The sequence below is a fragment of the Oryctolagus cuniculus genome, chromosome 12 (assembly GCF_051225735.1).
Source record: "Oryctolagus cuniculus isolate XC-2025 breed Fujian yellow rabbit chromosome 12, ASM5122573v1, whole genome shotgun sequence".
NCBI lineage: Eukaryota > Metazoa > Chordata > Mammalia > Lagomorpha > Leporidae > Oryctolagus > Oryctolagus cuniculus.
The window spans coordinates 40,679,908-40,801,803 of NC_142878.1; the positions used below are offsets into that span (position 1 = coordinate 40,679,908).

The 121,896-nt window shown below is 41.6% G+C and overlaps 1 protein-coding gene and 1 pseudogene across 8 annotated transcripts; one reads left to right on the top strand and one right to left on the bottom strand.

Moving 5' to 3' along the window:
- Window positions 1–15,854: 15,854 nt before the first annotated feature.
- BAZ1A (bromodomain adjacent to zinc finger domain 1A) lies at window positions 15,855–120,166 on the top strand. Of its 8 annotated transcripts, none has more exons than XR_011380762.2 (27): window positions 15,855–17,191; window positions 17,675–17,846; window positions 29,628–29,906; window positions 55,873–56,016; window positions 64,851–64,952; window positions 68,242–68,329; window positions 69,580–69,714; window positions 74,310–74,409; window positions 74,903–75,069; window positions 81,156–81,251; window positions 82,300–82,438; window positions 84,849–84,995; window positions 88,925–89,020; window positions 89,139–89,363; window positions 89,889–90,054; window positions 90,292–90,405; window positions 92,580–92,704; window positions 95,641–96,243; window positions 98,097–98,260; window positions 99,647–99,801; window positions 100,855–101,003; window positions 112,065–112,312; window positions 112,410–112,530; window positions 114,010–114,479; window positions 116,115–116,257; window positions 118,691–118,778; window positions 119,191–120,166. XR_011380762.2 is itself a non-coding variant. In XM_051822162.3 (27 exons), exons 1-27 carry the CDS (start codon window positions 16,540–16,542, stop codon window positions 119,385–119,387), a joined length of 5,391 nt encoding a protein of 1,796 aa, XP_051678122.3. In that variant the 5' UTR covers window positions 15,855–16,539; the 3' UTR covers window positions 119,388–120,166. The 8 variants fall into 8 exon arrangements, 7 of the variants coding, with proteins under 7 accessions (XP_051678122.3, XP_069909857.2, XP_089165906.1 ...); XM_051822162.3 differs by having other exon boundaries at window positions 112,410–112,636; XM_089309781.1 differs by lacking the exon at window positions 15,855–17,191 and adding an exon at window positions 17,320–17,341 and having other exon boundaries at window positions 112,410–112,636.
- Window positions 104,765–105,223, bottom strand: LOC100355395 (non-histone chromosomal protein HMG-14 pseudogene; annotated as a pseudogene).
- Window positions 120,167–121,896: the final 1,730 nt, after the last annotated feature.

Genomic DNA, 121,896 nt, shown 5'->3' on the forward strand with positions numbered 1-121,896 from the left:
AGGCAGAGAAAGAGAGAGGTCTTTCATCTGCTGATTCTTTCCCAGATGGCTGCAGCAGCAGGAGCCAGGCCAATCCAAAGCCAGGAGCTTCCTCCAGGTCTTCCCACACAGGTGCAGGGGCCCAAGGACTTGGGTCATCTTTCACTGCTTTCCCAGGCCATGGCAGAGAGCTGGATCAGAAGTGGAGCAGCTGGGACTCAAACCAGTGCCCACATGGGATTCCAGCACTGCAGGCAGTGGTTTTACCAGCTATGCCACAGCACCGGCCCAGGACTTTTCTTTAACAGCTGTTCTTCATCTTCTTACCACCTAACAAAATTTATTTTGTTTATTTCAACCATTTAATATCAGTATCTTTAACAATGTAAAGTGGAAGTCATCAAAGAAAAGGCTAAATGGCTAGTAAATATATAAAGCGATATTGAGGACATGTGTTTGTCCTAGTGGCTAGGACACAGATATCAGAGAGCCTCAGGTCAATGCCTCCCTCTACTTCTGGTTCCAGCTTCCTACTAATGTACACCCTGGGAGGCAGCCATGATGACTCAGTAATCGGATTCCTGCCACCTACATGGAAGACACGGGTTGTGTTCCCAGATCCCAGTTTCAGCTTCCAGTCCCGGGGTTATTTCAGGCATTTGGGGATAGGCCAGCTGATAGGGGATCTCTTTATATCTTTTTCTGTCATTCTCTGTCTAATCTGCTCCTCTCTCTCTTGGTCTCTCAGATAATTTTTAAAGAGAAATCTATATAAAGAAAAGATAATTGAACATCACTGGCAATCAGGAAAACATAAACTACCATAGGATATCGCCATATGCTCACTAAAATGACTAGGATATACAGTTACTGGAACTTATTCGAGGATACTTCAAAAAATTCATGCATGAGGCCAATATTCTAGTGTAGTGGGTAAAGCTGCCACCTAAAATGCCTATATGAACACTGTTTCAAGTCCTGGCCACTCCAATTCCAATCCAGTTCCCTGCTAATGGCCTGGGAAAAGCAGGAGAAGATGGCCAAAGTATTTGGGGCCCTGTACCCACGTGAGAGACCAAAATGAAGTTCTTGGTTCCTGGCTTCAGCATGGCCCAGGCCTGGCCATTACAGCCATTTGGGGAGTGAAACTGCAGATGGTTAGATCTCTCTCTCTCTGTCTCTCTCTCCCTTTCCCCCTTTCCCCCTCTAACTCTGACTTTCAAATAAATAAATAAATCTTTTAAAATTTCATGGAAAATAGAGTGAAAAATGTTTATTTTTGGTACAAAAAATTTTTGAAATTCATGCATACAAAGGGTCTTCAAAAATTTATAGGAAATGCTTGTTATGAAAGGATTGTGCATGAACTTGAAAATTTTTCCATGAAAATACACTTACCTTTTAATTTAATTTTCTACAACCACTGGTTCATTCCCCAGATACTCACAAGAGCTGAGGCTGGACTAAGCCAAAGCCAGGAGCCAGGAACTTAATCTGGATCTCCCATGTGGGCAACAAGAGACTCAAGTACTTGAACTATCACCTTCTGTCTCCCAGGATACACCTTAGCAGGAATTTGGAATCAGAAATGGAAGCAGGACTAGAACCAAGGCACTCTGACCTGGGAAGTAGGTGTCCTAAGTCACAGGTTAACCACTAGGCCAAATCCTTGCATCCTTAAATTTAATGCTTACACTTAAACATCTGTAAGGAGTAAATTTGCTTAACTCTGAGTCTCAATATTTTAAATATTGTCCAACATTCTTTCTAGTTGTGGGGACTTGTACTGTGCTGTGCTAATAAAATAAATTCTTTGGTTTTGTGAAAGTGTAGCAACTTTTTCTAAAACTTGGTTATAAAAAATAGATTTTACATATGCTATTCTTTTTTTTAAGCTTTATTTGTTTATTTGAAAGTCAGAGTTACACAGGGAGAGGAGAAGGAGAAAGAGAGAGAGGTCTTCCATCCACGGGTTCACTCCCCAGTTGGCTGCAATGGCCAGAGCTGTGCCGATCCAAAGCCAGGAACAGGAGCTTCTTCCAGGTCTCCCACACAGGTGCAGAAGCCCAAGGACTTGGACCATCTTCTACTGCTTTCCCAGGCCATAGCAGAGAGCTAGATAGGAAGTGGAGCAGCCGGGACTCGCACCAGCGCCCATTTGGGATGCCGGCATTGCAGGTGGCGGTTTTACCTGTTATGCCACAGCATGGGCCCCCAAATATTTCATATATACAGATTTAGGAACATAGTGGGATTTCTCCTCCCCCAACCCTCTCTTCCCTCCTCCCCCTCCCTCTCAGATTCCCACTCTTAACCTTTACCATGATCTGTTTTCAGTATACTTATGATCATATAGTAAACCCTACTTTAAGTAATGGAGCTCAACAAATAGTATGAAGAAAAAGAAAATACAACAGAACAAAACTAAACAAAACAAAACACTGTTCCTCTATGGAACAGATAAGGGCTATAAACAATCATCGAATCTCAAGATGTGTGTTTCAGACCAATACATTACATTTCAGGTATTCGATTAGTTTCATTTTTTTTAACAGCTGAATAGTACTCCATAGTGTATATATACCATATTTTATTTCTTTTTTAAAAAAAGATTTATTTTATTTATTCGAAAGGCTGAGTTACAGAGAGGCAGAAGCAGAGAGAGAGAGAGAGAGAGAGATCTTCTATCTGCTGGTTCACTCCCCAGATGGCTGCAATGGCTGGAGCTGTGCCAATCCAAAGCCAGGAGCTAGGACCTTCCTCCAGGTCACCCATGTGGGTGCAGGGGCCAAGCACCAAGAGTTGGATCAGAAGTGGAGTAGCCAGGACTTGAACCGGCGCCCATATGGGATGCCAGCACTACAGGCAGTGACTTTACCCACTACACCACAGTGCCAGCCCCATCATAATTTCTTTATCCAGTCAGGCACTACCTATTTTCCTCATAGAAAGTTCTAAAATGTAAAGTAAATATATTTTATAAAGTAAGACTGATTGAATTTAAATTGATAATGGAAAAATGGTATCTTTATGATAGCTTTTAAGTTTAAAGCTTGACTACCCACTTTTCATGCTAACGCCTGTGTTTGTTGCCATAGGGATTGCCCAAGGCTCCAGGTTACAGTATAATTGCTATTGTTATAGACATAAGAAAGATCCTGACTAATGACTAAGAGATACCCATCACATGACAACTCTAAACACATTTCCAATTTTAACTCCTTGGAAACACATAATGCAAAGTAATATTTATGACTATTTGTCGTTTCACAGTAGTCAACATCCAAATCCCTGCTAGTTCTCAAGTAGTCACAGCTAAAAACATTTTATGATTAAATTATAAAGTGAGTTCTGCCCTAGAAAGGCCTATGTTTTGGAGACTGATACAAATGTACAGGACATCCTAACACCAAGAATCCAAAGCACTGTCAAGAATAAATCTAGCTTAAAGTTTATGTTACTTTATAACAAAAAAAAAAAAAGAAAAAAAAAAGGAGAGTGATAAGATTGTGCCAATGAGTGATCAACATGAAGTTAAGTGATTTTTGTAGGGGTAAAGAAGGCTTCAATATGTTAGCAGCTCAAAGAACAGCTGAAAGGGAGAGAGATGAGAGAAGGAAGTCACGGAGTCAGGTTCTAGAGGTGGAAAGAAACATGATTGGAGGCACAGATATAGTCTTGGAAGAAAGAAAGCAATGGGGAAAGAAAAAGAAATGCAGTGAAAAGATTTGAGTGGAGAACAGAAGCCCTACTGAATGGCCTAGGTTTTGTAAATAAACTAGGAGGTAAGGAGATGGCTGAGAGCTAAGGAAAGACTAAGAACCGAGGAAGGACAGATCAGAGGCTTGGGAAAAAAAAAAAAAAACAGGAAGTTTAAGAAACCTGTTGTAGTGTGTTCAGTAAGGTGTCAACACAGCATGATTTACAAGAAGTTCAGAAGAAAAGACTCCTCCAAGGTTTGCATATTGCTCAGCTTTTCAGTAGCACAACTAAGTAGTAACTGAGAGAAGTTACTGATGAAGGCAGAAGGTTTATCTTAGCTCTTGGTTCTGGAGGTTCAGAGTTCCAGGACAGGCAGCCCCATCAGGCTGGTGTGAGATGAGGTGGAGGCTGACAATGGCAGAGCATGTGTGGAGGTACGCTCCACGTGGCAGGCCAGGAAGCAGAGAAGCGCAGGCAGGGAGAACACTCTCAGTATAAAGCCAGTGCCCTCAATCACAGCCGCTTCCCCCAGCAACCCAATCCAATCCACTCACTCCCCGAAAGTCCCACCTCCAGAAACCATAATTAGATCAAGCCTCTACCCTGGAAGTACCATTAATTCATGAGTTTGGGAACAGAAACCCATGGTGGGAGAGAGTTGGAGTTTGGTGACTGTCTTGAGTGTCCTGACACTTGGGCTAGGTACTTAAAGGAGTGTAAACAACTTATTCAGCAAATATTAATTACTTACTGTATATATACATCTATCAATCTTAATAGATTTTATCACCACATTTCTGGACACAATTTCCCCATCTGTAACCTCAAACTTGGTTTCCTTTTTGATTTCAAAGCCCAGTCCATCCAGGGCATCTCTGCTTTGATGCTCCATATCTAATTTTAATTTTTAATTTTTTTATTTGATAAATGTGAATTTACAAAGTGCAACTTTTGTATTGTTGTGGCTTCCCCCCCCCAACCTCCCTCCCTCCCCAGCCCTCTCCCACTCCCTCTCCCATCCCGCCCTTCATCGAGTTTCATTTTCAATTACCTTCATATACAGAAGATCAACTTAGTATATACTAAGCAAGGATTTCAACAGGCTGCCCTCACACAATCGCTCAAGGTATAGGGTATTGTTTGACTAGTAGTGTTGTCTTTAAGTTTCAGAGTAAAACACATTAAGGACAGAGATCCTACGTGAGGAGCATGTACCCAGTGACTCCCGTTGTTGATTTAACAATTGGCACTCATATATGACGTCAGCAATCACCCGAGGCCCTTGCCATGAGCTGTCTAGGCTATGGAAGCCCCTTGAGTTCACCAACTCTGAACTTGTTAGGTCAAGTCCATATCACAGTGGAGGTTCCTTCCTCCTTTCGGAGAAAGGTGCCTCCCTCCTTGATAGCCTGTTCCTTCTGCTGGGGTCTTGTTCACCAGGATCTTTCATTTAGGTTGTTTTTGCCATCGTGTCATGGCTTTCCATGCCTGTGAGACTCTCATGGGCCTTTTAGCCAGATCCGAACGCCCCAAGGGTTGATTCTGAGGCCGAAGTGCTGTTTGGGGCGTTTGCCATTCTATGAGTCTGCTGTGTGTCCTGCTTCCCTCGCAGGATCATTCTCTCTCTTAATTCTATCCTTCATTATTTGCTTACACTGGTCTTATTTGTGAAATCTCTTCAACACTTACCCTATCTTTTTGATCGGTTATGTACTTATCACTTTACCAAGTGTGCTGGCATTGGTACCTGCCTCCTTGATAAGACTGAGTTGAAATCCCCTGGCACATTTCTAGCTCCACCATTGGAGGTAAGTCTGAGTGAGCATGTGCCGACCTATATATCTCCTCCCTCTCTTATTCCCACTCCTATGTTTCACAGAGATCACTTTTCTGTTAATTTTAAACACCTAAGCATGATTGTGTATTGATTACAGAGTTCAACCAGTGGTATTAAGTAGAACGAACAGGATGCTCCATACCTCAACCAGAATGCTTCATCGCCCTCCCAAACCTGTCTGGATACCTACTGGCCCCATTTCTGTTATTGAGATTATTAACTTTTTAGTCTTCCAGGCCTGAGCCCTTTGAGTCAGCTCTGACTTTTCCTCTTTTTTCCTTAATGTGTCTTCAAATGCTGACACTAAATCCTTCCTCTGAAGTATTTCTCCCGGCTTTTCTTCCTTTGCATTGCCAGGGCAATAATCCAGGCTACTGTAGCCTCCCCCCACTCACCTTTATCTGTGGAGGGTACATTCCAAGACCACCAGGGCCTGCCTGAAACCCCAGAGAAGAGTGAGCCCTACATACAGTATGTTTTTTCCTATACATACACACCTGTGTTAGTTTAATTTATATATTAGACAACGCAACTAATAAATAGAACAATTATAACAACATATGGTAATAAAGATTATGCAAATATAGTCTTCTTGAAAGAGTCAAGATGAATGTTAGTGTTTTCAGGCCAGTTGAAACCTTGCAGCGCAAAACCTCAGCTAGAGGGCAGCTGTGGATTGTCCTTTCCTGCTTGTACTTCTGTTCCTTCTCACTAGATTCCTTGCCACCCGCTCTACCCAGTCCAGTCCTATACACCACTCCCAGATAAATCATAATGAAATGTCAGTTTGATGAGTCACTCATCATCTCAGAGATCTTCAAGGAGCTGTGTAGAGTCCCCAAGGAAACACGAGACCGCAGAGGAGCGCATATTCCAGTGAGAACGCGGGCAGCTAACGCAGGGAAGAGGTGCTGGTCTAGGGAGAGTCAAGAGCAGAAATTTCATGGTGGGAAGCTGGGAAATGCCAGAATTTAGGGAACAGGTGGAGGGAGAAGTGATTCAGAGGGGCTAGGCAGAGAGCCACGGAAAGTGTATCACAGAGGGCAGAGTAGGACGGGATGCCAAGAAGAAGCTCCTGGCTCCTGGCTTCAGATGGGCTGAGCTCTGGCCATTGTGGCCATTTAGGGAGTGAACCAGCAGATGGAAGACCTTTCTCTCTTTTTCTCCCTCCCTCTGTCTGTAACTCTACCTCTCAAATAAATAAATAAATCTTTAAAAACAAAAAAGAAGATAGGCTACAAATGGCTCAGAAATAAAGAATTAGAAACAAAGAACATACATCTGCTTTTCTTTAAAAAGAGAGATTTTATTCACTTGAAAGGCAGAGTTACAAAGAAACAGATATCTTCCATCTACTGGTTCCCTCCTCAAATGGCCGCAACGGCCAGGGCTGGGCAAGGCCAAAGCCTGGGAGCCAGGAGCTTCTTCCAGCTCTCCCACACAGTTGCAGGGGCCCAAGCACTTGGGGCATCTTTCACTGCTTTCCCAGGTTCATTAGCAGGGAGCTAGATCAGAAGTGGAGCAGCAGGGTCTCGAACCAGTGCCATATGGGATTCCAGCTTCAAAGGCAGATACTTAACCTACTATGCCACAATGCTGGCCTTCAGAGAGTTGCTTTTTAAATGTGGATTAAGAAGAGAAGAGAGGGGTGTGCATTGTGGTACAGCAGGTTAAGCTTCTGCTTGGGATATCTGCATCCCATATCAAAGTGGCTGGGATGGGGGTCTTGCTGTGCTTCCCAAACAGCTTCCTGCTAATGCATACTCTGAGAGGCAGTAGATGACGGCTCAAGTACTTGGATCCCGCCTGGGAGATCTGCATGGAGTTCCTGGCTCCTGCTTTTAGTGCAGCCCAGCCCCTGCTCATTCATTCTCTTGCTCTCGTTCTCGCTCTCTCATTCTCGCTCTCACTCCCACTCTTGCTCTCACTCTCTGTCACTCTGCCTTTCAAATATATAAAAATAAATAAACCTTAAAAATTAAAAAAGAAGAGATGCGGTATAGTGCTGAGGGTAATTCCATACTTACCTCTTTCAATTTTACTCCCAAAGAGGGGTATGTTAAATTTCTTCCCCACAGTGAAATAGACCTTCACCAGTTTATAGCCTAAGGCTGAAGGAGAGGTTGATATTAGAGGAAGATGATTGACAGAGGACGATCTCCAAGGTCTGCAGAGATAGAATCTAATCAAGAAAAAATATTTTGTTCATTTATAATCATCCCCTTACTACGAACATGCCTATGTTATGGTTGTATGTGGTTGAGGTAATGGCGTATTATGAAATGAACAGATGAAATTTTGCAACTTGAAGGGGAAGTAACTGGATGAATCATTTCACAAAACTCTAGAACTAGTTTTCTGTACCCCTCCACTTGAAAATGGTAGATCATCTGTTAAATTTCAAAGGTATTATTCACTGTTGTAATGAAAATCAGCTGAGGATCAAAAATGCTTTCAGATGGGAACGCTGTGTATTAGTTTTCTGTGACACTGTAACCAATTCTCACAAAGTTTGTGTAGGTCAGGAGTCCAACACAGCCCTTATCAGGAGGAAATACAGCTGTAGCAGGGCCGTGCTCGCTGTGAAGGCCTCTGCCGGAGAATTCGTCTCCTGGCCCCTTCCAGCTCTGAGACACCGCCTCATTGCTTGACTTGGGGCCTCCTTTTCTCCACTCAAAGCCAGCAATGTCCCCTCTTTCTGACTTTGTGTCAGCCATGCCCTCCATCTCTGAGCGTAGTCAGGGAACGTTCTCTACTCTTCATGCCCCGGGTGATTAGATTGGGCCCACCTGGATAATTCACTCTTCTCCCTGTCTCAAGGTCCTTAACTTCAATCACTTCTACGAGTTCCTTTTGATAGCACAGGTTCTGGGGATTAGGTATAGCCATTCTGGGGGTGGGCTAGGATTTTGCCTACCACACTGGAACTGAGTGTGAGGTCCTTATTTTAAGAGAAAAGCTTGAAATGGGGAAAAAAAGGTGTTTAGTATTTGGAAATTTGGATTTTTACTTGAGTCAAGCAAAACTCTCATTCTGGTAGGTTAAACCGACTCCTAGGGATGAGGTATGTGATGTCTAGATGCTAAAAAGTTGTTGAGAAACAGTTTACTGATAGCTTAAAGTGAAATGTATCTTTTCAGCTGAGAAAGAAATTTCAGTTGTGCTTTATATAGAAATTAGATTTTCTTTTCACCCAAACATTTGGACTAGAGGAAATAGAGTGATAGCATGACTCCTGGATCCCAGATATGACAATGGCAACAGAAATAAGCAGGAAAAAAGCATAAATGTGTGTATTTTACAGGAGCCTGTGAGCATTGGCCCATTGGTCACCAGGAACTCTTTATCAAAAATAACATTTAGCACTTAGGTTCTGAATGTTATTTTAGTAATTCATTTAGTTTCATTTTATTTGGAAGGCAGACAGACAGAAACAGAGTGATCTTCCATTCACTGGTTTAGTTATCAAACGCCTGCAACAACAGAGCCTGAGCCAGGCAAAAAATGTGAACCAGGAACTTAATACCGGTCTCCCTTGTAGGTGGCAGGAACCCAGTTATTTGAGCCACCACCCGCTGCCTCCCATTGTCTGCCTGAGTGGGAAGCTGGAGTCAGGCACAGGAGTCAGACATGGAACTAGGCACTGCTATATGGAATGCAGGCATCTAACTGGGATTTAAACCACTTGGCCAAACACGTGCTCTGGTTTGAATTTTAACGGTCTTAATTCTATCTCTCCTTCATAATTGCCAGGTAGTCTTTGGATATATGTATTTCCATATAGGGATTCTCCTTTGTAATGGTAAGTTACTGATATCAAAACTGTGGCTACATTGGTAGCACTATGCTTCAATCTGGTTATATATATATATGTGTATATATATATATATATGCCCTACTTTAAAAAAAGATTAATTTATTTGTTTGAAAGGCAGAGTTAGAGGCAGAGGTAGAGAGAGAGGGGGATCTTCCATCTGTTGGTTCACTCTCCAGATGGTCTCAGAGCTGGGCCAATCAAGCTGCTGGTTCACTCCCCAAATGGCCACAACAGCTGGAGCTGGGCTAATCCGAAGCCAGGAACCAAGAGCTTCTTCTGGGTCTCCAACGTGTGTGCAGGGGCCCAAGGACTTGGGCCATCCTCTGCTGCTTTCCCAGGCACATTATCAGGGAGCTGGATAGTAAGTGGAACAGCCAGGACTTGAATCGGTGTCCATATGGGATGCCAGCACTGCAGGCGGTGGCTTTACCTGCTATGCCACAGCGCCAGTCCCACCCTGCTTCTAAATATTGTAAGTAAAATGATCAAACATGCTACTCTTTTGTAATAGATTTAAAGTAGCTACTGTGTTTCAGGTACCATGGTAAATATTTGTTAACATATTTTGAAAATTATATAGTAATACTTTATATTATATAAGAGAGTAGTTACAGCCTGAACACAAAAGGGAAACTAAAACAGGAACAAAATACGTTCCGTATTTTGTACTGCACTATTAACAAGATATTAGCCAGTAAATTAGATGGAAAATACTAGTGTAGTTTTTACCTGATAGCTATTTTACTACAGATCAAACTTAAAAAAATATGTTTTTCAGTTAATAAAAATGGGAAAAAGGGGCTGGCATTGTGGTGCAGCAGGTTAAACCACCTCCTGTGACCCAGGAATCCCATAGAAGCGCAGGTTTGAATCCCTGTCTCTTCCTACCTCTGCCTTTCACATAAATAAACAAATCTTTAAAAAGAAATAATAAGTGAATTATGTAATTCACATGTTAAAATGGTCTGTTTGTTCCTTTTATGTCTTATTTTCAAAAACAATTATAAAGCTATTTGAGAATAATTTGAGTTCTATAAATTGGTGTAACTGTGTGACTATTAATGTAGGTACTTAAGACAGAGTGTTTCAGAAATGTGTAATACAATTTCTATTTTCAGGTTAAGATGAAAGCAGCTATTCATCTATTTGCTTCTCTATAATCAAATTAGGCTTGTATTTTATGCATTCATCTAACCATTCATCCATCTAGCAAATACATATTTAATTCCTATTATGGGAAAGACTTTGTTAGACCCTGTAAAATATTTGACACAGACATTTTTAGTTTTAATTTACAGTTCTAAACTTTCTATTTCCAAGTGTGAAGTGAAACTTTTGCTTCAGCAGCTCTCTGTGCTGGCCGGCCTCTTTTCCTTCTACTCTCCCTATCTGTAACATTTTTATTCATCCTCCCTCCGTCAGAAGACTCCCTGTCATCCCTGCCCCCAACCACCCTTTGCCCAGGGGTGACTAGTGTGTTGTATTCTTCTGTATTCTTTCAGATGTATTTTACATATGAGGAAATATGCATATATGTTAACCCCCCACATATACTTTTCTGAACCTTGCTTTTTTTTTTTTTTCACTTCCTCATTCTTTCCTGAGGCTACATACTATTTCATTGTATGGATATAGCATAATTTATATAATTATAGACATTTCCATTGTTTTTAATATTGTTATTCTTAACAAAACCAAAATACTCTTTTTAAAAAAAATGAATGCTAAGATACTATTTATCTTCTGGATGTTCTGTGTTTCTGATAGTTTTTCTTTTTTTATAATATGCATTTCCTATGACTTTTTTTTAAATATTTATTTATTTGAAAGGCAGAGTTACAGAAGCAGAGGCAGAGAGAGAGAGGGGTCTTCCATCCACTGGTTCACTCTCCAGATGGTCTCAGAGCTGGGCCAATCAAGCTGGGAGCCAGGAGCTTCTTCCAGGTTTCCTAGCCAGGTGCAGGGGCCTGAGGACTTGGGCCATCTGCTGCTTTTCCAAGCCAAAGCAGAGAGCTGGATTGGAAGTGGAGCAGCCAAGACTTAAACCAGCACCCATATGGGATGCTAGCACGGCAGACGGCGGCTTTACCCGTTAGGCCAAAGCGCCGGCCCTGATAGTTTTCATATGGCATATTTCACTGTGCTCTTTTTTTTTTCTTTTTTGAATATTTTTACTTATTTACTTGAAAGAAATACAAAGTGGGTGAGAGAGGAAAGAGAGAGAGACAGAAAGAGACACAGAGACATCTTCCATCTGCTGGGTTTTTTCCCCAAATGGCTGCAACGGCCATAGCTGGGCTGATTCAAAGCCAGGAACCAGGAGCTTCTTCTGAGTCTCCTACATAGGTACAGGGGCCCAAGGCTTTGGGGTGTCTTCTACAGCTTTCCCAGGCCATAGCCTGGAGCTGGATCGAAGTGGAGCATCTGGGACGAAAACTGGCACCCATATGGGATGTCCATATGGCACTGCGGGAGGAGGCTTAGCCTACCGCACCTGGGTCTTGACCCCAGTATTTCCTTTTTTAAAAAAGTCAGTATTTTCTGTTTCTCTCGGTTAGTTGTGATTTATTATTACTTTTGGGAATTCTTTATATATTAATAAGGGGTATTAGCCTTTGTCAATGAGTTACAAATATTTTTTCACATTTTTAATATTTGTCTTTCAACTTTGTGGTGACTTGTCAAGTTTTATCAGATGCTGAAAAATTTTAATTTTGTAGAATTGTCTTTTGCAGATTTGGGGCCCTGTGTTATATTTAGACTTCCTCATCCTCAGATAGTTTTTAAAAATTCTTCCACAGTTTCCTCTGGTACTTTTATAATTAAACAATATTCTTAATTATTCCAAGTTCTAAATTGTTTATTGCATAGGATCAAGTTCCTTGTTTCAATTTACATCTGATCTAGATTAGCAGATCAGTCCTGTGGAAACGCAAAATGACAGTAACAAGGTTGGATTCTGGAGATAATGAGTAGAATTAGGGTTTTTCTGTTTCTGGACTGTGTGACCTTACACGAGCTACTTAATTAAACTCTCTGAGCCTCTGTGACTTCATCTGTAAAATGGAAGTAGTACTTAGTTTGAGGTGAAAATTGCATGAGATGATTCATTTAAAGCCCTTACCATGGTGTTAGACAAGTCAGAAGTACTCATTAAATGCTCTTGCTGTGATAATGATGATGACCATGAACTATTCTTTCAACACCATAACCATCACATAATTCATGACACAAATCAGAATGAGTTGAATACAAAGATATATTCCAAAGTTACCAACATTATCACTTCAGCTTCAACAATCCAACCATCTCTGAGGCCAATACTTCTCAACCTGGGCAAGTACATTAGAATCACCTGAGTAGATTTTTAACCTCCTACTGCCTGGATATGGCCCCGGCGTCAGTATTTTTCAAAAACCTCTGATCATTCCAATGGGCAGCAAAGGTCTAGAACCATTATTCCAACCCTAGGCCAACAGTTTCAGGCATGGAGGGAAACGTACTCATCGCTTCTAAATACAATGCACAGAAACATTTCATTGGTAAAATGTCAGGAATTTGTTGGAAAGATATTGAGAAGAGAACCTAGAGGAGTTGAGACATGTCAGAGATGTGAAGAAAGGGCTTGCAAAGTTAAGATGCTCTTTGTATATATTTATAAGGCATCTCTCTCAGAAAAGCCCAGAGCAGCTGTACTCTACATATTTTTATAACATTGCTAAGTAAGGGACATGGAGTGCTTCCATTTGTTACATGTGTTAATGGCACTGTTCAATTAGACAAATTTAATATTCTTATTACCCTATTGCTTTCCTGGATAATTCTTGAGGATGTTGTTCTGACCATCAGTAAAAATATATATTTTTTTTTTTTTTTGACAGGCAGAGTGGACAGTGAGAGAGAGACAGAGAGAGAAAGGTCTTCCTTTTTGCCGCTGGTTCACCCTCCAATGGCCGCCGCTGCAGCCGGCGCACCGCGCTGATCCTGGCAGGAGCCAGGAGCCAGGTGCTTTTCCTGGTCTCCCATGGGGTGCAGGGCCCAAGCACCTGGGCCATCCTCCACTGCACTCCCTGGCCATAGCAGAGAGCTGGCCTGGAAGAGGGGCAACCGGGACTAGAACCCGGTGTGCCGGCGCCGCAAGGTGGAGGATTAGCCTATTGAGCCACGGCGCCGGCTCAGTAAAAATATTTTTTTAAATTTATTTGAAAGAGTTACAGAGCGAGTTAGAGACAGAGTAGGGGGAGTGGGTCTTCCATCAGCTGTTTCACTCCCCAAATGGCCTCAATGGTCAAGGCAGGGCCAGGCCAAAGCCAGGAGCCAGGGGCCTGGAGCCTCTTCCAGATCTCCCATGTGGGTGCAGAGGCCCAAGGACTTGGGCCATCCTCCACTGCTTTTGCAGGCGCATCATCAGGGAGCTGGATTGGAAGTATAGCAGCAGGAACTTGAACCAGTGCCCATATGGGATTCCAGTGCTGCAGGCTGGTGCTGTAACCCTCTGTGCCACAGCACCAGCCCCTCATCAGTAAAATTTTATCCCACTCTGCATTTTAGCAGTTTAGGAAGAACTTGCAACGGTATTTTAGTTCATTTATAGCATGTGAGTAGGGTACACCAGAAAATTAGGTATTATCAAATCTAAGGAAAGCACTACGGAGTAAAGGAGTCAGGAGGCCTGTGTTCCAGTTCCTGAGCTTCAACTTCCTTGGGTCTAAACTGAGCCAGATTCATATCCGTCCTGCCTGACTAGCATATTTACACTTGACAGTGGGCTCTGTACCTGGAAGGTGACTGCCGGGATGAGGCCTTGCATCTGGAGGCTATGGGAGCTTGCTGGAGCTGTGGCTTTCTGCTGCCCTTTTATGGCGCCTGTGGATTACTTCACTAGGCACCCATCCTGGGTCCTCTTTCAGCATTTTTTCTTCATCTTTTCTCCTTCTCTTTATGCATTATATTACCCATGCTCATTAGCACTCACACGATCCTTGTACTGGTGTGTTTATATCATCTCTTCCCTAAAACATTGCCTTTTTTGAGGCCACGGGGCATGTACGTTATGTCTTTTTTTTTAGAGTGAAAAAAATTTTTTTTGACAGGCAGAGTTAGACAGTGAGAGAGACAGAGACAGAAAGAAAGGTCTTCCTTTTTCTGTTGGTTCACCTCCCAAATGGCCGCTATGGCCAGTGCGCTGCGCAGATCCGAAGCCAGGAGCCAGGTGCTTCCTCCTGGTCTCCCATGTGGGTGCAGGGCCCAAGCACTTGGGCCATCCTCCATTGCCTTTCCGGGCCACAGCGGAGAGCTGGACTGGAAGAGGAACAACCAGGACAGAATCCGGCGCCCCAACCGGGACTAGAACCCCCGGGTGCTGGCGCCGCAGGCGGAGGAGTAGCCTAGTGAGCTGCGGTGCCAGCCTGTTATGTCTTACATGAGCAAGTACATTGCTGACATACATAAAAAGAAGCTTGATAAATATTTAATTGAATTAGACAGTTAAAAAGTTAAATGATTTTAATTTCATTGCATTTTCTACTTCTTTTTTGTGTTACTTTATCTTTCATAGCTGCTTTTATAATGCTTCTATTTGTTTTTATATGAAGTCTCACTTCATGACAGAATCCTTTAAATGCCTTCTGAATCTAGTAATGAGTGTTTCAGTCTCAAAAGCTAAGTAATTAATAAATAACTATGATACCAAGATACAGAAATAATAATACATTAGGTAAGCTTCTAGTAGCAAATGTGTAGAGTGCCTTTAAATGTTATTTGATTAGGCAGTATAGGTATGCTATCAATTTATTATGAACACACTAAAACTAAACTTTTGAATATATTATAATTTTCTAAAGTTATTTTGAAGTAATGAACTATGTGTAATATTTATTAAATATTAAAAATTAAACCCTAGGAATGTAAGTCAGAGAACTAGGTTATAATTGAATTGACATTTGAGTAAGATAGAGGGAAAATTGGGTTTGACAGTATTTTGATGAGATTGCATGAAGTTTCAATGTTGATTAGTATAAGAAAAAAATCTAGCTGTTTGAAATTTTGTTAATAGTAAATATTACTGCTTTTAATCATGATTTTAACCAAATCACTTTAACCCACCAAATAGTGAGATCTGAAATATAAATATGGAAACATTCAGAGAGAATTTCATGTTTTTGCTTAACAGGTTGGAATTCTGAGTTGTGAGAGTTTCCATACGGGTTGAAGTCTAGTTACAGGTTTGAGTCTACCTTCCTGGGCTCTAAATTTTTCACCTGCTAAACTGGTAATTTGCACCTAGTAAATTAATACTTTCTAGGTAGAGAGTTCTAACTTATCACTCAATATACTATTTGAAAACCAGTTTAAAGCATCAAATCCTTAACTGCCCAGTTTTTTGAAGAGTGTATTCAGACTAAGGTGTATGCTTATTAGTGAGAGCATTTTCAAGGTTCTGTGACTTTTGTGTTCTATACAGGATGAATATGTGGTGTAATACCATTAATGATTTTTAAAACACCCAGAGTATTTTTCCTTTCACAATGTTTATTTTGCTAGATATATAAACAGCTAAAAGAAGCCTGAAATTAAAAAATGTTAACTGTTGATTTAAATAGATTTCTTACACCTTCTGCTCCCAAGTACAATTGTACTGTTTGAAGACATAAAGTTGATCCCGCGTCGTTTCTGTAATTATTATCATTCCACAGAACTGATAATTAGAAGAAATGATGAACGAAGCTTACTTTTAGACTTACTCTTTCTTGTTAGTTTGCAAATAAGCAGGTATAAAAACCAGCAGCAGCAAACACACACACACACACACACACACACACACACACAAAACCGGTGAACATTGAGTTACTTATAGTTTCGAAAATTCTTTGGAATTCAAAAGTCACATGTATTATGAACATTTAAGCTGGTTTCATACATGAAAATTACTGACACGGGAAAGTTGGTTTACAGAAAATATCACCAATAAATCTATACTCTTTTAAAAATCCTAATTGAATTAAACATAGATCCTTGGCAAAATAAATACAGTGGCATAAATACGACTTTTTAAAGGTGCGTTAATTGTGGGTAAGTGGGAGTCCCATAGGCGTGATAACATTTTAAACACACTTTTTTGATTTTTCTCCTCTGCTGCCCAGATCTTTGAATTGTCCCAAGTATTAAAAAGAAAGGCTGTCAGGATAGGTGTAGCCCGTTCAAGATGGATGTTTACGCATGCAAACGCTTTTCAGAGACATGGATTCTAATTTTGAAGAACAAAACTATTCCCCCCAAAATTATTTCTTCCTCTTCATTTCACTCCCCACCTTTAAACTGCAAGTTAAATCGTAACTGGAGTCCGCTTCCCATCGTGCAGCCAAGCGCTGGTGCCAGGCTTGCGGGTGAGGGCTCCACTTTGTTAGCCGGGTGTTTACGAAACCCCAGCGGCTCGATCTTTTGGCTGATAATCTCAAACATGGAGGATGCTTCTGATCCTTCACGAGGGGTTGCTCCATTAATTAATAATGTAGCTCTCCCAGGCTCTCCGCCGTCTCTTCCTGTATCAGTGACAGGCTGTAAAAGTCATCGAGTAGCCAATAAAAAGGTAGCAGCGAGCAGCGAAAAGCTCCTCCCAGCCGCTCTTCCTCCTTCGCAGCCGAAAGTAGATCAGAAACTTCCCAGGAGCTCCGAGAGGCGGGGAAGCGGCGGTGGGACGCGATCTCCCCGCGCGGAGACGGGCAGTGGCAGCGGGAGAGGCGGCAGCCGCGGGCGCGGCGGGGCAGGCGAGAAGGGAACCCCTGGGGGGACGGAGCCGCCCCTCGCCGCTCTTGTAGCTGAGAGGGGAAGCGAAGCGGCCGTCGGCGTGCTCGCAGGTGAGGGACTCCGCGCGGCGGCTCGGGAGCCGGCCGGCGCCGCCAGGGAAGTGTGGCGAGAACCGGGGAACAAAGCGGAGCGGCGCCGGGGTCCGCCCGCGGCGAGCGCCCTCGCGGCGTGGGGCCGGCCGGCTGCGCGCCGAGCACGTTGTGAGCCCGGCGGCGGGCGGGCGGGCGGGGAGCCGGGGCTGGGGGAGGGGGCCGCCGCTCCCGCACCGCCCGCCCGCGGCAGGGCGTGCGGCCCCATTGTGAGCCGGCTGCCGGGCGAGCGGCGGCGGGGCGCGCTAGGAGGGCCGAGGCGGCGGCTCTGCTCGTCTAAGACTCCCGCCGGGGCAGGATTGAGAACTCAGCTCCGGTAGCAGTCGGGGCGCGTCAGTCACACAAAAGGCAGCCGAGCTCGCCCCCGGCGCGCGGACCGGCCCACGCCGCCGCCGCCGAGCGCTCCCCACCTTACCGGCTTTCCTTTCCCTCCAATTTTGATAGGGAAGCCGGGCCGACGCGGGCGGCCGAGGGTCGGGGCGAGCCCGCGGGGCGGACAGGAGATGCCGCTGCTACACCGAAAGCCGTTTGTGAGACAGAAGCCGCCCGCGGACCTGCGGCCCGACGAGGAAGTTTTCTACTGTAAAGTCACCAACGAGATCTTCCGCCACTACGAGTAAGGGCCGGGCAGGGCACAGGGGACGCGGCGGGGTGTGGGGACTCCCTCTCCAGCGCCCTTTTGTCTCTCTCCTTTTCCTCGCCCGGGGTTTCTGTCGGGGCGACTTGAAAGTGACGGGTGGCCCTGGGCCCCGCGGTTTTCTGCCTCTGGCGACCGCACGCGGCCAGCGGCTGCGGCGCGCTGGGGGGTAAAACGGGCTGGGGCGGAGGCGGCTGGGGTCCCCCGCCGGCCGCGAGGACCGCTCCTGGCCGCGGCTGTCTCCGGGCTGCGGGGCGGCGGAAACTCCCCGCCTCGCCCCTCCCCGCCGCGGCCACACGCGCACTCCGGGGCCAGTTCCGGGATCCCCGCCCGGGACCGAGGGGATCCCCGCTCGGGTCAGCGTCGCGGGGCCGCAGTCCCCCCCAGCCCCCGGGAGGGAATCCCTAACCCCGAGAGCAGGAAACCGCTGGGCAGGGCTGCGTTTCCTCGGTCGGGAGTGGGGTCTGACGTTGGAGCCGCCGGGGCTAGGGGTGGGAGGGACCGGAGTTGAGACTCCCTCTGGAAGGGAAGGAGGGGGCTTCCCAACCGGCCGCGGGTGGCGGGACCCGGACGCCGGAGACCCGTGCCGGCGGCTTTCCAAGCCCGCGCGGCTAGGCCTCGGAGTGCGCGACGCGAGCCGTGCGCCCTGTCACCGCCTCTTCTTGGTGACTAACTCCGGTCCCCGGGGAACTCAGCGTCTCCGCCCCCGGGAGACCGGTGAGGAAGCAGTCGGGGCCGGGCGGGGGAGGAGGGGGAGTGGAAGGGGGAAGCGAGCAGGGCCCTGGGCGCCCCCTCGTTTTCACTTTCGCGTAGCCCGGAGCGCGGCGGTGGGACTTGGGGGAGGGGTTGAGACAAGTTCAACTCCAGCCCGAGCCGGGCTCGCCCCTCTATCCCCCTGCGCCTGTGGGCCGCCTGACATGTGCCACTCGCTATTGTTTTGATAAGAACCCCGAGCTGCTTCTGGTGTGGTTTCAACCCCCGGATTTTCAGCCCGGCGCCTGAGAGCCCCTCGTCCTCCAACACGTAGTGTGAGGGTATGTGCTAGCGGTCTTGGCTCAAACAGGGTCTCCTGTGTGGGAACTTGAATTGATCAATCACTGGAGCTGCCCGATTCTCCTTTATTTTCCTTAATGTTTTATCCTCCCCACTCGGAAGGAATCCCTTTGTGGCTTAGAAGCCAAGTGTTGTTGCCACCAAATCCATTGCATGGAGGAGGCTTTTTTTTTCTGAGTGGGTGCTTCACGGAGGGCGGGCTTTAGGCAAGCTTCTGCACCTGTCTGAGAAGTTAGGTCCAACAGGTCGGTTCCCTTGAGCGTTTATTTTAAATAAGCCTGCTTTTTCTTCAGCTCCCCAGAAAGGGTTACACCATAGACATGTTATATCTGGAGTAGTAGATAGCACGTCTCAGCAGACAGTACTCTTGTAGGAGGGCTCATCTCACCGTGTTCCTGTACAGACTTGTTTTGCTACTCGGAGTTCACACTTGTAACTGCTTAAATGAGGTTGGATTAGGTAACTGGACAAGGATGATATCTTTTTTTTTTTTTTTAAGTTTAAACTGAAATCTTTGGAGACAATTCTAGTTTCTTTAAAAAAAAATGTATTTAGAAGTGTGAAGAAAGTAGGAAACGGGCTTAAATTTCCAAGTTTCTCCTTTAATGTAAGCAGTCTTATCTTTTTCAGAGGCTCACCTCACTTTAGCTGGTAGGGTGAATATGGCTATTATCCTTATAAATTAAACACAATGTACTTTGGCTCTTGAGATGAATTTACTCTTAACCGTGGAGAAACCTGAAATAAATAAAAGTTTGACATTCTAAATCTAAATCTATCTATCTTTCATAATATTAAGGAGCTGTGTCCTTTGTAATCGTATGACATTTAAACATTTTTAAATAACTAGGTTTTGAAATTTTGGCTTTTTTCTCTGTGCTGAAGTATTTAGGTTTTTGGAAATTACAACCAGTTGAAGAGAACTGGTTGGTGTGGGAGCTAAGATTTGATTGCTTACCCTGAATAAAGCAGTACAGTTGGTGTTCTTGGGTATTAACCTTGATGACTTTTAACTGGCAAAATTGAAGAAGCTTGCTGTTTGATCATGTTAACTATTGAATTACTTTTCTCTTACATGAGTATAAGGAAAGCTTTTTAAAACTGTTTATGATGGGTGGTATATGGTGGTCTGCCCTATTATGGTAATCTCACTCTTGTCACAAGGCAGGAGAAACTAAGGAAACTAGTTCTCACTCCATTCATTCATTCCCTGATTGGTTTACATGATTTTGCTTGAAGATTATCCTTTGAGTGCATTATTTTGAGTATTTTGTGGTACCACTGTGCTCATCTGTTTGCAGTATTTGCTCCCTTTCCTTTCTCTAGCTTAGGGTCTCCTGTTATTGCTGTTATGCAGCATATTTGTTGCCTCACATTTTTTTCTTCCCCAAGACCCTGAATCCTATGATACAGAGACTACGACCAGGGTGGATTCTCAGTCATTATACAGTACATACTCTTTAATTTTGTTTGTTTAAACTATGTGCTTCTAACTAATTGCTGACTCTTGTTTGACCTGCTTTCATTCGTAAAACTTAATAGAAATAGCATATTATAGACATGTATAGACGGAAATACTTAATTTTGTTTCTTAAATTAGGTAAAGATTCATTCTGTCATTTTGGATAGCTGACAATGTTAGTTTTTAATTTATCTTTGGCTTTGGTTTATTAAAAAATTGAGCAGTTGGGTTTGAATACCAGAAATTCTAGATCTGTGAGGTAGGAAATAATTTGTTCTATTAACCAATGACTTAATCTCCTAAATAAAAACGATTTTTTAATCCATTTAGATATTTGGAATGGAAATACGCTTCACGACTTTGAGTCTAACTTTCATACAAAATATAGAAATCTCTTCCACACATAGCTAATGGGCAGTGTAGCTTGTCTTTCAGCCTGGCTTTCCGGCAACAAAGGTTGAGCTACTGTCTGGCATCCTGATTTTGTTCCTCACTAGCTCTCAAGTTAATGCAGTCCTTTCGCAGATGAGGGAACTGAGGATTGGAGTAAGTCCAAGACATGGTGTGCAGAATCATTTGTCTAGCAGGTGATGACCTAGAATTCCAGCTCACATCTCAAAGACTCTAGAGTTTATTATCTTTATAATAAACAGTAAATGATTATTAATAGGGAATTTCTGATATCTGAAATTTTCAGAATTATGCATCAAGAAAACAGGGATATTGCCTGGAATTCAAGCTGGCTGCCCTGGTCTTTGTGTAGGTCCCACTTGACCATCTGCTCAGACATTGACCTTACTACATCCCAGCATGATTAAAATCTAGTTATTAAATTGACAGACCAGAATGATGTCAATTTTTAGTGGGGAAAATGCCTTCGCACCAATGAATTCTGATACTGATCATCAGTTATGTATAAAATCTAGTTATAATCAAAGGCTATTCAATAAGTATGGGGTTTTTAAGAGAAGCTGGATAATCTTCATTGCTAGTTTCTTCAAATTAGGTATTTAGCTTTTCTTTTGGAATATGTCTGCCACATTGACCCAATACTCGGGTCTATAAGTTCTCTCCTTTTTTTTTTTTTTTTTCTCATGGTGTAGCAGGGGTCCCTAAATGCTTTGCTTTTGGGGGTGTTTATTTTTTAATCCATTTATCAAGCTACCATATGGTATACTAACGTATCCTTTCTTCAGACAGATAGTATATATATTAGTTACTATAGTGTAAAATGCTGCTCCAAAAGTTAGTGGCCCAAAGTAACAACCAGTGTGTCTGCTCACTATTGTGTGGATTCTGTTTGATTTCCACTGGTCCCTATTTATTCACCCAGCTGCCCTCAGCTGGAGGCTAGGCTCAGGCTGGATGGAGCAAAAGATGGCCTCAGTCAAGGAATGTGACCTTGGCTACAAGAGTTCTCTCTATGTGGTCTTTCATCCTCAGGAGGCTAGCCTGTGCTGCTTTGTGGGCAAAAGTTCTCAGTGTTGTTTCTGTATCACATGGGTTAACACAAATCATAAGGCCAGCCCAGGTTCAAGGGATGGTGAAATAGACTATACCTCTTGGCAAGAAGAGCATCAGTGCCATATTTCAGAGGAACCTGCACACCCTTAGCCCTGTTTGGGAGTAGTCTACCACAAGTAGTTGATAAAAGATATTATCCTTACTGAATTTGGGGTGTTCACAGATAAACTAATTGATGCTATCTGTCAGAATACAATGAAAACCATCCTAACAACTTGTGAACATACCTTGTTGCTTGCCCCTGTGCTATTTAATTTCTGTTGCTCCTTTGTTTGCTCTCAGGAGTTGCCAAGAAGTATTTTCAGATATTTAAGATACTTAATTCTGGCTGGCGCCGTGGCTCACTAGGCTAATCCTCCGCCTGTGGCGCCAGCACACCGGGTTCTAGTCCCGGTCAGGGCGCCAGATTCTGTCCCGGTTGCCCCTCTTCCAGGCCAGCTCTCTGCTGTGGCCCGGGAGTGCAGTGGAGGATGGCCCAAGTGCTTGGGCCCTGTACCCCATGGGAGACCAGGATAAGTACCTGGCTCCTGCCTTCAGATCAGCGCAGTGCGCCGGCCCCAGCGCGCCAGTCACGGCGGCCATTGGAGGGTGAACCAACGGCAAAAGAAGATTTTTCTCTCTGTCTCTCTCACTGTCCACTCTGCCTGTCAAAAAAAAAAAAAAGAAAAAAATACTTAATTCTGCTTCTTCCTACCCCATATCTGATGCCAAAATTTCTTTTTGACCATTCTCAGTCTTTAAGTGTTCCTCTGACATTCTCTGTCATATTTGTTATTCTCTTAAGAACTCTTCTGCCAGTGTGGTGCCTGGACAAATTAGAATTGGTAATATTCATTGAGTACATCTGTACTATGGGAGCATTATGCTAGATTATTTGATTTTCACATCAGTGTTCATGGAAGGCATTACCCTCATTTTATAGAGGGGGAACTTATCCAATATTATCTTCTAAAAGCAGTACATCTGGGATTCAGACTGTTCTTCTCCTTCCTGTTCTTTCTTTTCTTTTTAAAGATGTATTTATTTGAAGTCAGAGTTACAGAGAGGGAGAGAGAGAGAGAGATCAACACTCTGCTGGTTCATTTCTCAGATAGCTGCAGTGGCCAGGGCTGGGCCAGCCGAAGCCAGAGGCCAGGAGCTTGATCTCAGTTTTCCACATGGGTGGTAGAGGCCCAGGCACTTGGGCCATCCTCCGCTTTTCTCAGGCTCATTAGCAGGGAGCTGGATTGGGAGTGGAGCATCCTGTACTCAAACTGGTGCACATATATGGGATGCCAGCAAGCAGGCCGTGGCTTTACCAGCTACACCACAACCCCAACATCTCCCCTTCCTATTCCTATGTGCACTTGGGTTGGATACACATAGAAATCAAAGTGGACTGCCTAGTGAGAGTGCATTTGTTTGTTCTTGACATTTTAGAGAATCGTTGGAGATAATCTTTGGAGATAATTAGTCTCTAGTGAGAAATGAGTGTCTACAGCACAGTGACCTGAGTCACATGTATGTGTTTTTTTTTTTTTTTTAACAAGCAAAATTATATATAAAGGCATAGAGGTGAGTGACTTAGTGGTTAAGACACTTCTTGGGACACCTCCACCCCATGTCAGAGTGCCAGGGTTGGAGTCCCAGCTCCACTCTCCATTCTAGCTGCCTACTGATGCTTACCCTGGGAGGCCACGGAAGATAGCTTAAATAATTGGGTTCCTGCCAACCATGTGGGAGATCCAGATTAAGTTCCTAGTTCCCGGCCTTGCTCTGGCCCAGCCCTCACTGTCTTGGCCATTTGGGGAGTGAACTAGTAAATGGAAGATAAATGTCTTCTGCTTCTGCCTTTCAAATATTAATAAATAAATAAACATTTACTAATCAAAACTTTCCTATGAATACATATAAAAATGTAATTTTTGTCTAGCTGTTAATTTACCTGCATAGGATATGAACATCTTCTTGTGTATAATTTCCTAATCTACATTTGTAACCCTGTTAGTGAAGAAAATTGTTAGAACTGCTCATGCTGTTTTTAGCAATAATTTTTTTTAACTTTCTAATATGTATTTCCCTACTCTTGCAAATTACTTGCTGTTTAAATTGGGTATTAGTCTATGGTTGGTCTTCTCAGCAGTTTTATGGGCAGGGGCATCTGTAATGTTCCTTAGATCTTTTCTGCCCTCCATTGGTTTAGGTGGCTTTATTGGAACACACACACACACACACACACACAGAGGGGGAGAGAGAGAGATATCTTTCATCTTCTGATTCACTCCCCAAATGGCCACAATGGCTGGAGCTGGGCTGGACTTGAACCAGGAGCCAGGAGCCTCAAGCCTCTTCAGGCTCTCCCACTTGCATGCAGCGGCCCAAGCACTTGGGCCATCCTCTGCTGCCTTGCCAGGTACTGGATGTGGGATACCGGCATTGCAGGTGATGGCTTAACCCACTATGCCACAATGCCAGCCCCTGATTTCTGATTTTTATGTCACTGAATTCTGCTAGGTTTTTAGTTGTCTCAGTAGCCAACAAATCAACAGTGTGTTGGCCTTTGTTGACTAGAGTTGGTTGACTATTTTACAGGTGTGTTCTTAGAAAAGTTCTCTGCCATGTAAGTTGAAAGTTTTTCCTTATGAAATTGTGATAAATAAGAGGGATCATCAAATTTGTGCTGTTAAATGCCAGATAATCAGTATTTTAGACTTTGTTGATAGCTTTGGGGTTGCTTCTTCTCCCACAACAAATGTCATGAGAAAGAAGTAAGGTGTAATACCTAGAAGTATGTATGAATGTGGCTGTGTTCCAATAAAGCCAGCTAAACCGATGTAGGGCAAGATTCAATCTCTGGGCAAGTGTTATGCCCAACTCTGATAAAGAGGATTATTGAAGGAATATAGTCATAAATCATTATACCTATATTAGCCTAGCTTTATCTCTATTTAAAATAGTACTTTGTATTTTACATATATATTTTATTTATTTACTTTTGCTGACAGTAGTAAATTGTGCTTATCCTAATGTAGAAATTGAAGAGGTATGGTAACCTAGCTCCTTTAGTTCAGTGTTATTAGTAGCAAACTTTACACATTTGAATGTGTATGATGAAGGGGTGATGTATGAGCAAAATTACAGAAGTAGAAGGCAGGGAACACATGTAATGTGAGATTGTGCTGGGCTCTTAGGGAGTGATGAGTAGGGAGAGAAATGGCCCTTGAACTTTTTCCTTTTGCATTAAAATGGGTATAATGGTAGAATGTGCCCTACCTCCCACCTTATAGCATAGATCTTTGTGTACAGTGAGGCTATAATGTAGCAATAACTTTGGGGAGCAGAGCGATACAAAGGAAACAAACAACATAAACATTTTGCAGGAGATGGTTGTAACCTTAAGGGAGTAGGAGGCAGCTGTACAGCACAGGTTACTATCCTATTGTTCTGCCTGGTAACACTTTGTAAATGGAGGTTTGTGCTGTTGGTCTCTCGTATTTCTAAACAGTTTGAAATCTAAAGTGTTTATTGTAATGCTCTATACCCGTAGCTTCCTCCATGCCATGACTTCAAAAATCCGTGGCCTACTAAATACCTCAAGTCCATAGCTGCTGTGGCTATACTGTACTGTCTAATATAGAAGCCATTACTTGCTCACATGGGTTATTAAACAATTGAAATGTGACTAGTCTGAACTAAGATGTACACATAAAACATACATAGCGTTCTGAAGACAATCCAAAAAAAGTAAAATATCCCAATTATTATGTTGACTACATATTATAATGAAATTATTTTGTGATATATTGAGCTAAAATATATATAAGATGAATTTCAGTAGTTTTTTAAAAATTTTTAAATGTGACACTTTAAATTTTATATATCTGGAATTCTGTTTCTGATATAAACTAATATATAAAATATCTAGATTTGAAGTACAATTTTCTTAAACATTAGTAAGTATAGTCTATGACTTTTTTTAAGATTTATTTTATTAATTTGAAAGATAGGATTACAGAGAGATGTAGAGACATAGAGAGGTCTTCCATCCGCTGGTTCACTCCCCACCCAGCCACAATGGCCAGAGCTGAGCTGCTGCAAAGCCAGGAGCTTCTTAAAACAGATCTCCCACGTGGGTGGAGGGGCCCAAGGGCTTGGGCCATCCTCTGCTGCTTTCCAAGGCACTGTAGCAGGGAGCTGGATCAGAGGTGCAGCAGCCAGGACATGAACTGGCGCCTATATGGCATGCCAGTGCTGCAGGCTGGGATTTTAACCTTATATGCTAACCACATATTGGCTTGCAAAGCTAAATCTTACTGATAATGTTTGTTTCTGTAGGGAAATTTTAGAACTTTTATAAGATCTAAGTAGGACTATATTCTTTGGCATTAAGAACTAAGACTTTGAGACAGGAATTTGGCCTAGTGGTTAAGATCCCTATTGAAGTGCCCACATCTGACATTGAAATATTTGGATTCAATGCCTGGCTCTGGCTCCTGACTTCAGCTTCCTGATGATGCAGACCCTGAGAGGCAGCAGTGATGGCTCAAGTATTTGGGTACCCGCCACCCGCCACTCATGTTGGAGACTTGGTTGTGTTCCCAGCTTTGGCTTCAGCCAATCCAGGTATTTAGGGAGTAAGCCAGTGTTTGGGAACTGTTTCTCAAATAAACTAAAACTTTAAAAAAATTAAATTCTTTCAAGATACTTTTTTTTTTTTTTTTTTTAACAGGCAGAGTGGACAGTGAGAGAGACAGAGAGAAAGGTCTTCCTTTTCCCGTTGGTTCACCCTCCAATGGCCACCGTGGCTGTCGCGCTGCGGCCGGCGCACCGTGCTGATCCGATGGCAGGAGCCAGGTGCTTCCTCTTGGTCTCCCATGCGGGTGCAGGGCCCAAGCACCTGGGCCATCCTCCACTGCACTCCCTGGCCACAGCAGAGAGCTGGCCTGGAAGAGGGGCAACCGGGACAAAATCTGGCGCCCCGACCGGGACTAGAACCCGGTGTGCCGGCGCCGCTAGGTGGAGGATTAGCCTATTGAGCCGCGGCACCAGCTTCAAGATACATTTATTCATTCATTCTGCACCATTGATAACCACCTATAGGTTATTGTTGCCCCTCTCTCAGCTAATAAATTATTCTGCAGATTTTGTTGCTTATAAAGCCAGATGATATTTGTCTTTATCTTTCTGGCATTCCTTTCTTCAACTATACTTTTCCTTTAAGACCTAACTCTTTTAATACCACTTCCTCAAAAACAGTGATTTTTTAAAAAAAGATTTATTTATTTGAAGGCAAAGTGAGAGAGAGAGAGAGAGAGAGAGAGATATCTTTCATCTGCTGGTTCACTCCCTAGATGGCCACAGCAGTCAGGCCGGGCCAGGCCAGAGCCAGGAGCTTCTTCGGGTCTCCCACGTGGGTGGCAGGGACCCAAACACTTGGGCCATCTTCCACTGCTTTCCCAGGCCATTAGCAGAGAGCTGGATCAGAAGTGGAGCAGCTGGGACTCGAACTGACGCCTACATGGGATGCCAGCACTGCAGGAGGCAGCCTTACTGTGCACAACACTGGCCCTTCTGGATCTTTTTTGCTCTCCTTCCCTTCCTCTGAATTCTCTTAGGATATCTGCCTCTGTCATATAAAGATAGCCACTTTTTACTTTGGGTATTTTTTTAGATTTCATTTATTTTTCATTTTATTTGAAAGGCAGAGTGACACAGAGCGATCTTGCAACTGCTAGTTCACTTTTCAAATGCCCACAACAGCTGGGACTGGAGCAGACCAAAGCCAGGAGCCAAGAACTCCTACTAGATCTCCCACAGGGCTGGCAGGAACTCAAACATTGGGCTGTCATCCATTGCCTCCCAGGCACAGAAGCAGGAAGCTGGATCAGAAGCAGAGTAGCCAGGAGTTGAACTAGGCACACTGATAAAGGATGCAGGTGTCTCAAGTGGTGGCTTAATCCACTGTACCACAAGTGGTACTTTGAATTTTGAATAACATGTAATGCATCATTATTTTTTGTACTAGAGCATACTTCAGAAGAATATCCTTTATAATGAATTAGAGTCTTGAACTTGGCACATGCATGAATACATCTTTAGATGTCATTTGTATTAAGGTCTTACTGGTTTTCATTTCTATAAATTTCATATTTTGCGTTCTGTAGAAATATACAAATGAAACAATCTTAATGGAATCACCATTGAAGTAGTTTTGGAATTGCTGTGAGAAGGACAGTGGAGATATCAGGGAGGAGAAGAAAACCCAGAAAACGGGGCTAGTTATGTTGATTATTAAAAATAAACCCAGAAAATCTTTTTCTTCCTGTCCCAGCCCCTTCCTTTCTCCATAGGGAACATCTGTTTGTAATATGTGTATATAAGTACATTATGCATTTTTCAATGATTATAATTAATGTACAAGGGAGTGTATATTCAGTGATTTGAGTTTTTACTGCTGATTGTGCCTTAGAAATTCTCCTATATTATGGATCATTCTTGCATTCTAAAAGAGATGATGTAGAATTTTGGAAAATAAGTGCTCATGTTGAGAAACTCCAGTTATACAGTAGAACACTGAGTTGAATGGTGCCCCAGTTTTATCCCTATTCTCTAGCTGTTCCCTTGATTTTTTTTTTTTTTTTTTTTTTTTAAAGATTTAAAAGGCAGCCGGCACCACGGCTCACTAGGCTAATCCTCCGCCTTGTGACACCGGCACACTGGGTTCTAGTCCCGGTCGGGGCACCGGATTGTGTCCCGGTTGCCCCTCTTCCAGGCCAGCTCTCTGCTGTGGCCAGAGAGTGCAGTGGAGGATGGCCCAAGTACTTGGGCCCTGCACCCCATGGGAGACCAGGATAAGTACCTGGCTCCTGCCATCGGATCAGCGCGGTGCGCGGCAGCCATTGGAGGGTGAACCAACGGGAAAAGGAAGACCTTTCTCTCTGTCTCTCTCACTGTCCACTCTGCCTGTAAAAAAAAAAAAAAAAAAAAAAAAAGGAGAGGCACAAAGATCTTCCATCTGATGGTTTACTCCCCAAATGGTTGTAACAGCTGGGACTGGGCCAGGCCAGAGCCAGGAGCTTCTTTTAGAGCTTCTCCCCCATGGGTACAGGGGCCCAAGGACTATGGGCCGTCTTCCACTGCTTTCCCAAAAGCATTAGCAGGAAACTGGATCAAGAGTAGAGCAGCCAGAACTCTTAACTGGCACCCAGGTGGGATGCAGGCACTGCAGGCAGGGTCTTCACCTGCTACACCACAGTGCTGGCCCCTGAAATAAAATTTTAAAAATTAAAGTTTTTTTGTTGTATGAAGAATTATAATTTACTTAACCTTTCTCTTGTTATTTGCTTAAGTTTCTCAGTTTTTCACTATTATATTAAAACTTTTTAAAAATTCATAGTTAAATGCTAGGATTATCTGTAGTGTTTTGACTATTTTGGGATAAGAAGTTTAAGAATTAAAAGGAAAATTGAGCTTATATCAATTTGGCTATTACTTTTAAAACTGTTAGAAAATAAATTTTTGCTACTGTGCCTTTAAATTGCAAAATATAAATGCCTAATTTAAATACACTTATTTCTAGGTTTCTTTTAATGTAGAGGTGATCAGTTACTAATTCCCTTGTTTGAATTCTATGTAAAATTTTTGCTTTAAAGGCACAAAAATGTGCTGATAAAGGTATCAGCTTTTAAGGTAAAATTTGTGAAATGATAGGTAATGGGTTTTTGTTTCTGTTTCTTAATCAGTGACTTTTTTGAACGAACCATTCTGTGCAACAGCCTTGTGTGGAGTTGTGCTGTGACGGGTAGACCTGGACTGACATACCAGGAAGCACTTGAGTCAGAAAAAAGAGCAAGACAGAATCTTCAGAGTTTTCCAGAGCCACTAATTATTCCAGTTTTATACTTGACGAACCTTACCCATCGTTCGCGCTTACATGAAATTTGTGATGATATTTTTGCATATATCAAGGATCGATATTTTGTTGAAGAAACTGTTGAAGTCATTAGGAACAATGGTGCAAGGTAAAGTACTTTTAATTTTTCCTCTTAATAAGTATATATTCACATTGCTCAAAATTTGCAGTACACAAATGGTGACTTGAAGAAATCTTCCCTTTAACTGTCCTCCAGCTGTGCTGTTAACTACAGCTCTGTTGTTAGCTGTTTTTTGTATATTTTTCTAAACATTTTTATGTATGCCACCAAAAACATATATATGCTGTATCTGTATGTTTGTATACAAAGGCACGCATTCCCCCCCTCCCCCTTTTTGATTTTCAGATTTATTTATTTTGAAAGTCAGTTACAGAGAGAGAAGAGACAGAGAATTTGCATCCACTGGTTTACTCCCCAGATGACCCCAACCCGCAGTGCTAGCCAAAGCCAGGAGCTAGGAGCTTCATCTGGGTCTCCTACATGGGTGGCAGGGGTGCAAACACTTAGGCCATCTTCTGCTTGTCCCAGGGCATTAGCAGGGAGCTGGATAGGAAGTACCGCAGCCCACAGCGCTGCTCACCCTTCCCTTTTTAATGCAACAGAAACATACTATATATCCTTTTTCACTTTAAATACCTTGGAGGTTAGTTTATTGCTGTACAAACCACCTTCTTTCTCTTTAATTTATTTTCCAATAGGTCCCATTATATTGTATCTTCATCTATATGAGAAAAAAAAAAAAAAAAAAAAAAAACCTTAGATGGTAATTTCTACTTGTTTCCTTACTGTATTACCTAATAGATGGGTTTTAGAATTTCATTTAACAAAATTCAGGACTGAGTTTTTAATTTTTTTTAAAGATTTATTTATTTGAAAGTTACAGAGCGAGGTAGAACCAGAGAGAGAGAGAGAGAGAGAGAGAGTGAGTCAGAGTCTTCCATCTGTTGGTTGACTCCCCAAATGGCCACAACTGCCAGAGCTAGGCCGATCTGGAACCAGAAGCCAGGAGCTTCTTCTGGGTCTCCTGCACAGGTGCAGGGGCCCAAAGACTTGGGCCATTCTGAACTTCTTTCCCAGGCCATCGCAGAGAGCTGGATCTGAAGTGGAGCAGCCAGGACCTGAACCATCGCCCATATGGGATGCTGGTGTTGCAGTCTGCAGCTTTAACCTGCTGCGCCACAGCGCCGGCCCCCACAACTGGGTTTTATACTCCAGTATCTTCACTTCACTTCTCTCTCTTCTTTTGCTTTTTCTTACATAGCTTTATCAAGATAAAATTCACATACTATGCAGTTCTCCCGAATAAAAGACACAATTCAGTGTTTTATTTTGCCCAAGACTTAAGGAGTAGAGTGTATTTTTCTATGTATGTAAAAATGACATATGTTATGGTACTAAATTAGACAATATCAGTGCTTTCCTAAACTCTTAAGAATTTTTGATTAGCTTGTCACTGGCATTCATCATTATAAGCTTTATTTATATTAACACTTTTATAGCCTCTTGACTTTGGGAAGAGTAACTGGTTTTTGCTTGCTTCTGCCCTCTCTCCATTTACCTGAATGCAGAATTTTTTCTTCTTTTAAACTTCAGCATTTAAAAGTTACTAATGTTCTTTATTGTTCAATTTTAGATAATCATTACAAGTTTTTATGTAACTTTAGAGTAATGTCTTAAAACTAATACTATTTATTTTGTTAGGTGCTACTATATATCAACCTTTAAAAAAAGTTATGTTTATATTAAGAACTAAACTTGTTTGAATGTAATTTAGACAAATAATTGAGTTAAGTTCTTTTCAAAAAAGTAAAAGCAATAAATAATCAAAATGTGATTTTTTTTGTATGTCTAAAGACTTGGAAAATGGTATCTTTACAGTTCTAGTGTGTTACCAGTAATCCACCTAGAAACCAGTTTTTTTTTTTTTTTTTTTAAGGATAGTATTAAACATACTGTTAGTCTGTTGAATGTCTTATACTTTGGTGGTACATTTAGAAAATAAACTTTTGTGTTTTGATCTACATCTCCAAAGAGAATAATACGGGCATCTTTGGGAACAATGATAAATTTCTTTTCATTATAACCATTGCTTTTATTTGGCTTATGCTAAAAATGTTTTCTAATTCACAAATCATTGTGATACATGCTAAACTCCTAATGTTAAGATTTATGTATCTAAAAATGTTGTGTCTTAAAAATGGGCTTTAAGTAGTTGTAGATGTCAGTAACAGTAATAAACTGGTACTTTGTAGAAAGGGGATTCTGGGAATCACAATTTCACTGAAATTCATTAGAAAAATAACTCTTGTTTGAGAAATTTTTAAGTGATAAAGTATAAGAAATTGGTGTTGTTCTAAACCTCAGGTTTGATTTCTTAATACTTGTTGGCCTTTTTGTTTGTTTGTTTGAATGGGGAGAGAGAGCTCTTCCATCTGCTGGTTCCTTCCCCAGATGGCCACAACAGCCAGGGCTGGGCCAGGCTGAAGCCAGTAACTTCTTCTGGTTCTCTCACATGTGTGGCAGGGGCCCAAACACTTGCACTGTCCTCCACTGCTTTCCCAGGTGAATTAGCAGGTGCTGGAATGGAAGTGGAGCAGCCAGGACTTGAACCGGCACCCATATGGAATGCTGGTGCTGTGAGTGGTGGCTTTTACCCACTACACCACAAAGCCAGCCCCAAAGGTTTCTTTATACCTGTTCTTTTTTTTTTTTTTTTTAAGATTCATTTTATTTATCAGAGAGGCAAAAGCAGAGATAGAGAGGTCTTCCATCTGCTGGTTCACCCCCTAGATGGCTGCAATGGCCAGAGCTGTGCCGATCTAAAGCCAAGAGCCAGGAGCTTCTTCTGGGTCTCCCATGCAGGTACAGGGACCCAAGGACTTGGGCCATCTTCTGCTGCTTTCCCAGGCTATAGTAGAGGGCCGGATCAGAAGTGGAGCAGCGGGGACTCGAACTGGCACCGATATGGAATGCCAGCACTGCATGTGGCGGCTTTATCTGCTACGCCATAGTGCCGGCCCCTATATTGTTCTAACACATCCTTAAGCTTGACATCTGTCACAAAGCTGTGTTTTTTTGCCCTCTCTGTAATGTCCCACGAACACTATTGAAAAAGGAATGATAAGGCAAATAAATAAAAATAAAAAACAAAGTATTAAGAAGTAGCATATGGGGCTGGCATTGCAGTATAATGGGTAGAGCCACATCTGTGATGCCAGCATCCCATATGGGTGCTGGTTCTAGTCCTGGCTGCTCTGCTTCGCATCCAACTCCCTGCTAATGCACCCAGGGAAGCAGTGAAAGCTAGCATAAGTGCTTGGACCCCTGCACCCACGTGGGACACCTGGAAGAAACTCCTGGCCCAATCCTGGCCATTACGGCCATTTGAAGAGTAAGCCAGCAGATGGGAGATCTCTCTTCTCTGTCTCTCTGTTTCTGTTTCTCTGCCTTTCAAATAAATAAAATCTTTGTTTTTTTAAGATTTTATTTATTTTATTTGAGAGTTAGTTACAGACAGTGAGAGGGAGAGACAGAGATAAAGGTCTTCCTTCCATTGGTTCACTCCCCAAATGGCCACTATGGCCGGAGCTGCACCAGTCCAAAGCCAGGAGCCAGGTGCTTCCTCCTGGTCTCCCATGCAGGTGCAGGGGCCCAAGCACCTGGGCCATCCTCCACTGCCCTCCTGGGCCACAGCAGAAAGCTGGACTGGAAGAGGAGCAACCGGGACTAGAACCAGGCACCCATATGGGATGCCATTGCTGCAGGTGGAGGATTAACCAAGTGAGCCATGGCGCCGGCCCCCACATTTGCTCTTAATTTCAGGCTTGGTTATTTACTTTCTTTTCTTTTTAAAGATTGATTGATTGATTTGAAAGGCAGAGATACAGAGAAGTAGAGACAGAAAGAGAGGTCTTCCATCTGCTGGTTCACTCCCCAGATGGTTGTAATGGCCAGAGTTGGACCAGTCTGAAGCCAGGAGCCAGAAGCTTCTTTTAGGTCTCCCACATGGGTGCAGGGGCCCAAGGAGTTAGGCCATCTTCCGCTGCTTTCCCAGGCCATAGCAGAGAGCTGGACTGGAAGTGGAGCAGCCGGGAACTGAACTGGCACCCATATGGGATGGCAGCACTATAGGCGGTGGCTTTACCCCCTATACCACAGTGCTGGCCCCCCTCATTATTTACTTTTGTTTTTAAAAGTTGTGCTGTTGTTTGAGAATCAGAGAGCAAGCTCCTGTCTACTGCTTCATTCCCCAAATGCCCACAAAGGCAAGGTCTGGGCAAGGGCTGAAGCCAGGAACACAGTTACTTAAGCCATCACCACTATCCCCCAGGGTCTACATTAGCAGGAAGCTGGAGTCAGAAGATGAAAGTGAGAATCTATCCCAAGCACTCCAGTATGGGGTATGGGCATTCTGGCTGGTGTCTTATCAGGACTGGCTATTTTCTGATTGCTCTGATTTTGCCTTTCATAGATGTATTGCTTATGTTACTCATTCTTGCCTGTTTCAGGCTGGTTACTGGGCTGCGTATTAGAGTATGAAAAGGATTAAGATGCTCTTAAGGCATTCAGTTAAGGGAGAGACAAACATGTAGACCTCCCAAAAATAAACTTGAGAATGAAGTAATTCAGGAGCATCCCTGTTCAGTATGGTTTTGAGGCTAGGCCTGGATTCCTCACATTCATACTAACACTGAATATTTTAGTCTAAACTTTTGCTAGATCTGATGATATCTCAGTGTTTAACATGCTTATACCAATCTTTGACTCATTTTTACTTTTTTTTAGTTTCAAATATATTTATTTTCATCGTCTTTAAAAGGCAGAGACAAGGGCCGGCGCCGCGGCTCACTAGGCTAATCCTCCGCCTAGCGGCGCCGGCACACCGGGTTCTAGTCCCGGTCGGGGCTCCGGATTCTGTCCCGGTTGCCCCTCTTCCAGGCCAGCCCTCTGCTGTGGCCAGGGAGTGCAGTGGAGGATGGCCCAGGTGCTTGGGCCCTGCACCCCATGGGAGACCAGGAAAAGCACCTGGCTCCTGGCTCCTGCCATCGGATCAGCGCGGTGCGCCGGCCGCAGCGCGCTGGCCGCGGCGGCCATTGGAGGGTGAACCAACGGCAAAAAGGAAGACCTTTCTCTCTGTCTCTCTCTCTCTCACTGTCCACTCTGCCTGTCAAAAAAAAAATAAAAAAAAAAAAAAAGGCAGAGACAAATTTCCCACCTGCTTGTTTACTCTCCAAATGCCCCCCACAGCCAGGGCTAGGCCAGACTGAAGCCAGTTGCCTAAAAATCAATCCCTGTCTCCCACATGGGTGTCACCCAGATATTTGAGCTGTCACTGTTGTTCCCCTGGATGCGCATTAACAGGAGCTGAAATCAGGATTGGAGCCAAGGACCTGAGCCCAGGATGCAGGTGTCCCAAGCCGTATCTTTACTACTACACCAAACCCCAACTCGTCTTTTTTTCGGCTTATCATCAATATGTTTGTAAGAGATATGAATTAAATACTAGACATATTAAGCTTTTATTATCCTGTTGCAAATATCTGTTTCTGTTTTTTTTTTTTTTTAAGATTTATTTATTTTTTTGAAAGGGAGAATTAGATGGAGAGAGAGACAGACAGAGATATTCCATCTGCTGGTTCACTCCCCAAATAGCTGTAACAGCCGGGGCTGGGCCAGGCCGAAAGCAGAAATCTAGAACTCCATCAGAGGCCCAAGTACTTGACCCATTTTCCACTGCTTTCACAGGTGCAGTTGCAGGGAGCTGAACTGAAAGTGGAGCAGCCAAAACTAACTGGTGATCATATGGGATGCTGATGCCACAGGCAGAGGCTTAACCTGTTATACCACAGGGCCAGCTCCTATAGGCATCTCTATAAGCATCTCAATATAAGAATTGGCACGTTTATCTATCTATCTATCTGTTTGTTTATATAAACATTATATATATATATATATAAAGAGTTGGCAGAGAAAGAGGTCTTCCATCCCCTGGTTGATTCTACAGGTAGCTGCAATGGCCAAGACTGGGCCAGGCCAAAGTCACAAGTCAGGAACTTTATCCAGGTCTCCCATGTCCAAGCACTTGGGCCATCTTCCACTAATTTCCCAGGAGCATTAGCAGGGAGTTGGATCAGAAGTGCAGCATCTGGTACCCATCCTAACAGCCATATAGGATGTTGGCTTTGCAGGCAGTGACTTTACCCACTATGCCACAACACTGGCCCCCTTGATGTATTCTTTGAAGTAGATTTTTCAAAGCACAACTAATTGTGGATGGGCAGTTGCTTTTCTGCTCAATGTCTACCTCTAACTTCATCTGTGTCATCAATTCTACATTCTTTGTATCAAGAAGAAATTCTAAAATGCCTGTTGAGATGTAGATATTATCAGAGTCTGTGAAAAATCTACATTTTAGAACCACAAGAATGTCAGTGAGATACCTATTGATTCCATTTGGGGGAAAGCTGAGTGTGTATAAAAATAAAAAAGATCTTGCTATAAAGAGGTGGGAGAACTTCTAAAATTTTGCCTTAAGGGACCTCTATAATACTATAGTACATAATCTCCTGTGTCGCTAGTGTACAGACTACTTAATAGTTACAGTTCTTTTGAAATATAACTTTGGACATAAAACTGAAACCCAAGAGTATTTATAAAAGTACCCATTGCAACTCCCATTCATGTACTTCTGGTTAGAATGTAAAAACTACTACATTGAAATTAAAACATTAGTGTGATAACTGTCCCATTATTTAGAATTCTTTTTGAACTTTTTTTTTTTGTAAGTCTTAGGGATGTCTTTTGTCAATTTATACATACAGATATTTGAGTGACTACCACAGTAAGGCTATGGGGATAGAAAAATTAATAAAAGTCTTTTCCTGTATAGAAATTCACAGTGTAAAGGAGCTTAGAAAAGACTTATGAATAAGAGCCAGCATTGTGGCACAACAGATTAGGCTACCACTTGGGACTCCAGCGTCCCATGTTAGAGTGCTAGTCGAAGTCCTGGCTGCTCTGCTTCTAATTCAGCTCCTTGCTAATGTGCCTGGGAAAGCAGCTGAAGGTGGTCCAACCACGTGGGTCTCTACCACCCTTTTGGGAGACCAGTATGGAATGTCTGGCTCGTGGCTTCAACCTAACTCAGACCTTGATGTTGTGGCCATTTGGAGAGTGCGTCAGCGGATAGAAGATCTCTCTTCACTGTTACTCTTCCTTTCAAGTAAATAAATATTTTTTAAAAAAGAAAGATTTATGGGGCTGGCGCTGCGGCGTAGTGGGTAAAGCCACCACCTGCAGTGCCGGCATCCCATATAGGCGCTGGTTCAAGACCTGGCTGCTGCACTTCTGATCCAGCTCTCTGGTATGGCCTGGGAAGGCAGTAGAAGATGAACCGAGTCCTTGGGTCCCTGAACCCACGCGGGAGACCCGGAGGAGGCTCCTGGCTCCTGACTTCGGATTGGCACAGCTCTGGCTTTGTGGCCAATTGGAAAGTGAACCAACCTATGGAAGACCTCTCTCTCTCTCTCTCTCTCTCTCTCTCTCTCTGCCTCTCCTCTCTCTCTCTGTAACTCTGACTTTCAAATAAATAAATAAATCTTTTTAAAAATGATTTATGAATTTTAAAAAATACAGTATTATAAAAGAGGTATAGTTATGTTCTGGGAGATGATAGCACATTTGAAGCAACAGGTGGCAGAAAGTACTTCTAAAATAAAGTATAATTATAGCAGCAAGCAATAGCACTTGGTGCAAAAAGTGAATATCAAGAATCCATTGTGGCCGGCGCCGCGGCTCACTAGGCTAATCCTCCGCCTAGCGGCACCGGCACACCGGGTTCTAGTCCCGGTTGCCCCTCTTCCAGGCCAGCTCTCTGCTGTGGCCAGGGAGTGCAGTGGAGGATGGCCCAGGTGCTTGGGCCCTGCACCCCATGGGAGACCAGGAAAAGCACCTGGCTCCTGGCTCCTGCCATCGGATCAGCGTGGTGCGCCGGCCGCAGCTTGCCGGCCGCGGCAGCCATTGGAGGGTGAACCAACGGCAAAGGAAGACCTTTCTCTCTGTCTCTCTCTCTCTCTCACTGTCCACTCTGCCTGTTAAAAAAAAAAAAAAAAAGAATCCATTGTCTTTAAAGATTTTCCCTTTAGAGATAATGCCTATAAAAAATTTAGTTGTCTAGTGGTCCTTTTCTTTTTTTAAGGTTTGTTTATTTATTTATTTGAAAGAGTTACACAAAGAGAGAAGGAGAGGCAGAAAGAGAGAAGTGTCCTATCCACTAGTTCACTTCCCAAATGACCACAACAGCTGAAGTTGAGCCAATCTGAAGCCAGGAGCTTCTTCTGGGTCTCCCATGCGGGTGCAGGGGCTCAAGGACTTGGGCCAATTTCTGTTGTTTTCCCAGGCCATAACAGAGAACTGGATCAGAAGTGGAGCAGCTGGGGCTTGAACCGGTGCCCATATGGGATGCCGGCACCGCAGGCAGCAGCTCTACCCACTAACTACTCCACGGTGATAGCCCCTGTATAGTGGTCTTTTCTATATAACACTAACTTTGAAAAGCAGATGGGCAAGCAATTAAACTAGTGGTTATAACTCCTGGTTAGGATGCCCTTGTCCCATATCAAGTGCCCGGGTTCAATACGTGCCTCTAGCTCCTGATTCCAGCTTCCTGCTAATGCCGATCTTGGGAGGCAGCAGTGATGACTCAAGTGGCTGCATCCCTGCCACCCTCATGGTTCTCTGTCCCAGCTTCCCTCTTCCTCAGCCTCGTGGCCACTGTAGGCATTTTGGAAGTGGACCAGTAGATGGGGGAGCTCATCTCTCCTCTCTTCCTCTCCTCTCCTCACTTTCCTCCTTTCTCTACCTCCCTCTCTCTCTCTAACAAATAATTTTTCTTAAAAATAGCAGTCATAATTTTTACTTAGTAATGATTTGAATGTCTTTATATATCAGAACATACAAATGTGTACCATTTCTAGGTGGTTTTTCATGAAGTGGATAAACTACTGTTTCCTTAAAAGCTTACTTGGAATATTATCTTTCACTGTAAAGTGATAGTTACTGCTTTTGCTAGCCTGATATAAATTCTTCCTCTGAAAATAATTGTATTTTCTTAGTGCCTGTCTTTGACTGACAGACCCTTTCCTTGATGTAGGTTAAAATCAGTAAAATAGCAGAATTCAGTTTCCACCAATTTTATATATAGCTAGGTTTTCCCAAATATTATCTTCATACTACTTGGATTTAAAGTACAAAATGTTTTCTAGTCAAGAAGCAGTAGAGACTACAGTTTGATACTGTTTTTAGAACTGTATTATGAGGGCTGGTGCTGTGGTATAGCTGGTAAAACCGCTGCCTGAGGCGTGGGCATCCCATATGGGTGCTGGTTTGAGTCCCAACTGCTTCACTTCCTTTTTTTTTTTTTTTTCCACTTTTTTTTAGAAAACTTTTATTTAATAAATATAAATTTTGAAAGTACAACTTTTGGATTAGAGTGGTTTTCCCCCCATAGCCACCTTCCCACCCACATCCCATTCCTAAAATTCATTTTTAATTACCTTTATATACAGAAGATCAACTTAGTATATACTAAGTAAAGATTTCAATAGATTGCACACACACAGAAACACAAAGTATAAAGTACCGTTTGAATACTAGTTTTACTGTATTAAGGACACAGATCTTACATGGGGAGTAAGTGCACAGTAACTCCCGTTGTTGATTTAACAATTGGCACTCTTATTTATGACGTCGGTAATCACCCGAGGCTCTTGTCATGAGCTGCCAAGGCTATGGAAACCTCTTGAGTTCACAAGCTCCAACTTTATTTAGACAAGGCCATGGTCAAAGTAGAAGTTCTCTCCTCCCTTCAGAGAAAGGTACCTCCTTCTTTGATGGCCCGTTCTTTCCACTGGGGTCTCACTCACAGAGATCTTTCATTTAGGTCATTTTTTGCCACAGTGTCTTGGCTTTCCATACTGCTTCACTTCCAATATAGCTCCCTGCTAATAGTCTGGAAAAGCAGCAGAGGATGGCCCAAATACTTGTTCCCTGCACCCATGTCAGAGACCCGGAAGAAGCTTCTGGATCCTGACTTCAGACAGGCCCAACACTGGCTATTGGAGACATTCAGGGAGTGAACCAGTGGATGGAAGATCTCTGTGTCTCTCCTTCTCTCTCACTCTCTCTAACTCTGACTTTCAAATAAATAAATCTTTAAAAAAATTTCTTCAAAACAAACTGCCTTATGTAATAAAGCTTACAGACTTATTTGACATCAAATAGTGATGAACCAACTAAAGCTCTTAACTATTCAGCTTTTAAAGTATATTCTTGGGGCCAGTGCTGTGGCATAGCAGGTAAAGCAACCACCTGTAGCGCCAGCATCCCATACGGGTGCCAATTCGAGACCTGGCTGCTCCACTTCTGATCCCGCTCCCTGCTGTGGCCTGGGAAAACAGTGGAAGATGGCTCAAGTCCTTGGAACCCTGCACCCACATAGGAGACCTGGAAGAAGCTCCTGGCTCCTGGCTTCGGATTAGCCTACCTCTGTTGCAGCCATCTGGGGAGTGAAGCTGGGGATGGAAGATCTCTCTCTCTCTCTCTCTCTGCCTCTGCCTCTCTGTAACCCTGCCTTTCAAATAAATAAATCTTTTTTAAAAAATAAGTAAAGTATATTTCCTGTGGGCTTTTTGGTTACATTGATGAAATACATTATACAGTATAGACTAATGAGGAGCAGGTGTTGTGGTGCAGTGGGTTAAGCCATTGCTTGGGACACCCATATCCCTTATCAAGAGTGCCTGCCTCTGCTTCCATCCAGCTTTCTGCTAATGTGCTCCCTGGGAGGCAGTAAGCAATGGCTGGAGTACTTGGGTCCCTGCCTCCCTGTGTGAAAGACCCAAATGGAGTTTCAGGCTTCTGGCTTCAGCCCAGCCCAATCTTGGCTGTTACCAGCATTTGGGGAGATATGAATCAGTAAGTGGGAGAGATGTCTGTCTGTCTGTCTATCTTTGCCTTTCAAATATTTTAAAAGTCAGACCATTGTATTAGAAAATTAGCTTTAAAAATCTATAATAATAGATAATCAGCATATAATTGAATTAGAAATGAGATAATTGGGCCAGTGTTGTGGTGGAGCAGGTAAAGCTGCCACCTGTGAGGATGCCAGTTCATATCCCAGCTGCTCCACTTCCAATCCAAATCCCTGCTAATGGCCTGGGAAAAGTAGTGGAAGATGGCCCAAGTGTTTGAGCCCCTGCCTCCATGGGGGAGACCTGGATGAAGCTCCTGGCTTCCATCTGATCCAGCTCTAGCCATTATGGCCACCTGTGGAATGAACCAGGAGGATGGAAGGTCTCTCTCTCTCTCTCTCTCTCTCTCTCTAACTTTGACTTTGAAAAAAAAATAGATCTTTAAAAGAAAAATGAGAAAATCGATTTTTTTTTGTTTTGGAGCTCTTTATTTTTTAAAGATTTATTTACTTGAAAGGAAGACTAACAGACAGAAGACAAAGAGAAATCTTCATCTGCTGGTTCACTTCCCAAATGACTGCAGCAGCTGGGACTAGGTCAAGACAAAGCTGGAAGCCTGGAAGTTCCTTCTGGATCTCCCACATGGGTGACAGGGGCCCAGATATTTGGGCCATCATCCTCTGCCTTCCCAGGAGCATTAGTAAGAAGCTAAATTGGAAACAGAACAACTGGGATTCAAACTGGTACTGCAGTATGGAATACTGGCATCACAAGTGGTGGCTTAACTTGCTGTGCCGCATTTGCCTGGGTTCTTTTTATATTGCTGCCTTAAATTCTATTATTGAATCATACTTAAAATGCATTGCTATTGAGGTCCAAAGGAAAATACTAAGTGTTTTTTTATATAAGATTTATTTATTTGAAAATCAGAGTTACACAGAGAAGGAGAGGCAGAGAGAGAGAGAGAGAGGTCTTCCATCTGCTGGTTCACTCCACAGTTGGCCACAACAGCCAGAGCTGTGCCTGTCAGGAGCCAGGAGCTTATTCCGGGTCTCCCATGTGGGTACAGGTGCTCAAGGACTTGGGCCATCTTCTACTGCTTTCCCAGGCCATAGCAGAGAGCTGGATCGGAAGTGGAGCAGCCGGTACTCAAACTGGCACCCATATGGGATGCCGGCACTACAGGTGGCGGCTTTACCTGCTACACCACAGCGCTAACCCCATACTAAGTGTTTTGAGAACATAAGTGATTATTTTATTTGAATATGTACATAGTTGGTTACCAGTGACAGTCCAAGTGGAAATAATGGTAGATGTTTTTTGGAAGAGGTTGACTAGAAATTTGAAGAAGAGAACAGATGTAGATTAGCAAAAAGGATTTCAGGAAGGAAGCACCCTCTTTAGGCTCTAAAGTGGTATATATAATTTTTAGCAAAGCATATCAAATTTATTCCTTTCTAGTAAAAGGACTTTTATTTGGCTAGCTTGCATTACTAACCTTTTTAAGGTCAAAATTCCTGGTTGGAAACCAAGAGATGTCCTAAACAACATCTAATTGTTTTGTCTTTAGGACTTGATGATTCTAATAGTGAGGCTATAAATTTAATTTTTTTAAAGGAGGCTATTTGGAATAAGTGTTCTTTCTTTAGAATTCTAAGTCAGAGTGTAGTAATCATCTTTAGGTATAGATTGTTGGGGTTTGCTGTATATACCAGAGACTGGGATTTATAATTTAATTTGCTCCTGGATTGTTATTGCAAATTGAAGAGTTCAAATTTAGAACCTATATTGCTTGCATAATAATTAGTTAAATTAGTTGGATTTGGCCCATGGTATGTTAAGTCCTGGTACAGAGGAAAGGGTTACATGAGGTTTATAGAACAAAACCACCAGAGTGATTACTTCTTTTACCTAGAACCTTAGAATGGGGTATGCAAAAGTGCTACGGTGGAAAGAACTGTGAAGCTAAGCTGACTTGCCAGTCTGAGGAATTTTCTTTCATACTCTCCAAAACTGGTAGTTGTACTGGTTAGCTTTTGCCACCTAACCACCCCAAGAGTTTGTAGTCTAAGTAAGTAAATATTACTTTCACAACTCTGTAGTTGGCTAGGATGTTCTTTTCTTATGGTCTAGGCTGACGTGGCTGGAACTAGTTTGTTTAGGTCCTAGAGTCTAGGATGGCCTTACTCACATGTCTGGGGGTCTCAGACCCGGGTGGCTAGCGGCTACTCCATGTGACCTCTTACTCTTCAGGAGGCTAGCCCAAGCTTACTCCCAGTGTGATAAAAAGGCTCCCAGGGCCAGCGTTGTGGCATAGCAGGTAAAGCCAATGCCTGCACTGTCGGCATCCCTATGGGTGTTGGTTCAAGTCCCGGCTGCTCCACTTCCAGTCCAGCTCTCTGCTATGGCCTAGGAAAACAGTTGAAGATGGCCTAAATCCTTGGGCCCCTGCACCCACGAGGGGGACCTAGAAGAAGCTTCTGGCTCCTGGCTTCGAATCAGCCCAGCTCCGGCCGTTATGGCCATCTGGGGAGTGAACCAGCGCATGGAAGACACTCTCTTTCTCTCTCTCTTTTTCTCTCTCTTTCTCTTTCTGTCTCTCTGCCTGTCCTTCTCTCTCTGAGTAACTCTGACTTTCAAATAAATAAATAAGAAAAGTCTCCCAGTGTGTAAGCACAGTAGAAGCCTCATCATGCTGCCTGTTTGCTGGTGCTCATTTGCAGAAGCAAGTCGCACAAGTAAATTCAGAGGTAATATGGGAAGAGATCAGTGAGGTATGATTTAGTTCAGTAATTGCAACGATCTGCCTCTGTGATTAATATTTGTTAGCATAATGCTTGGCATGTAGAATACTCTGTAAATGTTGGATTGTTCCTATACTAGTCAGAAACAAGTCAAGAGTTGGCCAGCTCTGATGACTCATCTTTCTTTCTAGCCAGTCCCTACTTTTTTAAATCATAGTCTCTCTTTGAGAGTTTGCTATTTCATTTTAAGGAAATGATGACAATACCAGTAAACTTTTGAGAATTAACTATGTGCGGGCATAGTCCTAAGCTTTTTATATGAGCTTTTTTTTTTTTTTTTTTTTTAGATTTATTTTACTTATTTGAAAGAGTTACAGAGAGAGGTAGAGACAAAGAGAGAGGTCTACCATCTGCTGGTTCACTCCCCAGATGGCCACAGCAGCCAGAGCTGCGCCAACCCAGAGCCATAACCAGGAGCTTCTTCTGGGTCTCCCATGTGGGTGCAGGTGCCCAAGGACTTGGACCATCTTCTGCTTTCCCAGGCCATAGCAGAGAGCTGGATCGGAAGTGGAGCAGCCGGGACTGGAACTGGCGCCCATATGGGATGCCAACACTTAAGGCCAGGGCTTTACCCACTGCGCCACAGTGCCGGTCCCTATGTGTACTTTTAAAATTTAATTCCTGTATCATAATATCCATATGTCATAGGTTCTCATTTTACAGTTGAGGAACCCATACAAAGAGGTTAATTAAAATTTGCCAAAGAGAAAGTTTCAGGCAGTGTCAAAATCATTGTGCTTCTGTTGGGGAGGAATAAATGACCATGCAAATAATACTGAAAGATAGCTGTCCATCAGTATTGACATAAGAATTGACACATTTATTAAGCCATTTTATTTTTCACTTTACTTGAGAATTTTATAACTTTTAAATGTGGTCAGTTCAAGCATTTGATTGTTCACTCCAGTGATGATCCAAGTCATATTGCTTAGTGTTTGAAAATTGACGTCTTCTGATTATTGATCAGAAGGGGGAAATATGCAATAAGCAGGTTACCCTGCTATTTAAATTTTTTTATTTTTATTTTATTTTTCAAATATTTATTATTTTAGAGGTAGAGTTACAAACTGAGAGAAAGGTCTTCCACCCAGTGGTTCACTCCCCAAATGTCTGCAACAGCCAGAGTTGGGCTGATCCAAAGCCAGGAGCCAGGAGCTTCTTCTGGGCCTCTCACGTGGGTGCAGGGACCAAAGCACTTGGACCATCTTCCAGACACCAACCTGCACTCTTATGGGATGCCAGAGCCGCAGGTATAGGCTTAGCTTACTACGCAACAGGGTTGGCTCTTATTTAAATTCTTTCTTTTTTTTTTTTTTTTTTTTTTTTTTTTTGACAGGCAGAGTTATACAGTGAGAGAGAGACAGAAAGGTCTTCCTTCCATTGGTTCACCTCCAAATGGCCGCCATAGCTAGTGCTGCATCGATCCAAAGCCAGGAGCCAGGTGCTTCTTCCTGGTCTCCCACGTGGGTGCAGGGCTGAAACACTTGGGCCATCTTCTACTGCCCTCCCGTGCCACAGCAGAGAGCTGGACTGGAAGAGGAGCAACCGGGACTAGAACCCAGAGTGCCAGCGCCGCAGGCGGAGGGTTAGCCTAGTAAGCTGCGGCGCCAGCCAGCTCCTATTTAAATTCTCAACTAGCATGATTGTCACAGTTTTAGTTATTTCCCTTGTGTACTCTGACATGTGTAAGCTTTATTCTTTTTTTTTTTTTTTTAATTTATCTACTTGAAAGTCAGAATTACAGAGAGGGAGAGGCAGAGAGAGAGGTCTTCCATCTGTTGGTTCACTCCCCAAATGGCCACAACGGCCAGAGCTATTCCGATCCGAAGCCTAAGAGCCACTAGTTTCTTCCTGGTCGCCCACACTGGTGCAGGGGCCAAGGATTTGGGCCATAGCAGAGAGCTGGATCCAAAGTGGAGCAGTGGGAACTCTAACTAGTGCCCATATGGGGTGCTGGCACTGCAGACGGTGGCTTTACCTGCTATGCCACAGCGCCAGCCCCAAGCTTTATTCTTTTCAGATGTTTTGATAGCATGTGAAAGAATGCTATCTAGTGGCAAGAAAAGGTGACTGCAAGCCTAGAGAAAACCAGGATTTATGTTGATTTTTCTCTTGATTCAGTTTCCAGAGATGAAAAATGTTGTGGCTTTTGGCTCTTTTTTTTACTTTGAGAGGAATATTCTGACTTAGTACTTCGGAGTAGACATAAAGACACATTTTATGTAGTTGACTGAGTAAATGTTGTGAGCTCAATACTGTTGTAGGCATGGGAAGAGGGTAATGAATATAACATACTTGGGACTTGCATCCTAGTGTTTCAGAGCTAAACACAAATCAAAGGATAATTCTGTGTATATATCAGTACTGTGAAGAAATGACACTTGATGCAATAGAATCTTGAATCAAGATAGCAGTTAACTATCTTTTCTTTTTTTTTTTTCTTTTTTTTAATTTTTTTTTTTGTTTAGTTAACTATCTTTTCTAAAAACCATTGTGCTGGATGCAACAGGATAATTATGCGTAAGCAACATACTTACTAGTTTGCAAGCATTTTCTATGGGAATACTGCATAGAGTACACAGAGCAATGGAATTAAAAGACAATGTACATTTTCCATGAACCTTTTGAAGACAATGGTATTTGTGGAGAGTTTTAAGAACAAGGATAAGTGAAGTACATATGAACATCTGGTAACAGGACTGAATACAGTAAATGCATTAAGAGGATATAGATAAGTCTAATTTGGCAAATAATGGTATCACTAACATTCAAATAATTTGAATAAAGAATATTGAAATGCCAGATAATTTAGTCCTGCATTCATAATCTGCTGTGATTTACCATTAGAATGGATAGATGTTTATATTTTAGTTTCTTCAAAGGTATGCTTCTATCTTTCTTCATCTCCTTCCCATTAGTGAGTCAGCATGGTGGTTTTGTTTTTCTCAAAAAGTTGTTTATTGGCTCTAATAATAATGATAATAGGCACCTTGGTATAGTAGGTTAATCCTCTGCCTGCAGCACCTGCATCCCTTATGGGCTCCGGTTCTAGTCCTGGCTGCTCCTCTTCCAACCCAGCTCTCTGCTGTGGCCTTTTAAATCAGTAGAAGATAGCCCCAAGTCCTGGGCCTCTGCACCCACATGGGAGACTGGGGAGAAGCACCTGGCTCCTGGCTTTGGATCGGCGTAGCTCCAGCCGTTGCGGCCATTTGGGGAGTAATCCAACAGACGAAAAATCTTTCTGTCTCTCCTTCTCCTTTTCTGTAACTCTACCTCTCAAATAAATAAATCTTTTTTAAAAATAATGATAATAAAATTTTTAGTTTGTTTGAGCCACGCAAAAGGTGTCTCCAAATAGGTTTTCCAGCTAGAAAGTTTCAAATAGAATAATTTGAGAGAAGTAATAATTGTAACTTTTGTTATCTTTGTTGTGTATGTAATAATTTCTTTGTAAATTCTTTCATCTGTTTTTATGTTATTACCCTGATGAAATCATCTAACTTTATCTGACTTACCTAAAAAGAAGAGAACACCAGTATTCTGAGCTTCTTCCTGTGAAAATGGAGATTTAAAAAAAAATTTTTTTTTTTTTTGACAGGCAGAGTGGATAGTGAGAGAGAGAGACAGAAAGGTCTTCCTTTGCCGTTGGTTCACCCTCCAATGGCCGCTGCGGCCGGCACACCGCGCTGATCCAATGGCAGGAGCCAGGTGCTTTTCCTGGTCTCCCATGGGGTGCAGGGCCCAAGCACTTGGACCATCCTCCACTGCACTCCCTGGCCACAGCAGAGAGCTGGCCTGGAAGAGGGGCAACCGGGACAGAATCTGGCGCCCCGACCGGGACTAGAACCCGGTGTGCCGGTGCCGCAAGGCGGAGGATTAGCCCAGTGAGCCGCGGCACTGGCCTAAAAATATGTACTTAAAAGCAGAGCTACGCAAGTGGGATAAGAGGAATCTTCCATCTGCTGATTCAGTTCCCAAATACCCACAACAACAGGGGTTGGGCCAGGCTGAAGTCAAGAGCCTGCTATCTCCCATATGTATGGCAGGGACCTAAGTACTTGGGCAATCATCTGCTGCCTCCCAGGGAAAAAAAGTAGGGATTTTAAGATAGATTTTTATGTACTTACAGTTGAGATGAAAACAAACTGTAGAATACGATTCTATATTGCATATTTTTGGCATTATATGTAATTCTTGGGCTTTTCTTTTGATAAGTATAGCAGGACTGCTCTATACTTAAATGAAACCTAAGGAGTAGACCTAATTCTGTTAGCCATTCTCATGAATTTTCATGTTTCTAGAAAATGAAATAACTTTTTAAAAGATTTATTTATTTATTTGAAAATCAGAGTTTCAGAGAATGAGGGAGAGACTGAGTAAGTAAGAGAGGGATAGAACTGCCATCCATTGGATCACTCCCCAGATGGTTGCAACTTCCAGGGCTGAGCCAGGCCAAAGCTATAACCAAGAACTTCACTGGGTCTCCCATGTGGGTGGCAGGAACCCAAACATCTGGACCATCTTCCACTGCTTTTCTCTGGCCATTAAGTTACATTACTTTAACTCCTTCAAAAAGATTTATAGAATTTACATAAAATAAAATTCACCTCTTTGGTACATAGTTTTAACTTCTTAAAAATTATTTTTAAAAAACATTTAGTTATTTTAAAGGTAGACTAATAGGGAGGGAAGGAAGGAGAGACCTTAAATCTTCTGATTTACTCCCCAAATGGCCACAATGGCCAGTACTGGTCCAGGACGAAGCCAGGAGCCCAGCACTCCATCTAGGTCTCCCACATGGGTAGTAGGGGCCCAAGTATTTGGGTCATCCTCTGCTGCCTTTCTGGGCACAATAGAAGAGAGCTGGATCGGAAGTGGAACAGTTGGGACTAGAACCGGTGCTCCAGTATGGGATGCTGCATTGCAGGTGGCATCATAGTTAACTGCACCATAACTCGCACCCCATCTTAAAAATTTTTATTGGTTGGTTTATTCGAAAAGCCATGAGAGAGAGAGTAAGAGAGAGAAAGAAAGAAAGAAAGAAAGAGAGAGAGAGAGAGAAAATGAATGAATCTTCTAACTTCTGGTTCACTTTCAAATGCCTGCAATGGCCAGGGCTAGGCCAGGCTGAAGACAGGAGCCAGGAACTCCATCTGGGTCTCCCAGGTGGGTGGCAGTAACCCAAGAACTTGGATCTCATCTTCTCCCTCATAGTCTTGTTAGCAGGAATCTGGATCAGAAGCAGGATTGTAGCCAAGACCTAACTGAGGCGCTCTGATACCAGATGTGAGTGTCCCAAGTGGCTGAACCTGCTGTGCCGCAACACGTGCCCCAGAAAACCTTTAATGGCATAAACAAAATTTAAAAAATTCTCTCTTGTGTAAAACAAATCCCAGAAATATGTTGTGTAGGGCTGCTTTGACAGGTCCAGGAAGTTGTCAGGAATTCAGATTTCTTGTTTTCTGCTCCATCATCACAACAATGCTGTGACCATTGTTTTTATTTTTCAGAATGGCACAAGATAAAGGAAAGGCAAGAAGCCTCTTCCTATCCATCCTTACACTGAGGCCAGTTTAATTGTTTGGAAATACTGAGCTTGTATTGAAACAAAATGCAGTCCAGGTCTCCCACATGTGGTAGGAACCCATTTGCTTATAACATCATTGCTGCCTTCTGGGGTGTACACTGGCAGGAAGCTGGAGCTGGGAATTGAACCCAGGCACTCTGATGGGACATACAGGTGTTTTAACTGCTAGACTAGAGGCGTGCCCCAAACTCCTTAATTTTTTTTTTAAATTCTGAACCTCAGATTAATAAGAATCTTTTTCTACCTTTAATGTTGAAGTAATATACATGTATAACTTTTTTTATGAGTGTTCTTGTACCTGAATTATAAGAAAAGAAAAGGTTCATGAGGCAGGTAGTACAGGGGGGTGCAGCTCTGAACTATGCAAGAAATTTAGCATATTGCAGTTTTAGAGTCCAAATGGGAGGAGTACAGTCCCCATCTCAAGGTTTCCTCAGGCCTACCAGAAAGTTTTTCCTTTCGCTATTGACTTCGCTTTTGACCGAAGATGGCTTGTAAAGATTCTGTATGTATATTCATTCTAGAATTTTTTTTTTAAGATTTGAGAGGTACAGTTATAGACAGAAGGAGAGAGAGAGAGTTCTTCTATCTGCTGATTCACTCCCTAGATGGCAGCAACAGCTGGAGCTGGGCTGATCTGAAGCCAGGAGCCAGGAGATTCCTCCAGGTCTCTCACGTGGGTGCAGGGGCCCAAGCACCTGGGCCATCCTCCACTGCTTTCCCAAGCCCTAGCAGGGAGCTGGATAGGAAGTGGAGCAGCTGGGGCTGAAACCAGCGCCCATATGAGATGCCAGCACTGCAGGCGGCAGCTTAACCCGCTCCACCACAGTGCCGGCCCCAGAATGTTTTTATTTTGAGACATTATGACTTTAAAACACTGTTTTGTGAAAGGAGGTATATACCAATCCAGAATATTCTCATGAAAACCTGTTTCCATGTCCTGTTTGTCACTTTTACAGATTTACAGCCAACTAATCCTATACCCTCACCATTCTGCAGTCTGGCTTTCACTCTGAAATATGTTTATGCTTTTAGCACTCTGAGGAACCTCTCAGTACCTAGGCTTAAGTTCTGAAATGTCTTTGGGTCAGTATAAAGCTTCTGTTGCTGAACCTCACCTCTAGTAATAGAGAATTAAAACATACATGGATTTTAGAGTCAGACATTTAATCTTTTAGCTGTTCCATTTTTGGTTGTGTGATCAACAGCAAGTGCTTTAAATCTGACTCTATGGGAGAATGTGTAACTTTTGCAGAGCCTATTGATATGAGGAAAGAAATATAAATGTGTACTTATCTGGTAACACCTGAGCTCTGATAATAAAGTCCATCTTTTCACTGTCAGCCTTTTCCCCTTTTTTTTGGAAAGGAAATATATCTTCAAGTAGTGGAGCATACAGGTTGTTTCTGTACTCTCCAAGATCCTTGAACTGAGTTCTTATTCGTGGTTCTGTAACCCTTTTTTATACCCCAGTAATCTTTGTATTCCCTAGAGTGAAGAAATGCTAGCAAATGGATTGGAAAGATATAGACTAAGTTGCCTTTGGAAATCTATTAGAAGATGTTGTCTTGATATCTTAAGCAGCTAAAGTTTACTTAAATACCAGTGAGAGGCTTAACCTTGATTAGATTGGCAGGGAATGTCACCTGTGGTTTGGGTGTGATACAAAGTTAATAGTAGCATTGATAATTACTACTGTAGTTTATATAATAAATATTTACTACATTCTAGGCAATGTCTCTCTGTTGTATTAGTTTCCTTCTCCCTAATTCCTCTGTCAGGGAATCAAATTTCTTTGTATTAGTTATGCTAAATTAGTCCTTAAATTACTATAGCTCTGTGGACATTGTTATGTAGATTGTTCCCTCTGATGAACTGTCGGACCACTTTAGGCCCTGCACCAACTGTACCTGAGCCAGATTGGACTCATTTGCATTATGACCACAACTGTCACCACTTAAGACAACTCACCGGGACTCCGCCATTAAAGACCTCAGTAATCATAGTTTTCTAACTTGAATAACCTTGTCATGGGTTCCCTGAAAAGCTTGGTTTGTCACCTCCTGAAAGCCTAGGTAATATTATGATCCCTGGACGTGATATCTAGGCGTTTTTTTTTTTAAGATTTATTTTTTATTTATTTGAAAGCCAGGGTGAGAGAGAAAGAGAGAGAATCTTTTCATCCACTGGGTGACTCCCCAAATGGCTGCAGTGGCCAGGGCTGGGCCAGGCTGGAGCCAGGAGCTTCTTCTGGGTCTCCCACATGGGTGTGGGGGCCCAGTACTTTGACCATCTTCTGCTGCTTTCCTAGGCACATTAACAGGGAGCTGGATTACAAGTGGAGCAGCCAGGACTCAAACTGGCATCCATATGAGATGCTGGTGTTGTAGGCAGCAGCTTAACCTGCTGTACCACAAGCACTAGGTTTTTGGGCCAGCGCTGAGGCTCACTTTAATCCTCCGCTTGCGGCGCCGGCACCCCGGGTTCTAGTCCTAGTTGGGGTGCCGGTTCTGTCGCAGTTGCTCCTCTTCCGGTCCAGCTCTCTGCTGTGGCCTGAGAGGGCAGTGGAGGATGGCCCAAGTGCTTGGGTCCCTGCACCCACATGAGAGACCAGGAGGAAGCACCTGGCCCCTGGCTTCAGATCTGCATAGTGTGCCGGCTGTAATGAGCCAGCCATAGCGGCCACTTGGGGGGTGAACCAACGGAAAAGGAAGACCTTTCTCTCTCTCTCTCTCTCTCTCACTCTCTCACTCTCTCACTCTCTCACTCTCTAACTCTACCTGTCAAAAAAAAAAAAAAAAAACTAAGTTTTTCAAAATTGGGTCCAGTTGATTCCTTTCTTATTTTTTGTACAGTTCATGTCATTAAATTATAGAGCCCTTTTATCAAGAGACTAAATAGTTACTTAATAGATTTTGATGTAACTTCCTCTGGTTGTTCCCGTTTAGAAATGCTGGTTTATTTTTACCTGTTAGTGGTGAAAGTCAACCTGAAGTTTTTTAGACTTTTTTTTTCCACTACCAATGGAAGATTGGTAATTGAGCCTCTTGTCAACTTTACAGAAACAGAAAGCAAACTTTTTCTCATTGTGGTTGAAATAAACAAAAATATTACTGTTGTATTCATCTTAAGTGTATGATTCAGTGGCACTAAGTGGTTTTAGTATTGTGTAACCATTACCACTATTTCCAAAACTTTTTCATCATCCCAACAGAAACTTTGTACCCATTTAGCAACAACTTCCAATTCTACCTTTCCCCCACCCCTGGTAACCTCTATCCTACTTTGTATATTCCTGAATTTGCCTCTTCTAGCTACTTCAAATAGTGGACTAATATTTATCTTTTTGTGACTTATTTCAGTGAACATAGTTTTCAAACTTTATCTATATTGTACCATACAAAGAGTTTTCAAAAATATGGAGCATGAAAAAATTTCAAAATATTTTTTGTACCAAAATAAACATTTTTTTTAATTCCACAAACTTTTTGAAGTACCCTTGGGTATATCAGAATTCATTTATTTTATGTCTGAATATTTCCTTATATATTTACCACATTTTGTTAATCCATTCATCTGTGGATGAACACTTTGGTTGATTGCACTTTTTGGCTGTTGTGAATAATGCCACTGTGGCCATTGTTGTACAAGAATCTGTTTGAGCTCCTGTCCTCATTTCTTCTGGATGTATACCTATAAGTGGAATTGCTGGGTGATATGATAATTCTGTTACATCTTAGGAAAGGAAAACTGAAGGCCCACAGCCGGAAAAACATGATGAGACAGGGTGAGCAGAGAACATAGGGGATGAAAGAGAATCATCCTGACATAGAAATATGAATGGTAATGAAAAATATGCATATTTCACATTGAGCAGGAGGAAGGCAAAATCCTCAATCAAAATTTCTTCTCATTTTCTAGTACTAAAGATCTGGGGTTGGAACTTGAGGAAGGAGGAAAAAGTTTTGGAAATCTGTTTTGAGAAGCAACAAAGGTTATCTAAACTGTAACAGTAATATCCTAATCTTGAATTTACAATAGACTCATGGTTTCAAGGCAAGAAGTTAAGAAATTGGAACAAGAGGGTATGTGGAGAAAGCAGGTGACATTTTTTCCTAGCATTGAAAAATGACACAGTAGGAATAGAATAAAGGAATATTTTAGTTGTAGTAAAGGAAGCCTAAATCACAGCCTGTAAAGTCTACAAACATGGGGCTGGTGCAGTGGAGCACTGGTTAAACCACCACCTGCAGCACCCACATCCCATTTGGTACCATTTCGAGTGCTGGCTGCTCCACTTCCAGTCCCACTCCCTGCTAATGCTCCTGGGAAATGCAAGTCCTTAGGGCTCTGTACCCAAATGGGAGACCTGGGTGAAGCTCCTGGCTTCATCCTGGCCCTTGAGGCCATTTGGGAAGTGAACCAGCAGATGGAAGATATCTCTCTCTCCCTCTCTCTCTGTTTAAGATTTATGTATTTATTTGAAAGAAAGAGAGGAGAGATCTTCCATCTGCTGGTTCACTCCTCAGATGTTTGCAACTGCCAAAGCTGGGCCAGGCTGAAGCCAGGAGCCATGAGCTTCTTCCTGGTCTCCCACATGGATGTATGGGCCCAAACACCTGGACCATCATCCACTGCTTTTTCCAGGCCATTTACAGGGAGTTGGATCAGATGTGGAGCAGCCAGGACATGAACTAGTGCTGATGTGGGATGCTGGCATCATAGGCAGTGGGTTTACCCACTACACCATGACACCTGCCCCCAAATAAATAAATAAATAAATTTAAATTGAGGAACAGTATATGGAGTAAAGTAAAAGAATCCAGAACAGGGATTATAGAGGTGGTGAATAGGAAATTCTTAAGAGATTTCAGAAATCACAACATAAAGTAGAGGAAGAATTTAAAAAGTTTGATCCAAAAATCAGGAGGAAAAATTAGTGTTTTCACCACAAAGAAATGTTCCTTGAGATAGATATGTTTACCCTGATTGGACATATTTGGAAACATCACATACATATGCACAATTTTTTGTGGAAAAAATAAAAATTATTTTAAAAACTAAAAGGTTATTATCAGGAGAATGTTAGAATTTACAGTATCGTGTACTTTGGAAACTGTAAGACCTAATCTATATAATGAAAAATGCCAATATTGGTTTTCTACACAGTTAACTTTAGGTAAGAATATATGGGACTGACCTTGTGGCATAGCAGGTAAAGCTACTGCCTGAGATGCTGGCATCTCAATTGGGTGCCAGTTTGAGTCCCAGCTGCTCCACTTCCAATCCAGCTCCCTGCTAATGGGCCTGAGAAGGCAGTAGAAGATGGCCCAACTCCTTGGGCCCTTGTGCCCTCGTTGGAGATCTAGGAGAAGCTCTTAGCTCCTGGCTTGTGACTGGCCCAGTTGTGGCCATTTCACCCATTTGACCAGTGAACCAGTGATTGGAAGATTCTCTATCTCTGCCTCTCTCCCTGTAAACTCTGTCTTTTAAATAAATAACAAATCTTAAATATATATATATATATATATATATATATATATATATATATAAAAAATTGTTGGGCAAGAGGAAGCTGGAGAATAAGTACAAGGGCAGAAGCAAGGTGTCCCAACTCCAGGAGAGAGAGAAAATTTACCTTTTTTCTGCCTTTTTTGTTCTATTTGGGTCTCCAACTGATTGGATGGCACCTACCCACATTGAGGGTGAACCACCCCCATTCAATCCACTGACTCATACAGTCTCTTTCAAAAACCCAAAAATAATGCTTTGTCATGGGAGAGAGGGAGGAAGGGAGGGTGGTTGGGAGAGATCTTCCACCTGCTGGGTCACTCCTCAAAGAGCCCCAACAGACAGAACTGGGCCAGGCCAGCAGAGGCTTAACCTGCTATACTACAACACTGACTCTCCATCTGAGTATCTCTTAATCCAGTCAAGTTGACACCTAAAATTAACCATTACAGAATCACACAAAATGACTACAAAATGAAGTTAAAAATCAGTAACAGAAGGAAAACTAGATGATGCCCAACTTTGTGGAAATTTAACAACAATTAATTGATTTAAATTCAACAGCAGAACAACAATTTAAATTCAACAACATAACTCCTAAACATCCAATATATGAAAGAAGAAATCATAAGGGAAACTAGAGAATAAATTGATAAATTGATTTTTAAAATAGTTTTGCTTTAAATTCTGTCTAATCTTTGCTCAACTTGGATGTTAACAGGTTTTCTTTTTGATTACTAAATTGTCTATTGTCTTTACAAAGCAAATTTAATTGTTCAAAGAATTAGATTTTTCTGAAGTGGTTGTAATATCAAAATTTTTTTTAAGATTTTATTTCTTTATTTGAGAGGTAGAGCTACAGACACAGAGAGGGAGAAACAGAGAAAGGTATTCCATCCGCTGGTTCACTCCCCAAATGGCTGCAATGGCCGGAGCTGAGCTGATCCAAAGCCAGGAACCAGGAACTTCAAGGTCTCCCACTCGGGCGCAGGAGCCCAAGTACTTGGGCCACCTTCTACTGCTTTCCCAAGCCATTAGCAGAGAGCTGGATTGGAAGAGGAGCAGTGGGATAAGAACCAGTACCCGTATGGGAATGCTGGCACCGTAGACGGAAACTTAGCCTACTGTGCCACAGCACCAGCCCCAATTTTTGTTTTTTTAACTATATAATTTTATTGCAGGTTACAGTGTAGAATTGTGGAAGTACTCCCTCCATCACATCAGAATGGTTTTGCTAATGGACATGTGAGCAGTGTAGATGGAGAAACTATTATCATCAGTGATAGTGATGATTCAGAAACACAAAACTGTGCTTTTCAAAATGGGTAAGTGATTTTGTATTCATGTTTAAGTTATTAGTGTTTAAGATTGACTAATGATACTCTGTTGAAATGATGTTTTCCTTCATCCTTCCCTCCTTTCTTTTCTTTCTAATCATACTCTAGTATACTACCCATCTAAACAATCTGGCTCAACGACAGACATTAGAATTTCAGAATTGAAACTTAACCATAATCAGCTGCTTAAGAGCAATTTCATTTAAGCCTCGTACAGTTTTACGTTCCAGTTTTGCTTACCAGGGAAAATTCATCCTTTACTTTTAACATGTTAATACTTATTGTTTTATAGTATACATGGTTAAGAAACTCCAAACACTAAAATTGGCTCATTGAGGGACCTTTGTCTGCTGAGTGCTGTTTGAGAAAAATCACACAGTACATAGGTATCTTGCACTCTCATCTGATACAGCAATCATCCCTGTTCTTAAGAGTTTTCTTAATCTCTACATCTCCATTCACTCCCCTTTAGGCATCTCAAACTTTAAAATGCATTCTCTGGCTTGTCTTGTGCCTTTCTTGTTACCCTATTTTTAGTGAACAGTATCATTAGTTTCAAATAAGAAATCTGAGACCACTCTTAACTATTTCTCTTAGTTTCTTTGCTCTTGAAAAATCGTCTGACCAAGTTCTGTTTCAAAGAATCTATAGCTCAAGTTTTCATTATGTGTGATGTAAGTTGTTCTAGGTAGCAATAACTAGCATTTGGGAGTTGATTATGACCAGGCAGTAGGCCAAGTGCTATTTATATGAAGAATGCTATTATGCTTGTTTAACATGAAAGAACCTAACATTTAGGAAGGTTAATTGGCTTTGCACAAGATCATCAAACTAGCACATTGCCTGACAGAATAAATGACTTTTATTAACTTAGGTGAGTGAGTAAAGCATGACATGGTCCTATATAATGTCTTTTGGTAATCTCATTTTTTTGAGTTGCTACTAATAAGCAAGAAAACAAGCTACTATCTAATGTGTTCTGTCTCAATAAATACAGGATTTGGGATGCAGAGTCTGGTATTACAGTTGTAAGTAAATAACCTTAGCATCTCTGACAGTAGTCCATGTTGGGCCACGATAAAGATAGTAACCCTTAAACTGAGTTAATCTAAAATCAAATGAGTGTATACATATGTACAGATAGAAGTATAGATTATAGTAATAAACAGAGTGTTATTCTCATTAACTTATGAAAGTGCCTTTTGAAAATTTTAATCTGAGATACAAAACTAAACCTGGTCTTAAAGGATTAGGCATAGATTTTTGTATATAAAAGATATTTTTCAAAAGTGATATTTAAATATGATAAGCATATATCTGCAATTTTTTTCATTTAAAAATGGTTTATTTGGGGCAGACATTGAGATGCCTACGTCCCATATCAGATCGCCTAATTCAAGTACTGACTAGTCTGTCTTTCTGATCCAGCTTCCATTCTTGTGCACTTCAGAGGCAGCAGATGATGGCCAAAGTACTTGGGTCCCTGCTACCCAAGTGGGAAACCTGGATGGAGTTCCTGGCTTCTGGCTTCAGCCTGGTCTAGCCCTGGCTGTTGTGGGCATGTGGGGAGTGAACCAGCAGGTGGTTGTGCTTGTATTTATCTGTCTGTTTCTCTCTCTCTCTTCTCTCTTCTCTCTCTCTCTCTCTCTCTCTCTCTCTCTGACTCTGTTTTTCAAATAAGTGAAGCTTTTTAAACAGGTTTATTGCTGGGTGTTCAGTGCAGCTGTTAAGATACAGCTTGGGGGGCCGGCACCATGGCTCACTTGGTTAATCCTCCGCCTGCGGCGCCGGCATCCCATATGAGTGCTGGGTTCTAGTCCCAGTTGCTCCTCTTCCAGTCCAGCTCTCTGCTGTGGCACGGGAGGGCAGTGGAAGATGGCCCAAGTGCTTGGGCTCCTGCACCGCATGGGAGACCAGAAAGAAGCACCTGGCTCCTGGCTTCAGATTGCGTAGCACCAGCCATAGCAGCCATTTGGGGGGTGAATCAACAGAAGGAAGACCTTTCTCTCTCTCTCTCTCTCTCACTGTCTATAACTCTACCTGTCAAATAAAAAAATAAATAAATAAAAATAAAAAATATACTGTTTGGGACACCTGCATCCCATATTAGGGAGCCCGGGTTCAAGTCCAGCTCTGTTTCCAATCTAGCTTCCTGCTAAAGTGCACCCTGGGTGGCAGCTGCTGATGACTCAAGTATTTACACCTCTGCTGCCTTATGTGGGAGACCAAGATTGAGTTCTCAATGCCTGGTTTTAGCCTGGCCTGGCCCTGGCTATTGCAGACATTTGTGGATGAACCAGTACATGAAATCTCTCTCTGGCTATGTGCCTTTCAAATAAATTAAAAAAAAAAAAAAAAGTATAGCTTTATTCTGGGAAGTTTTTAGCCTAGTAGGTAAAACACCCACATTGGGGTATCTGAGTTGATTCTTAGCTCCAGCCCCAGCTCCAGCTCCAGGGGACCAAGCACTTGGCCATTTTCTGCTGTTTTCACAGGTAATTAGCAGGAAGCTATATTGGAAGTGGAGTGGTTGTCACACAAACCAGCACCCATAAAGGGATGCTGGCATTATAGGTGGCAGCTTAACCCACTATGCCACACCACTGGCCCCCATATGTCTGCTTTCGATGATCTTTTCTTTTCTCTTAATGTGTGCTCTTCAAGAATTAATTCACTAATGTTATTTCTATAGCCGTCATTGTTCCTTTTCCCCAAAAGTTACTGACTCATTATAATTTGGCTGTCAGTAAGATGAATGGGGTCTGAAAATTATTTTTATATTTATTTATTCATTTGAGAGAGAGAGAGTGCTGTTGTCAACTGGTTACTCCCCAAATGCATGCAGTGGTCTGGGCTGGCTCCAGCCAAAGCTGGAAACCAGGAACTCAATCCAGGTCTCCCACATATGTGGCAGGTACTCAATACCTGATCCATTACTGTTTCCTCCTAGGGTCTGCATTAGCAGAAGCTAAAATCAGCAGCACTCTGATATGGCATCTTAACTGCTGGACTAAACACCTGTCATTTTTAAAGGAGTCAGCTGAATTGATTTGATATTTGTAGTCCCATGTGTGAAAATTTATTGTGTGGAGCTGGCGCTGTTACATAGTGGGTTACAGCCCCAACCTACAGTGCTGGCATCCACATGGGTGCCACTTTGAGTCCCAGCTGCTCCACTTCCAATCCAGCTCCCTACTAATGTGCCTGGGAAAATAGTGGAGGATGGCCTGAGTCCTTGGGCCCCTGAACCCACGGAGCGGGTTGTGGGGGGAGGGGGTAGAGCCAGAAGGATCTCCTAGCTCCTGGCTTCTGATTGGCTCAGCTCCGGCCATTGCTTTTTACCTCTTTCTCTTTACCTCTCTTTCTCTTTACCTCTTTCTGTAACTCCGTCTTTCAAATAAATAAAATAATTTTTTAAAAAAGAAAATTTAGTGTTTAAGAAAAATAAAGTTAGCATTTTAAATAAATCTTTAAAAATTACCATGAATAAGCCGGCGCCGCGGCTCAATAGGCTAATCCTCCACCTAGCGGCGCCGGCACACCGGGTTCTAGTCCCGGTCAGGGCACCAGATTCTGTCCCGGTTGCCCCTCTTCCAGGCCAGCTCTCTGCTATGGCCTGGGAGTGCAGTGGAGGATGGCCCAAGTGCTTGGGCCCTGCACCCCATGGGAGACCAGGAGAAGTACCTGGCTCCTGCCATTGGATCAGCGCAGTGCACCGGCTGCAGCGTGCCGGCTATGGCGGCCATTGGAGGGTGAACCAATGGCAAAGGAAGACCTTTCTTTCTGTCTCTGTCTCTCACTGTCCACTCTGCCTGTCAAAAAAAAAAAAAAAATTACCATGAATAACCATCTGTGCTAGAAAGCCTAATCCTTCAGTGGATTGTCATTGCAGAATTGTTGTAGTGAACATATCTTTATAATTTCCCCTAAAACAAACCTTTGTTGAAAATATAGGGATTTTTTTTGTGTTGGTGTTTTCTCATTTCTGCTAAGATAATACTTACATAGAAAAATGTTTAGTTTTTACTTCTTTATACTACAACACTTCACAAATATCCTCATATAACTAGACATGTTGAAACATACATTTTTAAAATTAAAGATAATTTTGTTACAAATAGATACAGTGGTCCCTCATTATCTATGGGTATTTGGTTCTAGGAACCCCTACCCTACCTCATCCCCCAGATGCAGATGCTCAGGCTCCTTATATAAAATGATATGGTAGTTTCACATAACCTGGTATATGTTAAACCATCTGTGATTACTTGTAACACCTAATACCAGGAAATAGGTCATATACTGTATTGTTTACCGAATACAAGGAAAAAAAGTATAGATGTTCAGCACACATTTTCTTTCCCAAATATTTTTGTTACACTGTTGGATCTGATTCCATGGATGCAGAATCTACCAGTACAAAGGGCCAACTGTAACTGGAAAAGTGATCTTGTTTTCTTGGTGTAATATATGGTGTTAGCTTGTTATTGTAGAAATAAAATCAGGTCATCAGCTGTTGGCAATAAAATGATGAGTCACAGTCAAGATTGAGATTAGTAGATTCAACTTAATGCCTAACTGTTTAAACCTAGACTTTGGGTAGCAAGGGAGGAAAATGATTAAAATAAAGTCTTTTTTAATATTGCATTGTAGTTCTATCTTTTTGATGAATCCATATTTGTGAGAAATATTTTCTAAGAGCTAATGTTGTAGCACAATGGGTTAAGCTACCGCTTGTGATGCCATGGGATACCAGTTCGAGTGCTAGGGGCCCTGCCATTCATGTAGGAGACCAGTATGGCTCCTGGCTTCTGCCTTCCCAAACCTAGTTATTGTAGAGAGACAGAGAGAAAGGTCTTCCTTCTGTTGGTTCACTCCCCAAATGGCCACTACAGCCAGAGCTACGCCAATCCGAAGCCAGGAGCCAGGTGCTTAATCCCAGTCTCCCTAGGGGGTGCAGGGGCCCAAGCACTTGGGCCATCCTCCATTGCCTTCCCAGGCCACAGCAGAGAGCTGGACTGGGAGAGGAGCAACCAGGACTAGAACATGGCACCGCCTCCCCCCCCCCCCCCAATATAGATAAATCTTTTTTTTTTTTTTTAACTTGGTGGTCTCCAATAATTACACTTTTGTGGAAAGAATAAATTATGATTTTGTTATATAGAGAATTTTGTGTGCTATAGCAAAATCCCAGTAAGAATATTTGCATTCAGGCAGGCACTGTAGAGCAGCAAGTTAAACCACTGCTTAGGATGCTGATATTTCATATCAGAATGCCTGAAATGATGTCTCTTCTGTGCTTCCAATCCAGCATTCTGCTGACATGACTGGGAGGCAGCAGATGATGACCCAAGTACTTGGGGTCCTGCCATCTATGTGGGAGACCCAGATAGAGTTCTGGCTCTTCAGGCCCAGTTCTGGCTTAACTTCAGGGGCGTCTAGGGAATGAACCAGCAGATGCAAAATTTCTTTTTTCTTTCAAATAAATAATTTTTAAAAGAAACTGAAAGAAGTGAGAATCTTTTTTAAAAAGAATATTTAACAGTGTTTAGAAAAATGATTTCTGTTTGTCTGGTCTTAACAGTGTGCCACAGATTTCAGGACATAGCAAAAAAAAAAAAAAAAAAAAAGGATACTTTTTTAAAAAGTTATTTGAGGGAAAGATGAGACAGAGACAAAACTCTTATCTGCTGGTTTCCTCCCCAAATGCCCACAATGGCAAGGATTTAACTTGGCCAAAGCCGAGAGTCAGGAACTCAACTCAGCTTTCCCATGTGGGTGGCAGGAACCCAATCACCTGAATCCTGATCACTGCCTGCCAGGGTCTCTGCATTAACAGGAAGCTTGAGTCCAGAGCTGGAGCTTGGCATCAGACCCAGGTACTCTGATGAGAGCTATTGGTATCTTTTTTTTTTTTTTTTTTTTTTTTTTTTTTTAGGATCTATTTATTTATTTGAGAGAGTCACAGAGAGAGAGAGAGAGATCTTCCATCAGCTAATTCACTCCTCAATTGGCCACCATGGCCAGGCCCAGACCAAAGCCAGGAGCTTTATCCAGGTCTCCCATGGGGGTGGCAGGGGCCCAAGGACTTGTCATCTTCCAATGCTTTCCTAGGCACATCAGCAGGAAGCTAGGACAGAAGTGGAGCAGCTAGGACTCAAACCAGTGCTCATATGGGATGCTGGCATTGCAGGCAGCAGTTTAGCCCACTGTGCCACAATGCCAGCCCTAGATATTGGTTTCTTAATTGCTTGGCTAAATACCCACTCTCAAAGATTGTTTTTTACACATAAAAACCTCCACATCTTATAACTTTATATCCATTAAGATAAGGTCCATATACAAGTTTTCAGTACAATCAGTTATACTCAGTCATTCCTTTATATATGTAAAGTGGCAATGATTAGTTGCTAAGTTGGCATCCATTCAGAAAGTAGTAAAATAAAAAGCCTTAATCATATCTCTTGCTCTTGAACTGCTGCTGATCTATTAAAATTCATTTTGATTTTCCTTCCCTTTATTTCAACAAATTGTTTCATTGAGACCTCCCATTTGTGCCTCTGTTTGAATACTTTGAGTTCTCTCTTCAATCTGTTCTCCTGGATTAGTGCTTTTCATAATGCAGATTATAGCTTCATGTAGCTTAGAGAAAGTAAAGCAATAATGAACTTAAGTGGAATAAAACATATTAGCACTCCAAATAATAAGGGTAAATGTTTAAATATATTATCCTGGTTTAAATGTATATTGAGTCTTATTACAAAGATGCTTGAGGCTGGCGCCGCGGCTCAATAGGTTAATCCTCTGCCTGTGGCGCCGGCACACCGCGTTCTAGTTCCGGTCGGGGCACCGGATTCTGTCCCAGTTGCTCCTCTTCCAGGCCAGCTCTCTGCTGTGCCCCGGGAGTGCAGTGGAGGATGGTCCAAGTGCTTGGGCCCTGCACCCCATGGGAGACCAGGAGAAGTACCTGGCTCCTGACTTCGGATCAGCGCTGTGCGCCAGCCGCAGCACGCCGGCCTCAGCGCACTGGCCGCGGCAGCTATTGCAGAGTGAACCAACAGCAAAAGGAAGACCTTTTTCTCTATCTCTCTTTCTCACTGTCCACTCTGCCTGTCAAAAATAAATAGATAGATAGATAGATAGATGCTTGAAAATGCTTGGCCCTTGGATTTCATGCTCTACTTTTATTTGTGTGACCCAGTCACATGTCCCTTTTGTGTCAAACCCCTCCCCTACCTTATATTGCTGTATTTTTATCACTTTGACCATATCTGCCACTCACCACCGGTGTTTCTCTTTATATCATTTTCTTCTCTGTAATCCTGCCTCCCTCTTACATCTTTTTTATTCATACAGGTGGTGGGGACTTAGAGGGTAATCATCTTTGTGCTGCCATCACTGCTGCTGAGTCCTTGTTGCCATCACTTCTCTGTAGCTTTCTCCCATCCAAGTAATCTTCTGAGACCTTCTGAGATCTGAGAAAATCAGGCATGTTTAGGGTGGTTTGGCCATAGATTCTCAGTAGCTTTCTAATTGGTATTTCTGTTTGCTTTCTTGCTTCATAGTCTAGGCAGCCAGAGCACTCCTTCTGCAGTGTCAGTTACATCATCATTATCCTATTATTCGGATCCGTTAGTGCTTTACTCTGAGTACACTGCAAAGCCTTTAATGATGCCCTGTAGTCTTGACCTGCTGCTGCCCTCTGACTGAATCGTCTCCTTACTCATTCTGCTTCTTATGCAAGCTACATGTTTTTACCTCGGGGCCTTTACAAGTTTCTCTCTCTCTCTCTCTCTCTCTCAGAGATTTATTTTTTTGTTTATTTGAAAGGCAGAGTTACAGAGAGGCAGAGAGAGAGAGAGACAGATCTTCATCCCCAGCTTCACTCCCAAGGTGGCCTCAATGGCCGGAACTACGCCGATCCAAAGCCAGGAGTCAGGAGCTTCTTCCAGGTCTCCCTTGTGGGTGCAGGGGCCCAAGAACTTGGACCATCCTCTACTGCTTTCCCAGACCATAGCAGAAAACAGAATTAGAAGTGGAGTGCCCAGGACTCAAACTGGCGCCCGTATGGGATGCCAACACTGCAGGCTTTACCTGCTATGCCACAGCGCCGGCTCCTCTTTTCTCTGTTTAAACTCATTTGCTGAAGATTTTATCATGGATTGCTCCCTCTCTTTTTTATTTTTTAAATTTTTTCCCCATATCTGCTTAAATATCTTCTTCTTAGAAGATCTACCTGGCAGTTTCAGGGACTATAACCTATTTAAATAATAGCTCTCCCACCCTGTGTTTTTTTCTTTGTAGCACCTACCACCTATCCTGTTATGTATTTTTTCTTGATTTTATCTCCTCACTATGTTTCTGTTGTGTTGATAATGCAGTCACGTTTTCCAGTATTATCTGCACTTCTTCACTGTGAATGAGTGAATATGCCCTGAAGGGAAGAAAAGGTGACCGGTTGCTGAGGGCAAGGATTGCATGTATAGCCTCTTTGCTAATTTGAAAACTGCATTATCTCTACTTTTGCTCTTGGATTATATAGCTATGAAGAAGAAAGTTTCAAAGCAAATCCAAGAATTTTTTTTAAACAAATCTAACCTAAACTGTATATTCTGATTAATCATCTCTAGTTAACTTTATGCATCCAGGAAAAATTTACTGAATGAGTAATTAATTAAATAATTAAAATTGTGCTTGATATTGTTTTGGCTAATAAGATGGAAGAGTATGGGAGAGGGAGCAGTAACTTAGAAAATAAGTTTCTGTTTAAGATCTCATATTTATACATCATTAACTGATTCATGTCTTTTCCCTCTTTTTAGGAAGAAAAAAGATGCACTTGATCCTTTATTATTCAAGTATAAGGTGCAGCCCACTAAAAAGGAATTATATGACTCTGCTATTGTTAAGGCAACACAAATCAGGTAAAACCCTGAGATAGTAATTTAAATCAGAATAATTATATGTTAGATAAAAAAAGGTTTTATGAAGTAAATTTATATATACTTATAAATTGTTAAAATGGGTCCTAACGGACTCCTTGAGCCCTTTGTTTAGGGTATCTAATCCCAAATGATCTTTAGTCTAAAGAATTAAAAAGCATTCAATTTATGAAGTGCTTCTCATGAAATAACTCAGTTTTTAATGCTGAAAAAATTGATGATATTTTTAATATATCACCTCTGTGGTGGTTTATTCATTAGATCAGTTTCTTCCTATTAAGAATGTTAAAAAGTGAGTATCTTTACAAACTCCTGTTAGAAGTCTATTTGGAGGAGAGAGAGGTAGTGAGCAGTTAATATTTAAAGGAACTGATTCTGGGTTACAGAGATGTTTGGAAAAGTCATTTAATTATTTATTAATTGTCTGAAAATAAGTTGACATTATTAGCCACCTATCAGCTTGCCACCTAAGAGTCAATCCTACATCTCATTTATTTCAATTTTTACTTATTCTACCAACTCTTTTGCTCCATACATGCCTTAAATGAATCCTGAGTTAGATAAATGGTTTTCTGCAGTTTTATTGAAGTGTGTGGTTTATTGCTTGATTAGTTGGTTTGAGGTAGGGAATAAGATCTCTAGGACATTCTACATTTTACTATATTCCCAAGTTAATATTTATGGATTATTGAAACTTTTAATTTGTTTATTTTATGGTCTAATGAATGATATAGAAGTTGAGACTGCAAATAGTTTTCTTAATCACAGTTGAGTTTTCTCTCCTTTCCCTTCAGTTCAAGATATATTAATTATATAATTAAATTTCCTGTTAAAATTTTTCATTTTTTGGAGTCAGCACTGTGGCGTGGTGGGTAAGGCAGCTGCCTGTAGTGCCAGCATCCCATATGGGCACAAGTTCAAGTCCTGGGTGCTCTATTTCTGATCCAGCTCTCTGCTAATGTGCCTTGGAATGCAGTGAAGGCTATTTCAAATTCCTGGGCCCCTGCACCCATGTAGGAGACCCTGAATAAGCTCTTGGCTCCTGGCTTCAGATCAGCCCAGCTCCAGCCACTGCGGTCATTTGGGGAGCAGACCAGCAGATAGATGCAAGACTTCTCTGTCTGTCTCCCTCTCTCTCTGTAACTCTGCCTCTCAAATAATCTTTAAAAAAAATTTTAAGTACTTGTTTATTTGAGATGAAGAAAAAGAGCGAGAGAGTGACCTACCTCACCCATTCACTGGTTCACTTTCTAGACATCTGTAACATCTAGGACAAGACCAAATCAGAGTTGGGAGCCAGAAATTCAATCCAGGTCTTCAGTGTGGGTGACAGGAACCCAACCACTTGAGCCGTCACCACTACCTCCCAGGGTCTGCATTAGCAGAAAGTTGGAGTCAGGAGCTATCACAGGATACCAAACCCAGGCACTCTAATATGGAATGTGGCCATCTGAACTTCTCAACTGAACACCTAGCCTTTCCTACTAACTTTTTTATTTATAGCTTAAATATAAATATTCTGCTATAGATTGGTTAGTTTTGTTAACTCATTTTCTTCTTAATTGTAAGCCAAAGAATCATAAAATGAAAAAACTTTACTTGATAATTGAAGATTTAAAAGACTTCTTTTTGTTAACATCAAAGGATAGTACTCTTACAGGTTAAGCTACCTTTATAAGCACCAGTTCAACTTGGTCCAACCCCAGCCATACAGCCATTTGGGAAGTGAATTAATGGATGGAATATATCCCTCTGTGCCTTTCAAATAAATAAATAAATCTTTTAAAATTTAAAAAAAAAAAGGATATGGGAGAATAGGGGTTGGTGTTGTAGTGCAGTGAGTTAAGCTGCCACCTACAATGCTGCAGTCCCATGTGAGTGCTTTTTCAGCTGCTCCTTTCTGATCCAGCTCCCTGCTAATGCACCTGGGAAAGCAGCAAAAGATGGCCCAAGTACTTGGGCCTCTGCCACCCACGTGGAAGACCCGGATGGAGTTCCTGGCTCCTAGCTTTGGCCTGACCCAATCCCAGCCATTATGGCCATTTGAGGAGTGGACCAGTGGGTGGAAGATCTGTGTGTGTGTGTGTGTGTGTGTGTGTGTGTGTTTCTCATAACTCCTCTTTCTCTGAAACTCTGACTTTCAAATAAAAATAAATAAATCGTAACAAAGTGATAATCCTTTTCTTTTAATAAAGAAATAGTAATAATCCTCTAATAAATAAGACTTGATATGCTAGAATAGCACTGATGAGAAGAACTTCCTATGGTAATGGAAATGTTAAATGTGTGCCATCCTTTATGATGGCAATAACCACCTGTTGCTACTGAGCACTTGAAATGTGGCTAGTAGGAATGAGGAACTGAATTTTTTATTTTATTTATTAGAACAAATATGATTAGTAGCTACCAACTAGAACAGTGCAGTCCTTTGGTACTAGTTACTTATTCAACAGTCAACAAGTAATTACATTTTCCTTGCTAGACTTCGTATGGTGCTTGAATATAGCAGTGAACCAGAGTCCTTCCTCTCATGGAACTTAAATTCTAGGAAAAGAATATGCATTTTGCAGACAACCACCACATAAAAAACTCCTGTATTATTTCTTCACTCCGAAGCTTTTAACTTGGCTTCTTCGTGAAAGGAATAGATTGAATTCACTCGAAGTACTTGTGTGTTTTATATTGTTTCTGTGGAGGTGTTGCTGTTATGGTGTATTTGTTCTTATTTCGAAATAGAGGGCAACAGAGAATCAAAACATGTATATTTTAGAATTTTTGTTTTAATTCTCTTTAGTTTTTATCCCACTAATCTATTTGCTACCATATGAGATTTAAATATAAAATATTTTAAAATTTGATAAGGCCCTATGTTTAACCATGTTTAAAATATCCATTTGAAAGTTTGTATATATAATATTATATGATATCTCATAGTCTACTAATTTTAATTTTTGAAAGAATTTTAATGGTGATAATTTTAGGGGTGATTTGGTTTATTTTTCTTGCAGTTTAATTCCAAATGTCTCCTGAGCAACAAATGTATATTCTCTTTTTATAAAGGCTTTTTGTAATGGATCCACTCAAGTAGATCTTCTTATATAACTTCCTACAAAAATGCCTTTGTATAAAGTTTCTCATAACTTCTACATAAATAGGAAGATGAAATGTCCTTCATTTCTTGAACTTGAAATTCAAGTTATACATTTGCAAAGATTATGAAGTTTGAATTAAATTCACTGATGCTAACACTAATTCTTCTTTGTACTGGCAGCCGGAGGAAACACCTATTTTCTCGTGATAAGTTAAAGCTTTTTCTGAAGCAACACTGTGAGCCACAAGATGGAATCATTAAAATTAAGGTAATCAGAATAGTAAAAGTATTTGTTGGAAGAAAGAAAAGATGAGAAATGTGTAATGTTATACAGTTATAACATTGCAGAAATATATGTCAAAGATGGTTGAAATTTTTATCTATAGCTAACTTTTAGGATTTTTAAAAATATTTATAGGGGCTGGTGTTATGTCATAGCAGATAAAGCTGCCACCTGCGATGCCAAGCATCCCATATAGGCACCGGTTCAAGTCCCATCTGCTCCACTTCCCATCTAACTCTCTGCTAATGTGCCTGGGAAAGCCGTGGAGGATGGTCCAAGTACCTGGGTCTCTACATCCACATGGGAGACCCAGAAGAAGCTCCTGGCTTATTGTGGCCATCTGGAGAGTGAACCAGCAGATGAAAGATTTTTGTCTCACCTTCCCTCTCTGTAACTCTGACTTGCAAATAAAACTATTAGGGTAGTACAGTAGGTTCCTGATATTAAATATGTGGATTAATTATTTACATAGAAAATATTAGGCAAAATTCACCAAAGGCAAAATGGATTATTATATAAATATAGTTTTGAAGTAATTTTAAAATTCAGAGATCTGTTGCAACATTCTTGAGGTATTTTGTAGTGAAGCAATCTTTGAGTTTTGGTTTTCTTTGTGGTAAGGCTGATTAATTACATACAAAGTCTGGAAAAAGAATGAGTAAGCCAACTAAAATGTATTTCACTATACAATTCTGTATGAAATTGTAAGGTTTGGGCCTAGTCTTTTTTCTTCCTTCCTCCCCCCCCCCACCTCCCTCTCCTCTCCTCTCCTCCCTCCCTCCCTCCCTCCCTCTCTCCTTCCTTCCCTCCCTCCCTCCCTCCCTCCCTCCTTCCTCCCCTCCCCTCCTTCCCCTCCCCTCCCCTCCCCTTCCTTCCTTCCTTCCTTCCTTCCTTCTTTTTTAAGATTCATTTATTTGAGAGGTAGAGTTACAGATAGAGGGAGAGACAGAGAGAAAGGACTTCCACTCTGGGTCTCCCATGTGAGTGCAGGGTCCCAAGTACTTAGGCCATCCTCTACTGTTTCCTTGGCCATAAGCAGAGGTAGATCAGAGAGGAGCAGCCCAAATGGGATCCCCACACTGCAGGCAGAGGCTTAGCCCACTATGCCACAGTGCTGGCCCCAACCTGGTCTTTAACAGCATTAATAGTGGTCATATGACACATCATAGCCTATCTGTATATGGTTTACTAATGTGTTGTTATTATAACCTGTGTCTTTTCTTATTACTGTTAAGGCATCATCTCTTTTAACATATAAAATAGCAGAACAAGATTTTTCTTATTTCTTCCCTGATGATCCACCCACATTTATATTCAGTCCTGCTAACAGACGAAGAGGAAGGCCTCCCAAAAGAGTATCTGTTTGTCAGGTAAGTAAAGAAGAAATGAAATGAAAGTGACATTTTAGCTGTTAATCAAACAGTATTCAGAATCAAGGGCAATGTTTGAATATCCTTACCCCATGAGGTAATGAGGAAGAAACTCATTACTTCAAACACACACACATACACGCATGCACAAATGTGTATGTGTGCTATATGTTGATAACTGCTCAGGAGTGAGGCTTGTAGAAGTGTCAGGTGTTAATTAGGCATGGCTGTGATGCCACAGGGATTTTATAACAAAGTGGAAGCAAGCAGATAAGCACTGACTAACATGTAAAGCAGGATGAAATGCAAGGAATAAGCTATGAAGTTGAAGTATAAAGAGCAATAACTTCTAACTGGAGGAAAGTATGTAATGCTTTAAGAGAGCGCTAATGCTCTAGACAAAATGCAAGATTTCTAATGATGACGCAGAGTTGGGAAAGGTATCCGAGGCAGAAGACAGAACATGAATGAGGGTTTAAGGGAGTCGGGATTTATTTATATGGCATCCGTGAGCAGTGTACTGTTTTATAACTATGTGAGTACATGGACAGATGTAATGGGAAAATGAAGCAGAAAGTGTATAGTTACTCTTGAGGCTCACTACTAAATATTTTGTACAATCAAATGATGCTAAGATTTTCTCCATAATAATTTCTAATTTGCTTCAATATTACTTGTCTTATATAGAGATTGAAAATAGACTTTAGCCATAAAGTGTTGACCTAAACCCAAGTAGGTAGCAGTATACTGATTCAGTGTGTGAAATGAGAGACCTTAGAATGCAAAATAAATCTCCCTGAGAAAAACTCCTTATTGAATTTTAGAACAGAAAGAGAAAGGCAATATAGGTTAAATTAAAAGTTTAATTCTTTGCCTGCCTTCCTTCCTTTCTGTCTTTCTTCCTTCCTTCCTTTCTCTCTCTCTCTCTCCCTTTCTTTCTTTCTTTCTTTCTCTCTTTCTCTCTTTCTCTTTCTCTTTCTTTCTCTCTTTCTCCCTTTCTTTCTTTCTTTTTCTTTCTCTCTTTCTCTCTCTTTCTTTCTCTTTCTTTCTCTCTTTTCTTTCTTTCTTTCTCTCTTTCTCTCTCTCTCTTTCTTTCTCCCTTTCTTTCTTTCTTTCTTTCTTTCTTTCTTTCTTTCTCGCTCTTTCTTTCTCTCTTTGTTTTTCTTTCTTTCTCTCTCTTTCTTTCTTTATTTCTTTCTCTCTCTTTCTTTCTCCCTTTCTCTCTCTCTCTCTTTCTCTCTCTTTCTTTCTCTCTCTTTCTCTTTCTCTCTTTGTTTCTTTCTCTCTCTTTCTCTTTCTTTCTCTTTCTCTCTTCTTTCTTTCTCTCTTTCTTTCTCTTTCTCTTTCTCTGTTTCTCTCTTTCTTTCTCTCTTTCTCTCTTTTTTTCTTTCTTTCTTTCTTTCACAGATAGAGTTAGTGAGAGAGAGAGACAGAGAGAAAGGTCATCCCTCTGTTGGTTCATCCCTCAAATGGCCGCTACGGCCAGTACTGCACCGATCCGAAGCCGGGAGCCAGGTGCTTCTTCCTGGTCTCCCATGTGGGTGCAGGGCCCAAACACTTGGGCCATCTTCCACTGCCTTCCCGGGCCACAGCAGAGAGCTGGACTGGAAGAGGAGCAACCGGGACTAGAACCGACGCCCATATGGGATGCCAGCGCTGCAGGCGGAGGATTAACCAAGTGAACCATGGCGCCGGCCCCTCTTTGCCTACTTTCTAATTTATGTTCTTCACCTTTAACTATCAGAAACTTTCTTCCCTTGGGCTATTCCTATTTCCCAGTTCAGGGAGCAAGGACACTCTGAAAGTTTCTGGAATTGAGCAAACTAATAGCTAGATAAGGTTGTCTGAGTCAAAGGAAATTTGTCTTGAATCATTTTAATTTTTTTAAATTTATTTATTTATTTATTTGAAAGGCAAAGTTACAGAGAGAGAGGGAGAGACAGAGAAATATTTCATCTGCTGATTCACTCCCCAAATGGCCGCAATGGCCAGGGCTAGAGCAGCCCAAAGCCAGGAGCCCAGAGCTGCTTCTCGATCTCCCACATGTGTACAGGGGACCAAGCACTTGGGCTGTCCTCTGTTGCTCTTCCCAGGCCACTGGTAGGGAGCTGGATCCTAAGTGGAACAGCCAGGATGAGAACTGGAGCCAATATGGTCTGCCAGCATTGCAGGTGGCAGCTTTACCCACTATGCCACAATGCCAGCCCCTGTTTGTTTTTTAAGGATTTATTAATTTGAAAGAGTTAGAGAAGGAGAGAGAGAGAGAGAGATCTTCCATCCACTGGATCACTCTCCAGATGACCACAACAGCTGAAGCAGGGCCATTCTGAAGCCAGGAGCCAGGAGCTTTTTCCAGGTCTTCCACGTGTTTGCAAGGGTCCAAGGACTTGAGCTATCTTCCGCTGCTTTCCTAGGCCTGTTATTAGGGCCTGGATTGGAAGTGGAGCAGTTGTGTTTCAAACTGGTACCCACATGGGATGTTGGCAGCGCTTTTACTTGCTACGCCACATCAGCCATTTTTACTATATTATATGAAGCAGTTTATTATGTATATTATCTTTTTTAGCTCTCACCACAGGCCTTCAAAATGAGTACAATCTCATTTAACAGATGAAGAGGTAGACACAGAAAGTTTACTTTCTTGAAGTAACATAAAACTGGGATTTGAACCTGGTTTTAAAATTAGCTCCTTGTTCTTTTTGTCTTGCTTTAGTGATACAGGATGAGATTGATACTGTTATTCACTGAGGTAACTAAATTAGAGTGATAAATTGCCACTTTTATTTTCCAGTTGCAGTTCAATTATTATATCTTTTTTGGCTATTTTGAATATCTTTTGAAATTTCATCAAATACTGAGATTTGAAATACATTTACCCAGAACCTTGAGCTTCAGCTGTCATAAGCTTTCTCATGTTTCACTTACCTAAGATCTGACTTCTCTACTAATCTATGTAAATTCTGCGAAGGAACAGTGTCAGTATTGTTTATTACCATAATGAGTACTGGTATATACTAAGTACTGAGATACTCAAATGAATTATTTCTATATTACTATGTTTATAAAAATAAGAGATAATAAAAATATTATATTAAGCTGATTAGAGACAGTCTCACAAAAAAACAAGGTAAAAATAAAATTTTTACATTGAACATTGGTCTCAAGAATTTGGGGGGTTATTATTTTAAAGGCAAGCAACAAAGAGGGAGACGGATCTTCCATTTTCTGGTTTATTCTCCAGATGGCTACAACTGCAGGATCTGGGCCAGTTGAAGCCAGAAGCCAGGGGCTCCATCTGGTTCTCCCACATGGTGGCAGGGACTCAAATACTTGAGCTATCATCTGCTGCTTCCCATACACATCAGTAGAGAGCTGGATCAGAAGCAGGGTAGCCTGCACTCAAACCAGCACTCCCATGTAGGATGTGAGTTAACAACTGGCTTAACTCAGTGCACCACAGTGCCAGCCCCCAAAATGTTTCTGGCATGTCTTTTCTTTGCCTGTGGCACCAGCATCCCACATGGGCGCCAATTCGTGTCCCAGCTTCTCCTCTCCCAATCTAACTCTCAGCTAATGGTCTAGGAAAGCAGTGGAAGATGGCCCAAATGCTTGGGCCTCTGCACCCATGTGGGAGACATGGAGGAGACTCCTGGCTCCTGGCTTTGGATCAGCTCAGCTCCAGTCGTTGTAGCCATTTAGGGAGTGAACCAGTGGATGGAAGACATCTCCCTCCCTCCCTTTCTCTCTCCCTCCCCCCTCCCTCTCTCTGTGTATAATTCTACCTCTCAAATAAGATTAAAAAAAAAAAACTCATTTTAGTGACAGGCATATGGGGCAGTGGTTGAATTGCTGTTTGGAATGCCCTTCTCCCATATCAGAGTACCTGGTTTGAATCCTGGCTACTCTACTTCTGATCCAGTTTCCTTCTAATGTGTGTCCTTGGAGGCAGCAGATGATGGCTCAGGTTTTGGCTCCAGGTGAGTATTTGGGGAGTGAATCAGCAAATGGAATTCTCTCTCATTCTCTCTCTCTCTCTCTCTCTCTCTCTCTCTCTCTCTCTCTCTCTCTCGGCTTTCAAATGAAATGAAAATTAAAAGAGGGGCCGGCGCTGTGGTGTAGCAGTTAAAGCCACCACCTGCAGTGCCAGCATCCTAGTGGGCACCCATTTGACTCCTGGCTGTCCCTCTTCCCTTCCAGCTCTCTGCTATGGCCTGGGAAAGCAGTAGAATGATGGCTCAAGTCCTTGGGCCGCTGCACCTGTGTAGGAGACCCAGAAGAAGCTTCTGGCTCCTGGCTTAGGATCAGCCCAGCTTTGGCTGTTGGGGCCATCTGGGGACTGAACCAGCAGATAGAAGACCTCTCTATCTCTCTCTCTGCTTCTGCCTCTGCCTCTGCCTCTCTGTAACTCTGCCTTTCAATAAATAAATAAATCTTAAAAAAGAGGATAGTCTCCAATTTATGAAAATCAAAAGAAAAGTATTTTCAGTATAAAGAAGGTATCTTCCAATTTTTTTTTGTATTTTAGACTTACTATACAGAGTATCAGTTTTCATAATGTGTTATCTTCAATTTTGGTTTCTTGGCTTGTTTTGTAGGAGGACAGTGTTGCTAATCAACAGAATATTGTAGGTTTTAGGAACAAAGCTACTAAGGAAAGAGACAAACTTTTGAAACAAGAAGAAATGAAGTCACTGGGTAAGTTTTAACATTCATTCCGAAAAGTGCTCAGTGACAAAAAAGGATATTTTTTCTGTGCCCAAGTGGTGCATTTTTATAAATAACATATTTCTGGTTTATTTTAGGAAGTATAAATATTTTTTTCCTTCACATAGTTATTGATACTTTTTTGGAATCCCTTGGAGGATCTTGTTAGAGATTCTTAGTAGGTCTAGGTCAGGGCTGAGATTCTGCATTTTTAATAAGGCAATGTCCTTGTGCTGGTTCTCAGACCACAGTTTGAGTATCTAAGCTTACATGGCAGGATATATTTGCTCCAGTTTTGTAATTTGATTTAAACTCTGCTAATGCTTTCCAGTTTTAATCACCTGCTAGGTCCTTTCAGGAATTTTGTGAGGTTCAATTAGTTTAATTTAATCTTAACTTACTTTAGGGATCCTTATTACAGCAAAAAAATGCCAAGTGCTGGTTTTTTGACTGCATAGAATTCTAAGTTTGACCTTCTCCACAGCTTTTGAAAAGGCCAAATTAAAAAGAGAAAAAGCGGATGCCCTAGAAGCAAAAAAAAAAGAAAAGGAAGATAAAGAGAAAAAAAGAGAAGAATTAAAGAAAATTGTCGAAGAAGAGAGACTAAAGAAAAAAGAAGAAAAAGAGAGACTTAAAATAGAAAGAGAAAAGGTATTCATTTGAGTATATTAGCTATGCCCACTACATACTAATATTACTTTACATGTTTAAATTGTGAAATTTCAATGTGTTTGCCACTTTCACTCACCTTTTTGAATGTATAGAACACTAAACAGTATTGCTAAAGAAAACTGATTTAAGTCAGTATATGTCTTGGTGCCTTTACTCCTCAGTTAAAACCGTTTCTTTATTTTTAAAAAAAATTTAAAAAGATTTATTCATTTAATTAAGTTAGAGAAGAAGAGAGACACACAGAAAGAGATCTTCAGTCTGCTGGCTCACTTCCTAAATAGCTATAATGGCCAGGTCTGGACTAGGCCAAAACCAGGAACCTGGAATGCCATCTGAGTCTCCCACATAGGGGGCAGGGACCCAGAACTCAAGTAGTCTTCCTCCACTCTCTTCCCAGGTATTTTAGCAGGGAGCTGTGTCGCTCCCCCTCTTCGTGGAGGAGCAACACAGGACCCTGCGCTGTTCTTTCGTCTGCTCGGCCCTCCCCGGGTTTGCTGCTGGTTCTTCCCGGGTTGGCTACTATCCCTTCCACCTCCGTGGAAGGGCAGTTCCCCCTGGCCACTTTCCCCACTTCCGCAGGGGAGCGGCACACCGCCGGCCGGCTTTCTCGGGGGCTGCACGGGTTCCCTTAGATGTTCCCCATAGATGTTCCTTGTGCATGCCGTCTCTCTCCTCTTTTATAGTCCTCCTCCGCCAATCCCAACTCGGCTGCCCACACGCCGAGTACGCTGCTCTCCTCCAATCAGGAGCAAGTCCTACAGTTTATTAGTTGAACTGGAGGCAGCTGTGTGGAAGCTGTTTACTTCTCTCCCAGCGCCATATTGTGGGAGAGCAGATGCATAGAATAAGTCTTAATTCGAGTAACTCAGTCTAGTCCGGATTGCTCCCCACAGATCCCCCTTTCTTTTTATTTTTGGCGTTGATACGCGCCTGTCTTCGGTGTCCCGCGGCACACACTCTGCTCTACTTGCTAGAGTTGCCACAGGCTCTTACAAGTCCTATCAATCAGGAAAACCGAATCCGGGTCCTCTCTTCGCCATGTTGTGAGGAGGTTTTTAGGCGCTGATGCGTGCCTGTGTTCGGTGCCCTGCAGCGCATGCTCTGCTCTGCCTGCAGGGGACTTACAAGACCTATCAGGCAAACCGAATCCAAGCCTTCTCATTGCCTTATTGTGGGGGAGACTTATTAGTGTTGGTTCGTGCCTATCTTCGGTGACCTGCAGCTCATACTCTGGTCGAGCTGCTTGCTGGCGCTTACCGCCTTAATCAGGCAGACCGAATCCAAGCCTTCTAATTGCGGTATTGTGGGGAAGCCTTACTGATGTTAATTCGTGCCTGTCTTCGGTGACCTGCGGCGCATAAGCTGCTAGCCGCCCAGGTGCTCATCGCCTCACTAATCGGGCAGACCGAATCCAAGCCTTCTAATTGCCATGTTGAGGGGAGGCCTTTCTATTTCTCTCTTTCTCTATCTCTGGGCATTCCTATTTCTCCCATTTTACTTCTGTCTGCCAACATTCCCATTTCTCTCACTCCACTTCCAAACTTATGTTTCTCTTATCCCCGCAGCTTCCCGCTGCCCGCCCCGAGGCTACTTCTCGGCGGCTTCCCAGCTGAGCTGCTTCAGCCCGCGCCTCTTTCATCTGCGCAGCTTCCCGGCTTTGCGCGGCTTGGCTTCGCGCGCTCCGCGGTCTCCACGCCCTTCGCGTCTGCACCACGGCCTACGCCAGCCCCGTTCCCTATCTATTCACGCCCCGTGCTCTCTCTGCACGCGGCGGCTTCCGCGAGTAACACAGCCCCAGCTCACGTCTCCGCCACTAGCATTCAATCTAAGTTCCCCGGGCTAGCCTGGCGAATTCAACCCAGCGTACGTCTCCGCCCCACGGTTTGGCTTCCCGTCCTTTGCTCCCCGGGCTAATCAGATGGATCCCAACCTGGCTCACGTTTCAGCTTCTGGTTTCAACTTTTCACCCCCTATTCCCGGGCTAACTTGAGAATCCCAAAGTGGCTTTCGTGTCCGCCTTGGCCTGCCTCCCGCGGCTTCAATTTCCCTAACATTTTTCTCTACCCGGTATGTTTCCCCAAACTTTCCTCCAACGATATTCCTCCCTCATTTCTCCTGGCCTCTCCCCACAGTCCGCGTCCGAGTCTGTTTGTTCTAGCTTTCACTTTCGCTTTCGACCTTAGAGATTTCTCCCAGCTTCCCCCCGTAGTCCGTATCCGAGTCTATGCCTAGGCTTTCAATAGCTTCTTCCGGCACCCTTTTCGTCCGGCTTTTCCCTAGGCTGTTTGCTAGTTTCTCTCTCCGATATTTTCCCTAGTTCTTCCCGTTTCTTCCCTCCTAAGTTTCATATCCGTCCTAAGTTTCCTATCCGAGTCAGGTTTCCTATCCGAGTCACGTTTCCTATCCGCCCTAGGTTTCCTATCCGAGTCACGGCACCATTATGTCGCTCCCCCTCTTCGTGGAGGAGCAACACAGGACCCTGCGCTGTTCTTTCGTCTGCTCGGCCCTCCCCGGGTTTGCTGCTGGTTCTTCCCGGGTTGGCTACTATCCCTTCCACCTCCGTGGAAGGGCAGTTCCCCCTGGCCACTTTCCCCACTTCCGCAGGGGAGCGGCACACCGCCGGCCGGCTTTCTCGGGGGCTGCACGGGTTCCCTTAGATGTTCCCCATAGATGTTCCTTGTGCATGCCGTCTCTCTCCTCCTTTATAGTCCTCCTCCGCCAATCCCAACTCGGCTGCCCACACGCCGAGTACGCTGCTCTCCTCCAATCAGGAGCAAGTCCTACAGTTTATTAGTTGAACTGGAGGCAGCTGTGTGGAAGCTGTTTACTTCTCTCCCAGCGCCATATTGTGGGAGAGCAGATGCATAGAATAAGTCTTAATTCGAGTAACTCAGTCTAGTCCGGATTGCTCCCCACAGAGCTGGATCGAAGTGGAGCAGCTGAGACTCAAACCAGCACCCAAATAGGATACTGGCTAGCCCCAAAACCTCTTTTAAACTACTATGAATTTTTTTCATTATTTAAACTTGCAAGTTTAGGAAAGATAATATATGTAATATTTCCAAAGATAAAATACATAGAAAAATACAACAAATTCTGTTACCAACAGTAATTAATAAAATGGTTAAGCAAATCTTTATTTAGTTTTCAGTGGTAGATATACCTTAGAGAATTCTGTTGTTGGTTTCCTCTACGTCAGTTTTTTCATAGGTTTTCTAGAATATTCATAAGTAGTCTTAGAGGCTCATGTTATACACTGTGTAACTTAAATTGCCTGTAGTTTCATTAATTATTTTAAAAATGCCATTGAAGTGGTAGTGTTGGAGGAATACAAGCTTGCACCAAAGAATGTAGATAGTAAAAACTCACTGATGATCTAATGGTAATACTTAGAGACAGAATTAACACTTTGATTAGTTTGATTCAGTTCTTTGTTCTGGGCCTTAAAAAATGTAACATCCACTCTACGGTTTTATATACTTTTTTCATTTAACATTGTAACAGCATTCCTTCATGTTATTAAATAATGTAAGTTGAATTTTTAGTGACTGCATTATCATCAGATAGCTATTAAGTGATTTATAATTTTTTGCTGATAAATAATTCTGTGTTCAAATTTCTAAATAAAGCCTTTCTGAGACCGTATCCTTGGATAAATTTATAGAAGTAAAATAATTGGTCAAAGGGTAAGATCATCTTAAAGACTTCTGTAAACGTAATAGCTAAAAGTCTGCCAAATGTGTGTGTTTTGGTTTTGTTTTTTAAGATTTCATTTATTTATTTATTTGAAAGAGACATCTTCCATCCACTGGTTCACTCCCTAAATGCCTGTATTAAGCAGGGCTAGGCCACACAGAAGCCAGGAGCCCAGAACTCCATCCAGATCTCCCACTTGAGTGGCAGGGATTCAAGTACTTCAGCTATCATCTGTGCATTTGTTAAGATCAGAAGTGGAGGCACTCAGTTAGGGGATGTTGATATGAGATGAAAAATGCATGCAGCAGTTCAGCCTGCTGGGCCACAATGCCCACCCTCAAGGTGCTTATTTACACCTCTTAGCAGCAGTCAGTGAGGATACTCCTCCTCTTACATCCTGTAACAATTTTGGGGAGAAAGACTTATTTCAGCAGACTACTCAAAACACAGTTAATAAGTTCTGTAACTTTCTTATTTTTATTTATTTATCTAAGAGGCAGAGTTACAGACAGTGAGAGAGAGAGAGAGAGAGAGAGAGAGAGAGAGAGAGAGAGAGATCTTCCATCTGTTACTCCACAAATGGCTGCAATGGCCAGAGGTGGGCCAATTTGAAGCCAGGAACCAGGAGCTTCTTCCGGGTCTCTCAGACAGGTGCAGGGGCCCAAGTGTGTGGGCTTTCTGGCTGTGTGTAGCTTTCCCAGGCTGCAGCAGAGAGTTGGATCAGAAGAGGGGCAGCCAGGACTAGCCATGTGGGATGCTGGTGCTGCAGGCAGAGGCTTAGTCTACTACACCACAGTGCCAGCCAAAAAAAAATTTATTATTTAGGAGTCATAGAGAGATCCTCCATCTGCTGGTTCACTACCCAAGTAACTGCAACAGCCAGCCAAGTCAGACTGACTTTCTAGATTTTATAATAAGCACTTTTAATGAACACACATCTGTTTGCCTTTGGTATTCCAGATTACAAAGGAAGAGAGTAATACTAACATGTATTAAATATATTTTAAAATAAATAAGCACACTTATTGAAAAGTAACAGTGAGGGGCCGGTGCTGTGGCATAGCAGGTAAAGCCGCTGCCTGCAGTGCCAGCATCCCATATGGGCAGTGGTTCAAGTCCCAAATGCTCCATCCACTAGTTCACTCCCCAATTGGCCACAATGGCTGGAGCTGTGCCAATCTGAAGCCAGGAGTCAGGAGCTCTCTCTGTGTAACTCTGACTTTCAAATAAATAAATAAATCTTAAAAAAAGAAAAAAGAAAATAACTAATATATTCCAAATGTAAGGGAAGGTTTCATTTTAAATACTCTAATTACTTTGTCATAGTCCTACTGATTCAAAGTAGTAGAGCTGCTATTGGCAGAGTCAGATCACAGTAGTTTCAGGAGGTGCTGGGTAACAAGCATTTTTAATCTCTTAGGCATAAATTTTTTTTTTACTTTCTTTTTTTTTTTATCTTTTATTTAATGAATATAAATTTCCAAAGTACGTCTCATGGGTTGCAATGGCTTTCCCCCCCATACCGTCCCTCCCACCCACCACCCTCCCCTTTCCCACTCCCTCTCCCCTTCCATTCACATCAAGATTCATTTTCGATTATCTTAGTATACAGAAGATCAGCTTAGTATACCTTAAGTAAGGATTTCAACAGTTTGTTCCCACACAGAAACATAAAGTGAAAAATAATAGATGATTTTTTTTTAAATGATGATGAAATCAGATCAGACCTATTGTCATGTTTAATCCCAGTGAGAGTCAAGTTGGGAATTGATAGTTTCTTTTTTTTTTTTTTTAACAGAAGATCAGTTTAGTGTACATTAAGTAAAGATTTCAATCGTTTGCACCCCATAGAAACACAAAGTGAAATATACTGTTTGAGTACTCGTTATAGCATTAAGCCTCAGTGTACAGCACATTAAGGACAGAGATCCTACATGAGGAGTAAGTGCACAGTGACTCCTGTTGTTGACTTTACAAATTGACACTCCTGTTTATGGCATCAGTAATCTCCCTATGCACCAGTCATGAGTTTCCAAGGCTATGGAAGCCCCCTGAGTTCTCCGACTCTTATCTTGTTTAGACAAGGTCATAGTCAAAGTGGAGGTTCTCTCCTCCCTTCAGAGAAAGGCACCTCCCTCTTTGAAGACCTGTTCTTTCCACTGGGATCTCACTCACAGAGATCTTTTTGCTCTTAGGCATAAATTTGAAAAGTCCACAGCGTGGCTTAGTAACATGAATCCTAACCCAAGAATTCCTGGTGTAGTAGGTTTTGGGTGGGGTTCAAGTGTTTGTATTTCTGACAGGGTCTCGGGTGATGCTGATGCTGTTCTAAATATAACTTAAAAGAATTTTTAAATTTTTTTGGTCAGGAAAGAGAGAAATTACGTGAAGAAAAGCGAAAGTATATGGAATACTTGAAACAATGGAGTAAACCTAGAGAAGACATGGAATGCGATGATCTTAAGGTATAATAAGCATGTTATATGATGTTTGGTACACACATGTTTTATTTGCCCTATGTGACTTTGCTGATGAAACCTTTCTTTTATTTAGTAGCAACCTGTTTACATTTAACTGAGAGGAAATAGCCAGTTAAGCAAATGTTTATACTTAGAATTCCAAGGAAGCATTGTTAGTGTTTTATAACAAGCTTTGATAATGATTCTTAATTCTACAAACATAATTTGTCAATTTGTATGATCCTTGATAATCTAAACCTCCATAGCCAGGCACACATTTTACTTGATCGCTAGTTAGGGATTCTGCCTATTTCCAGAAATGACTGAAGTATCCAAACCAAGCCCAATTATCTCATTTTATAAGATGCCATTTCTAAATTTATAGGTGGTGGATTAATTATGTTCTGTCATAAGAAAAAATTGCATTACAAATAATAATTGCACAGTTAATTTGACTTCAAAACCTAGGTTGAGATCCTCTTATACACTTCAACCTAAAGTTATATTCTTTTTTTAAAAAAAGAAAAAGTTATTTATTTGAGAGGCAGAATTACAGGCAGAGAGAGGGAGAGGCAGAGAGGTCTTCCATCCGCTGATTTCACTCTTCAAATGGCCACAATGGCTGGAACTGAGCTGATCTGAAGTCAGGAGCCAGGAACTTCTTCCAAGTCTCCCATGGGGGTGTAGGGGCTCAAGCACTTGAGCTGTTTTCCACTGCTTTAGCAGGGAGCTGGATCAGAAGTGGAGCAGCCAGAACTCAAACCGGTGCCCATATGGGATGCTGGTGCTGCAGGTGGAGGCTTAACCTACTGCTTCACAGTGCTAGCTCCAAAGTTATATTAGTTTGAGGAGGAAAAATGTCCCTTTCTCCCAGTCCTTTTGGTAAAATTGAAATAAGTCTTAAGAGTTCCAAAAGTTATTGTGCTCAACATCTAAGGTAAAAATCAATAGTCTACATAGAATAGTTCTTACTAGATAAAGAATATATTGTGTCTACCATTTGAAATTTCCTGTACATGGTTTAAATAGTTACATAAATTACTTAACTTTGCAGGAACTTCCAGAACCAACTCCAGTGAAAACTAGGCTACCTCCAGAAATCTTCGGTGATGCTCTGATGGTTTTGGAGTTCCTTAATGCATTTGGGGAACTTTTTGATCTTCAGGATGAGTTTCCTGAGGGAGTAACCCTAGGCAAGTATTCTGGTTATCTGTTTCAGTGTTATAGTTCACCCTAAAATTGAATTGGTTGGTTAAAAAAAAAAATTCTCTAAGGGGCTGGTGCTGTGGCACAGTGGGTTAAAGCCATGGCCTGCAGCACCAGCATCCCATGTGGGCAACAGTTCAAGTACTGGCTACTCCAGTTCTGATCCACCTCCCTGCTAATGTGCTTGGGAAAGCAGCAGAAGATGGCTTAAGTCCTCAGGCCTCTGCACGCACATGGGAAACAAGGAAGAAGCTCCTGGCTCCTGGCTTTGGCCTGACCCAGCCCCCATCATTGCGGCTATTTGGGACGTGAACCAGCATATGAAAGATCTCTCTGTGTAACTCTTCCTTTCAAATAAATAAATCTTTAAAAAAAAAAAAAAAAGCACACTCTCAATGTTCTGCAGTGTCGTTGGTCTTAGCTGTCTGGTTCTCCATTTGGGTGACTAAGTGGTTGATAGTAACACAGCAGCTTGAGACTGCAATCCGTAGCATCACCTGGCCAGCTGTCAAGATGGCTTCTTCATGCATGCACATGTGACCAGAAGCAGAAACTGCCAGTCCTCTTAAAGGCTAGACCTAGAACTGGCCCTGCCTTACTGCTGCTGCACCCCATTGGTTAGGGCAGTTACAGTCCTCCTGGGATTCCTCCTGGAGGAATAGAATCCTTCAGTGGACGGTGTGGTATGTTGGTTTGCAGATGAGTTATTGCCTAACTAATTTGTAAGTCTGTTGTTATGTAAGGGTTTTTTTTTTTTTTTCAAGATTTATTTTATTTATGTGAAAGGCAGTCACAGAGAGGGGAAGAGAAAGAGAGATCTTCCATCCTCTGGTTCACTCCCCAAATGGCCACAATGGCCAGGACTGGCCCCAGACCAAAGCAAGGAGCCAGGAGCTTTATCCAGGTCTCCCACATGGGTGCTGGGGCAGGGACTTAGACCATCTTCTGCTGCTTCCTCAGGCACATTAGAGAACTAGATTGGAAGCAGAACAGCTGGAACTCAAATCAGCACCCATATGGGATGCTGGCATTATAGATGGCAGAGTAACCTAAGTCACAACTCCAGCCCAATATATAAATATTTATAGTAGAATTTAATGAGGGATTTGCATCAAAGTTTGAATTTTTAGCTATTAAATAGAAAAATAATTTCCTTTTTTTTTTTAAAAAAAGATACATTTATTTATTTGAAAAACAGAAAGCTTCCATCTGTTAATTCACTCCCCCAAATAGCCCAGAGTAAAGCCAGAGCCAGGGAAAACATGCCTCCCATTTAGGTGGCGGGGGCCCACGCACTTGGGCCATCTTCTGCTGCTTTCCCAGGTGCATTAGTAGGGAGCTGGTTTGGAAGTATTGTAACTGGGACTCAAACGGATACTCATATGGGATGCCAGCATTGCAAGTAGCAGCTCATTCCACTGCACCACAGGGCCGGCCCCAAAAATAATTTTCTTATGATCCATGTAGAGACCCTCCAAAACAGAGTACATGTATTCTTTAGATGGGCTCTCAAACTGTTTATCCTTATGAGCTAGGTGAGGCAAGTTCATAGTGTCTTTTTTTTTTTTTAATATTTTATTTATTTGAGAGGTAGAGTTGCAGACAGTTAGAGGGAGAAACAGAGAAAGGTCTTCCATTCACTGGTTCACTCCCCAAATGGCCGCAATGGCCAGAGCTGCGCCGATCCAAAGCCAGGATCAGCCAGTGCTTCCTCCCAGTCTCCCAAGCTGGTGCAGAGGCCCAAGCACTTGGGCGATCTTCTACTGCTTTTCCAGGCCACAGCAGAAAGCTGAATCAGAAGAGGAGCAGCTGGGACCAGCACTGGTGCCCATATGGGATGCCGGTGCCGCTGGTAGAGGATTAACCTACTGTGCCAGGGCGCCGTCCCCAGCAAGTCATAGTGTCTTGCAGACCAGAAAGGTCTAAACAGTGCTGATGCAGGAGCTAAGGAAGAAATATGTATTTATCACTTGGACACGATGCTAGAATTAAAACCTAATGATGATAATTACCTCTCCTAGGCGCTATTGGATAAACAGTAATGTCCCATGTTATCCTCAAAAAATGAGAATAATACAAATAGTTGCATTATTACTCAAATTAGAATAAAATTAACATTTTTAAATTTATACCTCAATTTGAAATATAGATTGAATAGAGCATTGGTCTATTGGCTATTTTGGCTTTTTTGAATGCAGTGGCTTTGGCTTATGATGTTGTATTTTATTGGAATAATTTTGAAGTATTTTTTATCTTTGATTTCTTTCATAAATGAACACTTAATAAAATAGTTGTGAAGCTATTGTTAAGTTAAATGTTTGCTATTCTGGCAGGATTTTTTTGGGGGGGGGGTGTATGAACAGAACTTTAAATTTTTTTTAAACATTTTGTTCACAGAAGTGTTAGAGGAAGCTCTTGTAGGAAATGACAGTGAAGGCCCACTATGTGAATTGCTTTTTTTCTTCCTGACTGCAATCTTCCAGGCGATAGCTGAAGAAGAAGAGGAAGTAGCCAAAGAGCAAATAACTGATGCTGACACCAAAGGTCAGAGTTCAACATTATTGCTGATTAAACAAATGTAGCTTTGTAATGAAACTGATTTATTAAGATTATTTTAAGATTAACTGGCTTTTATAGTTAGAAATAAAATTGTTCAGATTATCTGTTGCTGAGTCATATACTAACAACATTATTATCAGTTGTTTCATTAGAAAGTTTATTTTCATGTAATCTGCATCTTGGAGACATTTTCTACCAGTCTATATTGCTTTTATTCCTTTAGATGGTTCCTGTGATTTTAGGAGCATTATAGATCTCATTGATGAGGAGCAGTAAAGAGATTCTTCAGAATAGCCCTGATTTTTTTTTTTTTCTGTCTTACCCAACTTGGGGAAATGCTTTGAATACTCTAAAGTGAAAGTGCTGTTATTGATTTCATCTCAGATCTGACAGTTTTTAGAGCAGAGCTAAGAAAATTTTTTTATTTCACTAATTATTGTGAACTAGAAATTTTGCTGTTTAAATTCTGTATTCTTAACTATAGTGTGTAATACATGTTAATGTAGGAATAAATTCAAGGACATAAACAATGCTTAAGTATATTTTACATAAAAATTCACTATAATAAATAATTTAAGGGAGATGTGTTGATAGCAGAATGTTGCTACAGAAAGATGAACCATTCCTCCATTCAGATAGCTGGCATGGCATCAGATAATTTGAGACCATTTTCCTTTATGCCCTGGCTTCTGAAGCAACACAATATTGATGCATATGTACTTGATACTGGCTGCCTTTTGATTTTGTGGCCTGAATTCTCAAGCAGAATGTATTCTCTAGCTTGTGCTAATATAATGGGTCCCTTAGCAAGGTCATTTTAGCAATGTGAACCCTATTGTCATCTTAGGTAAGCTACCCTATTAAAAGAGAATGTTCAATCTCTAGCTGTTACGTTAGCTCAGTAATTGTCAGCAGTATTATAGGGTTATTGATCAAGTTCTGACCTTAATCCAAAGCATAAAGTTGTATTTAATTCTGGACCTGAAGCAGATGAATTTAGTAATTTTTGGAAGACCTGATTGGGGGGAAAAAAGAGGAATGAAAAAGAAATTATGTTGGAAAATGAGCTAGGATGCTAGGATAAAGGAAATTGTTGGTGTTTATTGTTATATTTGCTATTCATGATTTGATCTGTGATTTTTATAGCTCTACTGTACAAAAGTATCTTGAAATATAAGGTCTGTCTTTTTAAAAAAGTTGGCCACTAAATGAAGGTTTTAATGCTCCTTTTAGAAATATTTATTTATTTGTTAAGGAGAAACAAAATCATAGTTTGGCATTTTTCACCGATCTTTCACTTCCCTATTATTGGTACAGTTCACATGAAGTCTCTGTTTCAGTAAAGTCCCTGGATTGTTCCCCCAGGTATAACTTGATTTTTCCTCATATGTCCTCCCATCTCAGTAATAAAAAAGCTTTTCCATAATCTTCTTGGAGGCAGTAGAATAGTCAGATGGGATTGAATGTTCTTCTACTACTTCTTTTTTTGTTTTGTTTTGTTTTGTTTGAAAGTCAGAGTTACACAGAAAGAGGAGAGGCAGAGAGAGAGAGAGAGGTCTTCCATCTGCTGGTTCACTCCCCAGTTGGCCACAATGGCCAGAGCTGCGCCGATCTGAAGCTAGGAGCCAGGAATTTCTTTTCGGTTTCCCACACAGATGCAGGGGCCCAAGGACTTGGGCCATCCTCTACTGCTTTCCCAGGCCATAGCAGAGAGCTGCATTGGAAGCAGATCATCCAGGACTCAAACCAGCTCCCATATGGGATACTGGCACTGCAGGTGAAGGCTTTACCCGCTGTGCCATAGCGCGGCCCCTCTTTTGCTTCTTAGATGATCCTATCAGTAAGGTGTTTCATGCTATTTCAAGCAAGGGGAAAACAGTACAAAAGAGAAAGGGATGAATTTATCTTAGTGATGACAAAACTGAGGTTCATTGAGGTTATTTACTCAAGCTCACATAACCAGTAAATGATGTGAGCTACTAAGATGTGCAAACTACTCTCATGAGGTAGTTGTAATTATCTTCTGCATTTTGCATATCAAGAAACTGAGACTTAGCTCAAAGAAGCACAGCTGATAAGGATGGGATACAAACTCAGTTGTAGAGCCTGTTAATAGCTAGATTGTATTGCTTCTAAGTAGGTAACAAGGTAGAAAGTTTCAATATTTGTTTTCCTAGTACTGCTTGCTTATACAACAACTATCTGTTTTCAAGGAGATCTCTGACCCTTTGGCTCTATTTTGATATCAAATTTCTGAAACTTTGACTTGCAGTTTTAAAAATTTTGTACTGAATATGTCCATTCTTCTGTTAGTCTGACATCATGAGCTTAAAAATCTCTCAAAGTATAGGAAAAAGAGCATCCTCCTTATGTAGTTTTCTGTATTTGCTGGATATCATTGTTTAAAGTTTTAAAAATGTATGTACATGAGTCTATATTATAATGCTAATAAATGTATCTGTCTCAAATAGTCATATCCTACTAGATACAGTTCAGCTATATTTTCTTGGTATAAAGTACCAAAGTGACTAACTATAAGTAAATCCTACACTATTTAGTTTTATAACAGTACCATATAATAGATAATGGAAATAAAGAATGTATTTTAGCAATTTATTTAGCACAACTAAAGATAAACTGCCTCTTCAGTGGTAGATCATTTCCTTAGGCCTTTAAGGCCTTTGTTCTAGGAAATTATAATTCTCCACAGATAGTGTAGGTTAAAAGCGGTGATTGCTGCTATGAAAGAGAGCAGTCATACTTTTACTGCTGTGTATCTAGGACTGTTAGCTTTAGAGTGCCTATGAAGTTTGTTTGGCTTCATGTGTAATTGGGTAGGTCTAGGATTTCCCTGGTGAGGAAAAATTCAGTATCTGTCATTTGGGCTAGATTAGGCCTGGTAAAAATGACTTTGGTGTATGCGCATCCGCAAAGTATAGTCAGGTAATTTCTGTATGGTCCTGTCTCTGGATTGAATATCATGAAATTGACTACTTGAAATCAGACATGATCCCAGAGCCACATTTTTCCTTAGTAAAGGACAGCAGTTCTATTCTCTGAGGTTAATCAACCTTCAAAGTTTGATAGGGGAAATCATATGATGGAAGATGAAGGAAACGCAGAACCAGATTAGCCCAGCGATTTTCAAACTTTAATTCAAAGTGCTCTACAAGTTGTTCAGACGCCCGAGGGTCACTATAGGGGAGCTGGAATGATGACCTGGCCGGATTCTCATCCTCTCATCTACTGTCACAAGGCCATCTTTTATCTCTTTTGTGTTGAGCTTCTAAAAAATGCTTTGTTTGAAGAATTTGAAAACTGCTGATCTAGACTCACCCTTTTAGAAAAAATGAAGCCTAGATTAAGTGATTTGTCTCCAGGGGATCTCATTAGTCAATGGCAGAACTAAGACTATGATACATGTTATCTGACTCTTAGTCTGAAGCTGTGTACACCACACTTAAAATATCACAGTATATTCATAAAATACAGGGAAATCTTTCTATTATATTTTGATTGGAGGCTTCTTAAAATAAAATATTGGACTTTTTAATGAAGATAAATTAGTGACAGCATGCTGTCTTTAAGCTCTTAGCTATTTTTCTGTGAAGATTTTGTGATGTTTATAACCCATATTTGGTTATGGTTTGATCTGAAACATTTTGTTTTGGAACATATAAGCGCATTTTGTTGGTCTTCTCTATTTTATGACAGGAAAATGTAAGTGTGTAGTGCATGTTTTAGGATTGATACTTGTAGGTGCAGACTGGACAGAATGAATGTATCTAGTGTTGATTCTTCTGAGGTTCCTGAATGTTAAGCTGTTTGCTGTTTGTTTCATCATTTTAAAGGGCCTTATTCCCAAATATTCAAGCTTTGATTTGCACTAGAATAAAGTATTTATTTCCTTAAAGATTTAACAGAGGCTTTGGATGAAGATGCAGACCCCACAAAATCTGCACTGTCTGCAGTTGCATCTTTGGCAGCTGCATGGCCACAGTTACACCAGGGTATGTGTGGGTTTTATTTTTTTGTTTCGCTTTTTATTTTCAATTTATAAAGGTACATTTTACATCACTGAATAATTATTTATATTCTAAATGACTGTTTCATTTTTAACAACTATAGGCTGCAGTTTGAAAAGCTTGGATCTTGACAGCTGCACTCTCTCTGAAATCCTCAGACTGCATATCTTAGCCTCAGGCGCTGATGTTACATCAGCAAATGCAAAGTACAGATACCAGAAGCGAGGAGGATTTGATGCTACAGATGATGCCTGTATGGAGCTTCGCTTGAGCAATCCCAGTCTAGTGAAGAAACTGTCAAATACTTCCGTGTATGATTTGACTCCAGGTAAACTTTACAGATTGCCACTTCTTACTTTCTTAAATCTCTATGTCCAGAAAAGTAATGTGGCTGGTGAGAAATCCTAATGAGTCAGTTTTTAAACTTTTTAAAGATTTATTTATGATTTTTTTTTATTTGAAAGAGTTACAGAGAATGGGAGAGACAGAAAGAGAGATCTTTCATTTTCTAGTTCATTCTCCAAATGGTTGCTATAGCTGGGACTGCTCCAGGCCAAAGCAAGGAGCCCAGAACTCCATCCAGGTCTCCCAGATCAGTGGCAGAGGCCCAAGTACTTGAGAGCCATCTTCCAGGGCCTTCCCAGGAACGTTAGTAGGAAGCTGTATTGGAAGCAAAGTAGCTGGGACTCAAACCAGCACTAATATGAGATGCTGGTATCATGTGCTGTGCCTTAACTTGTTGTACCACAACACAGGCCCTTTTTTGGCATTTTTACATAGATTAACAAAATTTTTCAAACAGTTTTTTTTTTTGTCATCAATGATACAGAATTTATTTACCACTTTTTTACAGGAGAAAAAATGAAGATACTTCATGCTCTCTGTGGGAAGCTACTGACCCTAGTGTCTACTAGGGATTTCATTGAAGATTATGTTGATATATTACGACAGGCAAAGCAGGAGTTCCGGGAGCTAAAAGCAGAACAGCATCGAAAAGAGAGGGAAGAAGCAGCTGCTAGGTAAGAGATAGTCATGCTAATCAAAGGTGTTTAACCATATTTTACAATCTGTTACAGTGTAGCATTGACTTACACTAGTATTTGATGGCTTTATAAAAAGATTGTGAATAAATCACTGTATCATGGTTTTATAATATGCTTTGAAACACTTTCCACAATTTGATAATTAAAGGCAAGATGCTAAAAATTAAATGTCTTTGCATCATGTAGACTATAACAGTTTATTTTAACTTTCAGAATCCGTAAAAAGAAGGAAGAAAAGCTTAAGGAGCAAGAACAAAAAATGAAAGAGAAACAAGAAAAACTGAAAGAAGATGAGCAAAGAAATTCTGCTGCAGAAATATCCATAGGGTATGGTTTGAACATTATTCATCTTAACATACACAAAAAATAAAAATCAAACACCTTAAACTCAAACGCTTTCAAATGTTTAAAAAAAAAAAGTTCCTTTTTTTTTTTTTTTTTTAATTTAATTTTATCTGAAAGGCAGAGTGCCAGAGAGAGCTATTCCATCTACCAGTTCACTTATCAAATGACCACAACAGCCAGGGTTGGGCCAGGCTGAATCCAGGAGCCTGGAACTCCGTCCTGGTCTCCCAGATGGGCAGCAGGGCCAAAGCACATGGGCTGTTCTCCATTGCCTTCCCAAGCACATTAGCAGGGAGCTGGATCAGAAGCAGAGTACCCAGGACTCTAACCCATGCTCAGTTAAGATTGCAAGCCATGGCTTAACCCACAGATGGCTGGTTCCAAAAAAAAGCAGTCTTCTATAGGTACATGATAATTGTGTTAGCAAACCTGTCAAGACAGTCCTCAAGTGTATGCGTTAAACATTCAAAAAAGGGACCAGCACTTTGGCATAGTAGGTTAAGCTTCTGTCTATGGCACCAGCATCCCATATGCATGCCGGTTCTAGTCCTGGCTACTCTACTTCCAATCCAGCTTTCTGCTAATGTGCCTGGGAGAGCAGTGGAGGGTGGCCCAAGTGCTTGGGCCTTTCTGCGCCCATATGGGAGACCCCAAAGGAGCTCTTTGCTCCTGGCTTCAAATCACCCCAGCTGTTGTGGCCATTTGGAGAGTGAATCAGTGGATAGAAGACCTTTCTCTCTGTCCCTCCCTTCTCTGTCTGTAACAGCCTCTCAAATGAATGAATAAATAAATAAATCTTTTAAAAAAAAAAGTGGTAACAACCCAAATGTCCATTAGTTGATGAACAGATAAAAAAAAATGGATTCCTTTCTGTGATATAACTGTACAAGAGAATACTACTTAGCAATAAAAAGGAGTGGGGTTTTAATAAATGCTACAATGTGGATGGATTTTGAAAGTATTTTTCTAAGTTAAAGACACTAATCAAATAAGACCCCATGTCACATAATTTCATTTAGGTGAAATGGTCAGAACAGACAGATGTATAGAGATAGAAAGTAGATGAGTGGTTGCCAAGAAGCAGCAGAATATGAAGAAATGGGAAATGATTATAGGTGGATATAGGATTTTTCTTTTGGAATGCTGAAAGTGTTCTGGAATTAGATCATGATAATGATTGTTAACCTTGTGAATATACAAAAAATTACTTAATTGTAATATTATAAATGGTGATTTTTATTATATGTAAATTATGTCTCAGTTCTTTAAAAAGAAAGAAGCATGGTATAGATTCCACTTCATATTTCTTATAGTTGACCAGCCTCACTTTTTTATATCTGGCTCCTGCATACACCTGAGCTTGCAAAACTCCACTTTGGATAGGGAACATAAATAGTAGAATGTATTTCCAGGCTCGTGTGATTTTAGTTTTAATTTAGATAACATACTAGAGAAAACATATGGTATTCACTCTGCCTCCTGAGATCTGTCTGAAACTTGTCTGCTTTTCTCCTCCTGGTTTGTCTGTTTATTCCTTCCTATTCTGAACTGCCTAGCCAACCACCTGCACTAGGAAAGTGCCTTCTTTTCTTGGTTCCCCCCATCTACTTTTTCTGCCAGATAATTTTCCACATAGCAACCAGGGTGCTTTCTAATCAATCAGTCATACTTTCCTTTTCTAAATACTTCAGATTTTTTCCCCATTGCTTTTTGGATAATTCCCTACAAGCCACCGCATAACATAACCTTTCATTTTTTTTCTCATCTGTATCTTGAATTACTACTTTTTCATTTCTGCTTTCTTCAAAATTACAAGCTCACTCTTTTTCTTTTAGCTTCTCTCCTGCCTGCCCACTCTTTGCCAGGCTCCCTGGTGTCACAATTTAACATCACTTCTTTAGGCTAGCAGGCTTTCTTAATCTCTAAAACTTGACTTGACTCTTCTTGAAATGCTAGTACTTTCAAGATCTGCTTCAGTACTTTCTAATTTTAATATGCTTTATATAGTTATCCATTTTCTCTGCAAGACCATAAACTCTGTGTCATGTTGTTTTCTACTTCCTAAACATAATGCCTGGTACTTCATACATAGGCAATAAATGTTTCATGAGTAAAATTATATTCATTAATAAATGTAATCTGTTTTTATCCTAAAGGGAGGAAGAAAGGGAATATTTTGATACCAGCACTGAGAGCAAAGAAATAGAGCAAAAAGAACTAGATCAAGATACAGTCACTGAAGATGAAGATGACCCTGGATCACATAAAAGAGGCAGAAGGGGTAATAATGGAATTTCTTAAGGGCATGCTTGTTTATTTTTAATTGATAAGGCACTATATTAATTCAGCTACTTTGAAATTGATGATTTGTGATTCCAAATATATGTTCTTTTGATTCCAGGGTGCATTTTCTTATAAATACACACCTCATAGATATGTTGAGTTGTAAAAATTGTGACTATTTTGTGAGGAGATGAAATTATAAAGTTATATTAATATATTTGTGATTATTAGGTCTTTATTCATATGTAATTTGTACCTTAGGGAAGAGAGAGAACATTCCTGTCTCATTTATGTCAGTTCCTTGTAACTTCAACTTTTAGTCAGCAAGTTTTGCTGAGCTTTTGCATTTACTACTTCATGTGTTTTATTATTTTTTATGATTTTTTTTAAGATTTATTTATTTATTTGAGAGAAAGAGTTAACAGAGAGAGGAAAGGCAGAGAGAGAGGTCTTCCATCTGCTGGTTCACTCATTAGCTGGCCACAATGGCTGGAGCCGCGCTGATCCAAAGCCAGCAGCAGGAGCTTCCTCCGGGTCTCCCATGCGGGTGCAGGGGCCCAAGGAATTGGGCCGTCTTCCACTGTTTTCTCAGGCTATAGCAGAGAGCTGGATTGGAAATGGAGTAGCCAGGACTCGAACCTGGTGCCCACATGGGATGCCAGCACTGCAGGCGGCAGCCCCAACCACTGTGCCACAGCTCCGGTCCTGATTTCTTTATTTTGAAAGTCAAAGTTAGAGAGAGGGAAAGACAGAGAGAGATCTTCATCGACTCGTTCACCCCACAGATGGCCTCAATGGCCAGGGCTGAGCCAGGCTGAAGTCAGGACCTAGAAGTTCCATCCAGGTCTTCTATGTAGGTGCAGGGGCCCAAGTCCAGTACCAATTTCCACTGCTTTCCCACGTACATTAGCAGGGAACTGGATTGGAAGTGGAGCAGCCTGGACTTGAACCAGGGCTCCAATATGGGATGCTGTCATTGCAGGTTGCAGCTTAGTCTACTGCATTAAAAAGTCATCTCTGATAAATAAATTTTTTAAAAAATGGAACAATAGAGAAGAAAAAAGACAAAAGTTCTTTTGGAAAAGAAACTTAGACAACCTTTGTTGAAAGTGATTTTTTATAAGAGAGGGGATCAATAAAAATTAGAACTAAAAAGGGGAACAGCATAACTATAGATACAGTAGAAATATAAGTTACAGAAAGGTACAGTTTTCTGGCAATAAATTTGAAAATACAAGCAAAAATTGAAGTGAATCCTAGAAAAATAGCAATGATCCAAATGGATCTGTGAAGACGTTTTAAAATGTGAATGATCCCAAACATTAAAGTATTTGATTCACAGTGCTGGCATTGTAGCACAGCAGGTTAAGCTACTGCATCCCCATATGGATGTCAGTGGAAGATGACCTGAGTACTTTGGTCCTTGCCACCCATGTGCTAGACCTGGATGGAGTTCCAGGCTCTTGGCTTTGGCCTGGCCCAGCCCCCGCTGTTGTGGCCATTTGGGGAGTGAACCAGTGAATGGGAGAACTCGGTCTCTCTCTCTCTCTCTCTAATTCTACCTTTCAAATAAATAAATAATATTTTAATAGATTCAGCACTAAAAGTCTTCCTACAAAGAAAAACATCAGACTTTGCTTTCTGAGTAAATACTTCCAGATTTCAAAGAAATTGATAAATCCATCTTCACAAACTATTTTAAGCAAAACAATAGAAGGAATATTCTCCTATTATTTAAGCAGTTTAATGGCTACGAAAACGAGAAAAGTTTAGTTCTCCAACGTATTGTAAAAGTCCCAACAGCTCATTAGTGGTCCAAGCTCTTCTATGTTGTTGGTACTCCCTTTCTTAGGATTTTGTTGCTATTCTCATGTTCCAACGTTATTTATCACCATGTCTCCATTTTAGCTAGTTGGAAAGGGGAAAAGAAGAAAGGAAATAGGACCCAGAAGTTACATAAGTTACACAGACAGCCTCTGCTCCCACCTCTGAGCAGAGGTTCTTCATGGAGTCAAGCCTCCTGTGGGAAAGGGTATCCTTTTGGATTCCAAGATGCCTATCTTAAAATTAGTGGTTTTGTTACCTTAAAGTGTTGGATAGAAAATGACAGCTTGTGCACCAAATCTGGCTTGCCCTTGCCCTCTGTTGTTATAGACTTCATAGGCTAAAAATTTTCAAATAATTGAAAAAATGAATCGGGGGAATGATCTTAAATGTCCATGAATGAGGTTTTATTGAACACAGTCAAGCTCATTAATCTATATATTGTCTAGTACTGCTCTTACATCATAATGGCAGAGCTGAGTGGTTGCGACAGACCCTGTGACCCACAGAGCCTAACGTATTTACTAGCTAGCTCAGGTAGTTTGCTGATCCTTACCTTAAAAGAAGGGCTATGTGGCTGTTACAGGTAACTAATAGACTGTGCTCTTCAGTGTGCACATAACAGATTTTGCATGTTCCTCTAGACTGAAGGGTATCGGTTTCTTATAGTGTCTTAGTCTACTCAGACTGCATACCAACAACAGAGATCTGTTTTCTCATAGTTCTGAAGGCTGGAAGTCCAAGATCAGGTGCCGGCAGGGTTGGTGTCTGGTGAGGTCTCTGACTGGCTTGCAGATAGCATCTTCTTGCTGTGTCCTCAGATGACTTTTTCTCTGTGTATACCGAAGAGTGAGCGCTCTGGTGTCTCCTCCAATTCTTATGAGGACACCAGGCCTGGCAGATTAGGGCTGCACCCTGTGACTTCGTTGGACTTTAATTTTCTCCTTAAAGGCACTGTCTCCAAATGACATCACACTGGCAGTGCTTCAGCAGCATGAATAGGGGTAGGTCACAGTTCAGCCTCTAACAGTAATAACTTGGGGTAACTTTGTATCTCGTGTTTTTCTAGTGAAAATTTCAAACATATGACAGTGATAAATGTTTTTTCAGCTACAGGGAAAAGAGATCAAAGTGGATTTAAAGAACTTATCAAGCAAGAAGAGATCAACTGTGTAACAGGAGAGCCTCTTAATACTGATGAGGAAGAAGCTTTAAAACAGGAACACCAACGAAAAGAGAAAGAGCTTTTAGAAAAAATCCAAAGTGCCATAGCATGCACCAATATCTTTCCCCTGGGCCGTGACCGCATGTATAGACGATACTGGATTTTTCCTTCCATTCCTGGATTGTTTATTGAAGAGGATTATTCTGGTCTCACGGAAGACATGCTGTTGCCTAGACCTTCATCATTTCAGAGTAATGTACAGTCTCAGGATCCTCAGGTATCCACCAAAACCGAAGAGTCTTTGAAGTCTGAACCTACCTCCAACGTTGACCAAGGTCTGTGTGATGATTCTGTGCAGCTGCCAAAACCAGTGCATAAGCCAAATCGGTGGTGCTTTTACAGTTCTTGTGAACAACTGGATCAGCTTATTGAAGCCCTTAATTCTAGAGGACACAGAGAAAGTGCCTTAAAGGAAACTTTGTTGCAAGAGAAAAGCAGAATATGTGCACAGCTAGCCCGTTTTTCTGAAGAGAAATTTCATTTTTCAGGTATAGTTTCAGTGAAAACTATTTCTTTTATTTTTTCTTCTGCAGTCACCAGTCATTGAGTAAACATTTTTTGTGATGATTAGAAGTCCATTTAAAACACCTCATCTTCATTTTGACCCTGCTTTCAATTTGCAAGTTAGAATTTAGGAATCTGTCTTTTTTGTGAGACAGAGCTCCCATCCACTGGCTTACTCTCCAGATGCCCACAGTGCTTGAGGTGGGGATGGGGAGTGCTGAAGCTAGGAGCTGGGAACCTTGTCCAGGTCTCCCGCATGAGTGGCAGGGATCCAGCTGCTTGAGCCATCGCCACTGCCTCCTAGGGCCTGCAAATTCCACTGGGGTCTGTTTTGAAAACGAGGAACACATTTGCTCATGTAGTGAGAAACAGTACACATTCTTCCTGTTCTCATTCCTTGGTCAATAGACTGAATGTCCAAAGCTCTAAGGCTGCCATCAGTTTTGGAGATAGTATAGTAGGAATGAGGTTACTCACTAAGCATTTTAGCTGACGGTTCCAGGACAGGTTCCATAAATGATCACTTTTATGGAGATTGGTTGCAGTGGGAGATCAGGTAGCAGCAGCATTTCCTATTTGATGGCTGATCCAATGAGGATAGAGAAAGCAGTTGATATTTTTTATATTGTTAAATGAGATTCTTTTGGTTCAGAACCGCTTATATTTAGAATCAGTTTACTGTGACTTTTTCAGTTCTTCCTAGGATTAAAAACCATAGCAAATAATTCCTTCTTTTTGAAAAATAGCTTTAACATACTGTCTAATTACCTACATAAAGTTAGAATTCGGGAGTAGATGTTCAGTGCAGCAGTTAAAATACCGCTTGGGACATCTGTATCAGTGCCTGGATTTCAGTTGTAGCTCTGCTATCAGTTCCATCTTTCAACTAATGTGCACACTGGGAGACAGAAAGTGATGACTCAAGTATTTGCATCCCTTCCACCCACATGGAAGACCCAAGTTGAGTTCTCAGCTCCTGTTTGGCCCAGCTCTGGACGTTGTGGGCATTTGTAGAGTGAACCAACAGATGGGAAGTGGTGTGTGTGTTTCAAATAAATACTTCTAAGGTGCAAGTGTTACTACATTCCATTTTAGGACAGTTTTATCACCCAAGAAGACAATAACCCTGTACCATTGGCAGTCTCACTTCCCCTCAGTCCCTTGCAACCATAACTATCTCTATAGATCACCTTGTATGTATATAACACATTTTACTTACCCATTTGTTAGTTGATAGATATTTTGTTTCTACATTTTGACTGTTATGAATAATGCTACTATACACATTCACATTTAAGTGTTTATGTCAACATAGATTTTCATTTATTCTGAACACATACCCAAGAGTAGAATTGCTGGAAACTGGTTAATCCTTTGAGAAACTGCTAGATTGTTTCCCAGAACAGCTGCACTATTTTATTTTCCCTCCCCAGTGTATGAGGACTGCAATTCCTCTATGACCTTGCTGACACTTACCTGATTTTTATTACAGATATCCTACTGGGTATGAAGTGGTACTTCATTGTGGTTTTGATTAATGATGTTGAATACATTTAAGTGAACTTATTGGCCATTTGTATATCTTCCTTAAAGAAAAGTCTACTCAGTTCCTTGGCCCATTTTTAAACTGGGTTATTTGTCACTTTCTTAAATTATAAGAGTTCATTCTGGATAAAAGTCTTTTACAGATGCATGATTTGCAAGTATTTATTTTTTATTTTTGGTACTTGAGGATTTACAGAGTGCTTTTTTTTCGTTATCTCAAAATTATAACAGTCACATAGGATAGTTGTAGTTTTAATAAAATCATAATGGAAGTATTTGATTACTGTTGTAGACAAACCTCAAGCTGATAGCAAACCTCTGTGTACTCGGGGAAGATCTTCCAGTGCATGTGATCCATCTCAGATGTCTGCAGAAAGGCAACTTGAACTGAGACTGAGAGACTTTCTTTTGGATATTGAAGACAGAATCTATCAGGGAACATTAGGAGCAATCAAGGTTTGTACCTTTCCCCATTTTTAGTGTATACAATTTGTGTGTTCTAGGATTTTGATCATATTTGTTCATTACTTGATATGTAAGTCACCTGTATTTTGAATAAACACCAGGGAATGATTTTTTTTAATGAAAATGTAAGTTTATGCTCCTGCATAAAATGTTTATATATAAATATATACTTTCTTAAATATTTTGAATGTCAGTTTTCTTAAACAGAATTTAATGGCCGGCGCCACAGCTCACTAGGCTAATCCTCCACCTAGCGGCGCCGGCACACCAGGTTCTAGTCCTGGTTAGGGTGCCAGATTCTGTCCCGGTTGCCCCTCTTCCAGGCCAGCTCTCTGCTGTGGCCCGGGAGTGCAGTGGAGGATGGCCCAAGTACTTGGGCCCTGCACCCCATGGGAGACCAGGAGAAGTACCTGGCTCCTGCCATCGGATCAACGCAGTGCACCAGCCGCAGCACACTGGCCGCGGCGGCCATTGGAGTGTGAACCAATGGCAAGAGGAAGACCTTTCTCTCTGTCTTTGTCTCTCACTGTCCACTCTGCCTGTCAAAAAAAAAAAAGAATTTAATATAGTACAAATATGCTGTATGATATTGTCACCAGATGTTGGAAATGTTAAGGATATTTTCTTCTTCCTGAGTACCTCTTGTCCTCTCAGCTAATCTGATTGATTTGTTAATGTCTTCATTACATTTTTAAAAATCTATGAGTCATACTTGATATATGTGTTCAGTTCATGCCTTTGCAGTCATGACAGTCTTTGCTATTGTCAAGTGATCATACAATTGTTGATGCTTCTTTTATAGAGAAAGTTGGGTATTAAAGCTGTCATCTGTGAGTGATATGAATTCCATTAATTCCATTTTGGCCACTTAATAACCTTATTTTTAGATCCTTTTTTGTTTTATTCAGAATCTGTTTTAGAATAAGGATTTTTTTTTAATTTATTTTTATTTTTATTTTTATTTTGGACAGGCAGAGTTAGACAGTGAGAGAGAGACAGACAGAGAGAAAGGTCTTCCTCTTGCCATTGGTTCACCCCCTAAGTGGCCGCTACGGCTGGTGCATTGCACTGATCCGAAGCCAGGAGCCAGGTGCTTCCTCCTGGTCTCCCATGGGGTGCAGGGCCCAAGGGCCTGGGCCATCCTCCACTGCACTCCCTGGCCACAGCAGAGAGCTGGCCTGGAAGAGGAGCAACCGGGACAGAATCCGGCTCCCCAACCGGGATTTGAACCCGTGGTGCCGGTGCCACAGGCGGAGGATTAGCCTAGTGAGCTGCGGCGCCGGCCTAAGGATTAATTTTATATGTATGTTGAACTTCCTGTCTCTTAGGAGCAATATATCCCATTTTTCAGGGTTACTAATTTTAATTTTGTTGCAGGTTGCAGATCGGCACGTCTGGAGGTCAGCCTTAGAAAGTGGACGGTATGAGCTGCTGAGTGAGGAAAACAAGGAGAATGGGATAATTAAAACTGTGAATGAAAATGTAGAAGAGATGGAAATTGATGAGCAAGCAAAGGTCATAGTAAAAGACAGGTACTTTTCTAAAATAACCATCAACTTTTCCTTATTTAAACATTTTTTATTTTAAAAATTATCATGAGGGAGGACCTTAAAATTTCCAACCACTGAAATGATTTTCTTAAAACCTCAGTGTCTTTTACTCTTATTTTGTACAGCTGCAACCAAAAGACAACTGATTAGAATAAAGATAATTTCTCAAGAGTTTAAAAAAAAAATCTTTGAACTTGGAAGTTTTTATTTGCTTCAGGAAGTAACTGTGCTATGTTTTTCTGTAAGAAAACTTCACAAATTTTAGTAGACTTAAATATTATTTGAACAATTAATCAGAATTTGTATCTGGAGATCAATAGGTAGATACTTTTCCTTTTTAAGATTACTTTAACCAGAATATGCCCTTATGCATTTTATCATCTGAAAGGGAATTCTAGAGAGACATGAAGCTAGCAGCTAGAGACCAGGGTAGACCAGGGCTTGATAGAAGGTCAGGTACCCAGTACAACTGTATGATGACATGGAAGGACTACAGTGAAGGAAGTACTGCAAAGCTGAGCCCAAAAGGTAGGCGAGCTATGACGCTAAGAGGAAACCATGTACAAAGGCTGTGAATTCATGGGATTGCATTTTTAAGTGATCATTTTACCAGCCACATGGAGATTTACTACAAAGGAACAGACTGGAGGTAATGAAAAAGTTAGGAGGCACTATAAGTACACTACCCAGTAGCTGAAATAAGAGGGAAAGAAAATGTGAATCAAGAGAAATAGAAAGAAGCTGCCTGAAATACTTAGACTTTAAGGCCCATGATGATGTCACCCCTCCAGAATCTTTCCCACATGCCTTCTCTAACTCCAGTATTTGTTCTTCTGTACGTCTAATTGAATTAATCCTCCCTGGGAGTTTACCACAGATCTGAGGTTAAGAAAACTATTTCTCACACAGGTAGAGAAAGCAGTTGAACAAATTAGTGGGCTGACGTTTTTAGTGTTTGGGTTTTTTTTGTTGTTTTTTTTTTTTAACCTTACACTGTTTTTAAGCACCATAAACTCTTGATTGTTTTCACTGTAGACTTTTAGGTATAAAAACAGAAACTCCAAGTACTGCCTCAACTAACACAAGTACACCACAGCCGGTGAGCAAGGTGGTTCATTATCTGGCCATAGCGCTCTTTCAAATAGAACAGGGCATTGAACGGCGTTTTCTCAAAGCTCCACTTGGTAAGGATGTATTTCTATTTCAAAATGTTAGTTACCTTTTAAATGACTAGTAAGTTGTCTGTTAATAGAACTTTAGTGGCTGACATAATGAAATTGATAGAATAATCTGAAAAACTTGTGATTATGTTTTCAGTTTTAAAAAGTGAATTCTTTCAGGTGAGTTTTAAAGTAATGCTAAACACCATTTGTCTAATTCACTCCAGATATTACTCTTTTAAACGAATATTCTTACCCTATTTCTTTCAGCTTTTCTTCAGTGAAAATTTTATCAAAAGAAAAATAAAGGTGAGACAGGGGGTGGGGCAGTGGTGGTGTGCCACAATTGGTTAAGCCACCACTTTCTCACATCCCATTTTGGAGTGCTGTGTGAGTGGTGTCTCCTCTGCTTCCAATCCAGCTTCTTATTAATGTGCCTGGGAGACAGCACGCAGATGGTAGCCCAATCCAGATGGAGTTCCTGACTTCTGGCCTTGACCTGGCCCAGCCCTGGCTGTTGCAGGCATTCAGGGAGTGAACTAGCAAATGGGAACCAGGAGCCAGAACTCTATTCATGTCTCCCACATGGGTAGCAGGAACTCAAATACTTAGGCCATCTTTCACTGCCTTCCCAAGCACACTAGCTGGGAGCTAAATCAGAAGCAGAGCAGCCCAGGACTCAAACCAGCACTCTATATGGGATGCCAGCATTGCAAGCAGCAGCTTAACGCGCTGCATGACAACACTGGCCCCAAAAGGTTTATTTTTTCTTTTAAAGATTCATTTATTTATTTGAAAGTCAGAGTTACATAGAGAGAAGAGAGGCAGAGAGAAAGAGGTCTTCTATCCAATGGTTCACTCGCCAGTTGGCCGCAACGGCTGGAGCTGCACAGATCTGAAGTCAGGAGCCAGGGGTTTCCTCCGGGTTTCCCATGTGGGTGCAGGGGCCCAAGGACTTGGGCCATCTTCTACTGCTTTCCCAGGCCGTAGCAGAGAGCTGGATTGAAAGTGGAGCAGCCGGGTCTTGAACTGGCACCCATATGGGATACCGGCACTTCAGGCCAGGGCATTAATCCACTGCACCACAGCACCAGCCCCCAAAATGTCTATTTTTAAAATGAAGAGTTTGTAGCTAGTAAACTGTTTTTATAAGCTAAGTTCTACCATGAGCTTAATGACTCACTTATCACTTTGAAGATAGCAGTTGTGAGAAATAAAATATGTATAATCACAGTGCCAAAAAACCCAAGCTTATATTTGCTGTATCACTCTTATTTTCTAGTCTTTAATATATCTTAGTATTTTCTTTGCTTAAATCCAATTACATATACAGAGGATCTCTTTGTATTTCTTATAATCACATGTGAATATTCAATTATTTGTTAGAATATAAAGTTATTTGTAAATCACACAGCTCTTAGAAATGGAAGATATTGCTACTACTGACTAATCCTGTGATTCTAGAAGAGGTATGGGATAAAACACAATTCTGATTATTTTTCTACTTCTGAAATTACTATCGGTTAAAGTTGTTTATAAGTTCAAGAGGGAAAAATCATATCTGTACATCTTATGAATATTTAGAAAAAGAAAAACTTACCATTGGGAATTGTTGCAACTTGTACCTATAGGAAAGTTATATATGAACCACGATGTTCCTTATGATGGTTTTTGTATATAGTAGGTTTAGAATATTCATTTCACCATGAAACATACAAAAGAATTTTAATTTAGGATCTTAAGTAAGATGAGAAAACTTCAACTTGTCTAACTTTGATGGTCATTAATAAGATCAGTGATGCCTTCTGTTGCTGTTCCATAGGAAGTTAATAAAAAAAAAAATGATAGCTGCAGCTCCTTATTGTATTTTTAAACCTTTGAAAGGTCTGTTTTGAATGGGACTCAGGAGGTCAAGATGGTCTAAATATCTGAAGCAAGGTAATCAAGAATATTAATCTGGAAGAGAAAATTAAGTTCTACTTAATGAATATTTGGGGTAGAATACACATGAAATTTCTGTTCACCTGATTATATTTCAGCATAGCAAATTAGCCATAGTAGGAATTTTCCCAGTTTTACATAAAATATTTTGGTTTCTTGAAAAAACAAGTAAGAGGGGCCAGCACTGTGGTGTAGTGGGTAAATTCGCTGCCTGCAGTACATGGGTAGTGCTCATGTTTGAGTCCCAGCTGCTCCACCTCTGATCCAGCTCTCTGTTATGGCCTGGGAAAGCAGTAGAAGATGGCTCAAGTCCTTGGGCCCCTGCACCTACATGAGAGACCTGGAAGAAGCTCCAGGCTACTGGCTTTGGATCAGAACAGCTCTGGCCATTGCAGCCATTTAGGGAGTGAACCAGTGAACCTCTCTCTCTGCCTCTGCCTCTGCCTCTGCCTCTCTGTAATGCTGCCTTTAAAAATAAATGAATAAATCTTCTGAAAAACAGCAAAAAAGAAGAAGCAAGTAAGAAACAAGAATTCTACTCATGTTCCACTTTCACTAATATGTCCCTTTTATTCTAGTGATTAACCACATTGATAAAACTAAGCTTTTCTGAGTTAGAGATGATAAGCATTTTGATGAATAGTTTTAGGTAAGATATGTGAACTTATTTAACTTGATAATTTCTTTTTTTTTAAACTTTTATTTAGTAAATATAATTTCCAAAGTATAGTTTATGGATTACAGTGACTCCCCCCCCCCCAGCTTCCCTCCCACCCTTACCCCTCCCATCTCCTGCTCCCTCTCCCATTCCATTCACATCTTTATATACAGAAGATCGATTTAGTATATATTAAGTAAAGATATCATCAGTTTGCACCCACACAGAACATAAAGTGTAAAATACTGTTTGAGTACTAGTTATAGCATTAATTCACATTGGACAACACATTAAGGACAGAGATCCCACATGAGGAGTAAGTACACAGTGACTCCTGTTGTTGACTTAACAATTTGACACTCTTGTTTATGGTGTCAAAAATCTCCCTAGGCTCTAGTCATGAGTTTCCAAGGCTATGGAAGCCTCTTGAGTTCGCTGACTTTGATCTCATTTAGACAAGGTCATAGTCAAAGTGGAAGTTCTCTCCTCCCTTCAGAGAAAGGTACCTCCTTCTTTGATGGCCCATTCTTTTTTTTTTTTTTTTTTTCCATAATTGAGATTTTATTGGTGTTGAGAATCAGCACACAAATTTTAATTTGTACACAATTCTTAACATATGTACCAAAAATCTAAAAAGCCATGAATTGTCATTCTTTTTTTAAAAGTTATTCCAGTGACTTTCCAGCTTCAAATTTGGAGGCAACTCTTCCTTAAGAGGCTATCAAGTACAAGTATCTTCAAATGTTGCTGTTACATAAATCCCACCCATTCACAATATAATAGCATATACACGACACTCAAATTTTCAATCTTTCATGGCACATTAACAAAATCATTAGGAAAACTGGACTACCACAACTGAAGATGTTACAGAGTGCACATGGTTCTGACAGAACAAGGAGTGGTTTTCTGTAGGAAACAATTCTACAAAACACGGGAGAAGTAACTGAAAATAGTCAAGACAGATTAAATGCACAATTGAGACTCCAAATTGCCATTTAGTATGCGCTGTACTGTAGGATATAAAAACCACCCCCACCTATGGAATGTTAAGCTGACACCCAAGACAGTCAAAGCCTCCCAGAATTCAATATGCCACTATTTTCTGGTTGTACCAAAAAAATAAACAACCAGCAAACGATTTCACCTCTTAAAAAAAATCATTTACACTTAAAAAATGGGATGAGGTGGGCTTCCCTCCTTCTTAAAAATGTTTCTAGAGCTACTAAAAAACTTGCATTTACAAAATAGTTGATAAAAATATTCCTCTGGATTGTACAAGAAGGGAGACAGGGACCACTGATAACACATGGTGTATGGTATTAATCGGACTTGGCTTCTTTCTCTTCTGCTTCATCAGAGGCTGGACTCTCCTCGTTTTTCGTTTCTCCGTTTTCTGCAGGCAGGTCTTCTTTAGCTTCTTGGTTAGCCACCTCGGCCTGTTTTCCCTTTGCTCCTCTCTTCCCCTTTGCTTGCACTTTCTTGTCTGATGACTTATCCTTCCCGGCGGCCTTCTTGGGCTTCGCTTCCACCTTCGCGGGGGGGCCAGCTTCGCCGACAAGCGCGCCAACCTCCTCTTGGGCTCCTCCTTGGCCGCCCCCTCGGCAGAGCTGACCTCCCTCTTGGGCATCCTGGCGGCGCGGAGGGCGCGTGCCAGGTGCCTGCGGGCCGCGGCACACCGATAGCCTTCGCGGAGCTGGGCTGCCTGGCCGCTGCCGCTCCGCTCCTCCCGCCGCCCGAGCTGCTGGGACCCGCGGCGGGGATGGTGGGAGAACCGGGTGGAACCGGATTGGGAGCCTGCCCCCTCCTCGATGGCCCGTTCTTTCTACTGGGATCGACTCACAGAGATCTTTCATTTAGGTTTTTTTTTTGTTTTTTTGTTTTGTTTTGTTTTTGCCAGAGTGTCTTGGCTTTCCATGCCTAAAATACTCTCATGGGCTCTTCAGCCAGATCTGAATGCCTTAAGGGCTGATTCTGAGGCCAGAGTACTGTTTAGGACATCTGCCATTCTGTGAGTCTGCTATGTATCTCACTGCCCATGTTGGATCGTTCTCTCCCTTTTTTATTCTATCAGTTAGTATTCGCAGACACTAGTCTTGTTTGTGTGATCCCTTTGACTCTTAGACCTATCAGTGTGATCAATTGTGAACTGAACTTGATCACTTGGACTGGTGAGATGGCATTGGTACATGCAATCTTGATGGGATTGTATTGGAATCCCCTGGCACATTTCTAACTCCCCCATTTGGGGCAAGTCCAATTGAGCATGTTCCCAAACTGTACATCTCCTCCCTCTCTTATTCCCACTCTTATATTTAACAGGGATCACTTTTCATTAACTTGATAATTTCATCATTTATTAGATCATGCTTATGGTTAGTTAAAAAACCCTTAAATTATGAAAACAAATTTCCAAGTATATTAATTTGAAATTAGGTAACAGAAATTAATAAAGATCAAAAGGCAGATATAAAAAGGACAAGAAAATGAGGAATATTAATCTAGTGTGAGAGATGGTAAATTTTTAACTTTTTAAAGAGATTTCTATTTCATATTTGTAAAGATTTATCTTTTTATATTGTTGAATACTGATATGCATTTAGTTTTTGAAGGAAAACGTAAATTTAATATTTTGAAATCAAAATTGTCTTGACCAAACTTATGAAACAAAATCTTAATGTATTCCTCTCTACATTTCATACCTCAGCTAATCAAACTCTTAGATTGGCATACACTCTTAGAAAACTGACATTGGTCAATCTTGGCATCTTGAGCTGTTACTGAAAAGAATGACCAACAATAGAACTTCCATTTACTTATTTGAAAAAGCACTTATTCACAGCATTGTTTCCCTTTTACTGGCTCAGAGAGAACCTAGGGCACCCAGAGAGGCCTGTACGGTGTGTCACAGGGATTCCTGTGGGGCAGCTGTTGAGCAGAATGACATTTCCAACTGTAATAGTTGATCATGTGACTACACCAGCATTTTATATTAGTAAAATCATTTTTTTAAATTTATTTGACAGAAAGAGTTATAGACAGAGAGAGAGAGAAACAGAGAGAAAGGTCTTCCTTCCGTTGGTTCACTCCCCAAATGGCCACCACGGCCGGCACTGAGCAGATCCAAAGGCAGGAGCCGGGTGCTTCTCCTGGTCTCCCATGCGGGTGCAGGGCCCAAGCACTTGGGCCATCCTCCCCTGCCTTCCCGGGCCACAACAGAGAGCTGGACTGGAAGAGGAGCAACCAGAACTAGAACCAAGTGCCTATATAGAATACCGGCGCCTCAGGCAGAGGATTAACCAAGTGAGCCACGGCACCAGCCCATTAGTAAAGTCATTTTAATCAGTCATTTCTTGAACAGTTTATTTGTGCTGACATAATAGAAGATAGAAGGAGGACATTTCCTGGCTTTGACAGTTGTATTACCTGGCAAAGAAGCAAGTTTTAAAAAAGGAAACAACAGAAAAAGTGAATCAGTTGCATATATATATATTTTTTTAATATTTTATTTATTTGAAAGGCAGAGCTACAGAGAGGCAGAGGTAGAGAGAGAGAGAGAGAGAGAGAGAGGTCTTCCATTCGCTGGCTCATTCCCTGAAGGCCGCAACAGCCAGAGCTGCACCAATCCGAAGCCAAGAGCCAGGAGCCTCTTCCAGGTCTCCCTGTGGGTTCAGGGGCCCAAGGACCTGGGCCATCTTCTGCTTTCCCAGGCCGTAACAGAGAGCTGGATTGCAAGTTTACATTTAAAAGAATTACTTTTACATTTTACATTTTAAAAGAATTGAGCCTTGAGTTCCATTAGTTTAGTCTTCCGAAAACACCTCTTAGATCAAAACCATAGTGCGGGGCTGGCACTGTGGCACAATGGGTTAACAGCCTGGCCTGAAACGCCAGCATCCCATATGGGCACCAGTTCAAATCCCAGCTGCTCCATTTCCTGTCCAGCTCTCTGCTATGGCCTGGGAAAGCAGTAGAAGATGGCCCAAGTCCTTGGGCCCCTGCACCCACATGGGAGACCAGGAAGAGGCTCCTGGCTTCAGATCGGCACAGCTCTGTCCGTTGCGGCCATCTGGGGAGTGAACCATCAGATGGAAGATCTCTTTCTCTGCCTCTCCTCTCTCGTGTAACTCTGACTTTCAAATAAATAAATAAATCTTTAAAAAAAAAAAAAACACCATAGTGTATGGCCACATTGTGACACAATGGGTTAAGCCTGGGACTCCAGCATCCCATGTGAGTTTGAGTCCTGCTGCTCCACTTCCAGTCCAGCTCCCTCTGATGCACTTGGGAAAGCAGCAGAAGATGACTTAAGTGTGTGGGCCCCTGCCACCCACGTGGGAGACCTGGATGGAGTTTCAGACTCCTGGTTTCAGTCTGGCCCAGCTCCAGGCCGTTGACATTTGGGGAGTGAGGGACTGAACCATCAGGTGGAAGATCTCTCTCTTTCTCTCTCTCCTCCTTTTCCTCTGCAACTCTGCCTTTCAAATAAGCAAAATCTTTAAAAAAAAAAAAAAAAAAAGCACCCATAGTGTTATAGTGTTTTACCAAAAGCTCTTTGTAATTTGTCCTCTGTTCCACATTGTCCTCTGCAACCATGTTTCTTGCCATTACCAATAAGAATGCTCTGATTTATCCAGAAAGATTTCTCCATAATTTTTTTTAATTTTTTTTAAGATTTGTTTATGGATGCTGATGTCACAGACGAGGACTTAACATGCTGCAGCCCCGTGCCAGCCCCTCTCCATTAACTTGTAATTAGCACTTCTAGCTGCCTCTTCCCTTGAAGGTCCTGCTCAGGCCAGAACTTTTCATGAAGCCTTATATAAAATAACAGGCAGAAAGTACAAGATGAGAGAAAAGAAATAAATCAGATGCATTTAAATAGACTGTCCTCTCCAATTAAAAATTATAGACTGGATTTTAAAAATAAAATTCATAGTTGGCATTTAGCCTAGCAGTTAAAATGCCAATTAGAATACCTTTATCCCTTATCAAAGTGCCTGGGTCCAGTTCTTGGGTCAGGCTCCTAACTCCAGCCCTTGGGAGACAACAGTGGTGGTTCTATTGAGTTATTATCTCCAATTAATTTTAAAGTTCTTTTCAGTTCTTTAAAGATTTATTTTATTCAAAATGCAGAGTTACAGACAGAGAAGGAGAGACAGAGATCTTCCATCTACTGGGTTTTTGTCTGTGTGTGTGTGTGTGTGTGTGTTTGTTTTTGTTTTTGTTTTTGTTTTTGACAGGCAGAGTTAGACAGTGAGAGAGAGAAAAGAGAAAGAGAGAAACGTCTTCCTTCAGTTGGTTCACCCCCCAAATGGCCGCTACGGCCGGCACGCTGCCCCAGTCTGGCGCCAGAAGTCAGGTGCTTCTCCTGGTCTCCCATGCGGGTGCAGGGCCCAAGCACTTGGGCCATCCTCCACTGCCTTCCTGGGCCACAGCAGAGAGCTGGACTGGAAGAGGAGCAACCGGGACAGAATCTGGCACCCTGACCAGGGCTAGAACCTGGGGTGCTTGCGCCACAGGCGGAGGATTAGCCTAGTGAGCTGCGGTGCCGGCCTCCATCTACTGGTTTACCCCTGAAATGGCCGCATTGACCAGGCCAAAGCCAGGAGCAAGAAGCTTCATCCTTGATCTCCCATGGGTGTGGCAGGAGCTCAAACACTTGGGCCATCCTCCACTGCTTTCCCAGGTGCATTAATAAGGAGCTGGATCAGAATTGGAACAGCAAGGACTTGAACTGGCAGCTGTAGGGAATGCCAACCCTGCAGACAGTGTGCCACAAAGCCCTCCCTGAAATATAATTATTTTATATTCTATGTCTAGTTTTAATAAATAAAGTCTCTGAAAGTTGAGTTCTGCCCACTCTCACAGTTTATTTTGCCCCATATGCCTTGTGAGTTTTGATTGTTAACTCTCATTCCTCAGAATTTGCTCTGTGGATATTTTTTTCAGAGAAAATTTACAAGATTTGTGCTTATTTCTGCCATTCACTCACGGTCACTACTTTCCCCACAGCACTTTAAAACCTTAGCCTGTGTTTTGTTTCAGGTTCTAAACCTGTCCGTGGCTTTGCCTGTAGTTACAGATTCTCAAGGTAGATTTTCTTGCAACCCCTTTCTTTCTGTGTGGCATCTTTCTCCACCCTGACTCTTGAAGGGTAGCATTTTGGGGTTCTAGCTTTTAAAGAAGGACCTTGGGTAGACCCTGGATTTCATGTCCTGTCTCCCTCCACCAACCAAATGGTCAAGTGGAAGCTCGGGGTCACCAACTGTTTGAAAGATCTGTTGGTTTATAGTGTTGACTCCTAGTGTACTAATTCCTTTTAGTGCTGTCTGTAACAGACACAGTTTAAAGCAGCAATAATAACAGCAGTAATAGCATATACTCTGACAGGTACTTCTTACATGTCTTTTGTGTATTATCTCAATTAATAGTCCCAACTGCCCTTATGTACATAAACACATTACTCATTTTTTTAAGACAGCTTTTTCTTTGTTCTGTTAGATTTGTTTATTTATTTGAAAGGTGGAGTTACAGAGAGGCAGAGGCAAGGGGAGAAAGAGAGAGAGAGAGGTCTTCCATCAGTTGGTTCATTCCCCAAATGGCCTCAATGGCCAGAGCTGGGCCGATCCAAAGCCTGGAGCTTATTCCAGGTCTCCCACACAGGCACAGGGGCCTAAGCACTTGGGCCATCTTCTACTACTTTCCCAGGCCATAACAGAGAGCTGGATCAGAAGTGGAGCAGCTGGGCTTGAACCAGCAACTATATGGGATTGCTGGCACTGCAGGCGGTGGCTTTTGTCTGCTACACCACAGCACTGGCCTCTATACACATTACTCTTGAGAAACCTGAGACAGAGGGATTGAGTAACACCTCAAATCAGACCAGCTCCAGAACCCCCATTCTCTTAACCTTTATGCTACTGCCCAGGAGGTTTTACTGGATGATAAGAACATGAAATGTGGCATTACAGGGCCAGAGCATGTATAGAGCCTTACATACCCTGCAGAATTTTGACATGATGTGGTAGGCCCGTGAAAAGTAAGGAAATGTTTCTCAGGAAAACGAAAGTGGTGGCAGTAGTAAAGATAGAAATGGGAATCACATGCCCAGTGTAAAATGATAGGCTGACTATAAGTTAATAGTATGTTGTCAAATGACTCATCATTCTTTACCCATGGTGCCATGAATAACAAAGGTTCAAATATTTCTACATAAATATTAGTGCTGGAGCAGGCATTTGGTACAGGAGTTGAATCACCATCGGGGATGCCTGCAGCCCATTTCAGATTGTCTGGTTCGTGTCTCAGCTACTCTGCTTCCAACCCAGCTTCGTGCTAATGCACACTGGGAAGGCAGCATGTGACAGCTGCCACCCATATAAGAAACCCAGATTGAGTTCCAGAGTCCTGACTCAGTCCTGGACATTACAGGCAGGGGGAGAAAGAAAGAGAGAGAGTGAACCATTGGGTGGAAGATAGGTCTATGTCTCTGTCTCTGTCTCTGCCTTTCAAATAAAATGAAAATAAAAACTTTAAAAATATTAGTGGTAGCCGGCGCCGTGGCTCACTAGGCTAATCCTCCGCCTTGCGGTGCCGGCACACCGGGTTCTAGTCCTGGTCGGGGCGCCGGATTCTGTCCCGGTTGCCCCTCTTCCAGGCCAGCTCTCTGCTGTGGCCCGGGAGTGCAGTGGAGGATGGCCCAAGTGCTTGGGCCCTGCACCCCATGGGAGACCAGGAGAAGTACCTGGCTCCTGCCATCAGATCAGTGCGGTGCGCCTGCCGCAGCGTGCCAGCCGCGGAGGCCATTGGAGGGTGAACCAATGGCAAGGGAAGACCTTTCTCTCTGTCTCTCTCTCTCTCTCACTGTCCACTCTGCCTGTCAAAAAATTTAAAAAAATATATTAGTGGTAAAAGTTACTTTTGGGAAATATTAACAATGTTTTATTTACCTCAATTTGAAAATAATTCCTAAAATATACAATATAGTGGTTCTTAGTATTGTACACTATTGTACATCACCACTATCTAATTTCATAATATTATCAACAACCCTAAAACTCACACATGTTTGATACTTAAATTAAGGGACAATCATATCTTCAGTCTGAAAATGAGTAAGTGACATACTTGACTCAAATGAATCGTAACTTACTTGTAATCACTTTTAGCCAGTTTTCTAAAGTAGATCAAGACTTGATAGAAAAACTGGATTGAGAACACATTGCTTAAGTTATTTTTCCCTTTTTATTATGGAAATCCCCAAGGTTTGATTTATGGGTTTAAATAATTCCTTATGTCATAAACAAAATGGAGCTCAGCAAATATTTTCTTGAACATGGATTTTTTTTTAATCAGCATGGTCTTTTTGTTAACTATTGGGAAAAGAAATTCAAAATCTTATCTATTTTACCTTCCAAGAAAATAGTTCAAGGAGATATCTAAGTTTGCCTTGCAACTTTAATCATTTTCCTTTTTCATTTAAGATGCCAGTGACAGTGGACGTTCTTATAAAACCGTCCTGGACCGCTGGAGAGAGTCTCTCCTTTCCTCTGCTAGCCTGTCCCAAATCTTTCTGCACTTGTCCACCTTGGATCGTAGTGTGATATGGTCTAAGTCTATACTGAATGCTCGTTGCAAGATATGCCGAAAGAAAGGTGATGCTGAGAACATGGTACTTTGTGATGGCTGTGATCGGGGTCATCACACCTACTGTGTTCGACCAAAGCTCAAGGTATTTTTTTCTTCTTCTCAGAGTAAAATGGAGACATTGAGATTTTGAGTAGTAAATGATTAATGATTAATGACCATTTACCTGATTTGTTTTTCAGACTGTGCCTGAAGGAGATTGGTTTTGTCCAGAATGTCGACCAAAGCAGCGTTCTAGAAGGCTCTCCTCTAGACAGAGACCATCCTTGGAAAGTGATGAAGAAGTGGAAGACAGTATGGAAGGTGAGGATGATGAAGTTGATGATGATGATGAAGAGGGTCAAAGTGAGGAGGAAGAGTATGAGGTAGAACAAGATGAAGATGACTCTCAAGAAGAGGAAGAAGTCAGGTGAGTCCTAACATGCAGTAAAGTGAGAGTCCATAGCCTTAATTAGTCAGTCTGTTGGCTATTCAAATGCAAGTGGAACAGGGAGGGTCCATAATTTCTTTAAACTGATGTGTAATAAAGCAACCTGAAGTTACACTTGGCTTTTTCAAAAATATTCTGGTGGGATTATAGGTGATCTTGGCCGTCTACAGAGGCAGAGTGATACGAGCCAGGAAGTACACTGTGTTTTGATCCTGTACTCCTACCATGTCAGCCCCAGAAACAACCTCTGTAACACCATACAGTCAAGCGCTCTGCTGCATAGCACACTGTGTTACCCAGACCTGATGAGTTCTGTTGGGGCAGCACTGGGGCAGTCTTCCCTTCTTTGACCCTTTGTTCAGTGATAGAATGAAGGGATATCTACTAGGCACATGTAAATTAAACATTTATATCCACTTGGGATTTCCTGTCACAGGTGTGGCCACAGCAAGGGTAGTTATTGTTCTTATTCCAACTGCCCCCCCAACCCTGCCTTTTAAACATCTGAACCTCCTTTTCTTGGAATCAGGAAAGTGAATGTGAACCAAGGGCAACCTAGAACCACGAAAGTACAGAGGGCCAAAGGGGATAAGTAAAGACAGAGCTGCCCACTCTGTTTTAAACAAGGTGTTTTAAGTACCAGCGAACTGGACGGAGCATCTTCCCTGCAGCTTGCACAGGCTGTCCTGTGTTAAATACAAAGATAATAAAGAAGTTGGAGAATTCTTGTTAATATTCTAGGCAAACCAGAAGTTCTGGGGAGACATGTAAAATATTAATGGGATCATTTTGTCCCTTTAATTAAAGACAAATTAAAAATTAAATCTAGTTTTGTAATTTATAGTCACAGTCAGAAGATAGCAAAGAGATTCTTGGCTTGGTGTTCAGGAGTCACAGGTTAAAACACATTTAAGAGGCAGCCATGGACTGAGACTGTAGATTAGGGTACCTCAGTGTCCGTGTTAATGAAAAGTGATTGTCTCCTGTAGCAAAAAGGAGACACAAAAACTGCATTGTAAGATTACTTTATTACTCTTAAGTTTTACAAGATGATTGACTATATCTATTTATTGGGTCTATTTATTATAAATAAGTTACCATAATAGGATCTAATTTTCATGGTAATGTCCTGGGATCTCTAAGAAAACATTAAATACTCTGTATTTCACAGAAACACAGGAAAGAACACTTTAAATTTCTTTGAAAAGTTGTTGTCCCCAAGCTTAAAGAAATAAGTATAAGAAAAATAATTTATGTAAAATGTGTTGGCTGAATAAAACACAGAGAATAGAAGTAGTCATATTCGTGTCTTTATTCTATACAATAATTGTGCTTTCAAATGATATTTATAGCCCACCAAAACGAGGACGACCACAAGTTAGATTGCCAATTAAAACAAGAGCGAGACTTAACTCTTCTTTCTCAAGTCGTGGCCAACGACAAGATCCTGGAAGATACCCTTCAAGGAGTCAACAAAGCACACCCAAAGCAACTCTTTATTCTAAAACTACCGGTAGAAACCTAAGGAAGGTAAAATCTGCTCCACCTACAGAGACTAAATCTTTAAGAATCGCCAGTCGTTCTACTCGCAACAGCCATGGCCCACTGCAGGCAGATGTGTTTGTGGAACTGCTGAGTCCTCGTAGAAAACGGGGAGACAGGAAAAGTGCTAATAACAGACCAGAAAACAGTCCCAGCATCCCTAACTTAAGAGTCATTGCCTCAAAGACAAGTGAACAGTCAAGTTCTTTCAATGTTGCTTCAAAACTTTGTCTCCAAGATAGTGAATCCAAGAGACGGGGCAGGAAAAGACAATCTGCAGGTACGAAGAATTCTAAGTTGAACTCTTGCTTACCTAAGAAAATTGAATAGCTTGGAGATACTGCATAATGAGGTACTTTGAATCATTTTTAAAGGCATTCACCAAGATCCGAGCAGTCTGACCTGAAGCATAATATTCATTAAAGGAACTGCTGTTGGGAGAATTACAGAACTATATTACTAGTCTTTCCACTGCTGTGACAGAGTAATGGAGTAAATTTGCCAAACAGCCTTCTGGTTTTTAGTTTAGTTTATTATTTATTTTTATCTATTTATTTGAAAGGCAGAGCAGTCGAGAGAGAAATAGCCCATCTGCTGGTTCCCTGAATGTCTGCAGTAGCCAGGGCTGTGCCAGGCCAAAGCCAGGAGCCGGGAACTCCACCTGGGTCTCCCATGGGGGCGGCAGGGAGTCAAGCATTTGAGCCATCATCTGCCGTCTCCTGGAGTGCACGTTAGCAGGAAGCTGGATTGGAAGTGGAGGCAAGACTCCATCCCTTTCACTCCAGTATGGGAAGCGGGCATCCCAAGTGACAGCCTAACCTACTATGCCACAATGCCTGCCTCTAGTATTCTGTTTTTAATGGAGGTGTTTGGTCATAAAACACTTTCACTTTCTTCCATTCTTTCCTTCCTCAAAACATATATATTCATCATCATCTAGACAAGCTACATGGAGTTATCTGATAAGGTTCCCATCTAAAATACTAGTTTTGAGGGAGGGGTCACTAGTATTTTTAGGAAGTGATCATGGGCCTGTGCTGTGGTGTAGTAGGCTAAGCTTCTGCTTGCAGCGCCGGGATCCCATATGAGCACCGGGTCATGTCCCGGCTGCTCCACTCTGATCCAGCTCTCTGCTGATGGCCTAGAAAAACAGTGGAAGGTGGCCCAAGTGCTTGGGACCCTAAACCTGTGTGGGAGACCTGGAAGAAGCTTCTGGCTCCTGACTTCAGACCTACCCAGCTCTGGCCATTGCAGCCATTTGAGGAGTGAACCAGTGGATGGAAGACCTTTCTCTCTGTAACTCTTTCTCAAATAGATAAATAAAAAATTTTTTAAAAACCTTAATATTAGATTTTTATTTTGTATTAGCTCTTTATATAAACTGTTTCCAATGAATGTGTAATTCAGTTGGAATATGTTAAGATTTTAAAAAAGTTCGGGCCAGCTCCATGGCTCACCAGGCTAATCCTCCGCCTGCAGCGCCGGCACACCAGGTTCTAGTCCCGGTTGGGGCGCCGGATTCTGTCCCAGTTGCCCCTCTTCCAGGCCAGCTCTCTGCTGTGGCCCAGGAGTGCAGTGGAGAATGGCCCAAGTGCTTGGGCCCTGCACCCGCATGGGAGACCAGAAGCACCTGGCTCCTGGCTTCAGATCAGCGCAGTGCGCCGGCCGCAGCGGCCACTTAGTAGGGGGTGAACCAACAGAAAAGGAAGACCTTTCTCTCTCTCTCTCTCTCTCTCACTGTCCACCCTGCCTGTAAAAAAAAAAAAAAAAAAAAAAAAAAAAAAAAAAAAGTTAAGATCTTAGTGTCTAGAGTCCCTAAATTTCTTTGAATTTTGTTTGTGTTTTATGTCCAGTTTAGCTTCTGGTGATCCAATATTGCTTTGTTATTAAAAAAGTGTTTTAACTATTTACTCAGAGTCCTCTCCTGTGACACTGAATCGAAGGAGTTCTGGCAGACACGGAGGAGTTCATGAATTGTCTGCTTTTGAACAACTTGTTGTGGAACTGGTACGGCATGATGACAGTTGGCCTTTTCTGAAACTTGTTTCTAAAATCCAGGTAATAACATTACTATGTCTTATAAAATATGCTCGTGTGTGTAATCTGCTTTGGTCTGCAGGGCAGCTTCGAAGTACTCAAAACACTGGGTACTGACTGCTTTCCTTTAAGAAACCACTTGGAAGTGTGGTTCCTGTATTGAAGGGAGAAAAATAGAGTCAGAAAGCAGTCTCTTCGATTCCCTCTAATTCTGTGGCTGATTGTCTACAAATGATGGCAGTGTGCCAAAATAACCTCAGTGTGTTTTATGCAGTGACTGAATGGAATTACTTGAACTAAGTACCATTAATTTACATAAAACAGTAATAAATACATAAAACATTAATTCTAATATAAAACATTCTCAGATGTCTCTTTCATCAGAATTGTTTGGAGGGCTTGTTAAAAGACAGATTTCTGGGGCAGGTGTTTGGCCTACTGTACTGGGTAGGGCACTGGCTAAGATGCCCATGTCCCATATTAGAGGGCCTTGGTGTAATACCTGGCTTGGACTGCTGATTCTAGTTTCCTGCTAATGCACATCCTGGGAGGCAATTGTGATGGCTCAGGTAACTGAGTCCCTGGCTCTGGGCTTTGGCCCTGGCCCAGCACCAAGCATTTAGGGAATGAACCAGTGGATGGGAGCAGGCTCTGTCTCATTCTCTTTCAAATTAATTAGTTAATTTTTTTTTTTTTTTTTTTTTTGACAGGCAGAGTAGACAGTGAGAGAGAGAGAAAGGTCTTCCTTTACCATTGGTTCACCCTCCATTGGCTGCTACAGCTGGCGCACCGCGCTGATCCAAAGCCAGGAGCCAGGTGCTTCTCCTGGTCTCCCATGGGGTGCAGGGCCCAAGCACTTGGGCCATCCTCCACTGCCTTCCCGGGCCACAGCAGAGAGCTGGCCTGGAAGAGGGGCAACCGGGACAGAATCTGGCACCCCGACCAGGACTAGAACACAGTGTGGCGGCGCCGCAGGCGAAGGATTAGCCTAGCGAGCCGCGGCGCCGGCCTAGTTAGTTAATTTTTAAGAGCATAGTTTCCTGAGCCTCACCCCAAAGATTTTGATTCACTAGGTCTGGAATGCTTGGCATTTCCAACAAGATGATGCTGATGGCCCTGGTCCAGAGATCACACTTAATAAAGACATTGATGTAAAAGATCAACCTCTCAGGTACTAACAGTGACCTAACATAACTAAGGGTGAGGAAGTAGTGATTATTGGTATTTGTGTGGCAGAATGTCATGTGCTGGGAAGTGGAGACAGAACAATTCAACACCCACCAGTGAGAAACAAGGGAATGGCAGGTAGTATGAATGGAGCAGAGGTTGTGTTAGAGAGGCTCAGACAAGTCTGTTTTATAGAGGCTCTTATTTTTCAGCGTGTAATTGAAGGTTTCTCAGTGAAAAAGTGACATCATCAGAATTCTGCTTTGAGATTTCTAGAGCAAGACTGTCAAGGATTAATTAATACTAAATAGCAAATTATATATGTAATACTCATTAAAGAAAACTTTATTTATGTGTCTGTCTATAGTAAATAAGAGAACCAGGAGTGAAACCGTGTTTTTTTTTCCTTTAAGATTTATTTTATTTGAAAGGCAGAGTTACAGAGAGGCAGAGAGAGAGAGAGAGAGAGGTCTTCCATCTGCTGGTTCACTCCCCAGTTGGCTGCAATGGCCAGAGCTGCGCCGATCCTAATCCACGAGTCGGGAGCTTCTTCCAGGTCTCCCACACAGGTGCAGGGGCCCAAGGACCTGAGCCATCTTCCATTGCTTTCCCAGGCCACAGCAGAGAGCTGGATCAGAAGTGGAACAGCCGGGACTTGAACCGGTGCCTATATGGGATGCCGGCCCTATAGGCAGCAGCCTCACCCGCTATGCCACAGCACTGGCCCCTACAGTAAATTTTTAATGGTATCAAATAGACTACTGGGCTGGCACCGTGGCTCACTAGGCTAATCCTCTGCCTGCGGCGCCAGCACCCCGGATTCTAGTCCCGGTCGAGGCACCGGATTCTGTCCTGGTTGCTCCTCTTCCAGTCCAGCTCTCTGCTGTGGCCCGGGAGGGCAGTGGAGGATGGCCCAAGTCCTTGGGCCCCGTACCCACATGGGAGACCAGGAGGAAGCACCTGGCTCCTGGCTTCGGATCAGTGCGGCACGCCAGCCGTAGCGGCCACTTGGGGGATAAACCAACGGAAAAAAGGAATACCTTTGTTTCTGTCTCTCTCTCTCTCTCTTACTCTGCCTGTCAAAAAAAAAAAAAAAAAGGTGTATCAGGATGGCTGAGTGGTCTAAGGTGCCAGACTCAAATAGACTACTACAACATCATTGAAAAAAATTACATGATGTTAATAGAATAATAATATTCAGAAGTGAATGTTAGGTTGTTTTTTATATTATTTGACTACTAATTTCTAATAAATTTTTATATGGAGAGATATTGAATTATTTTACAGGTACCAGATTACTATGACATCATTAAAAAGCCCATTGCCTTAAACATAATACGTGAAAAAGTGAATAAATGTGAATATAAGTTAGCATGTAAGTAATACATATTTTCCTTATTTTTGTTTAAAGAGATAGAGGCTATTTTTTTGTTGTTTTTAAGTGATGTGTGTTAATGTAGCTCTATGACAACATTCCAGGAGATTCCCTTTTTAAAATGCTTGTCAGTGTATATGAAGGTGAAAGATGGATTGAAATTGGATAAGTTAAAGATATTTTATAGAATCTGACCTTAAAATTGCATTGGGTAATGTCAATAAAATAGCTTTAAAGTGTTTATACTTAACACTTTTAGGCCTCAGTTCTGCTACCTTGTTTCAGAGTATTCTCTTTCTAAAGAAAAAAGGGGCTTCTTTTCTTAGTGAGCTTTCAAGAAATGATACAAACAAAAGTTATATTTGTGATTCATGTGCTTTTATTCTAATCTGGTTTGTTTTTTTCTCTCTAGCTGAGTTTATTGATGATATTGAGTTAATGTTTTCAAACTGCTTTGAGTACAACCCTCGTAACACGAGTGAAGCAAAAGCTGGAACTAGGCTTCAAGCATTTTTTCACATTCAGGCTCAAAAGCTTGGACTCCATGTCACACCCAATAATGTGGACCAAGTTAGCACACCACCGGCTGCAAAAAAGTCGCGAATCTAATTTTATCCTTCTAAAGGATGTATTTGAGGAAAAACAAATCGTTCACGAAAATGGAACATTAAATCATGCTCTAAAGCAGACGTGTATAAAGCAATAACAACTGACCACGTTCACGTGTGGCCTGCACTATTTTCTCAATGTCAATGTTAAGCACTCAGGAGAATGTAGGAAAGATTTCCTTTGCTACAGTTTTGTTCAGTATCTAATAAGTTTGGTAGCTGTACTGGATTCAGTACTGGTTTACAGAGGTCTTTGTACATTTTGAGATCATTCATGTGTCCAGATATCTTGGAAAATATTTTTTCACCTATGATTTATCTTGTCATTGAGGATTTTTTGGAATTTGTGGTATTAAAAGAGATTTACCTATACAGATAAGTCTTCTGTCGCACAATACGGAAAAATGGGTTTATGTCTTAAGAATTGTTTAATGAGCGCATTCTCTCAACACTACACATGAATGGATCCAATTTTATATCTTTGAAGTGCTGTACCAGTACTGGCTGGAGGTATTAAGTCTGAGTTTATTAACTAGATATTTATTTAGCATTCAAGATAATTTGTGAATTTGTTTTGTATTTATAAAATTTATACCTGGAAAATGTTCTTTAATTTTTTTAAACATTTTACTGTGTTTTTGTTTTACTTCTCTAACTTCCTTAATGATCAATCAAAAAAGATAATACCCTCCCTTTTCCCTTTTCAGTTTTACAGAGCTGTTAAAAGTTTCTATGTACAACTTTTTAAGTGTACAAATAAAATGATACTTTTTTCAATTATTCTTTGTTTCTGGAGTTTTTACAAATCAAAATTGGACTTTGTTTATTTTGTGTTTAGATAGCTATTTCTTAGGTGTGAAAAACATACAGTTTGGCAGCAATAGCTTTCCTTTTTTTTTTTTTTTTAAGATTTATTAAATTATTTGAAAGTCAGAGTTACAGAGAGAAAGAGAGGCAGAGAGAGGTCTTCTATCTCTGGTTCGCTCCCCAATTGGCTGCAACGGCCAGAGCTGCGCTGATCCAAAGCCAGGAGCCGGGAGCTTCTTCTGGGTCTCTCAGGCCAGTGTGGGGGCCCAAAGACTTGGGTCATCTTCTACTGCTTTCCCAGGCCATAGCAGAGAACTGGATCAGAACAAGAGCAGCCAGGACTTGAACCGCCACCCATATGGGATGCTGGCACTGCAGGCGGTGGCTTACTCGCTGTGCCACAGCACCAGCCCCAAGCTTTTCCTTTTAAGGATGCAAAAGGAAACCTTCTAGGACTTTTAGCAGGCAGGAGAGAGAACCTTCACCCTAAGTTCTAAAATCATCAGGATGCGACATTTGATTCAGTTAGGTCAGTTCTGGGTGGGCATTTAGCAGCAGTGAAGGTGTCACCTGGCACACCTGCACCTGTATTGGAGTATCTGGTTCAAGTCCCAGCTCTTCTGTTTCTGATCTGGCTTCCTGCTTATGCACCCTGGGGAGGCAGCAGTTGATGGCTTAAGTATTGGTTGGGTCCCTGCCAACCCACATGGGAGACCTAGATTGGATTCCAGGCTCCTGGCTTTGGCCTGTCACAGCCCCAGCTGTATTGGGCATATGGAGTGTGAGCCAGCAAGTGTGTGTGTGTGTGTGTGTGTGTGTGTGTGTGTGTGTGTATTTCCCTCTCTGCCTTCAAATAAAGTGAAAATAAATAAAACTTTTAGGTTAATTTATTTGGGACATTGCCCTTCTTAGTTTCATTTCTTTCTCATGTAGTTTGAGATTATTGATTTTCTGGAGTCTTTACATGAAGATGTTCCTGTCTTTAATTTCTGGTGAATTTATAATCATTTCATATGCCAGTAAACAAATTCTTAAAAAAAATTTACATAGTGGGGCCGGCACTGAGGTGTAGTGAGTAAAGCTGCCGCCTGCAGCGCCAACATCCCATATGGGCACCAGTTCGAGTCCCAGCTGCTCCACTTGCCATCCAACTCCCTGCTGATGTGCCTGGGAAAGCAGCAGAAAATGACCCAAGCGCTTGGGTCCCTGCACCCTTGTGGGAGACCCGGAAGAAGCTCCTGGCTTTGGATCAGTGCAGCTCCGGCCATTGCCGCCATCTGGGGAGTGAACAAGCGGATGGAAGATTTCTGTCTCTGTCTCTACCTCTTTCTTTAACTCTATCTTTCAAATAAATAAAATAAATCTTTAAAAAAAAAAAACAAGTATGAGCTTATAAGAAACTTTTGGAAATAGACTGGACATATTTGTAAAAAAAGTATATATATTATATAATATTTATATATTTATAATGTTATATAATATTTATTAATAATAAATATTAATTAAATAAAATTAAATAATAATATAATAAATGAATATTATATAATATTTATAAATTATATAATCTTCACTTTCTCATGTTAATTTGAAAACAAGTCATAAAACATGCCATTTATCTTACACATTTCCTTTCATAGACTCAATTAAAATAAGCCTTTTAATCTGTTCAAATTTTTTTTTATATACAAGAACTCATTCCCATA

Excerpts from the sequence above, each read along its gene's own strand:
- BAZ1A (XM_051822162.3), top strand. The coding sequence starts at position 16,540 with ATGGATGTTTACGCATGCAAACGCTTTTCAGAGACATGGATTCTAATT. Across the intron at positions 29,907-55,872 it reads ATTAGGAACAATGGTGCAAG|GTTACAGTGTAGAATTGTGG; the intron begins GTAAAGTACTTT and ends ATTTTATTGCAG. Across the intron at positions 89,021-89,138 it reads ATGGCCACAGTTACACCAGG|GCTGCAGTTTGAAAAGCTTG; the intron begins GTATGTGTGGGT and ends TAACAACTATAG.